This window comes from Prinia subflava, chromosome Z (assembly GCF_021018805.1).
Source record: "Prinia subflava isolate CZ2003 ecotype Zambia chromosome Z, Cam_Psub_1.2, whole genome shotgun sequence".
In the NCBI taxonomy this organism is placed as follows: domain Eukaryota; kingdom Metazoa; phylum Chordata; class Aves; order Passeriformes; family Cisticolidae; genus Prinia; species Prinia subflava.
The window spans coordinates 3,453,382-3,555,311 of NC_086283.1; the positions used below are offsets into that span (position 1 = coordinate 3,453,382).

A 101,930-nucleotide genomic window follows, 5' to 3' on the forward strand; every position below is an offset into this window, starting at 1 on the left:
TCCATCAGAGGAACCTTTAGGCTATTTATGTATTTCAGGTAGCAAGATAAAATCATGAATAATTAGTTCCTGCAACATCTTTGCAGAACCAGGACTGAAGCAAGGCTTACAGAGACACTCCCCTGCAAATGTATGGCCTACAGAAGGGGAACACTGAATCCTCCCCAAATTTATTTTACATTGCTGTCTTTTAACCAGTAGCAAGAAAAGAAGTAACAAGCAGCACAAGCACACCAGCCTCCTTCCAGGTGTTGTTCCCTGTCTGTGGCTATATGATCACGTTTATTAGCCCAGCATCATCTTTATTTTTTTCTTTCTTTTCACCACAAACTGCATTTTATGAACTTCCAAGCTACCTACCTTCCCAAAACACCCTATTTCAAAGCTAAATTTCCCACTCTTTAATCCTGCCCTCCCTCACCATATCCAGCCCATGCTGTTTTCACCGAATCATTGCTGAAACAAGGAAGATACACATCAAAGAGTGGAACAACTAGACCCAGCTTCAACAAAGCTCACTGTCACCTCACCTCAGCTCACCTCAGCCAGTCAACACAGGGGCTGTCCCACCAGTGCCTGTCTGAACAGCTTCTCTGAAGAGGAAAAAGGACTCAGACCCTTCCCCTACAGGCTTTCAAAATTCCAGAATATTGCAGAAACCAGGTTATCCTGGCTGGAACACAAAAGCAGATAATCCACTTGTGCTACACTGTCAGGCAGTGGGAGACTCAGGCCTCCAAGCACCAGAGACAGCTTGGGCACAGAGCAGGAGGTGTTTCTAGATTTACTCTCATTTCTGAGAGCTCCCTTGAGCTCCTTCCATTTTGATGCAAAAATGTATCTCCCAAAAACCTTCAAACATATGTAGCAGCACTGTAGCTGTTCCACTGCCAAACAGACCCAGCCAAGACATTTGATGAAATCAGAGAGGAAACCTGTGGGTCCAGAGCTGGAGACCCTTTTCACCAGGCTGATGCAGGTCTGCCAGCCAAAGCCTTATAGCCATGGTGTGGAGTGCAGGAACAGAAAAAAAGCAGCTCCTGCTCACCCTGCATCTTCCAACTCCTGTGCTGTCTCTCTCCCTGACAGCCCCAGCATCACAGCAAAGTGGTGATAAAATGTTAACTTTTTTAAAAAATTGTTTTAAAAAAGTGATTAAAAAGTTGTTTAGAAAAAGTGTTAACCAACTGAAAAATGAATAGGTGAAAAGCATTATTTCTCAGACAGATAAATCCAGTTCATCCCATAACAGCTCCGGTGAGCAACTTGTCAGGCTCCATTCTTAATTAGCTCCTGAGCAACTGAGTTAGGACTCTTCTACTTGGTGGCAAATACTTGCAAGATATTGCTACCCTTTGGGGTTTTTTTTCTCTTGCTGTGTGTTTTCTCTTGCCCACTTTGTTGGTTGCCATCTCAGTTGTGGTTGCTGTGAATCAAGGAGCTTGGTGGCATTATGGTATGTTAGGCTGGAGAAAGCTCTTCCCAGATAACTCTGCTTCCCCATATAGCCTAACCTCAGGGCACAGAGAGAGAAGCAGGCAGGGCCATGCAACCCAACAGAATCCAGCCACTACAAAGCTGGGGTGGTGAAGGGGCAGACAGGCATTTGCCTTTGCATGGTTGGGGACACACAGGGCTACTGAGAAGCTGCCTCTGCCTTAGCTGCCTGATTAACTCTGAGATAACTGTCAAATTTCTTTTTCCCTTTTTTCTCCACTTGTGCTTCCTTCAGTCAAGGCTGCCAGAGACCAGGTCTCCTGAATCAGATAGGTGGGACCTCCCTGTCCTTGCAGCTATCTTGGCATCTCTCCCCACCATGGTACCACACACCAGTTACACAAGCTGGGATACCCCTCCCTCCCCATTCCTTCCCCTCACCTACAGCAAATATCCCCTTGTTTTCCTTCTGTTTTGACAACTTATGGAACTGCTGTAGCAAAGCAGAGGCAGATCTCCAACACCTCCTCCTCAGGCATGTAGATAACAGAGACAGCAGCAGGGATAAGGCACAGCCTCCTCAGCCCCTGTGAGCAGCTGCTGCTATCTACAGAGGGCATACAGATTACCAGACACAAAGTACTCCACAGTCTATCTCACGGGGAGTTACAAAAGGGTTTTAAGTTACCAAATGTTCTCTTTCCCACTTATTTGGCAGTGTACACTATAAATCCATGGTACACTTTAGACTGCAGCTCTCTGAGGATGGGGTCATCTGTTTGCCCTGCTGGGCACAGAGCCCAGTGCTTTATCCACAGCCATCCCCATTCCTTCCAGGCTCCTCTGCTAATTAAAAAAAGAATTAAAAAGCACCATATAAGTGAGAGGAATCACCAGCCTCTTAAAGGCAAAGTAAACAATCAGAGAGAGAAAAAAGTTTGTAAGTGGCTTGACCAAGGGAAAAAGATGTTTGTTGCACAAATAAAGTGAATGGGAGCAAGACTTTCCAGCCTGACTGGTGAAGAGATCTGTAAATCAAGACTGGAGCTCCTAGCCATGTATATGAATCAATTAAAGCACTCAATGAATCATTTATTTTCAACATAGGCAATCAGAAACAATGGTTTGATGTTCAATTGATTTCTCATTTGTCTTGCTCCCCTGAGTACTGATGAACAACTCATCACTTACATGGTGCATGTCTCAACCTGACTGCTCCTGGAGCAGCTTCTTCTTCAAGGAATCACACCGGGCACCTGCTCCTGCCTGCTGACATTTTGTACCTCTTGGTCACTACCTGCTGATGCCTCTGCTTCTGCTTGTCTCACTCATCTCATCACCTATGATCTTCCCTCCATGTTCCTCATTTCTCTCTTAAAAAAAAAAGCTTTATTTCCAACATGCAGCAGTAGAGACAGATTCTTCACTAGGAAGCATCAGAATTCTACTTCTCAAAAGCTCAGAATACCAAAAACTGTCAGAAAAACAGCACAAAGGTCTGTGATGTAAAACAGTCTAAAGAAAGGAGGGACTCTTAAGTACATTGTCTATTAGATACCATATCGACACACATTTCCTTCATCCAAAGTGCCTTTAGATAAAGTAGTTTGTGTAGACCTCTGCCTCCTATTCTGGACACCTCATGGCACATTTCACTAATTAGACCCAGGTGCATCCCAAAAGGAAGCCCTCTGTTCACACACTGGGCTATGCTGCAGTCACAAGCGATTAAGACATCATCCGGCAGCGAGTTGTCCTGCAGTCACACGGTTAACTTTAGGGTGTGCCGTTCACTCGGCTCCAGCTGGCCATCCTGAAACAAGACAGCTCGGCTGTGGCTGGTGACTATTCCTAGCGGATACAAGGCACCTCTGGGACTGGGCCAAGAGGAACACAAGCATAATCCTATTATGATGAATAAACTGATAAAAGACGGGGAAGAAAACCCACTGAGCTTTCTAATCCATGAAAACAAGGTGCCTTCATCCAGTGTGCAGAGCTGAGCGTGAGCACTGATTTGGGGACACTGGGAGTAAGTTTCCTGGAGGTCCAAGTGCTCTCCCTGTGTGCTCCTCTGTGGAGGGGGTGGAAGGCAGAGGTTGGAGCTACACTGCCTCCTACAACTGGCAGGACTGTAGCTTTGGTTTGGTCACTGCTGAATATCAGGGGTATACAAAGTGTGCTTCACCTCTGTCTGCCTACAGTCACCCTGGAGCATCCTCTCCCCAAAGGATCTGCTCCCTGGCAGGAGGCTCTGGGGCTGCTTTTCCCCTCCAGCAAGCCAGGCAACTGACCAAGAGATCTTGCTCCTTTGTCTTCCCCCAGCCCTGTGTAGCTCTTCAAAAATATTTTTTGGCCATATTTGTGCATAAAGCAGGCCTGAGAGAGCTGCGGGATCATAAACAATTTGTTTCCTCTGTGCTCAGAACATTTCCAAACACTTGGGCTTTTCAGCTACTTCTGCGGAGAGCATCTCAACGCTGCCACACTCCCTTCCATTTATAGCCACAGTTCAAAGATTTTATCTCCTTTGTCCACATTCTCTTCTCTAAAGCTTTCAGAGAGCAGGGACCACCCCGAGGAAGCATCTGCCATAGTTGCCCTTCCAGCCTCCATAGGAGTGAGATGTGGAAAGCAGCAACAACCTCTCATCCCTTCCCATGCACACACACTCTGACATTTTAGAGAAAAATATCAGCATTTTCAGGATTACCCAGCATGCTGCAGGGAAAGCTGCTGAGACACCTCTCCCAAAGTGTGAGTCCTGTGTCATTTGCTGCACTTGGGCAGCACCACGCACACTGTAGCTGTGACTCAAAAGAGTGAGCACAGCAGCTAAGGAAAGCCCTTTCAAAAGGACAGGCACGTCCAGAGTTCACCAAGCCTGAATTTGATGTTAGCTCCCTGATGTCATCACAACTGCAGCTCACTTCCTTAAAACCCTGCAAGCCAGAACAGAGCTGGTATTCACAGAGGCCGTGCAAATCGTGCCCTTGGTGCTCCAGCTCTGGCTTGGGCCGTGCTCAGATGCACCCTTCCCCAGCAAAGTAGCTCTCCTGGGAAAGGTAAAGAGCCTTTTACCTGATAGCTTCCATCTTACCTACAAAATCATTAGAGAGCTTCCCAGGTCATGCAGTGCGTCCCTATACTAGAACAGGCTTCTTTGTTCTAGTATAGCAGCTCATCCCTTTTACCAACTGAGCAATCAGGCTACCATGAGGTCGACAAATGTTGACACCATAAGCTGAACAGAAGATGAAAACATAGGAGGCCAGTTTTCACAAGAATTTCAGCTTGAGCTGAGAACTGCCACATTTATCCTCAGCTGAGATTTTCACAAGGCTTTTCCGTGACACAAGACAACATCAGGCCTGGGGAAGGGAAAATTAATGGATGTGAGCTGGGTGATGCTGTTTGATAGTCAACAGTGAGGGAGTCCCTTCTGGGATCATTTTCTTTAGTCCTATCAATGCTTACCCCAATGATTTCATTATCTAACCCGTGCTGTTACATGTGGTTAGCCACCAACATACACCTAACAGAGTCAAGGAACGGAAAGCAGCTGCCAAAATATTACTTTCGAGATTGTCAGCACTATCCAATTAGCACCAACACGTGGGGATGCCTTGCCCAGGAAGAGGGATGATGGCCAAAACTCACAGTTCAACGAGAGAATATTTGCAGGAGCTGAGCCCTGCTGACTGCTCCTTGCTGCAGCCCACTGGCTTCCCACACATACTTTGGAGCCAGTAGATGTGGCACCTTAAAACCCCAGGAATCTCTGGGAATAAATTTCCTCCACTTTCTCCTGAGATCTGACCTCCAGCTGACAGCAATAGAAGCAAGAAAAGCAGCTTTGAGCTGCCTCATTGTCATAGATGCAAATTCCAACTTCATCAAATCCACCCCCCCCACCTTTCTTAACTAAGAAAAAAATTGATTTAAAATTTTTGTAGAATTATCAGCCTTTTACAATTTCAAGATGATTTTTAAAATTTTACCCATTTTCTGCATTGGTTTTGATTTTAGAAATCCATGCATTTAAAATAGCTACCACTTTTCATAGCATTTAAAGATTTATCTTACAAGAAGGAGCAAAGGGTTATTAATATTTATATCTGAAATCAGAAAAGATCACTTGATGTCTGCTCAGAAATCAGCAAATTCTTGGAAATAACAACAAATCCAATTGAAATGGAAAACTGCCACAAATTAATTTTTAGAAGAGGCAAAAACATTTTATTACAGCTAGAGAAAAACTCAAGTAAATCCTTCAGCTGGGTTTGGCAAGCAAGTTTGAACTGGGATCACAGTAACTCAGCTCCATGGGCTGGACACAGTGTGCAAAGATTACATCATCAGACTTCACGTTGTGCTCACTTGGAATAGGCAATTCCACTTGGAGAATCAAAAAAAGAGACCAAAACCGTCAATGCAAAGAGAACTGCTTAAAGCTAAGTCCTTTGTAGACCCTGTGCTATATCATTCCTTCTTGCCTTACAAGTTTTGTTATGAAAGTCACCTCAAATAAATTCTTTGTATATTGCAGTACCTTCCTTCCTTCCCTGTGAGAAGGATCTTTGCCCTGTTTGTTCCTGTAACTCTGAATCACATGCCCGATTAGGTCACCTGAAAGCTCTTTGCTGGGATGCCATGTTCCTGGCTCTGGGAGCAAAGCTCCACGTGACTTGATCCTTATTCCACTCAGCAGGCAATGAGATCATCCTTCTGGTGGCCCAGGAATTGTTGCAAGTCCTCTCAGGCTGCCGTGATTCATGGGGAGGCTGCTGGAGGTGGCTTTGGTGGAGCATGGCAGCCGTGACTCACGGCGGTGCTGGATAAACACCCGCCCTGGCAGGGTGCCGGCTGCAGCAGGGCTGGTCCCGAACAGAAGTTGCCGAGTCCTTCGTCCTCCGCCCTGCTCCAGCTCCAGAGGGTGCAACTCCTGTGGTTGCCATAGCACGGGACTCTGCAATAACATCAATAAAGGAGAATGACCCGAGATGAGGCCACCTGTTTTATAGTCACCTTGAGGCACTGCAGCAAACGTGCTCAACTGAGAGACGTTTCATTGCCATAGCACAGGGAACAGGAGTGATCAGGGAGCAGCACAGCTCAGGTCTGCTCAAAAAAAAAAAAAAAAAAAAAAAAAAAAAAAAAAAAAAAAAAAAAGTTAAAAGATTGGTGGAAAAAGGAAAGGAAAAAAAAAGAGTCCTCTCTTCTTAAATGCACCCTTAAAATAGAGAAAATCATCAACAGTCAAAAATGGTAAGTTGAGAAGCAAGTGGCATAGCTGCTATTTAATCTGTAGGATAGCTCAAGGTCTCTCATCAGCTTTCGTGGAAAGGAAGGAGGGAAGGAAACCCAGGAGAAGAGGGGACAGAATCAGAGTTCCCTTTTTAAATGATGTCAGTAAGTGAGTCATTAGACATTACCACTGTCTCCTTAATTACAGAATGCTCAACACAGTCCCAAGGGGAAGGGAGAGAAGTTTACTGAAAAATACATATTCCTTGCCTAGGGACAGGAGAATCCGGCCAAAGAGCTGCAGGTTAGCTGCAGAAGACAACAGACGGGAAAGTCATAGGGTTTATCAGCAACCACATTGTCCCCAACAAGGAGAAAGGAACAGTAAGTACAACAGGTCTGGCCAAAGACAGCCCTGGTGATTTCCAGAAGCATGAAGACTCTGACTGGCCAGATAGTGGGTGCCTGGCTAAATAACCTTTTAGACACAATTATTGTGTATTTCTGAAACAAGTCCCTTTTCTTAGGCACATTTCTAATGTAACAGAAGATGAACTTGGGTTACATAGACTGGTTTTGAGAAACTATGGCAGGAAACACAGATCTAACCTCCCAGAGCTTCCACTTAACTTTGCTGTCAAACTTAACTCTGCTGAACAGGTTCCCAAATTGTTCCTGTGGGTCTCCCAGAGGCCAGCAGGCAGGCAGCACCTTGCCAGCCAGAGCCACTAACCCATGGCATCCTCTGACTGCACGGAGCTGAGGGGGGACCAGCCCAAGGCCAAGAGCTAATACCTGTGAGCAGGAAGTGCCCCCAGTGACAAAAGCCACCACAGCCTGCTGAGAACAAGGTTCCCCCATCCCAGCTTGGCAGTGGCAGCATACTGGGAGTCCATCTTCCATGTGTTTCTGCACCTTGCACTGTCCCTGGAGCACGGGCTGGTCCCAGAGTCACTGGACCCTCTGTGGGGAAAATCACAGCTTCTTTCCTGCAAAGGCTTAATCAAGCAGAAATATGATAAGAAGAGTTTGCCAGTTTGGCACACAACATTGTAATAGATCCAGTTACTAGCAATTAGACACTCCACCCCTATTAATTTGTCCTAGAAATCCTATGACAGTTTTAAACAGAGAGTGTGATTATGTGTTCACACTATTTACCAAAGGTTGGGGTGATTTCTCTGTCATTTAAAATGTTGTATATTAAGGCTGGACATTTTATTCAGAGATATTTACTGTACTTTAAATGAGGCTTATTCAGAGAAGTACTTTCATTAAACAAGAGTTTAAACTCAATCATACAATGGACGTCTGTGGTTAGTCATGGACTCCACTGCCAATTCATGCTGAATTTTCAAGCTATGCATTCTTGCAAATCTCTGCTTTATGGTCTTTTTTAATATTGTTGGTTGCTTCTATAATTACAGAATGTCTCCTGCTGTATTTCCATATGCCCTTCTCCCACGCGTTGCTTATGCCACATTTCACATTATTTCAGATACTGTCTTTGTACAGAGCTGGGGACACCACAACCTCTTGGATCCCATGGCCACAGGGCTGTGCCCAGTGGCCTTGCTCCCCTGCTTGTTGCACAGATAAGGAACAAACCAAGATTTCAGCAATATTCCTCACAGTTGTTTAAAGTGCTCCCTTTGCTAACACTCCACTCACAGCCTCTGTGCCATATCTTCAGTTGGCAGCTCCTCTGTAAATTTTCTTGAAGGGTCTGATTTGGTGGTTATATTTTCTAGTAGATCCAAGTGAAATATCCAGTGAAAATTGGTTACATTCCTACTGCAAGGTACACACAGAGAGGGCAGGGGTTAAGATTTGGCTTGGGCAATTCATATTCTCCCTACTTCCATTTCCTTTGCTGCCTTACTCAATATAAGGTCCTTGAGAGCATAAATTCTGACCTGGGACAATCTCTAGTGGGATATGAACCACTCTCGTATTTTGCAGAGGCCATTAAAGCACCATCAGGAGCTGCATGATCCAGCCCATGCTCCATCCAGTTGAGTTTCAAGTCTCTGGCAACAGATTGCATCAAATCTCTCACAGTAACTCAGGCAGTACTTTGCAAATGTAAAAAATATTTCCTAGATTTCTAGGCTTCCTGGTTAGCTGCTGTTTTGCACACTCCGTACGAGTATTTGTACTACTTGGGATGACCATAGCAGCTCTACTATAAGTGTGAGGGTTTCATAAAGCCACACTGCAAGAAAAAACAAGCATCAGAAGTATCACATTTGTCAGAAGACCTGCTGCTTAACAGTGTATGCATGAAGAGGCACCCCATCCTGCAGGACACAAGTTAGTCACTGGGGACACTTACTGTAACTTACTAATCTATTTCATCCTTAATTCCTTCAAGAAGAGGTTAAGCAAACTTCTGCCAGGAAAGGCTGAGCTGTTGAGCTCACAAGGGTTGTTCTTCAGTTTCCCACAGATTGATTTTGGTGCTGCCAGCACCTGTCCACATTCATCTGTGCTCAGGTTAACAGTGCTGGACCAATCCTCAGCCTGGCTAGTGAGTATCTCTCACCTCTCCTCTTCTTTCTTCATCCAAACTGCAAAAGTCTACTGTTCCCACAAGTCTTTGCAATTTTCAGTGATCTTTTTTTACCTCTGGTGTCCCTTAAGCTACAAACGTCTTTCTTTCTTGCATTCAGTAGGTTGCCTGCTGCTTTTTTCTCTCACGTTTCTTGCCAAGCTCCTGTCTTTACTTGCTTTACTGACTTCACATCACCATCAGCCACCTCAGACAGCCTAGCATTAAAAATTGCAATATATTCCCAGCTTTAAAGCCATAGCTTACAAAAGACCAGCATCTTCCTTAGGGTTTTCCCAACTTCAGAACCCTTATTTCAGTGGCAAAATCATACTCCTCCCTCTTATAAGTACTTTGTGCTAAGAACAACACCCTATGGCCCTCATCAAAATGACCTACGTAAAGTTAGCTCTTCTTGGAGCAGGAGGTTGGGCTGGGCTGGGCTGGGAGACCTCTGCAGATGCCTTCTCAGTTTAATTATTCAATTGCTTAGGCTATAACCTCCTGGGAGGAAAGACTGTCTTAAACAGGATTCTGTTCGTTTTAGAAAGACCACATGTGAGCACCAAGTACTTGCAGCAATAAGCAGTGCTTATGTATGAATATACTATGCATGTGTTCTTCCAAGTGCTCTCCCTTTCACGTAGTGATTAGTTACTTTCAGCCGAAGGAAAATTGAGTTTACATTTTTTAAGAGCTTTCATATGCTCTTATAAAAAGGTTGCTGTCCTTACCCTATCAGAGAAACCCAAAATATCCTGGAACCTTAGTCCATGGTAAGCTTTTCCATCCATGAAAAGCTATGTGCAAATTTAAGAAGCAGTAATACAATTATTTTGCTCTGGTGCACAGGGAAGCAGCTCCAAACTGGCAGGACAAATGTATTTGCTTTTGGTACCAAGACTATGGGTGGGGTTAGAAATCACTTCACCAAATGGCTTTTGAAGCTGTCGTTGACAGTCTTTCATTAGGGCTTTTTAGACACCGCAAAGCCAAATTAGTCACACCTTTATTTGAACAGACTTTCCTCACCCACCTCTGCAAAATCACCATATGTGCTCAGATTCTCAGCTCCCTCCTAGGCTGCTCGGCGTAGGGGGTGAGCGACGTTCACATAGAAAAAACGCAAAGATGCATTTGTGAGTAACAGCCTCCCCCAGCAACTTGCTTGCAGTAAAAAGGCAAAGCTGCAAAATAAGCCTGAGTTCATTTTCTTCCTCTATTCCCACACCTTACTGGAAGCTGCCAGCAAAAAGTCTCAGTTTGCAGATTTTGCAGACAGACGTTTGAGAAGGACTCATTGGCAGAAAGAAGAAAGCAATGTAGCAAAACAGCCACTGGAATCAAGAAACAGAGAGAAAGCAGGATGAAGCAAATGGAAGAATACAGAAAGCCTGCCATATGAATATAAGATTAAGAGAGGGATGAGTTATTAACAGATGATGGAAAATTTAAGAGGAAGATGGAAGATTATAATAGAGGAAACAAGTGGGAGGAAGCAGTCATGGGACATAGGGGCAAATACAGCTGTAAAAGGGTGGGGAAAAAATCAAAACCACATTTACACCCATTTTCCTTCCTAACACAGGGATTAAAGATTTGCATAGGGAATACATATGAATCAGTTTAAAATGCTGCGTGAGAAACACCAGAAACCAAAACATGAAGTTAGCAATGTGTCCTATTTTCAACCCCAGAACTCAAGCGGCTCCAGCAGTTCTCAGGCAATTGCTTTCTGCAGTGATTCAGTGGAGTCAGGCACAGAGGGGTCCTGGTTTCTCCTGGAGACTGTGGGTTAAACCTAGAGCTGCCAGAAACAGCAGACAGAAAGGGACCTGTAAGGGTTCTGAACACTTGTGTCCACTTGTGCCTATTTGTTGTTACTTCCTTCCTTTTGCACTTTTCTCTATGAAGCACACTAGTTACTGGGCTTCAGTAATTCCTAACACCAATTGAGCACATATCCACCTTAGATATATATTTAGTTCCTTCCCACAACTTGTGCTAGCCCAGCTGAAAGATGTAAAATCTTACTCTTTTGAAGAAACTACCAAAAGTGTACATACAGAGTCAATTAATCTGTTTCCCAGATCTACAGAAAAGGACCATAAGAAGCAAGCACCAGGGAAGTGAAGGTGATAGTAGATTTGTATCCCTCAGCCTTGCTTTACTGCTCTCTCTTGAAGGTCACCTTTTTACTTCTAATAACAAAGAAATGGAAGAATATAGAGAAATAAAATGAATTGTGAACAATTACTTAGAAGTGGAACAAAATAGTTTCTAGCCAGCTCCTCTTGGGTGCCCAAATGAACATTGTCTGGGTTCAGTTGCTAGGGTTTGTTTTCAGAGAAGAGGAAACAATTACTGGGATGTACTCTGGAGCTAAACAGTTCTTGCTTTTATGCTTATTTTGCTGCTGGATCACTGCAGCCACTGAAAATATCTGCTGCCCCTGTGCACAGAATTATTTGAAGCTAACAGCTCTATTTATGAGTCAAAGTCCTATTAAAAAAGACAAAAATCAAAGTAGGTGTAGTTTATATCTTTGCTCCACTTGACCCACAAGGAACTATCAAAGTTTCTTGCTTTTTTCCTCCTCCTCTTCCCAACAAGTACGGCTAGAATAGGACAAACAAGGAGCTATTGTTCAGACCTGATCAAAAGCAGAAGAGGCACATCTCTGTTCAAAGGGAGTCTGTCTGCTTCAGATGGCATGAACTGTCTCAGAAACTCATGTAACTCTCTCCCCTCCATGCACACAAGGCCACTCTTGCTGAGCATTAGCTCAGCCACTGCCAATCTCACCCTAAACACCACCATTAAAGTCAACCTGCTAATATCTCCAGTGCTTCAGTGCTAGAAGCAGCTCCAGACTGAGGATTTTTGTTTCATTTTTTTTTAATCTGAGCAAGTTGCCAGCTGAAGCAATCAGTGGCTATCCTGCAACCTCAGCCTTCAGGTTGAAAAGGCATGGAAACCAATTACATGGCAAGGAACAACCACTTGTTGGCTAGAAACCTTTTTCTCTGAGTGGAAGTATTTGATGCTGGTGGTGCTGATCACACACCTTACAGCAAGTACCTTCACATCTCCTTCGCCTCGGTATCAGTTTCTTTTAGACTTGCACAGATACTTCCTCAGCTGCCAGTTTTAACAGTACAGAAGATTTCCAGAATGCGTCTGTCAACCAGGAGAACATGACAGAGTTTTTAGTATCAGTTTACAAGTAATAAAAAAGTAACGTATTTTTGGCCATTTAGATAGTGACGTGTCTAAAACAAACTCCTTTGTTTCCAGCAGCTGTTAACAATACCTGTAGGGAGCTGTTCCCAAGGCAGTTATCTCTGGCACTGGCAGCAGGAGGATGTAAACAGCGTGTATCAAGTTAATGGAAAACATTGTGCAGCCAAATCTGAAAGGAGCAGTGTTTAGCTGGGCCTCTCTCACAGGGATTACGTTCTCACAGGCAGCAGCGGGCAGGCCTTGCTGCGGGCGGCCAGCCGGGGCTCTGGGCAGTGCTGGCAGGGCAGCGCAGCCGAGCCGGAGGCACCGAGCCCGGGAGGATGTGCAGTGACAGCCGCGGGGTGGGAGCTCGGGGTCAGTGCCCAGGGAACACCTCCAGCACGGAGCTGGCTCAGGAAGGGTTAGGCAGGAGCCAGCGTGTGGCTGTCTGCATCCGTCCACGCAGACGGACCCTAAGATTAGGAAGATACTGACAGGTTATTTTGAATTACAGAGTCCAGGCTTGTACACTGTGGGAGGTGTGATGGGAACCCTTTCTGTCTTTCTTGATAATTTAATGAGCTGTTGTAATGAGGGATCCACTGAGCCCCTCATTTGTATGCAGTTCCCACATGAGATGTGAATATTAAATTCCTCCAAGTATGAATCAGCACCTCTTACTCCCACAGCTTCCCTCTATCTCTCAATCTTCACCAGCTCCACAGCTCCAAATTCCCCTCATGGTCCCGGGGGCTCCCCCACTTCATTGCCACCTCAGTAGTGACCAGAGGAGATTGATGCACCCTGGTCACAGTCAGAAGCATCAGCCGCTCAGTAGAACAAAGCAGGAGACAAGGTCTCAGTTCTTTCTTGAAAGCCAACTGCAACCAGGCGACTGCCATGCCCTGCTAGCCTTCAGGAAAATTGTATGACATGGGAAATTTAACCTACAGGGCATCGCTGTCTCTGACACCTGGTAGTTTAAATAATGAATTAGTAATTATAAATCCTTTTGACATAAAAATGAAGTTTAAAAAAGCAAACTTTCGAGACACACCTTTTGATGGTGAAGGGCTTTCCCACGTAGATTCCACCAACAGCCGTCACTCAGCACTGGCAGACAGCAGGTGCTTGCCACTCCAAACGGGGAGAGACACTCACCAAACTAGAAATGTCAGGGGCTAAACAAGTTTGCAAAAAGCAGCAGTTCCAGTCCAGAAATCATTTCCATAGCAGAGAGGAGGAAGTGTTCCCTGAGGACAAGGAGACTGGCTGGATTTCGCTTTTTTTCCTACTGAATAGATGTTCTTTTGTATGCAATAAAGGAAAAATAATGGGAGAATGTGACAAAACTGAAAAATTCACAATTGCGGTGCAAAAGTCACCACCTGCTCCTGCAAAACAGACTGTTCTGTATTTCCACAGTCCTGGGAGTTGCAGACCAGAATTTCTCAATAAGGTGTGCTAAGCTCAAAGGCATGAAGATAGCGACAGATCCAGACTTGTTAGTGCCATGAACATTTGTCTTGGCCACAACATACAGTGTGTACACAAGTGCTGTATCTACCATCTAATGTCTTCCATGTTATACCCAAACCTGTGCAGAAAGTCCCGACCCAGAAATGTTTAGAAACTGAAGCTCAACTGCATGTCTCAATATAAAAACAAACCTAGGATTTCAAACCATGATTTCTGCTGTAGAGTCCTTCCCACAGTCACCCACCCGGACTCCATTGCTTGAGATCTCCAGGACCAAAGCCAAGCATGTAACAGGAAGGAGAAAGTACAAACCTCATACCCAGTAAATGGGAACTTTATTAAACTACTGAGTTACTCCGAAATGTATAAATGTTCCATTAAATACAGTCAATTTTCTTTTACGCATATTCATAGAAATTTATTTACATGTTCCAAACACATTTAAATTATTTTCCAAGCTTGCTACCAATAAAATTTGTTGGTTTGTTTAAAAAAAAAAAGGAAAAAAGTCAATCATCTGCTCTTGCAGATGTGCATACATCTACACAGATACAATTAAGAAGGGAGATGCTTTTGTATCTAACCCACAGTGGAGGCAGTATCCAAAAAGCTTATCCAAAAAGCAAAATATTTGCCCTTGCAGAAAAGTGGGCTCTATAAATTCTCCCTGTTGGACAGACTCAAACAAGAGGCCCTGTGCAATACTTTATGGTGTTTGGGTATGATGTCTGCATCATGACTGGCTGGTATGAGGGAGGAGGTAAAGGCCCCTTGCCAGATTCAAACCTCAAAGTTGGCTGTCCCTGATACCAGGCCGTGAGAAGCATGTGAGCTCATTCTCACTGAATTACACTCTCCCAGCACAGAGGGATAGAGCAGACAAACAGATCTAGCACTAGTGTGTCAACGCCACTTGTCCAAAGAGATTTTCCTTTTGTTTTTTATTTTATTCTTAAATGAGGCTTCATTCATAAGTAAATAAAAGGCAATTCTTTAAATAAAATGCTTAGGGCAACAGCACTTCCCCCACCTAAATAGATTATTCTTGGGAAGATGCACACATGCTGAATGAGTTTTCCCTCGTTCTCTGTATCTTAGTCTGATAGAAGTTAAAATTTGTATCTGCAGGAAAAATGGGGTGTTTTCACTTTGCAAAAAGCTTATCAAATGTTAGTTTAATTCCTTTGGAGTCTTTAAACATTAAAAACCACATTTGAAGCAACCAAAGAACTCTACAAAAACATTGTCATGCGTAAGCTTTGTGTTTCATGCTAAATATTCTTGTTGACAAGGAGAAGGAGTGGAGGAGGAGGAAGCAGGGAAACTAATGGCCCAACCAGAGCCATTGCAACATTCAAGTAGTTTGGTAGTGTACAAACCAATGGAAACATGGAATGGTAAGAAAGTGCTCGGCACTACATTGCAGCCTTCAAGAGCTGAACTGCAAACATCCTGATAAGTATCATAAATATATGGCACTTCTGTATGACCAAAAGCTGGCAAGTTTGCTTGTGGTCAAAACAAATCAGGAGTAGTCGTCATGCCAATGGCCCTTCCAACAGGCACAGCCTCCAGCTGTGCTATCCAATGCAGCACCAGCCATATCCATTTGTGCATGCAAGACAATGCTGCCACATTCTTGGAGAACATGCCTCCTGCCCAGCAGAAAGCCTTCCCCAGACACACATACACATTCATAAAACATGCTATAAATTCCCTTGGGAGGTTAAAGACAGCCACAAACAGCAAATGTCTTGTTTTACAATTTTTTGGCCAGCAGTTCCAGTCTGTCCAATTGCCAGCAATGGACTTTGCAACAGGCAAAAAGAGCTCCCTAATCCAAGGAATTGAAAGCAATGGAAAGCATAATCCCCTAAATTCATTTCAGTACTGTTCCGCAGGATTCATTTTGACATCAAATAAGAAACTAACAAGCACAAAGGCTTGAGTCCTAGGAAGAATCTTACGTACACAAAAAAAACTGGCCTTAATCCATGTTTTCTGTCAAAAAGTGTTTCATCTTGTAGGTAAAACTTCTGAAAACTTTTTGGCTTTTGGTAACTTTTTTATCACAAATGCGAAGATTTGCTGTTCTGTTCACATTCTATCACAGTAGCTTTAAATACATTCAAATTCATAAAAAAGGATTTAGACCAGAACACAGCTACTTGCCCTTTCCCAACAGTGTGCTGTACTTCAATAAGCACATGATGGATGCCATGTATTGGCAAGGTTACTGTTTTAAGGAATTTCACTACACAGACATCCAGTGCTTGGACAAGTGTTCACATTCCAAGATTAAAAAACCCCTCTCCCTTATTTCAATAATGGCTTCAGTATTTTACCAATTGTCGTTCGGTTTGCATCCTTCAGTTTAAGAGATGCCTTTTCCACTGTTCCCTGTTCCTTTTGTGCAGGCTCTGCTTTTGTGCTGACAGCTTCTCCCTGCAGGATGCTTCTTCCAACCACTCTGGCACTATTTGCTCTCTTTAAGGTGCTCACGCTGTTGTCCTTTGGATTTGGATCATCAGAGGTCACTGCTGGCTTCACTTTAGGCAGCCTCTGGGACACAGACCTTGTGATGGGCGGAGGTCTGGATGAGCTGGATAGATCCACCTTTGCACGCTTTGAAGAAGAGGCCACTGTATTCCTTGCAAAGTTTGGGACAGCAGGTGGTGGTTTGGGAATACTGACTGTGGCAACCTTGGTGTCATCTGCAGGGGTCTGGGGTTTTGCACTGGAGCGACACATCTTTGTTTCATCTGTCTTTGATTTGACATTACTCCTAATGGGTTTAGAGATTGGCTTCTTGATAGTGACTCTGTCCCTCTCGAAATGAGCACTGCTTGAGGTGACAGTGCCCCTTCGTAACTTTGGCTCTTCTACTGACATGCTGTGCCTGTAGGGACTTCTAGGCAGTGTGTCTGTTGTGCCTCGGACAGAGCTGCGATGAGACAGCCGACTTTCCACTGTGCTGCTTTCACGAGGGGCTGGCTTGGCTTCTGGCTTTTTCATGCTGCTGGGTGCCCTGTTTGACCGAGAAATAGGCACCACTTTCCTCATGCTTTCGTTCTCAGAGGCATTCAAGGTTCTGACAGGTCTGGAAGGAGCTGTGTGGCTAGGGCGAGTGCCACTGGGTTTTGTGGAGCTTGGAGATCGATCTTTTAGAGAGTTTGTCTTTGGTCCTACTAGATCTTTATTTTTTATGGGTTTTTCTTTAGGAAGAGTGTGCTTGCTCTCGGCATCATCCTTATCATTGGCAGATGTGTGAAGAGACAGGTCCTTGTCAGAGGTGGAATTCAGGTTTGAGAAGAAAGATCTAGCCTTGTTCTGAGCATCACTGCCAGAAGAGCATGCTTTGCCAGCCTCACTTCTTATTTCGTTGCCTGCTGATTTAAAATCATTTCCCTCTTCAGAGTCCAATGTCAAAGAACAATCAGTCGTGGTATCTGACATGTAGCACACTGGCCCATCTTCCCTACTTCCTGAAACACTTGTATCCATAGACATAGGGCTGCTACTGTTGGGCTCTAAAGCTTCATTCTTGCAACCCACTGCCTTGGCTTGATGGTCCTGGGCCTCTCTGGAACTTCTGCAAGCTGGAGGCAGCTCATCATCGGCAGTGCTCAGGGAACGAAAGCTTAGATCATCTAGAGTCTCCAGGTCAGTCCCGCCAGCATCCTCTAAATATATTAAAGGTGCATCTTCTGCAGGCTTTGCTCCTTGAATATCAAATTTACGTAACCCCTTAACAAGTTCATGCTCCTCAATTGCAAGGGCCAGAGCATTTATATCTGTGGACTCCTCACAGGACATGTTGGAAGTGTGCAAGCTGTAGTCAGTGCTCCTCTGTGAGTAATGGGCACCAGGACCAGCTGAGCCGCTAAGGTGACTGGGCTGAGCTGGAGACACCTGCATGGGGCCACCACTTTTCACTTCCATTTCAGACTGTTGGTGTGAGTGCAAGGTATTTAAATTGAGATCTCTTGTTTCTTTGGATTCCGTCCAGGCTACGTTTGGTCTTGCTTGTCGGGTGTTTGCACGGGGAAGGCTGTTAAACTTGTTTGGATCCTCATCTTTTGAAATTTCCAGGAAACTCTGCAACTCTCTGTCTGCAGTTATCCCCAAAGAAAGTCGAGAGCGCCTGGAATTTGTGTTTCTGTACAAAGGGCTTTGAGGCCTCTGCTGCAAGAAGGGAAGAAATTCTCCAAGTCCATTTTTAGCCAACATCTCTACATCATTTTCACTGCTGCTCCGCCCAAAGCTCCCAAGCTCTCCAGCTGCCCAGGATCGACGCTTCTCCTCCAGCTCCTTTCGCCTTTGCAGACTATGAAGTTCCTGGATCTCTCGTTCCCTATTCTCCTGAAGGAGGAAAATCACAAATACATGTCTCAGAGGATGGTGTCCTATACCTAAGAACAAGACACACTCCTTCCTCTCTGCCTATTTCTTCCCATCAAAGTTAGCTCCTACTGCTGTCACCCACTCTCAACCTCCAGTACATACACAGGCACAAAATCACTGCAGCAACCACAACCTGCAACCACTAACCCCATGGAGAGCAGCTCCCTGCATAACTAATGGGACAACACATCCATCCGGTCAGTGAATGCAAAAAAAATGCACCAGGCCTTGCAAAATCAACAAATTGACCCGTCAAGCCCAGGCAGATGTCAGATCTTAGAATCACAGAATATCCCAGGTCGGAAGGGACCCACAGGGTCCACTGAATTCAACTCCTTGCCCTGGACTCCAAGAGTCACACCATTTGCCTGGGAGCATTTTCCAAACACTTCTTGAACTCTGTCAGGCTTGGTGCTGTGACCTCTTCCCTGGGGAGCCTGTTCCAGTGCCCAACCACTCTTTGGCTGAGTCAAAGAGTTCCAGATGTAAGATGGAGAGCATGAAGTCTTCACTAAGTTTAAAGGTGGCAAGCTTATCAGGTTAGTAAATCTCTACCTAATCTTTACATTCATATTTTAAGACTAACTTGTCTGACCAGCACCAGCCAACATGGTTTTTCCAACCCACCTTACTACAACTGCAATTGTTTCTCAGCAAGTCCAATTTCTACATGGTGATACTTTTCTCTAACACTACAAACTGAAAATTTTGTGAAAAGGCATTGCTTAATTGCATATGAAAGCAAACAGAAAAGTTAACGCAATGCCTCATGATACTTAGACATCAACTGACACCACTCAGGGACCATCAATGAATGTCTCACTCCAATTTTGGATCTCATAACCACTGTTGGTTTCAAAAACTGCCAACTATAGCACAAAGATTGCCCAGGGTAGGATGGAGATTTTGGCAGCTAAACTGAGGGATTTTGGTTCAGGAAGCCATACAAGAGGTAGTTTGAATTTGAAAGACAGCACAGTAAACACTTTTTTACTAAAATAATTAGTAGTCATTTACTGTGAATGTCAGCATTTTAACTGTTACCTCTAGGCTTCAGATTTAATCTAACTGCACCTTTGTTTGAACTTTCTGGGTTACTTTCTGAAATGAAGAACTTGGCTTGCTGCAGCCATTACAGCTGTAGATAAAAAGAGAAAGAAAAGGCTAGTCTTGACAGAGGAATCAAAAATTACATAATTTTCCAGCATGTTGTTAAATCTGGTCTAATCAATGACACACTGTTTAAAAAAAAAAAAATCACACCTTTATTTATCTAAAGCTCTGTGTAGTTTAATCTTTTCGTTGTTGTGACAACAGAAGAGCTGCACCACTAGAAAAAGTCACCTGAAAGCTTTCAGTAAACAAAAGCCTAATGCTTTGTGATGAATGGATTAATCTACACCTCTTAAAGTGGATTTGAGACTACACTGGGCTCTGAAAGATAGGATGCATTAGAGACCTAAGAAACCTGAACATCTAACAAAGAAAAAAGAAAAAACTTGCATTTCAGGAAAAATGTTTGGCAGGAAGCTTTCTTTCACAGGTATGGAATTACAGAATGAATTCTTGTCAAATGCTAAAGCTCAACTTTAAATATACCATTGTGAAGAGAAATGGTTAAATATAGTTGCAGATATTAATACCATTAGAAAAAGGATATTTTAACCTCACCCAGAAAGAGTTTTAGGAGATTTTACTCAGATGAAAATCTTTTTAAACACATAGTTAGACATGTCAAAAAATCGCAAAAAATGTTTAAGCATTTGAAATATGTGCACATGGCCATTGTGGTACAAGTTATCTTTTTAGACTGTTGGATGTGCTGTCTACACATCACATTCTTTTATCAGAATTGCCATTTTTATTGTTCTGCTGTATTGTTCTGTATTAAATTGTCCTGCTAATTTTGTAGGAACAACGGTCAATCCACAGTTAGCAAGCAAATCTCAAAATTTGCAAGCAAGAGTTTAATTTGTCGTTTTTTTAGAGTGTAGCTGCTTACTGCAGAGAGAGAACCTCAAAAGTCACAGCTATCCAACAACCACTTGTAATATGTGACTATGAATGAAATCCTCAAGCCCCAACATTTGAACATATACGGATGAAGTCACCTCTTGCGAAACTGACTGCAATAGCTATCACCATTTGGTTTTATACATTTGTGCAACATTCACCCTCGTGCAACTGCGTGTTGTCTTGGGTGGTAAAGGTTAGGTAAACTAATGGTACAACAGGCACATTAGAAGAACATCTTGTCGGCTTGCTTGGAATCAAGACTCTTCTCTCTGAACAAAAGCTTTTATCCAGAGTGCTGCCAAATGCAGATTGCAAAAGGGCACTGATCCAACTGATTCATGCTATTTATAAAGATCTAAGAAATATCTGTAACAATAGACAGACCTTGCTGAACTAAAACTGTAATCAATGCCAATACTGCTCCTCCATCTTAGTACATTTCCCGAATTATTTAAGACCAATTAAGGGTTCTCGGCAAATGAACGCTCACACTGGGGATAAGGTATCTTTCTCCCATAGGCCTCTCACTTTTTAAGTTTCCACCACAAAAATCCTTTGGAAGGACAAGTAGAATATGCAGCCCTTACTTTACTTGGTAAAGTGCCTCTAGCCATGTAAAGGAAGGCACTGGAGAGCCCGAGCTAGTGCAGATTCAGGCAGGTGCACCTAAGGAATGGTGTGCCACACCTCAAGGCCTTTCCAACGATCCAACACTACCAGGCCAGGGCCTGAACAGCGAGCCATAGTGGGGAAGTCTGTGCAATCTGTCTCACAGCTCAGCTTGGCAGTCACCAGCCTCCTCACCAAAAAAGAAGGGAGGTGCCCACTTACAAGCAGGCCGATGAACAACCCTGATGTATCATCCCAGTGGTCTCGCCCACCTGAAACAGAGGATGCAGAGCAGCAGGGCTGCCCACAATGGCCATTTCCCACCTCGCTTCTGGCAAGGGAAGCTTACAGGAGTGCAGTTTTCTGCAGCCATTTGAGCAAATAGATAAAATACAAGATACAAAATGTGAGCCAATATCCACTTCAAAAGTGTAAGAACATCATTCAACACTCTTACCTTAACAGCCGTGTTGAATCTTATGCAGAAGTCCCTAAATATCTGGAAACATTCATCTAACTTCATAGTTTCTTTGTCTTCACAGAAAAAGTCGATGAGAGCATTTCCCTCCTTTTGCAATTCTCGTTTCTGGTGTTCAAGCTCTTTCAGATGCCTTACAGCAAACTGTAGCAAAAAACATACACATGTGAACCAGAGAGAAATATTAAAGTCACAATGGGTCATGTATACATTAGGAACTTATGAAATTCATCTTGCAACCTAGAAGTTTTTACAGAGCCCAGGAGACTAACATCTTGGAGGAGAACTTGTACTAACAAAAGGAAACATGCCATTTCAGCAAACTCAGTAAAGAAGGTCAGGAAAATTGGATCAATGAAAATGTACATTCTAGTGACTAGGATGGAAACCAGAAAAAGCTCAAAAGCCCTCAAAAAAACTTTACAGCTTTAATTTTTAGATGAGTAAGATCAAATACTGTACTAGAACACTGACAGACCTCCTAGGAGCTCCTTAAAAGCTCCTCATTCCTTATTTTCCTATTTCCACCTCAGCCAAGCTTAAAGGATTAATTCCTCCTCCCCAGTTTTCCAAAAACACACAGGAACTGATTCATGGATATACATGACAAAATCAACTCCTTCCTAAGGTGACCCCAGACCACAATAAAAAAGGTTTTCATGGTTGAAAGGTAAGGAACCACTGAAAATACACGTATATTAAGACATCCACAAAATGTTGCCATAAAGTAGCACTTTGATAAGTGTAAAGCAATACAGACAGGATGGAAGTGATTTAGTGGAAGAAGATTCAGGAGAAAGAGAATAAGGCTGTGATTAGACTTTGAGCAGCAGAACTGCTTAAAACACTTTGATCAGGTGCCCCTGTCTCCTCTATCTGCATCACCAGCTATCCACTTCTATTCTTGCACAGTCCCACATCTGACACCACCTGTAGCTCAAAGTAACCTGAGAAGAAAAGTTACTTTTTCAGGCAAATCTCTTCTATCATTCATAGTCACCTAAATATTTTTCATAATGTAGCATTGGGGTGGGAAAATGCAGCTGGAGGTCCTGATAACCACTTAATCCAAACCTGCTTTCAGGAATTACTTGGAATATTACACCACTAGGATAGGAACAAATATGCCTTGCTAGTCTTAGCAAAAAAAAAAAAAAAAAAAAAAAAAGTGGGGGGGAAAAAGCCCACAGTAAAACCTGGACTGAAGATAAACCAGACAACTGATAAAAGCATACATCAAAAAATAGTTCCTCCCACATATTTCAGGAATTTATTCACAAGGGTGAAATAATCAAAGCTGACTTTTACATCAGCTTGGTTATCACCTGTAATTTAGAAACAAAATCCGGAAGTGTTTATGTAAGATATGCATTTGTAAATTTTTTTTCCCCAACATTTCTTTTGGAATGTGGCCTAAACAAGGTTGTAGTGTTACATAAAACCACCTATTGGATTTTTAGAAATCCCAAACATGTTAAAACATAACATTAAAGGGTCTGGGTGCAATGGATAAAAGCCAACAATTCAGAGTGAATAAGGACAGGTATTTCAATCTTAACCTGCCCCTTTCTTCATCAGCTTTTTATCTCCTGAAAAACTACAGGGAGTATTAACTACATTTGCAAGTTGAAAATAAGGGCGGGTTAAATTCCAGATTAACACCTGCCTTCTTACTTTTAAAAATTACCTATAGTGTGAAACAGAAAAAGTAATTTAATTGAAGAATAATATGTATTTCTTGAGGCATCACCATATACCCAGAAAATAGTAAGTCTGCTTCCAAGGTAAGAGCTATATACATCAAGGCCTGTAAAGGTACTGCAGTACTTAATAAAATAAAAAGGAGAACCCACACAGGTATAATGGTATAGCTCTGAATAAGAGACTCTATGTTAAGGGTAAATTAGTAGAGAAACAAGTCCCTTGACCTGTCAGCTTCTAACAATATCTCTTCAGTCACCAGAACTCAAGATCCATATGCACAGCACACCCTCAGCTAAAACTGATGTGCTCCAGAAAAACATAACATGCAGGCATTTTATTTTGGGCAGCTGCAAAGCACAAAACCAGAGACCACTCCAAATTGTCTTGTATTTTAACTACTGATCTCCATCAGTAATTTCGCACGCACTAAACACGCTTGCCTAACAAGCCTTGGGCAATGTACACTCAATATCCCTCCCTGTAAAAACACAGCCCTCCCAACACGCTTACATGACAAACAGCATGAGGCTGGAACACCTTTGTACAACTGACAGGCTAGGCATATTAAAACAGGGCTTCTGTTTATTAACAGGTCCACACAAATGACATTCAGCTGAAGAATGCTGCTGTATTCAGGCGACAGTAACACATTACCACAGATATCCTACAAACCTGGAGAAAGTTTTCCATCTGGTGAAAGAGTTTGGGGTCTCGTCGGATGCTGTCTTTAACAGATCTTGTCTTGACAGATAGCGAGTGGAGCTCTGCTTCTACACTGTCAATGGATAACCTAAAAATAGCATATACAGAGAATGTTTATCAAAGGAGAAGGAGTGGCCCACAGGTTAGCCACAACATGCTGCAGAAGTGGATACTTTACATGAGGTGCAAACGGGCAATCAAACAAGACCTGCCTGTTCAGGAAATCTTTCCAGAGTAGACACTGAAAATTAGGAGAGAGATAAGCACATTTCTTCTTATTTGCAACCTGAAAAGATTCCCATGGGGTGTGGTTTCATGATTAACTCCAGCCAGTCCTATCCACCCGACCCACCTAACCTTAGAAAGGTTAATGCTGCCCTGCCCCTGTCCAGGTGTTCCTTTTCTGTCCTGGTGACTGTCCTAGCAATCATTTTTGAGATGGCCAGCCATATCTGTGAACTGAAAATTAACCTACGAAAAGGAAAAAGCCCGTTTGTTCCAGATTCATCTTTTGCTTGGTCCAACTGGCAACATGACTGTTTGAATGCAGGAGCTACCACAAAAATGGGCCACAACAGACCGTCAGCCAAGACCACAGATTTGGTAGCAGCATCTGGCATCATTCAATTGCATGTTACACTCTTCTAAGCAGTCACAGCACTGCAACCCGCATGGTCTCAACCCCACAGTTACAATATTTCATCCTGCTATTAAATACCAGCAGTGAAGCTTCTGCTGTGAAAAGAGAACTCAGAAACTGAAGATCGCAGGTAAGACCTCTGATCTGGTGTAATCTAAGAATTCTCCTGGGAGACCCACATTCCGTACAATGGTTCCCACCTAAATTTCCCAGTCACTTCGAGGGTAAAAGCTTCTAAACCTTTGGCATTTCTGTCACAAGAGAAGTAAGCTTTGCCTAGGAATTGAAGCACTATAGTTTGCCAAATGATAAGAACTAACAACTCTACACATGCTCCTCCTAAGGTTGTTTCACCAGCACCATGACTTTCAAACACTAAAGCTGCCTTGTGGCAGCCTGATTGAAATGCACATGGCAGCAGACAGTGACACATGCATAAGTTTGTCAGTACATACACAAATAAATATAATGTGTGCTGTTTTTTCCCTGCGTACTTGGGAAAACATGGTGTTTTTGTAGCTAAGAAAAGCAGTAGAAAATACAGGCTACATTTTTCTGCCTTTGAAGGAGGAAGAGGATGGCCTACAAGTAAAGAAGGCAAGACAACAAAAAATAAAGAACATAATGGTAGTTGTTTTAACATGCTATAACTGGGTGGATTTATGAGCAACTTGTACACGACAGTTCTCTCTAAGGACCTTCCTCAGGCCCACTGGTGAGGTACATATTTAATTTTGTTTCATTTTCATGTACAGAGTGCACTCCCTAAATAGACTTCAGCATGAGTTACAACAGAAGATTTTCAGCATTAACAAATGTGATCAAAGAACAGAGTGGTTAGAAAATAAATATAATCAAATTTGGAATTCTGCCTGTTCCTCTCCTGTTTGCCAGGGGGCTTGGATGCTGAGGAAAGCTATAGCAGGCCACATGGCAAACTGCCAAAAAGGTGTGTGGGTTGGATGGCAGAGCGCCACACAGGTGGTCCCTCAAAAATTTTCTGATTAACTCCATGGCCACTCCTTTCCTCAGAACATTTTAGTCTTTTGCAGACATTACTTAACCCTCCATCAGATCTAAGAAACTGGATCCATTTTGCAGGTGGGAAAAGAATGTAAATAGATTGCCCAAAGCTCAAGAGTAAGGAAGTAGCAAAACTGGGAAGAGAATTTCAGCACTGAAATTCTTCCAGGTTTCAGATTTAGACCATGCTGTCTCACAAAAGTGAGTACAGTTATTGAGGTACAAATCAGGTTCAGTTTAAAATGATGAAGTTTAACACTTTAAGTTGAAAGAACACAGAGCCACAAACCCTTTAGATTTTCCAACCAAGACAGCAAATGAAACCTCAAAAAGCATCTATGTGAAGCCAGCACCTGTCCCTGGTACCAGATTTGGAAAAGTACTGTAGCCTGCTCAGAAACAAATGAAAACTGGTATAAGGAAAAACAGTAACTTTCTTTTAGTTCAATCCCTTAAGAGTAATGAACAGGCACATGCATTTGACAGAGACAGAATTAGTAAAAATCTACGGAGATATGTAATAAGAAGACCTCATACCTGAAGGCACATTGCAGGCATACTTCTGCTAGTAAATGGAAATTAAGACCTCAAAGCCACAGTAAATATTTGTAAAGATCTGGTTTTGTGCCAAGACTTTCCTGAATAAATCTCATTGCTTCACAAATGAAAAAATTCCAATTCCAGTCTAACCATAAGTCTTCAATTTTCTTTTAACTCACCTGGAGGCATCATGAACACTCCTAATTTTTTCTGAAAAGTTGAGAAGAGCAGCATCTTTCTTTTGGGCTTCCTGAAACAAACATAACAAAATGAAAACACACAATCCATTAACATTCCACCACCATGCAAAATCCCTAAGTCTGGCAGTTCTAAAGCTTCTGGGAGGGCACTTAAAGGTTGCTTTTGTGCACTGTTTTTCTTCCCATTGAATCCTGACACAACGGAGTGGAGGACACCCCTTAAAGAAAGGCAGGGATCAGAACTGGAGATTTTAAACAACAGCTTCCATTTTGCAGTGTAAAATAATACTGCTTCTGCCAGTGAACACAAGCCAGATGTATTAATAAGGAATGTCAGGGAAAGAACAATTTACTGATGCCATTGTTTGAGCAGATTCGATGCTTCCTGCACAAACATCAACTTATACCCTATTGTTTGCTGGCTGGGAATCTGTTAAGCCAGTTTGTACACAGATAACCAAAGTCATAAAGATGCATTTAAATTCTCTCCCTTCTAAAATCAAGAAGTTTGAAAGGAAGGAAAGACAGCTTGAAAATGTCTGCAACAGCTTTAAAAAACACACATCAGTCATCAAGGGAGAAAGAAAAGCTATCAAGAAGGTCACACAAAAGATTCAGTGGGAAGATTGAGAGAATTTTTATTAAAATAAGCCACTTCCACAGTGTAAGAATTTCAGACAAGAAGAGAAAATCTACAATGAAGAAATTTGATGAAGGCAAGTTTCTACATGATATAAAAACTTAAGCTTTCCATGGGGTTCTGGATAGGGTGACCAGGTAGAGGTAATTTTTGGTGAATTTTGTGGCAGAAGAAGAAAGGTGAAGATTAGATCAAAGCTGTGAGAAAGTTGCTTTTTTGGAGGCACATGGCCCCTTTTATTGTCTACTAATTAATGGACCTATATTTGTAGAAGCTGCTTATATCAGCAAAACAGACTTTCTATACCAGAGCAACGAAATGCAGCAGACTCATCCCCGGTTTATTTGCTTTCGTATCTGCCAGCTTGAGCAGTGACGACAGTTTAAACCCAACAGCATTGCCAGCATAACCTCCCTAAAAAGAAACAATTTGAAAAAGAGCAAATGAGAAGCTGAGGCACGACATCAGAGCACTGCAATACTAACAAGGAAGTATGGCCCATCAGCCATCTCCCTTTGGGATGTCACTTACCGCATTCATAATATTCCCAGCCTGAAGGACCAAGTGCAATATGGAATGAAGTTCCTCACAAGTCATTAACTCTGTAAGAAACAAGAAAATTGCTGTATAACAATTGTTTTTTTAGAAATATAGTCAGTTACCAAGCTCCTCTTCACCTCTAGGTTTTGGGTTTTTTTTTTTAATTTGACAAGCAACTACAATAAACTGAAGAGGTCATGGGAAAGATAATGGCACTATATAATTCCAATTCACAAGCACAACTGACAAACCTCAAGTCTATGTTCAGACTTTAACTTAGCAAGTGTAGTATTTCCAAGGTAACCTCCAGCAGCTAAGGAAACATTTGGGGCCTAGTCCTACAATGAAGTGCTGTGTCTCATGCAAGTGGTTAAGTATCCTCACCACCTACTAATTATTCCACTGTGAGGCAAGTGCTCTGCACCCTGCAGGATCCATTTGCCATCTGCCAAGATTGGGCTTTTGAACAATTATTCTTTTTTTAGGAGACTCGGCCACAAGGCCTGAAAAGGTAACAGGCAATGTTTAATTTTTCCTTGTTTATCCCACTCCCACAATGAATCATCATTTTATTTCTGTATGATCACCAACTCAGAGCAGCATTTATTTTACTTGTCATATCAAAGAGGATTTAGCACAAAGTTATATTCAGTGTGACAGTGAGTCAAAATGGAATAAAACTGCCTTCTGAAGTTCTCCAATCGCACAAGCCTGGTTTGTACATGTGTTCATTTCTTTGCAAAATGCACAGTAGAATTCTATCTGAATTCATACACCTTTTCACTCAGCCACATATGAGCAAAAAACAACATATGTGCAAAAAACAATATATGTGCACCAGAGGGATTTTCTTAGAAATAAGATGTGGAAATTCAAAACTGTAGAGTTAATAAATGCGTCACTACAAACCAAGTGGCTCCAAATTTGCACACACAGGAAGAAAATCACCATGAACAGGTTTTAATGTGAGGTACTGTATGTTACACTAATGAACAAAATAAAAAGTGGAATCCTTTTGATAGCAGTGTAAATACTTCAAAAACCTGTTTTGGTTCCAACTCCATATTCTGTAATTTACTCTGCACTGGGCTGCTCAACACAACACAGTAGCATATTTTGGAAGCATATAGCTCTTGTACATTTGTATTTCAATAGTGGCAGCCTAAAAACGCAATTAAATAATTAAATAACCTTTGATCTGTTAAGCGATAGATGAGGAAGCAAGGAGGAAGAAAAAGGAGAGAATAAATAAGAGAACAGCAAATTTCACAAGGCCAAGAATTCTCCAAGAGGAGAAGGCAAATTCTAAATACTTCACACAGGAAGAGCCTGCTCTGCGTCACTGTGACATACATCCATCTGCAGGTAGATGAGATGTTTAGACCATCCTAACCCTCAGTGATTATCAGCATTAGAACTGAAGTAAATATTCTCTCAGTTTAATTACAGGAAAGAAACCTGGGAGACAGCAATAGAAAAGGAGACATAATTCCTAAACAACTTCAGGCTATCAACACACCTTGAAGTGAAAAGACCAAATGGAGAAGAGCACATGACAAAGTGGACTGAACACAGGGAAAGCCCAGTCAGTGATTTGCATGGCTGGCCTGATGCAGGAGTTGCAGACCAAAGTGTCTCCTCTCTGGAGCAAATTAATTCACTCATTTTTACATATGTCTTGGGTGAAGGACACGAAGGACATTAAGGCGTGGCTGCTTTTATACATAATATTCCCTCACAGGTCTGTTGCTCAAAACACAAAGAACAATTATTTGAAAGAGATCCTAATAAAAGGCCAAACTCAGACCTACATCCTATGGTGCTGCACACTTTCCTAAGTCAAGGACAAGTTTAATCCTCACTGGTGGGAAAAGGCATTTTTTCCCTTTGCTTTTACTTGAAAGGACTGTTCGAATCACCAGCGCTCATAGTTGAATATTCTACTTACTGCACCTTTTTATACCACTAGAAGCAGTCTAAGCAGTGACCCAGTAGCCTGTCAAAAATTTCCAGCATGAAATAGGCATTTCTTATTTGGGAACAGGACCAATAGCCACTCAAGGTACTGTAAAGGGTCAGCACTGATGTTTAACTGAAACCAGGAATCAACTATTTTCCTGCAGAGCAGAAGACACTACATTACCTTAACAAATAACAAGCTGCAGCAGTTCAAAATTTGTGAAATGTAAAGAACAAAACAGGTATGTAAAGCAAAAGAGAAGAAAAACAGAAAACAAAGGAATACCAACAGTATTCTCTACAATAAAAATTTTAACCTATCAATACTGCTACCTCAAAAGGAAATGGCCTATAGAGAAATTTAGAAAATACAGTCATTTTTCTATAGATCTCTGAAAGAATGAGCAGAGAGGTGTAACAACCATATTCCATCAGAGGGAGAGCAGTGCAGGAATGAGCAAACTGAACTCAAAAGATGACATCCTAATTTGGTCATGGACACATTTGCTTCTGTCAGTTTAGGATACATTACTTACAGGCTTTGAACATGAATTTGTTGCTAGCATATCCAAAGTTTCCAAATTTTTGATTTTGGAAGGAAAGATCCACCAGGCACACCCTGATGACATTTGTCAGAGGGGAGTTAGCTTCCTTTTAATAGCTAAGGTACCTGAAATTCAAGCTCTGGTCTTTGTAATGCAGACTAATTAACATGCTAACAAAAACAAGAGTATTAGGCATGTCCCAACATATTTAATTACCTTTTGTTGCCTGTCTTATAATTTTCATGTCATCTTGTAGAGAAGCACAGGAGGGTGAGAACTGCCTCTCCAACACCATGGCTTCAATCCTAAGAGCATAGCTGGAGTACACAAACAGATTTAGAACTGACAGCCAAAAAAGAACACTTATCATAAACAGAACAAACCATCTCCTTACTTTGGCACCTGGATTAGTAAATACATGAAGGAATCAGCTTGAGACAGTTTTGATACATCTCCATCAAAGGCTTTTAATTTCTTTACCTAGAAAAGAGAAAAAAAACACTAGCAAAGAATTTTATCAAAGATCAAGATTAACTTGACTTGGGAAGGTACCACTCTAAAAAGCAGTAAATTTAAATGAAGGCATTGGAAAGTCCACCCAGTGATTGAATGGCTTCACTGTCCCAAGATCCTGTAACTGGCACATACCCCAGCCACAAAAAAAAAAAAAAAAAAAAAAAAAAAAAAAAAAAAAAAAAAAAAAAAAAAAAAAAAAAAAAAAAAAAAAAAAAAAGTCACTCTTCTCCCAAAAAACTAGCTACACAGTCCAGCAGCAGAAACAATGATGCCATCATTCTGGTTGGTGATTTTGATTTCTGATCAATGATTGCTTTCATCACTATGTTTAGGATACTGATGATGATCTGAAAAGTGATCCTCAGCTCTTCAACAACTGAGATGTACATTCAGGCATAGTTCAACTGTTCAGAATATCCGCACTGGACTGCCTAGATCTTATTGGCACAGTGCAACTAAACTTTAAGTTACGGGATTTTTTTTCAAGATACTTGCTTCAACCAGTTCCCCTAAAATTCTCTTAAGGGGTAAACTTCATGATCCTGAGTTAATTTTTTTTTCATTCATGTGAAATATTTTAAAAGTAAATGCAATCTTGCATTTTAAGTCACTTGTTGTCAGTACTCTCAGTACTCTGAAGACACCATTTACATGCAGAGGAAATACCACTGCATTAATTTTGTCAATCTTCCTTCCCAGCTCCACCAAAATCCATATATTTGCATGATCTGGAAGCCGCTGATCCACCCACATATTTACTATTTGTTTATACAGAAGAACTGAAGAATACATGCACATATGTTTATGTTATTCTAACTGGAATTTCTTCCACATCTTCCAACACAGCAACTGTGTCCAAAAGCAGAGCTCACTCTCAGTTACACTGTTTCTTCATTTGACCAACAAGTTCACAATCAGCAGCAGTTGTATCTTTCCATTGATTTACACACCAGCACATCATCCTTCCTTTCTGTAACATCACACTTAAAGACCATTCACAACCACATTTACACAGATGGTCTTCAGTTTTAGAAAGCATATTAAGCTATTGGATAGAGGGACACTACACCAGGGCATTAACAGTTACCTCACTGCCATGATTTAGCAAAATATCCAGAGGTTTTTTTAAAAGAATCAGTCTACAAATTAATCACTTCAGTTACTTTTCTGCTTTGACAGTAAAAAAGCGACTGATCTGTAGCAGAAGACAAATAATATGCTATGCCAAATCAGGATCCTTTTAACAGCTTTTTTTCTGTTTTATTCCCATTTTTTTCCACATCATAAAAATCAGAAATGTTGAGAACACATGAAGAAAGAGAAAAATATAAGTTAAGCAGAGAATGGAAAATAATTCCTTTTCAAATTAAAAAACACATCAATAAACACATGAACAGGAAAAAAACTCAACAAAAACTTATGACCAAGAAGGAGACCTCTAATCAGGCAGCAATTTTTATTCAGGCTACCTAGCTTCATCTCCTAACACCACCATCCCCCCCCTATTTAACTCAAGACACTTAGACAAAAGCTCCCTCTAAAGATAAACAGTATACCCATTTTTTTAGGCCTGAGAAAACTTCTAATTTACTGAGTAATTCAAGAAGTCTGCCAACAAAAAAACAGGAAAGACCAGACTTGACATTCCTGATAATTCTAAGGTGTTAAATGAGCAAGAAACAAACCCAAAATAAACACTTTTTCTACATCATTAAGTGGGGAGTGAGAGATAGTATACTATCTCAGTCATTAAAGGTGTTCATTAACCTAGCTTCCCAAAAATAGTGGCCTGCAACCTAAAAAACAAAAGCCTGCGAATTCTCCAACCTCATTTTAGTATCTAGCAAATATCAGAGTTTGACTGAAAAGGACACAGGCATTCAGATATGGGAGAGAGGGAGGAAAGAAACAAAAGCAGCCCATCAATAGAACACAGGCCACCTCACCAAAATCAGATCATACATGCCACAGGTTAATTAAGGAAGATACAATTCAAAGACTTAAATGCACAAAAAGTGAACAGCAAGAGATCCTGAGACACTCACAGGAATATTAACTTATTCATGCTACCAGTACTATATTTAAATATACTTTCAACAGTAAGCAGCAATCAATGTTTTCCATGTGGAATTCTAGTTTTACATGCACTGGATGAAATCCTCTTTCTTCTATCCTACTAGGAAAAACACCTGGAGTCATATGGGTGAGTACTAAATCCCAGAATTAATTCAGAGGAGGAACATTCCTAAGCATGCACAACAGAAGACATTGACAAGGCTGCCTTCTGATGGGTAGGATGCAGTATGAATGTCACTATGCAAAAGGCTTTGGGCAATAGTCAACCCAGAATAAAGTCTGGGTATTCAGACTTGAAACAAATACGTGCTCACCACCCGGTTCCAAGCCTACATCAACCACCTTAATCCCCACTGCCTTCTCCTTAGATATTCCAAACTACCTTTGTAAGAAGCATCAAGGCAGCTCACCCAAGAAGCCCAAAGCCCAAGGATGGTAGGGAACCCATTCCACAAACACACAAAACAGGAACATGGCAGTATTGTAAGGTCTTTTTCATCCCAGAATTCAGCAAACACAGCCTGGCTCTCCATACATGTCTTAAGTTTTTCACATAAAAGATTAAATTGTCAGTTAACTTGGCCTTAGAACAGTAAATAGTCTGGGAAATAGTTAAGGTAAAGATAGGACAGCAATTATTCTGTGTTTCTTTTTTATTAAAAAATTCACTATTTAAAAATAATTCTCACCATGAAGGGGAAAAAAAGTTATTTGACTTTATCAACACTACCAATGAATCAAAAATACCAACTTCTGAACCCCAAATCTAAAAAATTGCTGGAAATGCACTTTAAATGTCTGTCATTACACATTCCAAGGGAGACTATTCAAATCCCATGCCTCTACTCTCTGCTGTCATGTTGCCCAAGTATTCCGGAAGAACACTGAGATTCTCTGATGGCTCCCAGAATTGGTAGTCAAATTCAAATACCAATTGCACCCATGAGCTGCAAAAAAACCATGGCGATTGACAACAGTGGTCACTATTAATCATGTTAACAGATACAGCAGATAGGCTGAGAACACAAGAGAGTTAAAAATGTGTCTTATTATAAAATCATAATGAATAACCCTATCAGTTCTGGCCTTGGCCTCCTCTCTTGAAGCACAACAGAACTCTTCCACAAGAGTAGGCAGCCACATACCGAGATATGGCAGTGAAATGTGTATATTCAAGAGACCATAATTACATTGTATGCTCAGTTCTGTATTACTCAAATTGGGTGCAGAGCTACTAATTTAATTTTTCATTATATTTGTATATGGAATGCATTTGCACTGTCCATGCATGCCCATGCACACTAAATCTGATTTTAGATACACAAGGTTCTCACATATGTAATTTGCTTAATTTTACGAACAGTTATGAAACATAGAAAGCCTGATCTTTGAATTCATTTGTGAACAACTGCAGTACAGATGCCCATTGCAAGTATGACATTTACCTGGCAGACACGCAAGCTACTGTATTCAAGTTCCTGGTAATTTTTAGGCTAGCAGTAGCACCTCTATTGGGATTTTATTTTATAGCATAAAACAGGTACCTTGCAGGATCTTGCAGCTTTGCAGGATCCTTGAAGAAGAGGAATAAACATTTTCTCTGTGGGTTTGTGGTTTTTAATTAGTATTATTTAATATCTCCATACCACTGCAAATATTCAGGGTACTAATAAAAAAGAGAGTTAAAAAATACCCATGCCCCAAAAAGCATCACAGTGAATCCAGCTACAAGGGCATGTGGGAAAGCAGCAGACGTACGAGGCAGTCAGGCATGATGGGGCACAAGCCAGGGCAGTAGCAAATCACCACCAGCAAATGATAAAAAGAAAGGGAGAAAAACCTGCACGTAATCATAAAGGGCAAAAGAAGAAAAAGAGATGAAAGCTCTGAAGGATGGTCAACCCTATAAAACACTGGCTGAGGAAAGGAAAGGGCATTTAACTGTAGACATGGTTTGAAAAGGCTAGAACTGACAGAAACAGTTCCAATAAAGCAGGTGACAGACGACCAGGGTTTGAAATAGAGAACAAGAGCAAAGGACAGGCCTGAGACATTATAAAGGAAGTTAAGACATTGTGTTGATAACCTGGGCGTGCATGTGTGTAGGTGAGCTGATTACCAGTATGATATGCTCCCTTCTGTATGTATTTAAAGTACAAATTCTGGCTATTCTAGCTCGTTAAACACTGGACTCTCTCAACTTTTACCAGTCTGGGCCTGTTGAAGAGTGCAATAATATGCACATAAAAGCAGCTAAAAGCTTCTTCTCTGCTCCAGTTAGGATGCCAGTAAATAAAAGCTGTCAGCCATTTCAACAGGGTATCATTCATAAACAACTAGGAATCTTTTCAGAAGTGATATAACAGAGAGGACCACTGCTTCACTCAAGGTTCCCTGGAAAAAAAAACAAACTGAAAAAAGAGATGAAGCAGAGCAGATTCCAAAGAAATGTTTCTTTCTCCTTACAAAACTCCTGAGCACAATATGGTACAAACAGCAGGAATTCTGAGAAGGCTTAAACAAAATCAGTGATCTTATCCTACTTGTTGATGTGTTGAGAATTTTTGTAAATTTGCTTAGCCTTTTTTATAACCACTGTGTCATGGCCAGGCCACACACCCACAGACAACCCTGAACAAAATGTTGAGTAGAGCCTTGCAGCAAGCACCATCCTGGCCAGCTTCAAGTATTTGTCAAGTTTTTCAAATTAAACACTGGAAAAAACCCAAACGTTTTAAGTTGTAGGAAATACTTCACAGCAGTGCCAATATTTCAATAATTCAGTCTTATTCAGTTTGAGAAAAAACATTCAGTAAGGAGCCAGTATTGGACATTTACATGCAAAAATCTCCACAGCTTTGATACATTACAATACTGCAAATTGAATAATTTTAAAGACAACAGAGGTTAAACATATTAGTTAGCCCAAGCACCTAGCCTCCATTGTCAAAAAGCTCGAATACCACCAGGTACCTGAGATACTATGAACTGAAATGATCTAAAATATGTCACAAACATCAAACAAGAGACATGGGGCACATTCAGGTAATGTGGCTGGATATCACAACACTTCTAGATAAGATACAACTGGAGTACAAAGCTTGTGCTTATTCACACTAGGTAAACTGTAAACTTAAGCTTCTTGGTAAAAATAGATGAAACAATAGTTCAGAGTTGCCCTTTCCACAGCTATGACCAGGAATGGCACTCCCCTCCTTCCTTTTCACTTTTACAGACTAACAAGTTATGGTAAAATGGGAAAGAAAGAGCAGAAGATATCTCAAAGCACAGTTACTGGTGCAGTGCACAGGCACACAGAGGCACTTGGCCCTCATTCCAACTTGCAAGAAACCTGTGCATACAGGCAAAGGTGTCTGGAAATACCTGAGCTGCTGCAAAGAGCAGACTAAGAGGAACTGCAGAAGCCTGCCCATGGTTACACCAAGACAATCTGTCCTGGTAACTGAATAGCTACTGACATTTGAGGATCTGAGTCCTTAAGTCTCTTCTCAGAGTAATTCTCAGCTCTTACAACAACAAAGCAGGTCTTTAGGAGAACAGGAAGTATCTAAAGGGCAATCCCAGGGAATCCCTGCTGATGATAGGTGAAATATTGTGCAAGGACAGGCCAATGTGATGACAGCTTGCCAAAGCTAGCTCATGTGATATGACAAAAAGAAATTAGGGAGTGTTAGAAGAGGGAACAGCAGAACAAATAAAATTGCTACACCTGGTGTCTCTAGTGGTTCTGGATTATTTGTATGTAGGGCTATAAGCTTCTGATGCCTTTCCCTCAGTAAATGGTGAATCACTATTCTAGGAGACAGGTATTCAGACTAGGAGGCAGACAATAAACTAAGAAAAAGTAATCAGCATAGCAGGAGAACAATGAACATAGGGCAACATTTAGGACAAAAATGGTGAAAAAGAAAAAAAAAAAAATCTCTGAGGGTCCTAAAAAGAATGAAGTTTTTAACTGCCTACACTAAAACTTTAGGAGACACTGTAGTAAATGAGTTACTGGACCCACGTATTCTTTGACTACACCAATCATGATGACATGAAAGCATGGAAACATTTTTCAATACCAGCAGAAGCATTACTTCCTTACATTCAGGATTTTCTCCCTGTCTTGCCTGCTACCACCACTCAGCTCTCAAGGGGAAAAAATCAAAAAATGTTAAACAATTACAAGAAGAATGACAAAGAGAGAAGGAGTGCTTTCCCTTTCCTGATGCATGAAATTAATTAAATACATAGTAACACCCACACACTGGAAAGTAGCCTCTTTCCAGTCTTCTCTTGGGAACAGCAACAAATCTCACCTCCAATACCCCTTATTTTCTAATTCTCTCCTGTATCATAGAAGATCTATTAATTTCTCAAGTGACTCCTTAAAAGCACTTCTTAAGTTCTCTGGCCCCACAGTCTTGAGGGAGGGGCTATTGTCAATCTGTTGTCAAATAAATAAACACTTTTTCACTCTTAGCTCTACCTGTTGGATAGATAATGCATCTAGTTGAGCATTGCAGACAAATTTGATAAAATTTAACAACTTACATTACAACTCCAGCTGAATGACAACAGTTACATAGACTACACTAGCTGAAAATGTTCTACTTGTCACAAAAAACAATCAAGATCTAAGTCAGAAAAAGAATAAAAAGCACTTTTCTTTCAGTTTAATTTTCTGACTACATACAAAGTTAACTAGGACTCACTCTCTTTCAAGTTACTACTCCACTGTTCTCCTCTGTCTGACTTTCAGAGGAACGAGATAAATTCTGTTTATATAATGGAATATGTACTAAAATGCAAACAAAGAGGGAAGAAGGAATGGTTTTCAGGTCCTAGAACTACTGTCACTTAGTTTTTTGGATTAATTACATTTCAGCTTGTTGATATCCTCCAACTCTAAGAGATATATTAATCAAGTATACTAATGTAACACAATTTTTACAAGATTCTCTGCAAAGGTAGCCCAATTTAGGGCCATAAATTTGACAGCAAAAGACTATAACATGTTCTGCTGATGACTAGATCTGAGATTGGCTGCTGCACGGAGGAAACAAAGTCCTCTGACAGTATGACCTTGAAGTGGTAAAGCATGTGAGTTGATCTGTATGTGGACCTTAACTTAGCAATTTCCCAAGTTTCAGCCACTCACTTTGATGTGAAGCACTCAAGCAATTCTAATGCTAATTTTGTCAGGTTTGTGGTTTACGTTTCTCTCAAGTACATATAAATGGGTCAGTGCAAATAGTGAGCAGGCAAGGAACTGCACATCATTAAGCAGGGCTCCCAGGTCAGTCGATGAAGCTTCACCTCTTTAATCATGTGAATAGACTTGAAGTTTGGGGCTAGGAAGGGACAAAGCTGCGCTTGGGTGTTGGGTCCTATGGCGATCACAGGAACACTGAGAAGGTACTGCTGGGAATTCTGTGCCTTCTAACATGTCTCCTTTGAGCACTAAGCCACCTTAGCAAATCCCACAGGTGCTGCCCATTGAAGCTGGCTTTCTGCCCTATGGAAACCCAGTGACCAGGTCCAGGAACAGACCCAGATGAACTAAGCAGGCAGTGAACCAGAAGGCAAAAAGGCAGTAGCATAGGGCTACCAATATTCAAATCACAGGCACAGCAATGGGAAAGCATGAGGCAGGTGCCAAAAAAGTGAAATTTGTTTGCTTAGAATATACTTTGATTCTGAATTTTCAAACATCCCTAGAGCAGTTATCTGCACAAAGGAAGGTTCCAGGTCTTGCTGCTTATGTGACAAACAGGACATCGTAAAAACAAAAGAGGTCTTATCAACTTCATAAAAGCAGATGAAATAACTTGATGTGAAGGGAATAACTACACTGCAAGACCTCAATACCACAAGTCATATGAAGACCGAACATTTGCACTCAGTGGTTCCCAGTTCCCTAGCCTCAGGAAGGCGTTGAGATTCCTCTTTTACAGAGCTTCATGCTGGAATCCCAGTCAGCAGAACTCTACAAAAAATAAGTTCCACGTAAAACCATTATTTACCTCCTCTGCTTCTGGTAATAATTTAAGAAATTCATGTAGCAGTTCAGAACCATAGGGCTGACTTCTTCCATGATAAATATCTTCAATGATGGATTCGGCAGACCTTGAAAAAACAATTGAGCACACATATTTCTAACACTTGCAGGGCGAACAGTTGGACAGACTGAAAAAACCATAACTGAGTAGCCTGGGCTACTCAGCAGAGTTATAAAGAGGTTGTGGATGCATCAGTGTCCACAGCAGCACTGCTCTGACACGATTTTCAGTGATGCCTTTACCGAAGGGCAACATTTTCAGTGAACACAGACAGCCATGAAACAGCTTGCTCTTGAAAAATTTGCTCACATTACCTCTTTCTAATTGCTTATAAAGGGAAGAAGCTAGTGAAAGGCAGCTCACAGGCTGCCTTATATAAGGTAAAAGGGCTTCCCTTAACCATACCTGAAAACTCACTTCAACATCAGCAAACTCTAAATGTTTGATGCTAAGTCATAAACACACTCAAAACTAAACATATTAGAAAACAATTTATGTCAAATTACTTTTGAGAAAACTGCTTAAAACTGCAAACTCCACGAGGAACAGAGTACAATATATATCTTTCATGAGAACTACAAAGAATTCTTACTTTTTAAATTGTTTGAGAAATATCCCAATGTTCATACTTCGTTTTGCATCCAAAATGGAAACCTGAGAGAGAAAGCAAGAGAGATTACTCTAACAATACCTAAGAAAATAGTATATAATGCAGGTATCATTTCTTAAATTGCTACAGATAACAGTCTGCACCAAATCCCAGGCCAAATAAATACAGAGTCAATTCTTATCAACAAACTCATATACTACAAAACTAGTTTTTACCAGCGAAATACATAGCACACTTCTATCACCTTTCTCCAAGTGAAGCAAAAATTCCATAGCAACATGTAACGAAGGAAGGAATCAATATTTCTATTCCATTACAAAGTAAAAACATTCTTCTTGCTTATTTCAAAACCCTGCATCTGCAAAATGTTGCTTATCAAGTAATACACTATATTGCATTTGAAGGCTCCAAGGTTAGTGAACACCACACTTCAAAACCCATGTAAATTCAAAGGTTTTGTGACAAATGTGAGGATGGGGTTTCTAAGCAGAGGTCAGGTGCATCACTGATTTAATTCATACCAACTAACAGCCACACTGTTTCAGAGGAAGATAAGTTGATCTCTAATCAAACCCTGAAACATGTAATGCTCAAATCTTTGCTTACCTAGAAGCAAACAGAAATCCATAATAAAATAACAGTCTCTCTCAGCTTTGTATTTTAAAGCTGGTTTGCTGTATCTTCTTACACGTACAATTCTGAAGATCAGGCAGAGGGGAAAAAAAAATTCCCCAAATTATTTACCCCTAATTTTGTAAAAAATTTAAACTCAAAGTCCCTCTTTTATACTAGTTTTTGTTCCTGAAACAGCATACAAGTTTAAACCTGAGAGGTTTGGCCCATTTTAGCAAATTGTCCTTAAGGTTAAAATTTTACCACAGCTATTTTGGTGATAACAGCTACAAAAGTCATGAGATTTACAAGGACAAGAGAAGTGTTTCAACTTAACAGTTCCACCTGACTGCTATAATAAAAGAGCTCAGTACATATAGATGTTCAAAACTACTGTTGGACTTGCATGCTGTTTGTGGTTTTGACAACTGGAAAGGCGTTTTGACCTTTGTGACAGTGCTCAGATTAGAAACAGATATATAAATGCAACATCGGCATTGTCACGAAATTGAATTAGCCTGCAGTCAGCTGGTGACAGTGAAAATATAGGGATGATTAATGAGCTATCCTCAACATACACCCAGGAGACAGCCTCTTCGTCTGCTGAAAATAGTGAGTCATATTGAAAAGTTTTCTGAAATTCTGGAATTTCCTCTCTTCTGAAAACAGCAAAGACTAGAAAACACAGGAAATATCAGCACATTAGTTTTAATTAGATGATTGGTAGCCCAAAGCCCTTCAGTTTTAGCATACGCAGAGATAAGGCGACAGATTGTGGTTTATTCTCCTGTTATCTTAAGAGTTGAGAGGCCCCCAACAGATCATTAAGGAAAAGCCCCTTAACTCGGGACAGGTTCAACTATCTCTCCCCCTGCCGTATCTAATCTTTTTCAAATGTTTTACTGCAGAGACCTCTCACTGACCTCTCTAACTGTAGCTCCAGTCTCCAATTGCTCCGGTCACCCCTAATTCTCTGATTTCTCTGTACTAGTTTAAGCCTGTAAGCTTTACCATCATTTGGCTCTTGAGTTTGTTTGGGTTTTTAAGCATATTCAGAGTTAATCTTGTGTACATTTTTTAAACCACAGTCAGTAACTGTTACAAGGAGACTGATCATCAACTGAGTAAACCTTTGTTTTCCATGGCACAACTCAGATTTACAGTACAACCTCAAACAAATTACATTTTTTTTTTAATATCTTCCCTTGAAGAAAAAACAACAAATGGGAAAAAGTCACACAGCACATCAACAAAAAAATCACAGCTGTTCTTAGGCACCACAATTTTATATACACTTCTTGCTCTGTGTATGACTGTACTCTTATTTTTTCTCTGATTTCTTGTTTAACCACCCAATCAGAACAATCTCACTTTTTGGTCACTCTTTGTTTGGTATCTACTTCAAGCTTATCAAAAGTGTTTGAAACTACTGTCATTACATAACTACCTTCAAGGAGTTTCCAGATGGGAGCACAAGGAGGAGAAAAGGAGAACTCGGCAGATACTCCATAAATATAAGTTCCTACTCCTTGCACACAAATACACTATCTTCCATCTCACATTCAGTTGCATATTAGATTCATAAGCTCAGCCTGAACATCTGTTCATAATGTCTACTCTCCTCCACTGAGATTTCATTTGATTTTGTTCATGCAGGACACTGTCTGCTGTTGCTTTTTTGCTTTGAACATTACCACAGTTTTTCTAAATTCCACTCAGTCTGCTCCTGTCTTCTGTTCATACACGTTGTCAACACTGCTGCTGGCTGTGCACATTTCAGGTCTCTGTTCGCCACACAAAGAGGTTCTGAAGTGCTGTCCATCGCAATACCCCTGGACTTCTTGACTCAAAAAGTTACACTGGACTGTAATTGAGAATTGGGAACAGGCATTTCTAGTCCCACTGGGATTCTCTACAGCAAAAAACTGTCTCATATGGTTTCTTATGATTTACTTTAGATAAATTCGGGAGAGCTTTCTCTATTTTCATCCTCTACTTTCTGAAACTGGAAATATTACAATTTTCTCAGATATATTCCACCATCTCCACACCTGCACTTTGCAAGGCCATGCAAAAGATCACAGGTCACATTTGTCACCTCTGCTTTATAAACAGTGCAATTTCTAAACCAAGGACAACAATTCTTTCATGAATCCACTTTTCATCACCAGAGTATTCAACCCAGTATATTTCCAAAATCTGCAGCAAGCACAGATCACCCAGTAACAGGCCTCGGTTTGACAAATGTTAATCTTCCACAGCAATATTCAGTTTTTGATGTACTGTGAGAAGGGGAAAATTAGCCTGAGTACCATGGTGAAGTTGTGTTAATGGTAAGAGGATATCTACTCCTGAACCCAAACAAATTTGCAATCAATACGAAAGATACAGAGGAGTGTTCTGGGAGACACATCAAAACTGACTTTGTTGTGACTGGAGAAATGCAACAGGAGTTTCTTGCCATGAAATCATCAATAAGGAAGAGAAACACAACAAAGTAGATTTATAACAGATCAATAAAACACAACATTGTAGGTTTTCTTTGCCTAAGAACAAGGGGGTTTCACATGGTGAGGTACAGTTTACAAACTACAGCAAGCATGGAAGAGCCTGGTGGCTCAGGCTCGGTGCTGAAGGTTAGGAAGGATATGAATGACTTCCTGTTTCAACTTCTACCTCACATTTATAACACACTAACCATCACTCCATGCCTAGAGTTACAGTGCAGCAAAGCAAACCTAGCAGCTTACTAAAGCGCTGTCCCCACTGCCTGTCATCTTCCCATGTCATGTTCCTAGCCTGCTCTTTCCCTTAGGCAGGCACTGGTACTCATCTCATTTGGTTCTTACTATTAGTTCTTCTCTGGATTAACAGGTTGAATCAGATCTCAAGAAGGTGGAATGAGCATCAGTCAGCACAGGAAAAACAGAGAGGGCACGTCTAGGAGAGAGGGTAAGAGACATCCTGTTTATTCCTTCCATCTTCCTTCTCTCTCCTTCTCGCACTGCCCCCTTGCACAGGTTCTGGAATTCACTGCATCTCTCCACAAAGTCATCAAAACTCACTCGAAGATCAGAAACTACTCCAGCAGAAGACAAACTAAGAACCCCACAGCACTCTGCTGAGCTGCTTACTTAAACATGTTTACAGAGGGTGCAATACGTGTATTACATTATCCAGTATCTGTCCAGAGCCAGCAGAGAGGTGGGGTGAGGTGAGACAGGAGCAGAGGCACAGTTTGAAGGAGAAAGCAAGAGCAGTTCCTCTGGCTGACAAGAAGGTGTTCTGCCCACTCTGCTGTCAGGCTAACAATAGCCTGGGTGAGTGCCTGTTGTGCCACACTGGGACACCACTGAAGGATGGGGAAAGTAAATTGGTGTGTAAACTTAACCTCGCACCCCCTATTTTTCAGAGCCTCAAATTATATAGAACCATAGGGCAAATTAAGCCCTTAGTCAAGGAAACATGTTAATTAATCTCCTAAGGGTTTGGTGAGGGATTGTTTACAAAAAGGAAAGCATTTGCTGTAGGAGTTTGACTCAAGCCTCAAAAGGGACTTCTGTTATAATGATGTTACATCTAAATTCCCTGTATAAATCACTGTCAAGTGAGGAATTAAAAGGACATGTAGTGTTGCAAGCTCCTACATGTGTAGAACTTTTACCAAAACTGCTCATGATTTCATAACTAACAGTGATCTCTGGCAAAGGTATGAAACCCCAGATCTCCTCCACAATCTATAGGGCAGTGCCCTCAACACTGGCTGAAGAGTAATTCTTCACCACTTTCACTGAAGCTACGTCACTGCACCAAGGGGGACCCCATAGGGACAACAGAGCACTCTGGCCATGCACTTCTGAACAGCACTTCAAACACATGCTACTTTTTTCAGATTTGGATCTAAGAAAAGTTGAGTTTATGCACTCGAAGTTATTTTGAAAATTCATTGCTGATATATTATGACAACTAAGCTAATTCCACTATGTAAACTTCAAAGAACATTTTTCATTGCTAGACCATAAAGCACCGTCTAAAATCAACTCTATTTTACACAAAAGGAACAGAGGTAGTGAAACACAAAATGTTTCAGTCACCGGCCCCTGGCTGGCCAGCAACACGGCCACACACAGAACTAGAGCTGAGGGCATCACCCTCAGCCCCACACTAACACGCTCTCCACAAGGTCACACTGATTCTGCACACCTCAGCCTGCCCCTCAGCCTCTGTAGGTTTTACCAGAGTGAGCTGAGGATAACCATCCCACCATCCCACACGGAAACAATGGCTGGCAGCTGACAGCACCAGCAGTGGGAGTCACAAACCAGGCCTGTGCTCCCATCTCCAGCCCCCTGCTGAACCGTGCCTGCAGTAGGGTGAAGCACGTGAGCTGCTGCGCATCTGTGCTTCCGCACCTCCAACAACACACAGCTCCTCGGGATTAGCTCCTTCGCTCCTTGCTAAGCAGATAGGACTGCAAAGTCCATTAACACATAAGAAATCGTTGACCACTGACACACTGCTGCAGCATGCTTGACAAATCTTAGCAAGTGAGTGGAACATTTTGTCACTTAAGTGGCATCACTCAGAGGCAAGTCCTGTTGCCTCACCACCTGCCACGTGCAAAGTCGTCATGGGGAGCCCTGAAGCAGGGTGCACAGGCACCCATATCAGCTCCAGACAGAGGCACAAAACCTGTAACTTTTAGCAAAGTAGGGTTTTCTTTCAAAGGCACTGAGTCTTGAAGAATTCCTGGTTTTGCAGGCCTCTCATTTTAATCTCACTGTGTGAGTTCTGGAGCACTCTGGGGTTTTCTCTGACCTACCTATTGCACATTATGGGCCACATCCAGCTTATGAAACTTATTGTAATATTTACTAGAACTAGATCTTTATCCCACAGCAGTCTGAAAGGGGGAGCTTCTGAGGAAATGCAGGCCGGGTCTCTTTACATCTGTACTTGGCACAGGAAGTCCACTCACTACACTCCTCATTCAAAGATGAACATAGCCTGAAAACAGCACAGAGTTTAATGACTACCTCTGATGATGGCCCCAATTACTACTTCCCTACTCAGGGTTTCAGAGCCTACAATACACATGCCTTTTTAAACCTTGAATTTCAATATGTACAACATACATGCTATCGGTGCATGGTGGTTTCTCATCTTGTCCCTTCTGATCTTATTTTGACACCTCCTGAATCCTGCAAGATATCAGCAAGATATCAGCAATTTCATGTCCCTATTTTCTCACTAAAAATTGATGCATTGTTACATCTCTTAACCCCATGCCCTCTGTATTTTGTTTACAAGCTAACCTGTATGTAGACACACTAGTGATTAAATCTGCATTTCAGCCCTCCAATTACTTCAGAGAAAGATCACTTGAGACAATTCAATTCAGGCTTCACAGAGAGGCTGTCTATAAAAGAGGATTTAAGAACTAGAAAAGCTACTTATCAGTTCCCTGGAGAGTGTCTGAACCTGAGAATACTCGGTACAGAGTACTCCTCATCATCAGAACAGAAATCAGTGGCAATCCTGGGACTTTATTGGAAGGTTATTTTCATGTCCAGAAAAAGCAGGGAAGATGAAGTAAAGCTTTTCTTAGCAGGAAAGTCATGTTTATGAAAGTGGAAACTTTAAAATCATCAAATAACAAATTCCTTTAATCACTATATTATATTCTATATCGTTGCTGCTCTACTGGCACTTCCCTTCCTGATGTCTCTAGGAGACTGTGGTCATATATAGCATTATCCCTTGCAAATAGGACTCTCTTCTCTCCTGCTTAGTACATTTTTGCATGTAGAACATCTTGTTTGCATCACAGACATAGAGGAAGAGTTGAAGAGACAATACAATCGTGTATTACAATTGTATTGTCAATACACTGGAACTCATGGGCTAACCAACATGAGTAAATACAGATGCTTTCAGCTCCCTCCACTTATTCACATTTATTTTAACAGGTGATCAAATCACAGCACTTAGCAAGTTAAAATAATAAAACACAGTTAGCTCTTTGAAAAACAAATATGTGCCACCAAGAACAAAGAGTTTACGCTTCCCATCATTCCCCTCTCCTTTGAATCAAGACAAATTTGCCGTAAGGATGAAACATGACAGAGAAAGAGAAAAAGGTGAGGCAGAACTCACATCAACTCCTACAGCATTATGTAAAAAAAGAGGTTTTACTTTAATTCTTACCTCCTCTTTAGTCTCTTTAAATGAAGACTTTAAAGATCGGTTTCGAGTGTCCTGGGGTTTGGCTTCTTCCTGCTGCCCAAAAAGTTCCTCAATTGTCTTCGTATCAATTTGATACTGTGGTCTTGCAGCAATTGTCCAGATATTGTTTTTACCACGGACTTGTTCTTCAGGGATAGTTTTCCAGAAAAAGCTCCGCATCCGTTTTTTTTTGCCGTGGCCGTCGTGCCCGTTCACCATCTGCGGAGGCAGAGGAGCGCTGGGGCCAGGCAGCGGCGGAGGGGGCGGCGGAGGGGGCGGCATTCCCGGCGGGAGCGGAGGGGCCGCGGGAGCCCCTGTGAGGGGACATGGCGCAGGGGGCGGTGATGCCGCAGGCTGAGAAAGTTGAGGCGCTGTCGTCGTATCCTCGCTCATTAATCCCGTTGCAACTGGAATAGCCCCATTCTCTTTATCGTTGACCAAGGAGAGACAATTCATAACATGCATTTTACAGCCTCCCCGAAGGGGAGAGTGTTACTTCCTTGGATGGGTCTGAAACATTGAACAGTCAGCGCGGCGGGCGCTGGGATCACGCCCTCTCACACCCTATCTGCCAGCAGCGGCAGCACGAGTGGGGCCTGTACCATCTCCACAACCTGTGACAAAGGACAATAGCGACACTCAGATCACAGACACTGGACACTGTCCCTCGCACTAGAAAGGCACTGAGGTAAAACAGCTATCAAGTTTTCCATCCAGAAGGGAAATTTAGTGAATCAGAAGTCTTTCACAGGGCAATTGTTTAACATTTATCCACACCAAGATCTCAAACAGCTTTAGGTGCCTAGATTTCAAGAACATATATAAAAACAAGGATACCTCTAAATCACCCACAGTAGGTATCAAAACTATCTATGAATCTCCATTCAGTGCAATTTGGTAAGAGAATATATTTATCTCAAATTATTAAAACAAATACTATTCCACTGTTAATTTCAGATATGCTTTTAAAGCTGACTGCCCACAGTACTAACTATGGTACTGGATTAACTGCACCAAACAGACCCTGTTTGAATCCTCTGAACTCAAACTTCAAATCCACACTGCATCAAAATAGCTAAAAATTTGCTGATGATTTGACAGTCTAGCCTAGTGTACTACTTTTTTCACACAATTGTCAATAAGGGCAAAAATAGTGTGCAGTCCCTAAAGTCTCTGTGTTCACTGAGCATGAACTTAAAAGTATTACTGGTCTGGCTGCACTACCTCCCAAAATACACTCAGAGAAAAAAGACCACAGTTCGATTAAGCTGTCTCTTATAATTTACTTCAGCATCTAGGTTTACAGTGCCAGTTCAATAACACAGAGAGAGAAAGGAGAAGAAGCTGGTAGGAACAGGACCCTACACATCCTAAGCACTGCACATAGGCTAAGCTTTAAATACTTTGAGAAGTTTTTATCTCTAGATCATCTCATAAAACAACAGGAATCACAGTAGATTTTAACACTTTTCTTATACTGTCATCTGCTAAATAAAAATACTGTTATTAGCAACAAATCTCCAGGTAAGAGCATGACTTCCACAAACCCCACACTTCTGATAAGCCAAATCTATTGAAACAGATTTAATTCATAAGTCTCAGAGAAAACGAAGTGTTTCAAACACATTCCACTGAGGAACCTCATGATTTTATGGAAATTTGGAAGCTATCTCAAAAAAAAAAGATTTGGGAATTTACAAAAAAAAAAAAGTGAAAGTTCAAAGATGGCACACAGCACAAACTTAGGAGACAGCCCCTGAGCAAAACTCAGTCTCAGGAAAACTCAACAGAGAAAGCTCAAGTAATGCACTGGCACAAAATCAACATCAAATTAGAAATCTGGCACTAACTTAGTGGTATGCCTCCTCAGCAGGGTTCACATGGAGCTAATAGCAACTCAGATCAATCTGACATTGTATAACAGTGATGAAAAAACTTCACTATTTTTGCCAGAGATCCATCACTAGACTGTACATGAACAAACAGACCCAAGTCACAGAAACCAGCACTTAGGCAAATTCCCTCTTGGTCTGCAAGGACTCAGCCACTCACAGCTTCATTGAAATCAATGGAAAACAACATAAAATCATCCACTGTACCTTTTCTTCCCAAAACCTTGCTCAGGTAGCAAGGAGCTCCTCTCTCCTGCTTCAGATTTTCTAATCTCATACCTTACATTATCCGGGCGTTTACAATAATAGAAAACATATATAAAAACCTGTATGAGGCTTACATCACAGGCATGATGGAAAATACTTTAATGGCATGGTAAAAAAGAGAGAAGCTACAAAGAAAGTAGATCAGGATAGAGTGTTTCAAATTTAAGTCAGCATTAATACCCAGCTGCTATTACAGGGCTCTGTATGTTCATGCCTCTCCTCCCAAATTCATGATCATAGAAGCAGAGAGGCATAAAAAAGCAGGTGCAAGGTGGTGGAAAGAGATTAACCACTCAAAGCAATTAAGTGTTGCATTAATTTAAAGAAATACTCAACTAGGAAAAACACTTTTCCTCCCTACTACTTATTTAAAAATGAAAAATGTATTAGCTAGATTTCCACCACCACAAAGCAGCATTCAACATTATTATTTTCTAACCTGGGTTCCCACACATTCACAAAAAAGAAAAAAAGAGAGAGACACAGACAGACTGATCGACCATGCCCCAGGTAACATCCAAGAACCTAATTTTGGGACTTCCAATAAATCCACATGCTTTAGGAAAAATAGGATCAAATCCTAATGGAACAGAGTTGTAGGAGATGAATCATCACAGTCCCAACACTAACACACAGGAGTGGAAAACGACTGATCTCAGACCTGAGCACTTCTGAGCTAGACAAGGGACACTCCTAGTGAAAGGAGTGGAGAAGGCACGGGGAAGAAAACATCCCAGCCTAGATGTAAAGATAGATAGAACAGGAAAAACTGTTTTCAATCCAACGAGCCCTGTACTGCTTTAGATGAGGTAACAGCCAGAACCAGGAAAGGGGAGGATTCAGCATTTGGAAGGTAGGCATGAAAGGCACAGCATAAAGGCTGGCATTCAGCTTTGTTTTCTGACAGATAAGCACGATCCAGGTGACAGAGGTCACCTGCTTGTAAGAGGACGGCGGTCTCGAGTTACCAGATACCAGGAGACTGGTCAAAATTCCCTTCTCATGCTGCCTGTCTGGAGGAGCGACTCAAAGCTGTTCCCAGCGGAGGCTCCCACCACTGCCGTGGGTGGGAGAGGAGAGAAGCTGGCAGCCGGGACAGGTTCTGGGCTGCTTGCTGGTATCAGCAGGTGCCTCTGAGCAGGAAGTACAGCAAGAGGAGGTGGGGAACAACGCAGCCGTTCCAACTGTGAACTACAGACTACCGCGACATGCTGGGACTGGGATGCGTAATAGAAGCCAAGCAAAATTTTAACTCCTAAGGAGCCTCTCCACACTCTTCAAAGGATTAAAGGGGGAAAAAAATGGACCAAAAGAACAAATGATGTTTAAGATGTTGCAATTATACCTCACTGTTGCATGTTTGCTATCCAAAACAGCCGGAGAAGCACCAAAGCTCTAAAGTAACATCTTTACTGCACGTTTTAATTGTGTCCATATTTGACATGAAAGAAATATTTTATTTCTTTGTCTCAGTCATTGTTTTAGCCAAGCTAATCTAACTTGGAAATGTAATTTAAAAGTTAGAGGGTGGGGACAACTTTCTCCCCAGGTAAGAGAAACACTCTAAAGTAATTTGTTTCTTGCAAAAAAGGCATTTGCCACTGAGATGGACACGGATTGTGTTTGCATACACAAATTAACAGGTGAAGTGCATGACACACTGAAGGGCATTTCATAATTCATACTGCAAGACATGACTCCCTTTAACTCGCACCTTATGTTCTCCCCTGCCCACGTTCCTGTATCAGGCGCCCTCCAAGTTCTCATGAGAACAACGCCGAGCCCAACCACAGCATTTGGGTATCTGTGTCTCAACAACAACCCTACAAAGAGGCAAAGGGAGCAACTAGTTGCTGACTGCACACAGAGAAGCTGCAAACGCCGATAACCAACCCCAGATCCTGCCAAAACCTGCGGGTTACAAAGAACACGCAGCCGACGCTAGCCTGCGACTTCGCACTTCCCCACTCAATGCATCCCACCACAAAATGCCTGCACGGCACCGCGCCCCTCCAGCCGGGCCGGGCCGGGCCCTGCCGGGGGGCCCGACTCCGGCTATTTCTGTTCGTGTTCCCAGGTGCGCGCCGGCCCCGCCGCAGGGACAGCGCTCCCGTGGGGGCAGTCCCCAGCCCTCAGCGCCGCGTTCTCCGCCACGAGCAGGTGCCTGGCTGAGGCGCCCCTGGGGGCCCTGCCGCCGGGACCAACCGAGGGGCCGCGACAGACCCTTACTCCGTAATTCCCTTCCACCGACGCCACAGGGCACCGCGGAGGGCGCTGGCGGCTCGGCTGCACCCGGGGTAACACCGCGCCCGCTGCCCTCCGGCTCTCGCCGGACCCCGACGGGGGGAGATTCCTGCCCACCCCCCCGAGAGTGGGAGCGGCCAGATCCCGCTGTCCCCCGCAGGACGTGGCGGGGGCAGCGCTCGTCCCGCCGGAGAAAGCCCGGGCGCCCGGGACAGCGCCCGCCCCGCGAGAGCAGCGGCGGCAGCGGCTCTCCCTCCGTGGCAGGGGCCGGCCGGGCGCGGGATACCGCGGGGAGGGGACCCCGTCTCGCCGGGAGCGCTCCCTCCTCCTACGCCCCAGGAAGGCGGCGAAGGACCCACGCAGGCGAGGGCGACCCCCCTGCAGCGCCCGGCCGCGCCCCCCGGCAGCGCGGAGACCCGGCCCGGCCCGGGGTCCCCGCGCCCCCCGCTCACCTGGGCGCCCGCGGGAGCTCGGCACGCAGCCCGCTCCGCTGCCGCCGCCGCCGCTTCCTCCCATCGCGCCCGGCCCGGCCGCGCCGCCGGAGCGCGGGGCGGGGCAGCGCAGGCGCGGCCGGGCGGGGCCGCGGCAGGTGACGGCGGCGGCACCGGGAGCGGCCCGGGCGCGGGGCAGCGGGGCCTCGATCGCCCCTGCTCGGCCCGTGCACCGTGCCCGTGCACGGCAGAGCGACCCGCGACCCAGCGCCGGTGCCGCCGCCGCGGCGAACCGAGATGCGCAGTGGCTCCTCCGGGGGCACTGGGTCTAAGCCAGCTCCGGCTGAGCTGATCCATCCATCCATCCATCCATCCATCCATCCATCCATCCATCCATCCATCCATCCATCCATCCATCCATCCATCCATCCATCCATCCATCCATCCATCCATCCATCCATCCATCCATCCATCCATCCATCATTGCCCGCACGATGTCACCGCACTCACAGCGATTTCTGTGAAACGGGACAGCGGCGCTCGGCTGGAAGGAACGGGCTCCTCTCCACGGCTGAAGCCTTTCGCCCTTCTGCCCACGCTCCCGAGCAAGCGCATCCCTCCGTCCATCCCGCATCCCTCACCCGGGCGCTCCCCGCCGGCTCAGCCCTGCAAGGTCGGGGGAAGCAGGCAAGACGGGCCTCTTGAGACTCCCAAGCGGACGGTGTGAGAGAGTGCAGACGAATTTACGATGTGATCACAGCCCTGGGTTACAGCGCTCCAGGCAGCCGCACATGTGAGTTGTGGATACCCGGAAGGAAAGTACCATCCACCGATAAGCCAGCAAACAAATACAAATGGTTCTGAAATATTTCATCAGGAGATTGAATCCTATTTCTAAACTAAAACCATTTTCTCAGGAAGAGTAAAGGTAAACAAGAACTTCACTCAGGTCAATTATTAGTCAGTCCACACACCCCAACACTACTTTTTACAGAAGGCAAATTCCAAAGGCTGAAACAGAAACACTTCCTTTCCTGGGAAAGGAGGGACAGAGTAGAAACCTCACTTCCAGTCTTGCTTCATAAGCCACCAGAGCTCCTGAGTTGAGCACAGGAGAGAGAAAATAACATCTTGGCACAACCAGGGGTGGGATAGCAGGAGCAGCGGGAAAAACATTATGTCTTACCTGAGTATGTAGTGCAGCACCTGTGCTATTTACTCTGCTCAGGTGTTGGGATGCAGGAACCCGAGGAAGAGTGGGAGACCAGGTGGCCTCCTCTGGCCCCAGACCTGGAGCCCAGGCCCACGGTCGCTGAGGTTACACCATTCCTGCTCACAGTTCTGCAGCCGGAGATCTGACCTACTGGTCTGGCAAGACAGCCTGCTTGAGTCACCTCAACTTAAAAAAGTAGTATTAGAACGAAAGGAAAATTTAAAGAATGCAATGCCAGAACCCAGTCATTTAAGCTGCAAATTCACTGAGTGAAAAGCGTTCAAGTGCAGTAAAAGGCAATTCCCATCACAGTACACATCTCTGCTTGGCAGGGTTAGCAGCAGCTGGAGAGGACACGCTCAGCTTTGAGCCAGCGTGGACATTCCTCGAGAGTGTCAGCTCAGCCCTGAGGTCATCGGCGAGGAAACGCTTTGCCGCTTGGACTGTAACTGCTTGTGCTGGAGCCAGAGGGACTTGTTTTCATTGCTGCCAGTCATGAGCACAAATGTTCTCTCGAAAAGACGGAAAGAGCAAGCCAAACAAGAGACTTGCATAATGGCATTGTATGAAAAAGTCAGAACCCAAACAGGACAGCAGAGGACCTGGGAGCCAGTCCGGATGTGAAGTTAAACTCTTCACTTTTCCTCACCCTGTGGGTTTGTTCTCCCTGAACTTTTCCAAAACATGTTAGCAAATAGATATCAAGGTTTTAGCTGATTTTTTTCACCTAAACATGTAACACTCAACAGGCAAATATTTTGCCCACATGGCTAAAATTAATGTGAGTTATAAACAACTGAAAACAGGTCTTTACAGTAGGAAGTATTAGGCAACTTTAATAATAGGTAGATCAAGCAGCCCCACCTATAATAAACAACAAATGCACCTCCCTAGAACAGATAGCATTTAGATGAGTTGGTATACCACAAAACCAAATCATACTGTTAATTTTTTAAAGATTTCTGGTTAATGAAATGCTCAAGACAGTTTTCAGAATGACTACTTTTTTAAAGGATTTTTTTCGTACAAGTAGTAAAAAATCTCCTTGTCTTCTGTAAACTCTGCTTTTCTTCAGAGCATACAGCTTCTAATACTTTGAATTAGGCTGAACATAAATCCAATAACTGAACAGATCTAATGGAAATAAAGCAATTTATACCACCAGAAAAAAGGTGTCATCTTCATTACAAGCCCTCAGTTCTACAGGGTTTGGACCAAGGTAGGAGAAAAAGTTAATAGTGACACTCCTCTGACATTAAAACCAAGTCATATTTGAGTTCAAAATTAAGCACTCTGTTAGTTAAGCTCTCAAAACAAAACTGTGCAATTAATTACCACTATCACATAAAACTACCATGATGCATATGCATATGTAAGAAAGGCAAATTAAAACTCAATAGGCAACACAAGTTTTTAGCATTATTTATCTCTTAAGTGCTTGAATTTACAGCCCTTAATATTCTTTAAAGGCAGCAAGATGTATAATTACTTTATTAGTAAGACACACCATTCCTTTAGTATTAGGAACACACTGCTGATGGCTGAACTGCTCCTGACTGAACCAATGGATTTATGCTGCCATAAACAGCAAGAACAGGGAAAACCTGAACTAAAAAGTCGTTTCGGATTTACTCTGTTCTATATCTGATCTCTTCACTTAATTAAGAAATGTTATCAGACAGTCACACTGGGACCTATCTCAGTCCTACCAACCAATGTTACACGGAAACTCCACACAGATTCTCCTGATGGCTCTTTCTGCTCCTCCCAGAATATCAAATGCTCCCTTTTCTTCCAGTAGCTATTCTCTTCAAAACAGATTCTCATCAAGAGATGAGACTGAGTGTTATTTGCTCAGAAAACAAAGTTTTGTTCACCTACAGCCATTATAAAAAGTTGAATGCTCACTTTATGCTGAGAACAAGTACTTCACATAGATACACCACCAAGAGCAGACAGCACAGAATTGTTGCTGCTCCTGCTCCCTGCTTACACTTTTTTTTTAGAAAGGCAGCTGAAGTGCAAAAGGCAGGGCTTCTGTGCCAGCACTCTCAGCTGCAGGAAACAAAAGATTTGCAAACCACAGACTGAGTTTTTCTGTCCAAGGCCACTGCAGTGCAAGGTTCATACACTGCTGCTCTGTGCCTCAGTGCAGGGACCCTGATGAGAACAGCAACAAATCACTTGGTCTTTCCCACTGCTTCTCCATCAGTTTATGCCCTTCTTCTTCAAGGCAGGCACAAGCCATCCTACCTGCTACTCCTACACTACAGGGTAAACTACTTCCTTCACTCGCTTCCAAGTACTGCTATGATGACAAAACCATGTAAACTTCCCCCATCTCCCTGGCCATTTGGTTTCCACTCAAAAATCACGGAAATGCAGAGGAAGGACATTGGTGAAAACAGGTGTAGAGAGGTGACGAAGAGCGCTGTCACAGACAGAGGACTCTGTTTTCTATGTATCCCTGGCTTTAACAACAGAGCAACCGGAAAGAACACCAAGATGTCAAAGCGCGACTAACAAGGCCAAAGAGGAAGAAATTTGAGAAATAGAAACCACGCAGCAGTCAAATCCTCAATCTAATAAAGATCTTCTGATTAAAAAAATCCCTTTCAATTCGACACAACTTAGCAATGAGTAGTTTGGTAATTTTAGGGTGGGAGCTACCACAAAATATAAGATTCACGACTAATATAAAAATTTCTGTGACTAGTACAACCCTTATATCAAGCATGTAACATGGAAAATGTAACCAGACTAAAAAAATACCCCAAACCTAAAGATAATTGCAGATGAGGAATGCTAAATAATTACAATACCTTACACTTCTTGTAACACCACCACAAGGAACAAGAGCAGATAAGCAAAGCATAAAAAGTGAATATGCTCCCCATTCAGTTCCTCAGAGTTGAGGCCAACATTTAGCTTTCATTTTACATTACTTTGATCATTTTTGAAAGTACAGACAGACTAGAGATAAGGTTTCTGCGAAAACCAGTTGACTGAAGATTGAAATAAAGGCTGTTACTTTAATGATGTTGGTGTGTTACTACACTGCTTCTGTAGATCTCTTTCCAAATAAAAATAGATACATTTTGTAACCAGAAAGGTTCTTTGTAAGGGGCTTGTCAAAGCATGAAGTAGGCCAAAGAGCATTTTTAGAGCAAAAAACCTGTTTGTAGAATTCAGATGAACAAAATAAAGGAGCAACAAGTTTCAAACAAGCCATGAGTATAGATAACTTATAGTATAGTTACTGAGAATCAAAACGGCTCCCCAAGTCTCTGGAACAGCAGCTACAACAGCATATCTGAAAATGTTACTAATTGCTTTGAGGTCCTTATCCTAAGAGACCTCACACAACACTGTAAGCATTATTGTAACAATTTGCTAATAGACATGAAATCTTTCACGGACAAGTCTCTACTAGGTGGGTATGGCCTCCTCTAGAAACAACAAACACACCCCATCCTGACAACTGTCCACCTAGATAAAGGCCACATTACAACCTTAAGGTATTTATAATACTTTTTCACAAGAATCAGAAAACGTGACAACCATAATTACTTCCCATTGGAAATGCTGAAGTGTCTTTTCTCTTACAATCTCTTGATACAAGTTTCTAAGTTTGGTTAATCTAAAAATGTAACTTTAAATATAGGATATGAACTTGAATTATTTCATAAGCACGTGTATTTGAGCAGTGACAAATAAAGTTACAGCACTACAGCAGGCTACTATCAGTTTAATAACCTATTGATCAGCTGAACAGAGAATCCTCCTCACTGAGGCTAGCCATTTATTTTTTTGCTGAACAAAATGAAAGTAATTCTTCCTTCCACCTGGTATAAACAATACCCAGACAGGTTTTAGCAAGTAATCTCTTTGGTCCCAGCTTTTCTTCCAGATGAAAAGACTCCAGCAGTTTTAAGCCACTGCAAATGTTTAAGGGTTACACAATGCCACGCCAGTCAGTCTTCCTTAAAGCAACTGCAGATTCAAAGTTCACTCTTACCATTTCTGACAGATGAGCTCCTTCTGAGCAGCAGCAGTCCTAGGCAGGAGACACGGGAATCTGAGGAAGAAACCAAGAGCCCTTGTTGCATATGTACCCTCTTCCTACAGTGTTCTGAAAGCCGATGCTTCAGTTGTGATCGGTGGGTTTGTATTCTTCACCCCGCAATAATGCCTTTCCTGGCTCAACCCCACCATCACTCAGCTCGCTTGCCTTGCACCATCACACCACACGTGTGCCAGGACTCAGTGGAAGTCAGTGGCTTCATAAGAATTGTAAATGAAATTTAATTTCCTTCAAAAGATCAAGTCAAAACCCACATGTATTGAAAGTTTTGTTTCACTATGGATTTACTTTCCAGCTGAACTTGCCCACTGTTAAAAGAACATCACTACCTAGCAGTGCCTTATGAGATATTCTTGGGCAGGGGTGACAACTCACAAAAACAAGACTAAGCGTTCACTGCAGAAGTTCCCTTCTACTTTTAACCATCACAAGTCAAGGAAGTTTGACTGCAAACACATTTAATATGAATACAAAATTCAAATAGGATATACATTTTTGGGAACGAAACTGAACTATTACAAGAGATTCTGACAGAAGAAAAAACATAAAGAAGGCTCTATCAGGCCAAGAATTTAATGAGGAATGATTAAAAAGTTTGATTTACAGTTACATTACAATTGTGTTAAGCACTGAAAACTTTAAGAATGTCAGCTGAAAGGCATTTGAACATACAGTACATAAATCATACAATCCACACCATTGTAAATAACATACTTGAAGTATTTCATTTTACTTGACATAACATAAGCAACATAACATGTGCAAATGAGGACTCCAATACATTGAATTTATAATGTCTATGATAAAATTGACATATAATTTTACATTTAAGGACTACAGAAATGATGAAGAAATTAAAAATGTGTCCTCCATTTTACTCCCATTACTGAAGTATGCTTTTCAATTAAACAGAAAAAACATACTGGCCTGATTGCCTCTCAAAATCATATCTGTTAAACGTGAAGTTTAACTAAAGCTGTAATTTGCCCTAAGTGTACAATGACACAACATTTGTCTTCCCCTTGTTGGGAACTGACAAACTGTTACATGAAAGGGTTCTTAGATTATGTACACAGGTGGAAAATATTATCTTATAAAAAGGCACATACCTGTGATTTAAGGCTAGTACGGTATTTGTTTTATAGAGAAAGAAACATTTTAAATGAAATTAGTACATTTAATGGTTGGTCTCACTCAGCAAACCACTTGGTGCAAAGCAAAAATGTGTGCTCAGAAGACTCCGACTGACAGTGATTCTTGCTTTAGTGTTTTATAACCCTTTGATAGAAAGGTAAATTTTTAAAAAAGACATTTGCTGCAATTCCACTTGTCAATGAGCCATCTGCTACTGTTGCCTTAAATGCAGATATCACATATAGGTCTTATATTATTAATCTACAAAATATTCTTTTATCTTTCTCCTTTTTTTAAAAGTCATATGAAAATTATTAAAGACATTTTTTATATTCATCTATAAAATATCAGATGTTGGTAGAAATCATATAAATCTCCATTTGGAAATATTTTGACTAGCCACCAAAATACCAGAAATCACAAGCATCATTTGTCAGTGCAAATCTATCATAGTTTTGTTTCCCCTCCCTCTTTCCTTCCCCTATCCCAGTTACAGAAATAACTGCCAACCTTTATATACAAAAGGAGTGCTCTATATTTGAAATCACAGAAATTACTTTTGGTTACCTTAAAGTCACCCACTTTCCTATCAAATTCAGTTTTACAGTATTATAAAAGGGGAAAAAATTTAAAGCTGTCCATTCGAGAATCATTACAACAGTCCTTCAACCCCAACCCTTAATTATTCTCAGATTTAAAAAATTTTAGGTTAACATTGGGTCCTCTTCTATGATCTGATTACTGTTCTTCAAGCCAGGATGGGGCATCTGCTCCAGAAGTTTTCAATTTGATGTGGAACTGTTTAAGTGTCTGTTCAAGCTGCTTTTGATTGCCAGAAAAGTACGCCGCAATGGCATTGTGGAACAGAACAAGCTGATTGTGCAATACCTTCACCTGCAGGCAAGGAGAGAGACATAAGAGGAGGAAGCTGATGTTAACATCATCACAGGTCAGTTATAAAGAAATAGGTGTATTTGAAATACTCAGACTTCCTACAGATTTATTTAACAAAACTTAAAAATACGGATACCAAATGCAAATATGAATTTCTTTAACATTAAAGATTCAGAGTTTTCATAAAGTGTGTTTATATCAGTCAATACCAACTCAGCATGCACAGAGCAAACACAATTCACTAAACAGCATAATGTTATCAAATATTAAACACTTGATTACAAGTACTTAATGCCTTGAAATTAGATGCCAAACCTCTAAGATACGTGCCTGCAGGCCAAAAGGACCTCCCTGAAACAGTACGTGGCAATGGCATTATCTGAGTATACAGTTTATGTGTTTGCCCCCCTTGCAGAGAGTTGCTGCTTTCCAGCTCATGGACACCTAAATCAAACTAAACTGATGTCCTTTTCCCAGCAATATTTCATCCCCTTCTCCTGTAACACAGGATTATTGTCAATATCTTGACTTTAATATTTGTGCAAAGTCAAAATAGCTGCTGCTGTCACAGCAGCAACCAAAACCTGGGGAGAAGAGCACAAGGGCACCACTTGGTGGAGGGCACCACTGTTTCTCTCTTCCAGCCTGGTCTATGATAACAAGCTACAGCCTCACTGATGAAGTCAAAGTTTAGCAAATTATAAATTTCCATCCTAGCACACCAGGAAACCTGAAGCTGCGAATGGACAGCAGTATGCTGAAAGGCATCTGTCCGGTTTCTCCTGCAGCCAAACCCTGTCCTTTTTATTCCTGAGCGTACTCTCAGCCCAGCACCACCTTACTCTTGTGTCAGACCCCAGATCCCTGTGGTGGTGGCCCTGTACCTGTTTCCAGCCTACAAGGCTGAGCCCAGCAGCAGGCAGCCAACGTAAAAGGGAACAGAGGAACATGGTGGCTGAGAGAGCTGCAAGGGAAGATGTGGGAGGTAACAGATCGAGCTTTCTCTACTCTACTAGATCACTGTCTCATCTCTCGGAACAATCCACAAGGGACAGTCTATTTTTGTCATGCTGGGAATCAAAACTGTCCTTGGGTCAGTTTTGGCCTATGCCTACCAGTGGGCCATGCCTGTTTTAACAGGTTGTTATTGGCTTCTCTGTGCTTCTCTGAAATGCATGTAACTCAATACAGAAACACCTTATCATCTTCATTTAATAAAGATCTCTGATTAAACCCCTCATCGTTATATTTGGCATCCTATGACACCTGAAGAGTGCAATACTTACTCAGAAATGAAATAAATATATTTTAAAACCTCCTTAAGAAAAAAGGGCTAAGCATGTGTGTGTGTATCCCTGCAGGAATATATAAAAATTCTACACAAAGTTAAAGTTTCTAATTATATAACTTTTTTTTAACTAAATAGCAGACTCAATTCAAAAATTAAGTGATAAGCTGTTCTCTGCTGGCCCAAATTTTCATCTAAGTTGCTCTGACATCTGAAAATTGGAATTCCTATGTTTTCTCCCTATGTTTCCCCTAATAAATCAGGTTAATTTATGCAAATACATGCCAGAGAAACGGCTTTTTGTCTCATTAACAGTTTAAAATGATACTTTATTCCACCAAAATGTTCTCCAAGAAAATACATGAGAGGTGTGAATGATTAGAAAGGAATTCTCCATCATACCTTTAGACAACTTTTTATTTACACAAGAATTTACAGAATTTATCACATACAGACATTTTAACATCTAGGAGATACAGGTTTTAGCAAACTATACTTGTTCAAACAGAGTTCAAACTCTTTTTTGAGTCATAAAATATGGATTCTTCTTCAGTTTGTGTGGGCATACAAGTATATAAACATACGTATTTTTCATCTATAAAAATGTTAATTACCAAAATATTACACTTTACAAGTGGAAAATGTCACAACAACATGAAGGGTTTGCTTTTAAAAAGTTTAGATAGAAAGCACAGTGCTTTTGTCGAGCAGATTCTTTCATCACTGACATGCAAGACTTCATGCACTCCAAGCCAGAAATTCTACAGACAAGTACACTCACTGTTATAGTATATTATTAAAATGCTACAAGAGTTTTAGGAACTCAAATAAAACAGGTAATGAACCTCCCCTCCCAGCCCAAGTCCATCAGTCTGAGACTATATTTGGTACTTTGTTAGGGTAGTTTTTAACATAAACCTTCTGTGAACTGCCCCAAAATCTTCTGGCGATTTAACAAATTCAGTCAGGCCTAGGCTCAAGGATGTGTGCATGCACACACAGACACAGAGGCAGGAATTGACAGTGTAGAGGCAGATAATTTGGACTGAAAAAACATGGTTTGTTTTGGAGGGATTTTTTGAGCTACTAAAGCTACCTCATTATATGACGTTCTATCCCCTAGATCATTATAAATTTGGTATAAATTTTGTGATTGTTATCAAACTAGTTGCAGAGGTTCAGTGTGTTACAACTTCAACTCTCCTCCTTTGGAAGCTGATTGCTAAGGGAAACCCAAAAGCGATGGTGGGATCTTCTTTTCCAAAGCTTCATTCAAGCAACTTCAAGACACAGTTTTTCCAGAAAAAGACCACTTAAACTGTCTAACACCATACAAAGAAACTCTACTATGAAGCAGCAGCCAGCAAAGAGAAAAAGCTGTAGTACCTCAAAACACCCAATGTCTACAGCAAAACCACAGCTAAGGACTGAACACCAACTATTCATTTAAAACCAAGTTCAAATTTACCCACTTTTCCCATGAAAGAATCTCACTCCAGCCTGGGGAATGGGAAAGTATCTTACCCACTCCCATATCCAGTCACTGATTCCAACTTCCACACTGTATTTCACCTTAGCCCTCTGTTGGCAAAACATTCATGCAGATATGCAGTGAGTTGGATCAGAGAACAGATCTAGATTAAAACTAAGCAGATGACAACGTATCTGCTTTAACCTGGATCAGTTTCCCAGTCTGATTCTGTACACAGCTGCAAAAACATTTTTACAAACACTAGAGAGAAGGCAATGGGGGGAAAGGGAGAGATGAAGGGATCACACTGTTTTGCAGCAAAGCCTTTAAACAATTGTCAGATTACAGCAGTAAAGGCCAATTCTTGATCAGCAAGCTGTAGCACCAATTCCAGGGAAGAAGTGTTTGAAGATTTGCCTCCATCTAAGGATGCTAATGGTATGCTGCTAAAATACAGGTTCCAATGTATGACTAACATAGCTGTCAAAAAGCCATTGTGCTTTACAGTTGAACAACAGTTAAAATCTTTGTTCCTTGTTAATTAACTACATATACATAGCTGTTCCTAATTACAAGCAGAGTAAACACTCCATAATACAACTGACAAACATATCTCAAAACAAAACTGAACTTTGTGGATAAGCATAAAAACCAAGACATGACCTACACAGGAGACCTAAGTGTCATATACTTAAGTTGGATTTGACTTTTCATATGGATGCTCTTAATATTTCAGTTCTTTCTAAACACTGTCCTCTTTCCCCACCTCCCTCTGAACACTGTATTTTCTGTGGCACAGAATGTGTGTATTTCTTTACAGAAGAAAAGCTATCTTAATTTGAAGGTACTTAGTCTGAACAGTTTCATCATCTGGGTCTCCCCTGGACTGCAGACTGCTTTCATTTGTAGAAGCAAGCATTAAAGAATCAAACCCCTGAAGTACAACTCACACAAGTGCAGTCAATTTTCTTCTCTATATAGAATGGTATTTGGCATTTCTCAAGTGCATCCAAGAGTAACAGGGTTTTTTTCCTCAAAAGGAAAAAAATCTTCTAGAACTGTTTTCAGAAATGACAGAAATCTTTGAGCTAAGAACAGGACATCATCTTTATTCTAAAAAAATTATCTATTTGTAAGATGCAGATTTTGACTACAACTATTCTTACAGTCACTAGCAAATGCTACAAACTTCTACAGAACTCTGCCAGTTGGGGATACAACAATAAAACTTTGAACCAGCCACTAAGAAAAATGAGTTTTAACTTTAAGACCAAATGCGGTAATAAAAGTCAATAGCAGTCTTGCGTATCTTGGTTTTACAGACAGAAACTTGCAATTCCAGCTTTACTGTAAATGCAACTCTCTGAGCCTTTGAGAGCTTTTAATTGAAATATTAGCATATGAACTGAGGAGAACAGACACAAAGAGCCTGCAACCATGTGATACCTTTTCCCCATATAGGGAAAACCTAGATAGGGCTATCTAGATTATGAATTCTTTGGTGACATTTGCAGCAACACAGACCAACTGGTGCCCACCAGCCAGTTAAACTGGCTTCAGAGGCTCTTTGCAGCACCATTTATTAGGAACACACTGCTGATAACTGAACTACTCCTGACTGAACCAATGGATTCATGTTGCCATAAACAGCAAGAACAGGGAAAACCAAACAGCAAGAACAGGGAAAACCTGAACTAAAAAGTCGTTTCGGGTTTATTCTGTTCTATATCTGATCTCTGCACTTAATTAAGAAATGTTATCAGACAGTCACACTGGGACCTATCTCAGTCCTACCAACCAATGTTACACGGAAACTCCACACAGATTCTCCTGATGGCTCTTTCTGCTCCTCCCAGAATATCAAATGCTCCCTTTTCTTCCAGTAGCTATTCTCTTCAAAACAGATTCTCATCAAGAGATGAGACTGATTGTTATTTGCTCAGAAAACAAAGTTTTGTTCACCTACAGCCATTATAAAAAGTTGAATGCTCACTTTATGCTGAGAACAAGTACTTCACACAGATACACCACCAAGAGCAGACAGCACAGAATTGTTGCTGCTCCTGCTCCCTGCTTACACTTTTTTTTTAGAAAGGCAGCTGAAGTGCAAAAGGCAGGACTTCTGTGCCAGCACTCTCAGCTGCAGGAAACAAAAGATTTGCAAACCACAGACTGAGCTTTTCTGTCCAAGGCCACTGCAGTGCAAGGTTCATACACTGCTGCTCTGTGCCTCAGTGCAGGGACCCTGATGAGAACAGCAACACATCACTTGGTCTTTCCCACTGTTTCTCCATCAGTTTATGCCCTTCTTCTCCAAGGCAGGCACAAGCCATCCTACCTGCTACTCCTACACTACAGGGTAAGCTACTTCCTTCCTTCACTTCCAAGTACTGCCATGATGACAAAATGTCATCTTACACAATAAACAGAAAAAAAAAAAAAAGCTTATCTCAGAAAAGCTCTCAGCAGATAATTATATTTAAGCCAATATTTAAGTGTAAAGGAAGTCCTTTCCATAGCTCATTTGGGAACAAAATACACACACCCTTTAGTAAATATTCTTACATCTCTAGTGTCACAACTGAGAAATGTCAACCACTGATAAAAAGGTTGAAGCATGTGAGATTCCCTACTGTATTAATCTAAAAGGCAGGAAGGAAAAAACAATCTCTTTCAGATACAATTTGTACGCTGTGACTGCTAACAGGATGCTTGGTCTAATTCAAGACTGTCACTGGGAAGACAACCTCTTCAGTGTTTCCTAAACTATCTAATTTAGTTTTTAAAAAATATGGTAATGTGTTTTCTGCAAGATGGAAATAAAATGTTTTTGCTCTGAAGCCTTCCTATACATATAAACATAAATTCTTAAGCGTTTTATATAGATAATGGAAACCATGAGAAAGCAGGGTAAGTCCAATTTTAAACTAATTTGCACTTAAGCATCAGCATTCATGTACAGATATGAGCTCAAAGGATTAAACCATTTTAACAGAAGTACATTGTTGTGATAGCAAACAACTTATTAAAAGAATAAAACAAAGGTGGAGAGAGTAGGAAGAGACTTTCACCATAGCTGTTTTCAACCTAGCACAGTTTTAAAACCCAGTTCTCAGGAGCATTTTCTAATTTAAGAATCAGTGTCAGCATTTAGATAAAACTTCAGCTTCTTCAAGAAAATTAATTTCAATATGAATTTTTTCAATCCTCTTATTTTCTATTGTTTTCAGCAAGAATCAGAAATAAAGTCAGGCCAGTGCCAGTTTTTTGGTCACCTGATGATCTGGTCCATCACAAAGCCAACTTTTGATGGTTATGTGATTCCAGACCATGTTAGAACTCCAGACCAGGGAGTCCTAATGCAGATGTATGGAGGAACAGTGTTCAGGAGCTATGTTTTAAGCATATTTTGTTTTGGAAACCAAAAAGTTTGCTGGTTTTCTTGACTTTATCATCTTGATGGTTCATGTTTCTTCCCTGACCTCCATCTTTATTCTCATAAGCTGATGCAATTAAATATGTGATATTATATTTAAGAATACAAAATAATAATCCATTTTAATTGGTTTAGTTTGTCCTCATGATTTTTCCTTTAAAGTTTCCTCCTTCCATGTAAGGAGCACGGCTTGCTATTTTCATCTTAGGCCAGTCATATATTCTTTGACAGGCTGTTGTTACCTGTGTTTAAATTTTTAAAACATATTAATCAACCTATACTGAAAATGTTAACCCACTGATAATGTTAACCCTGGATAAACTGATGACTATCTCTTAATGTAAGTTTTAATCACATTTTATTTCCTCCGAAGACATGGGAAATATACAACACATGATTATAACCATCTCATTTACCATGAGCATGAACATAAATCATATCTTGAGAGACCATAATTTTCACATCTAATTAGAGACAATTTGAAAGGACTTATTTATCAAAGAAAAGACAGTTCAGAAGTTTTGTACGGCAGTTTTATTTTCTCCTGGTAGAATAAGAAGGGTAAGAATCCCATCATTAAAAGGGTATGGATGAAATGGTACAGTTGAAATAAACATGGAACCCACCCCCCGCCCCTTCAAACCAACAGTTCAGGAGTCTTATTTTAAATTAAGAAACTAAAAGGGCATTAATTACAGAAAATAGTACTTCTCAGTTCAAATTCTTACAGCTTAATTTTGAAGAAGCCTTTTCATAGTTCTATTGCTTTCTTTGCACATAACCTCCACGACAATGTTGCCAAACATATGTATTACTTTAAATATTAAATCAGTAATTGTGTGACTCATTTAACCATTAAATGTAAACTGGAAAAGTAATGCTTTTGCAAACTTGAAACCTCCTGTAACAACAAGAAACTTACTGCCACAATGTTTGTCATTTGTAGCTGGAGCAGCTTGGTTAGCGACTTCTAAACCTGCTTGCTCTAAGAACTCAGAAAATTCAGCTTCTTTTCCTTGCTCGCTCTACTTTCAAATGAATACATATTTCAAAATATGTCTAGAAAGCAGTAACTTCTAGAACAAAACTCCTAAACATAACAAAAAAATTAGTTGCTTACCTTATTTTCTTCCAAAAATTTCAATTTGATAGAGACATCATTACGCATTTTGTCGTATTTCTCTTTATGGACTTGAAACAGTTGCTGTGATTGTTCAATCTTTGGCAGAGTGTTTGCATCACGAGGACCAAGATTCAGCTCCTCTAGGTCTGTTCGATAAGCATCGTATTCAATCCTACGAAAGAGGAGAAGGTAAAAAAGAATCATCTAAGGGCAGTGCCTCAAAACTGACCTTGCATAAAAGGCCAAGTACAACAGAAGATGAACAAAACAGTTAAGTACAAAAAAAACCCCCAAAAACTGGGCAAGTTTTTTCTCCCTCTTATTTATCAAGCAAACCCACCCTGAAGCACATTGTATATAGCTGGCTCAACAAGTACCTTCCCTTTTCTGTTCCTGTCTTGGCTAACATGCTCTCAGCCTTCTGTTTTGCACAGGTTTCAGTAGACAGAGCTTTTCCCAGGACATCTCAACCTACTAACCCAGAAAAAGCTAGCAAATACTCTTCAGGTCATTCATCTGTTGTTGAATCAGTTCACTGGAGAGTTTGTGTTGAGAGTAAGAGGCACACCAAGAACATGACACCCCCTTTAAGCAGATGTTTGAGGAACAGGTCACTTACTCCAAACTCTGACCTACAGCATTTTCAGCATGCTTCAGGCTTTTCCATATGCAGTAATTGGACAATTTCATAGCTCTTCCACAAGTATTTTTCTGAGAACTTGTCTGTTGTATGGAAAAACAGACTGCAAAAAGATGGTGCAGCCCTGCCCAAAGCATCACTCTTCCTTCCATACTTTTTTGTAGCTGTCAAATAATGGAAACTAGCATATCCACCAATTTTAATGGGACACAACACATTACTTCTGGCCTTTTAAATATGTTTTCTTACAGACATTTCTTAAACTGGAAAGAAATCAGGATTAAACACTGGTTTTTATAAAACACGGTTTTCAGCAGATGTAACTGCTCAAAAGAAAAATGCAATGTTTTCAGAGGTAAAAGGAGTAATACTAACAGGGCTCTTCTTGATTCTCACTGCCACTATCATTGAGGATTTATATGTAATTTATGGCTTAATTCCAAAAAGGAAACTATTAAACTAGCAGAGAGCTGATAGAAGATAGGAACAGATGAATGCTAAAGGGGACAGGAAAGAAGAGGCACAGAAATAAATGCAACCTATTTTCACAGAGCAAAATTATGAACTAGCCGTGTCAGTGAAGAACCATTACAATTTATTTGCCTTATTAAAATGGCAAAATATTTGATTTCTTTAGTGAACAGAAAGGGAAAGCAATGAAGGTATTTCAGGAGGGAAGAACCATATATTGAAAATGACTGACAAGAACAACCTCAACTGGTACATTTTGCATAAATTTTCAAGGGGATACCTGGAAAATGTATGAACCTTTTTTTTTCATGTGTCAAAAATAAAGCAATACCTTATCTACAGATTAATTCTGCCTTTCATGCCTCTGAAAGTGTATCTAAATATCAAAACAATAACTTACTATTTTGTTTAAAAATAAGCATTAGTACAGAACAATTTAAAAAGAGGCAGAAAGAAATTAATAACTCAAGCAGTTTGCAATTTCTGACCTAAAATCCTCAAATATCACAAAAAAATATACATAAACTATGTTCTTTGTCAAAATAAAGGAAATGCACTTTTTTTTCTGGTAAGTGAAAGGAAGTCAGAATCAGCTACGAGTCCCTGGCAGGAAAAAGGAACCCATGTTTAGCATACTATGGCATATGTAAAAGTAACCTTGTCCAGGGTAGGAAAGCCATTATTCACTTGCTAAGAAATTTGTTTTATTCTCCCCTTTCTGACCAAGCCTGCAACTTCTGCATAAAGTGTGAATTGCAGGCATTGTTCATCAACAGAGGCACAAAACTAAATGTCTTTCAGTCAGAGATTATTTTACCTATTGCAATGCAGCTGGATAAAAGTGTTAATCTTCCTCTGTCACGCTACTTAGAAAGCCACCTTAATCTAGCACGTGGGAAAAAACAGCTATAATTACTCCTACAGCTAACAAGTAAAATTCACAGTCTACAAGAGAACATGTACAAAACATTTGAAGATCCGTGCAATCATTTACAGTTAAACAGAAACCCTCATTAGATGAGAGCTGTGTTACAAGGTTTTTATCTGACAGGTTAGTCACTCAAACACAAGGCCTAAGCTGATACCGAGTCTGCTTCACAAGGATAAATTCATAAGGAAAAGAGCTAGACACAGGATAGCTACCTGGCACTTTCGTACTGTTTCACAGTCAACAACGTATCCTCAATTGTTTTATTCACCAATGTATTCACACTGGCAATAAAAAAGTTAATAGCTCCAAGAAGTGTTTCTCCATTTTTAGCTAGAAGTTTCTGCGTATCTGCATTGTAGCCAAATTCCTCCTATAAACAAAGAACAGAGAAAACAAAGCTGTAGATCAATTGTAATCATAGCATTCATTAGCAACTATATTAAAAATGCAAAAAATGCAAAAAAAAAAAAAAAAAAAGCACGGATGTGGCAGGTCTTTCGCTTCTGTCTGGGTATGATTATGATTAAACCATTATGACTTCAATACAATATTTAGTTCACAGTTCTTATGAAATCTATCCAACATCAGTAAAATAGTTGACAATTTTGTTACCACACGCGATGTTAAATCCTACTTTATAATGTGATTTTTCTGCACTCTGATATCTTGAATGTTACTTAAAAGTAAGTGGTAATGCAAACTTCACATTGTCATTCAGCAGGGTTTTAATCCAGCATCTCTTGTGGTTGTCTAGGTAATGTTTTAATACCAACAGAGACACTGCTACACTAAATACAGGAATGTAACTAAATTCACAAAGGCACACAGCTATTAAGTTTTATTCTTATATTCTGGAAAGCAGCTGTAAGAAACCCCAACATCTATCATGGTTTAATAGGCTGTAAATAATTGAAGAGCAGAGCATTATAACGAATAGCAAATAAATTTTTTAATGTAGCTCATACATAAATTTCAAAGGGACAAGGGCAGAATTATTTCCAAGGGATTTTTTAGTCAAATTTAGACATATGTTTGTCCACGTCTCTTTGTTAACAGCAGTGTAAGCTGACCAAGACTGCAAAGATTTTCCTAATGCTAAATGGATGCTAAATGAATCCAATTGTTCTATCTATGTCATCCATATGGCATCTCCGTATTCTACAGATGGGAGTTCTCACAGAAGAGTACAATCCCTGGTTGTAATGACTGTAAAACGCACTAGGTTAATATTTGGAACTTTGGTCTTTTTAGGCTTGCACACTGCCAACAACTGACTCAGAAGTGCTGAATTCTCCCACTTTCCTTTCATCTGTCTAGAATGTGAACACCAGAGCCAAATGATACTTCATGTTAACAAGTTCATGACAGTAAAGGTAAGGCGCAATGGTAAGGGAAGAATCCTCTAGAAAAGAAGGGGCAGTGGAAGTATGCAATTGAAGGAGAAGAAAAAAAGAAGAGAACTTACGGCAAGTTTTCATGAGCTAAGTCCTGTAAACACTGCTAAAGATCTGTCATCTTGGCTTTGTACAGCTGCTTAGGCAGCAAAAGCAGCTGGCTAAATTGCTACAGATTTTGCTGGGAAAAAAAACCCCAAAACAAGTATTTTCCAGCTGGCTTTGCTCTAACACTGCCAGCTACACAGCTAACACAAGTGGTAGCACAGAGAAGAAATAGCAGCATGCTGGCAGAGACAACAGCAGTAGGACTGCCCCTTGCAGCAGCTTAGTCCCGTCTATTTTCCCTCCTGCAGGCAAGATTGCAATTAGTTTCCCAGTTGGTCCTCTAACTCAGATCATCCCAGACTCAAATGAACTACTAGTTCAAAGGGGGAGGTAAGGAGGATGGGATTGCAGTGGCCTGCAGTACTAAGGAATATGCTAACCAACAATCACATCCTTCCAATGGCTCATAGTTTCAATACAAACTTTTCAGTTTTGTCCATGACCTCTACAGATACCTCTTACGAAACACGCAGGAAATCCTTTCTTCACCAGGAGTTTACACTCTGTTCATACTCTATGCTTAGGTCAGTTAAAATTGGGATTCATCTGCCTATATAATTAGAGGCACATGAGCCTAGAACCAGCAGTTATCTTTCAGATATAAAGAGAAACAGAAACCCATTCACGTGGAGTAATATCACACCAGATACCACATCAAAATTTTGTTTTGTTATCACGTATAAAAGAAGAAGTATTACCTTGAGACTTGGGCGGCTTTTTCATTTTATTTAAGCTTATATACTGTTATCACATTAAACATTAAATGCTAACTGTTCAGAAATTTTACTTTTAGTCCTGCACACATTTTAGAGTCAAAAATCCAAATATCCAAAAGTAGGCCAGGCTACAGATGATAATATATTACAGATTAAACAGAGGGAAAACACAAGGAGGAAAGAGACAAACACCAGGCAAGTCTCCAAGAAGCAAAGGTTAGATAACTTTTGTTATAGCAGCAGAATCCTTTATTTGATTTTCATCAAAAACCCCATTCAAAAGTATATACAAGAGATGAATGATGGAAACAAATCCCAAGACCAATACACTGAAAGAACGTGGAAGATCAGTATTCCCATTAGAAGTTACAAGCTAATCATGGGAAAAACCCCAAGACTCATTAAAGGAGCATGATGCCAGATTCCATCAGCATTTTGGAAGAAACATCCAGCTTCAGCACATACTTCATAACAATCACTAAATTCTGCCACAAACCACATGCCCATATTTGTGTCAAGAATAAACTGATTATTAAAAGCTTCTTTTAGCAGATCATTTAATTTCTTAGCTGCTAGAAGTGCTCTACATTCACAGATTTTCATCTGTCAGGTTAATATTAAAAATTCCTCCACATTAGTGTAGGAGTTTCACATTTTTTCAGCTAGCTATCACTTAAGGTTTCTTTGTGCAAGCATGAACTCCACCTACTCGCTTAAAACTCAATGGGAAAAGACAATTATGACAAGACAGATGTTTTTAAAATCACAAAGATAATTTGAGCTGTTTCAGCAGCTACGTTTTAGGGAATTATTAAACCATTTAATATTGGTTTTCCAAAGGATCAAATTTTTTAACTTTGCAAATGCAGAATAAGCAATGTAGAAACAAGCCAGCTACTATATTCTGTAAGCAACATCCATCTTGTCTCTCTTTACAGCAAACAGCTTTACTAGTGGCAACAGAAAGTGCCCGTGTTACATAAACTTCTAAACCATGGAATCATAACAACCCAGATATCTCAAGATTGCCTCTCTTGTTCATCAACTCCAGACAATGTAAGAATACAGATCAGTCTTATTAGTAGGAAAATTCTGATTAAAAAAGGACTTTGAGATCAAATCTCAATGCTTAAATATGCTACAGAAAAAGAATTTGCTCACATTCAATGTGCGCAAGTGAAGTAATGTGCCCTAATCTACTTATTCCGAGCCACATTCCCCAAAGACATCTTGTAATTGAAATGATGTAACACTCTGGAACACTTTGATGACATTTCATTACATGCAAAATTAATACTAAAATGCATCTTCTCTACAAAGCAAAATTGTCAGTTCTTGAGGTCAACCATCAACTAGAGGCTAACATTTAACAAACAATAAAGAATTACAGTAATTTCAATAATTTCCTATAGTTTTAAGTGAATGACATAAGCTTGCAACACAAAGAGCGTGTAATATACTGTTAACTACAATGTTTATAAAAGTAGCTGCTAACTAGCAGATACACTGCACCAGTCAATTGGGCTTATCTTTATCTCTGCCACTGTATTTTTTTAATACTATAAAAGTCTTACATGAAGTTCCAATGATTTCAAACTCAGGTCAGCAAATGCATCTCCAAGTTGCCTTTGGGTATTCACCATCTGGAAGAGCTGTGTGGACAGTGTCTGTGCCAGTCTCAAGATATTTTCGTATTTTTTTTTGTTATCTCTCAATATATCTATCTGAGCCTCTAGTTCCAGGTCTACTGTTCTTGAGCCACGACCCAGTTTTTCGGAGATGATCTGACGTGTACACTGCAGAAAAAAAATTAAATTATAAAGATTCAAGTATATTCAAGACAACACAGCATACACCCATTTTCAGCTTCAAGGGACATATAATTACACACAATTCTTTCACAACCACCCCTCCCAACATAAGTTTGCACAACAAACTGAAAAAACAACACAGTCTTCAGAAGTTTATCAGGACTCAGCAAGAACAGTTGGACAAGTCTCAACTCCTACTAAGATGAATACTCAAGTTAGCAAATCAAGAGCATAACTAATTGTTTCTCAAGTAAAAGAACACTTATCTCTTTATAGGTTTGGTGAATCTCATTAAGTTAAAAGAAGCATTTTAGCGCACTGCATTTAAGTCCGTTCAAAGGAGCATTACTATTCTGCATAAAAATGTCTAGTTAGTAATCTTTTGGGCTTTGTTTACCAATCATCCAATTCCAGAACATCCATCTTTTATTTTCCAAAAATGTTGTTTTTAAGGATTTTTAGGGGGCAAGTAAGAAGGTGGTGGTTTTCAGCATGTTTTTTAAAGCTAACTAGGAAACTGGGAACTCCTACTGAGAAATACGCAGAAGTATTAAAATGCACTTCATTATTTACACATCTTTAAAATAGAGATGATCGACTCAGAAGGACTATTTCTTTTCTGTCTTAAGTCAAATTCTTAGTAGGTTTGCAGTTCATTAACACACTGAGCAGGAAATGTGCTCTTCCTTGGCTACAGACACTCTCACCCAGCCTATGGCTGTGGCAGAGCAGGCTGCTACCACATTCCACTGATCTGTGACACCTTCTCTGCCAGAGACTGGAGCCCAGCTTGGCGTTGCGCCTCCCAAGATGTGCAGTGGGGTTTCCCTTGACTGAGACATAGGAGCAGCCATTTGCAAAGCAGGTGTGTGGCAAAGCTATACAGTTTCTCTATGGAAAGCAGACTTATTCACTGCTATAGTAAGTTACTTGAAGTTAATCTGTGGTCCCAAGGCACGAACAGATAACCAACTTCAACACACAAAAAATTACTGCTAGAAGCAAAAGTTACAAGGAAATTAAATTAGTCAAGGCCACAACTACTCTGAAAGAACCTAACACAAAGCTGCTATTTTCAATTTTTTTTTGTGAAGTAATGCCCAAGCTTATATTATAACATGCTCCCCAAACACACTACAGCACTGGATTTCCCAGGTTTCCCAATTCAAGGACTTCAGTTTTAATACCATCTTGTGTCAGAAGCAGATGCACATTCGACATGCTAGAACTTCCATGTACTTTCTTAATGTAACAGATGAACACAGGAGAGACTCAAGAATGATCAAGGAGATCAAGTTGATCATGACCCCTAAGGTCTAGGTCAGAAAATACAGACTATTTGGGCTACTTTGTTAGATTCAAGTAAGTCACAAGAAAAAGCACAGCTAATCTAGGTGATGTCTGTCTGTCAAGCATCAGAAATTTGGGCAGCATAATAAATCATAACATAGAATACAACTTTACTACCACAGACTCCAAAAGAAATTGCAAAATACAGCTTTGCTCTGAGTGTGTTCAGAGCATAAATAAGCCTTTCATTAGGAACTATGAAAGTGAGGGTCAAATTTTGGCTATTTTCCCAAAGAGCTGACGCACACACACACAAACCCCCATGGAAATGTGAGAGAAAAATCTGGATCATGGAAAGCAAAATTTTTGAAAGCAAGGATAAATTGCAAATGAAGGAATTATTTTCAGCCGAGGGGTATTTGCTTCATAAATCACAGCAAAACACCTAAAAAAGCCCAGCAGTGACAAGTGAGGACAAACCAGTAATTGGAAAGACTTATATTGCCTACTTTGTTAACTCAGATGCAGCAAAAGATAAAGAAAATGCCCCAATCTATTTTCATTTACTCCAGTTCTAAGTGGACTAGTACACACTACAAGAACACTAATTGCTCTATATTCTCACTAGTAAATAAAATTCCCTGCATTAATTCCATCGTGCTTTGTTCTTAAGAGTATCTACAAAGGAAACTGTAATGAAAAAGACCATGTGACTCAAAAAGAAGTCATCCAACGCAAAGCTTAAGAAAAACAACTTAGAGGAAAAAAAAGGTTACTGAAATACATTTAAGAGAAATATATTTTAAACCGTATATGCCAAAGATGAACAGAGGCATTACTAGACATGTCACAGAAATATATGTTTTACTAGCAGCCAAGTGTTAGAGAGGTTTTTAAAACAGGTTTGCCTTTTTTTTCCCCCTCAAAGTTTAAGAAGTTGTATGAAAAACAAAAAGATAAGCTTGTTAGAATTGCTGAAAGTCAAGAAGAATCTTGACTTTCTTGGGGCATAATATTTTTTGCTAGATTGAAAACCTCTTTCTCACCCAAAGGGGAAGGCGTGGGCAGAAGAAAGAACAGCAAAAGATCTTGTCACTAGACTATGGAAAAAAAGGACGATTTCTCTTCACACTAACTCATGATTACTAGGGAGCATTCAACTGGAAAATGTGAAGGGCAATGGTAGTTGCAAAGGCATTTACAGTTGGGAATGACTTCTGAATGTACCAAATAATTTAGATTTCTCCCAATACAGACATCATGGTATAGGAACTATTTATACCAGATTCCTAAAGAACTTCCTAACAGCAAATTTCACCACAAACTCCCCTTGTGTATCAATGTCTGGTACATCAATACCAGGGATTTTAAATTCAGAGGGATTCAAGTGCTGACATTTACTCCTGTCCTTTATTTCTGCATCTTCAAACCTATGAGCAGCTAGCTGCTATGGGATAAGGAGGACAATTCTTCCCATGATCTTCCTGACAGGAACCAATATGTCCACAAATTTAAATACTGTCCTTCACCATATTAAATATGCTTTTTGAATGAAGCCTACAACACAAATGTATGGCATCTCCAAGTACACTTGCACAGCACTCCACGAACTCAAAATGAATTTGTAAGTTCTCTGAATGATGTTACACCTCAAAAAAAGAGTGGACAGCAAGTCAATATGGAACCCTAGAAAGACCATAACTGACACATCTCCTTAGGCATGTTTGGGAATAGATAAAAGTAAACAAGTTGTTTTCTGAAAATGCTAGTATTTGTTTGTTATGTCATTACTAGTGTGATTCTAGATTTCAGCAAGGCAGAGGCTTAGAAGAAATAAAAGCCATAAAAGAAATCTAAAAATCTGGACTTTGCAGACACTACAAGCAAAGAAAGAATGTTATAAACATAGACCCAAGACCCCTTATCCCAACATTTTTCACTAGTCCTCTGTTGTTTCATGTCAGTAAGTTTGAGACATCGTGAGTTTTTGTGGGTTTGTTTTCTAAATCAAGGTACCAAAAGTAACAGAAAAAGGCCACGTTCTTGTCCTACTGAGTTGCAGCATAGGAGATTTGATCCTAAGAATCAATGTTTTAAAGAAACAGGAGAATTTTGAAGAACAGCTTCAGCTGAATAGCATGTATTCTGACTGGACCACAGCACACTCCAGAGTAGCTGACAGACAGAATCACAGAATGGGTCAAGCTCGAAAGGACCACAGTGGCTCAACATCTGGTTCAACATCTCTGTTCAAGCAGGTCCATCCTAGAGCACATTGCACAGGATTGTGACCAGAGGGTTCTTGAGTGTCTCCAGTGAGGGAGGCTCCACAACCTTTCTGGGCAACCTGTTACAGTGCACAGTCACCTGCACAGTAAAGCAGTTCTTCCTGATGTTCATATGGAACTTTAGGTTCTGCTTTAGGTTCTGCCCACTGCCTCTTGTCCTATTCCTTGGCACCACTGGCAAGAAACTGGATCCATCCTCTTGACACCCTCCCCTCAGATACTTCATAGGCATTCATGAGGTCCCCTCTCTGTCGTCTCTTCTCAAGGCTGAAAAGGCTCCCTCAACCCTTCCTCATACAAAAGCTGCTCCAGCCCCTTCACCATCTTTGTTGCCCTCCACTGGACCTACTCCAGGAGCTCCATGTCTCTCTTGTCCTGAGGAGCCCAGGACTGGACACAGCACTCCAGATGTGCCTCACCACGGCTGAGTAGAGGAGCAGGATCATCTCCTCAACCTGCTGGCAATGTTCTTCCTAAGGCACCCCAGGATAGCACTGGACTGCAACTTTTGCAGTCACTACAATATTTAGATGACAAGAAAAGTAGGAAATCTAAAAGCAATTTAATTAGACATAAAAAAGAAACTTTTGATTCTAACAGAAAGATAGCATATACATCTACTAGGGGTAGAGTGTCTCTATCCCTGCTTCTCATCCTCACTCAGGAAGACATTCTTATCTGGACTTAAGGAACAATGGTGGGATTCAGACTTTCCTTTCCACAAATTGTAATTTCTTCATGGTTTGATGTGGACTTCACTGATGCACCTGTCCACAACCCTATCATTTAAACTGTAGGCAAAACAAGAAGCAATTTTTCAACATTGGTCTTTGTTTAAAACTTTTAACAAAAATGCATTTCCTAACAATTGTTCCTTACCTTGTAGTTTTTTAAAGAGAGTCACTTCTAGCAAACTGCTGTGTTTTAAGCACCTTTTCATTATTTTTATGTTATTATTTTAATTTCATCAAATCTCAACTGATCATGACATAAAAGCATATAAAACACACACCAATTGAAGCAACTATTACAATACTAAGAAAAAATAAGCAGCCAAGATGAAACAAAATCATCAGAATAGCAATTAACAAGTTTAGAACTTAAAGATGCCCCTAGCAATTAACAAGTTTAGAACTTAAAGATGCCCCTGATTTTTTCACATCAACTAAAATCTTATTGTATCGGCAGTCAACTCAGAAAGATCAAAAAGATTTAATTCCAAGCTTTAGTACTGAAATCTCTACATTTGGAAAGATGAAGGGAACATTAGAAACGCAACACTCTTTACCTTGCTAAATCACTAATACCTATTAAAGATTTTCCACGTTACACCAGGGATTTAACAAAGGATGTTACACTTGGAAGAAAACTGAGCCTTTCCTATACATTCTTGCTTATGCTCACTGCAACAACGGCTTACTTTCATACAAAGTAGCAAACTCACTTAAAGAATACATACATACACACACGTATGGCTGCATACCTTGTAAGTGTTTAGGCTCCACTTTCTCACCAATTCCAGTTTCTCCATTGCTGGATTCTTTACTTCATCTGCTAACACAACAGATCCACTCTTCTGCTGAGCTCTGCCCCCTGTGTCAGATACAAAGCAAATCTTCAAGGCCTTAGGTCTGGGCTTTCTGTTTGTTAGTTTGTTTTAAAGCATTAGTAGCAGGTATAGAAGACTTGTGCAATTGCACATCCAAAAGCAGAGCAAGGTGACAGTAAGAACTTCATATGAATAAGCAGATTTTTAAAATCAGTTCCAGAAAGAAAGACCTACTTTAAAACTGATATAATATATATGTATCTCACTATTTCATGAAGTAATAGGCTGAATTAAGCATACTGAAAGGTTAAAACAGCTTCTGAGACATGTTTATTACTTAATCTATGTTTAAAAACTCCAACAGTTGCACTCTTCTGCATTTAGTCAATCTAAAAGACTGTTCACAGCCTGAAGACCATTAAACAACAATTACTGGCATACTGTCGTCATGAAGTACAGAGGCTTTTTTAATCTTTTCCAATGAAAGTCATTCTTTCCAGAAGATGTGTTCAGCCAATATTTAATTTATTTATTTCAGTTTTATTAGCTCATTGTATTAGGAACAAATAATTCTACAAACCATGAGTATAAATCCAGCAAAGAAGAGATTTAAAGCAACAAATTCATAGGGCCAGTCACGACACTCAAAATGCCATTACTCAGCATTTTCAAGCTAGTATGGGATATCACGTGGATTCCATGTTTCCATTTTGCAAAATTCCTAGTGTCCTAAATACTAAAAACTGCTAAGTATCATCACTTTTTAAGCAACATTTTTATTTATTCATGTCCATATTCATTTTAACTACTCCTGACTGATCCCTACTGCTACTTACAGTCACCTTACTCTCACCAAGTTATTTATTCCAAAGCAAGAGTTTGGAAAATAGTCTATACAGATGCCTCAAGATACTCCTTTGGCATCAAGTTCTACTGTGTTCTTCAACATGCTGTGCATACATTAAGTAATTAACCCTCTCAACCTCCTTATGAGGTAACTGAGTTAAGTTTTCTCCTTTTATGCAGGAAGAAGCAGACTAAGATGTTAAGTAATTTGCCCATAGGCACAAAATGAGTCAAGTGGCAGAGCTGAGTTTGGGTGTTATGAATTCCTAATGGCTGCTCCCATACTACTGGAATATGTGACCATTTGGGCAAAAAATGCTTAAAGTTTCAGCGTTAACCTAAACAAAAGATTTTGGTCATTCTTATTTTATCTAATGTTTGTTATTATTAATACTAGTTATAATTTTAATTTTAAAGTAAAAGCAGCCTAGAGAGAGGAAAGCAGAGATTAATTTGTAAACTGTTGAAGTCAGAAGTGAGAGGCACCAAAATCCCACAGAGATTTTATTTCCAGCTAATAGGAAATCAAATAATTAGAAACATGGAAGGGTTAGTAGAGTGTCAGCAGAGACAAGGGCATTATCCATTCAGTGCTTTGGTACCTGTGGGAATAATTAAATCACAACCTTGTCCAGCCAGTCTGCTAGCTGCTGCACTGCTAGGAGATATAACAGATGATTTGGGTGATGCTGAGGAACCTGAAAAGGGGACATTTAACCATGAAAATCCATCATTTTCCCTTAGAACTGAATGTGCACTCATGTTTTCAACACAAAGAAATGTTTGCTTCAGCAACTATAAAAGTATTCACAGAAAAGTTGTTGAAATTTCTGGTGGAAATGCTTTCCAAGAGGTGCATGTCTCCACATGAACAACTCCAAGTTTTCTTGATTTAATCTTTTTCTCTAGGTCATGATGACAATTTTTTTTTCTGTAACAATAATCAATATACCACTGAAAGATTCATCAGTGAAATCCAGACCATAAAGACAAAACTCCATGGAAGACTGTTATATAACAATACACAGCTGAAATGCTCTTTTTCAGGTCTAGGTAGAATTCACTCTTCACTGTCACTGAATGGTACTTAAAGCATTAAGGAGTGAAGTAAGCCCTGAAATCCCTGCCTGTTTCAGATACACTTTATATTCTCTTAAATCTGTGTAAACATGCAGCAATAAGTTATCCTGAAGATCATACAAGTCACTAGCTGTGAAAGTGTGTAAACTCATTCCCAAAAGAAAGATTTTACAGCTTTGCTTTTCCTCTTAAAAAAACAAGCAAAAAAACCCCCAAACAAAACCCAAACTAAAACAAAAAGCAACCAACTTTAAATGACCCGCACTGTGTGTGTTCTCTAAGCTGTTTTAGGATTATGCTCATTATGCTTTCCAGAGCTTCGCCACTCTTTCATAACAGACAGATCTGAAGTGGTGTCCTTACGGAATTTTCAGGATTTAAAAAAAGTAGGTTAGCTTTTTGTCTGTAATGATGAATGACCACCATACTGGGGGGGAGCTTTAAGTGCTTTTGCTGAGAAATTCCAATATACTTCAGGGCTGTATATATATAACAGTGTGCTGAGGGGAAAGAAAATCAAACCTAAACTTCACAGTTTCAACAAAATTTAGTTACCAGTAACACCAAAAACATCACTCAAAGTAATTGGATCAACAACCAGCTTTAAAACATTCCACAGAACACTACTGACATGGGGTAAATAAATCCAAAGCTTTGGATCCAGCAGCACAGAAAAGATGAGACAAAGACAGCTCACTTGCTGTGCTCCTCTGTAGATATACATTGCATAAGAGCTGCAACTGAATTCATCCAGGCATAGACGTTTGACTGCAAGATCCTGCCTGAATCATTTCAGCAAGCGAGCCAAGACAAGCAGTTAAAAAAATCCTTATCATTTGACAGGGTATTAACACAGCCTTATGCATGCTTCATCATTCAACATCCCCCAAATCTTAAAAGCCCTTCCCCTCCAGTACTGTCTACTTTGCATTCAAAAATGAAGCCTTAATAAGGACACTCAATCAGAGGACATAATTTCTAGAAACAGGGCAATCATTCAACTTTTGTCCATGATTTCATAGGAAGCTCTAGCTTTTACCACTTCCCTCTCTCTGATTTTGTTAGAGCATCAGAAAAAATCAAAAGAGAATATCCTTAAAGAAAATCTGTGATACCCAAATTGTCCAAAGCTCATAATTTGTGTACAGAAATTTCCACAGAACATTTGCATTTCAAACACACTAGTGTAGCTTGAAACATCTTCAGACACTTTTCCCTTACAGGCTAATACACTTAACAGCTGCAACAGTTATCCTGGTAAGGGGATACAAAAAGGCAGGAATGGTGAGCAGTTTGCCATCTGCCCTAGTTTTTAGCTGTGTATTAGATATCAGTTAAATATGTTGCTATTTTCAAAGGTATAAAGAAACACAGCATTCACTTTGTAATATATGTAAAGTACAATATGTAAATCAACTGTTTTCATAAGCAAAGAATTTTACCAAACAGGAAATGAAGCAAAATGTAAATTAAATTTATGACTACAAAGAGATTAATTTTCACAGCTGCACATCTGAGATAATTTCAAATCCTTCAAATACAGAAACAGTCAAAGGTGTATAATTCATTAAATATCATTTGCCCATACAAGATCACGATATTCTATTACTTTTAGAAAGGAAATAGTGACCTTACTGGCTTGTCTATCACTTTGCATTTCTCATTGTTTAATACCACTTAAATTCCCTAAGGCATTAGCATGAGAAGAAGAATCCCACTTTTTAATCTATTCTCAGTAAGTGAAGTGTGTGTAACAAATAAATAACTGGCCAGTTATGTTTCAAATCAGAACAATAACTTGCAAAATCTGAAGAAAACTTCAACAGAATGTAATAGGAAAATTCTTCAGCCTGACACCAGTTCAAGGTGCCCAAGACCTTCCCTTCCTGTACGTGCAGAACAACTTAACACTAAGTAGTTCTCTCCAGTATCTTGACAGATATTACAAGTGTAGCATATATTCTTTATTTTAACTACTTAGCTACAAGAGAACATAAACAGGTTGTCATTAATGCAAATCTCAAATGTGTACACTCATACAAACTGCTCAAAGTAGCTACAGAACACTGTATTTCTGACCATGTAAGAATATGCCTGAAGATTATAAACTGAGAAATACAAAAAACCCTCTTACCTTTACTTGGAAATTGTCCTGCCTCAACAACTCCCTCTTTGGCACCATCAAAGCCATGAGATGTTATTTTGGTTTCAGAAAGACCAAGTCCAACTGGTAATGAACACTTCAAGTCCTGGAAAATATATGAATAAAAATGGAAAGTTAAAGGAAAAAAAAGCAATTTCAGTGATTCTAAAGTATTATAATGTAGTTTCAGCAGCTTTCAGACAAGCAATTCTGCCTTTACCCTGCAGAGTCCTTGCTGGTGTCACAATTTTCTATTGGTATGCACAATTGAAACATAAATAAATGAGAAACACTGTATGTATAGCCTGACTATTTATTCGAGATTTTTTTGTTATATTGATGACCAAGTAGAATGCCATGTCTTAGAGAAGCAGTCACCAAAATTGTGGCCAGAAGCCTTATACTATGTGATCTGAAGCTGGTCCAAGCAACCAAGTCAGTTTAATAAAGCTTCCGGTTAAAAACTGACAGGGGTGCAGAATGATATAAGGCTATCAAGCAGAGAACACTTTACAAACCAAAAATATGGAAGCAACTATCATAATGCTAAGATTTTAAAAAAATCACTAAGCAAGGAATAGCATTAAAATTCATAGCATTCTTGTTTCTTACAAATAGCACATGAACTGTTTTTAATATTAGACATGGGAGAGACATCCAGAAAGGCATCACTTAAACAGCTTTCTTCTGAGCACTTGTTGTGCATCATAAGTGCTCAGAGCACAAAGTTGCCACTTACTTTTGTTTGCTTTTGAAACTCCTCCATTGAAAATTGCCTGAGATCACCTTGTTTAACTTTTGAGGGCTAGATCAACTATTTCAACCAGCTCTCAAGTAACCAAAGTCTTCACTGAAACCTTGCACAGGCCTCAGAAAGCCTCCGCACACCACAGTGCACCTACCATCCTACTGCCCATTTTTGCTGTCTTACCTACCTCTACACAAAGCTCCCCACAGATTTCCTGGACTATATTGCCAGCTATCTAATTGAAGTTTAAACCTCTGGTATTATGGAATTAGCCATAGCACTTTTAAAAAGTTCAAGTTTTAAAGCAATTTTAAACCACTAATTCGTAGAAGTAAAAAGTGGGTGAAAAAGCACTATGAAAGTGAAAACAAAAAGGTAAAATACAGTTACAAAAATAAAAGCATCAAGAAATCAGAAAACTGTCAGTGTCTGGTGTCAGGTATTTTGCACCCCCTCTGCTTCCATACGGAGGTTAAAAAGAGGAAAAAGTATAGAGGACCACTAGAGAAAAGCTATACATAGCTTTAAGAAGTCAATGTCCAGACACATGTAGACACTGTTTATAATCCATGCAATGCTTCTAATTACAAAGAAAACACAGTCTTTAAAATCTAATCCATGTTTGACCTATAACTGTTGTTGCTCATTCCACAAATCAGAAGCAAGGCAGAGCATAAGAATGATACTAATACTACCTAGAGGCTCAGACTGTCAAGAAGTAGTTTTGCATCACATCCCCCCAGATTTAGTTAGATGTTTTCAGTTTACGACAAACCCCCAGGAAGAAGAAAAAAGGAAGAACTACAAACATGAATTGCAGCAAATTAATTTTTCCATGTGAATTCCAGAAATCTCACCAACAACAAAAACTCAGCATGTTACTGCAAAGAGTAACCAATTCCTACATGAACAAACTATATAATAGATAATGCCATATTTGTGGACCTGAAGCATTATAAAAAAAAAAAAAAAGAAAAAGAAACAGCATGAAAAACAAATAATAGTCACATGCAGAACCTGATCTCCCAAATTAAGCATATCAGAACTTTGGTTACATACTGTTTTCAGTCTTCACAACTGACTTAAAATTGGTCCCTCCATTTAAGTATTTGCAGTTGCTGGAATTCAAAGGCTGGAAAGCCTTTGCTTCAATTTAGTTTAGCTAATAGGGTCCTTTTAACTTAAAATGTAGCAAGTCACTAGAAGCTGAAAAAGCAGAGAGACCTGAAAAAGGATAACCAGACTACAGAGAAGACGCAGATTTCACAAAAAGGACATGGCATGAACTATTTTTTTCCTCAAGGCACTCTGGCGTGTTGTGTAGTTTTCAGAAATATCTAAATATGTAGCCAAACAAATGTAGACAGCTAACCTGCTTCAGCACGTTAGCAATAGGAATCTAAGCAATCATCTGTATTTAAGGTTAAAATGCAGAACATCTCCCTTGTAAAGACAAAAGTTTGTATCCAAGCCTAAGCAACAGCACCACTTCCATACGCTCAATGTAATTCTAAGTTAAATACAACCTGAACAAACTACAGAATTAAATAACTCAAAATACTACAATGTATCCATCTCTTAAACAAAAACTTGATATTTGGAATACGAAAATTTTAAAGATCTGCAATTGTGCATATATATACACCAGAGTATTTTACATGAATATATATACATAGGTATATGTATACACATATTTGTTCAAAGGGATCTACTTCTCACTGTCAAAAAAGGCAAAGTTCAATTCAAACCCCTTTTTTAAACACCTATAAACCAGTTCAAATAACCTTTATGAAGAATGATATTCCTGCACATGAACAAAAACATTACCATTTGCTGAGTTATACATGACCAAAACTGACAAAAGGTCAGTGATTATCAAAATAATACTTTTTTTTTGTTTACAAACATGTAAGTTACTGTTCAGGGGAGACACATTGCTGCATGTAAACTATAAGTTTTAATGTCATTCTTGCAACTGATTGTGCTTGCTTTTTTTTCTTTACACAAGTGTAGACAAACGAAAACCTAGCAAAAAATCTGTAATCATACTGACAAAACAGTTTATCCCTTCAATAACTTACAAAGAGGGATAATTTAGAAATGCTACACAAAATGTCACATTCAAGGGGAAGTACTTAATGTTTGAGTGGTAAGGCAACATAAATAGCTTCTATTTTTGTTCCCACTAAATGTAAGTTTGCCTCTTACAACAGGAAGTGAGGACAGATTCTCCTACTACAATATGATGATTATATTTTGATACTGTATTGCTCTTCTAGCTAAGTTTAAGACATCCCCCCTTCTTTGTAAAAGGTAAACTCAAGTCTTTGGAATGGATCAAAATTTATTGATATATGGCAAGCCCACAAATCTATTAAGGGATCACCATCATCAAAAAACAAATAGAAAAATGCTTCATTAATAATTTTCACTTGCATGAGACTGAAACCATGTTTATGCAATTATCACCTAGCAAAAGTATTTTAATTTTGTAAGATCACTGACCCCAAGAACTAGAGGCATAAGAAAAACACAGTTCAGAAAATTGCCTAGTTAAAAGGTTGCATTACCTATGCCATTCTCAGACATTTAGCAAGAAGCAAAAGCATGAAATACAGCTGAACAGAGTAGTGCACTAGCTTAATTAGGTCTAGTCAAGACAGTTCAAACCTATATGTCATAGAATATTTAAGCCACTTTAACCATTTGTTAAAATCCCATTTTAATAACTTCAAAGCACTATATTAAACGAAACATATTTTAGTCAGGTTAGCCTTATTTACACAACTCTATTATACAGATCATCTGATGAACCAGTACAGATTTTTGACATAGCAATCCTGTTGAGGCAGTAGACACAGCAAAGCAGTCGTTCAGAATGCATGTTCATGAAGGAATGTTGGCTGAATTGCAAGACTATTTCCAAAATGGTACTTCCCAATCACGCTATCCATAATAATCTAAAATGAAGAAGGGGAAGACCAGAACTGTATTGTTTCCCCAACAGCAGATAAGACTTAATTTATAGACACTTCCTTAACTAAGGAGCAACTAAGGAAACAACACTCTATTAATTTCTCAATTATACTACTTCATTAGTAATGCATCACTAAGCATTAACTTCTGCTTAGTACCAATAAGAGGTTTGACAAATAGGGTTTTACTTGCCTTTAATACCTTGAATTAAGGTATTCCTAAAACCTCACATCAATGGCTAGTTCAACAATGCAGCAACTAATATCAGACCAATCATACGCTTGTTTGTTTTTAATGGTGGATGACATTTTAAATAATACTACTCAAGTTGACTTCAGGAGAAAATTTACAACATATCTGATTGTAAAGTTCACAGTTTAAAATGTGATTACAAGTCCTATGGAATACAAGGTTATATAGATAGACAGACATAACATCTATCCAGTAAGATACATGGGCTCTGAACTTTAGCTTCTTAGCAAAATCATGTGCAAGTACAGCTCCTTGTACATATTCAGCATTTTTGTCTTCTCTTTGCCCCATTACATCACTCAGTTCCTATTCTCCATGAATTAAGCCACTAGATCCTCACATCAGAATAATTCAACAAATAAATGGGAGAAGACCTGAAGGCTTTAAACTTGAAGGGGCAAATACCTGAAGGGGCAAATAACAGACTAACATATTTCTTCTATTCTCCAATACACTGTTCTTCAATCAGAAGACCCCTTCTATTACATCCCTTTTGATTTACTAATGTCATACTAAAATCCAGTTTTAGTTTCCCTCCCACTCCCATAATTAACATGCATATTTTTGGTTTTTCAGACTGTTTTTCAATGTATGAAGAACATATGACTTTTTTATCTCCTCAAACCAGTTTTGCAGAACTGACAGAGTTCTAGAAATATATTTCAAATCAGTTCTACATTAATTAAACTATAATTACTCAAAGTAAAAATCTATGTCAGTCAACATAGCAAAACCTAAGACATGAACTCAGTCCTTGCAGGTAGAATGTGAGAGTCAAGGCTGGCACTTTTTTCAGAAGGCAAGAAACAAAAAAGAATTTACCTTATCTGTTTGTGCAGTCTAGCAATAAAATTACAGAACAAGACAGTGAACACATGCACTCAGATTCATCAGATCCCAGAACTTATTTTGTAATTCTAGTAAGACAAATTGAAGACTCACAAAAAAGTTCATTATCTTTTCTCATCCTGAAGTTTATTACTGGTTTTATATGCATGCTTAACTATGGTTTTGTTCTCATAAAAGTACAGTAAGAACCATGAGAAGAGGTAGTATCAAAAATGAAATAAATTCAAGCACAAACTGGTACTAATACCATATAGATTTTGTGCAATACTTTCAACATAACAAATCACTTACAGCTGCGTGAATATCTTTACTGGCAGATCAAACTCTTTTTTGAAAAAAATCATTTATCCATATGCAGCTCACACTATAAGTCATGTTCTTGCATATAGGAATAACAGCAATAATATACTTCCTTCACTCCTTCCTACCATCCTCAGCTCCCACTACCCACAGTCACATTAAAACACCATTATGTTAATCACATAATTACAACTGCATGGGAAGAAAACTGGACTCTGGAAGTCAGGGATAAGTGAATAATATAAACCAGTTAGACCTTCTTGTACATTGGGCTTTCCTATACAAAGTAGTAAGAAAAACTTTTGATTAGGAAATGCTGAAGTCTTCTGTCTAACAAATACCCAAACATTAGTGCATAGTTCCACACAAGAAGTTCTTAAAGCTCAAGTGAGATCCAACAGAGCTTGGGGAATTAAAAAGCACCACGTCAAGCTTTTTTGTACTGAAAGGACGCTGGATATTTTATCCAATGATGACTGAAGCTACAGCTTTTTTTAGTAAAAGAGTTTCCATCCATCACATGGGCAGGACAAAACTTGTCTGAATTCCACGGGTATGTCTTATTAGAGAATTAGAATGTAGCAGCATATTTCTGACTGAGATTTTACAGTTAGATTTTAAATATGCATTATACCAAGAAGATGCATCAATTAGTGCTATGTCACATTCCCACAAAAATTGAACTAACATGCTTCCTTCTGAAATGACATAAGGACAATCTATGCTGTCTGATGTTCTGCAAAACCACTGGCATCTTTCTTTAAAGAAGGAGCAATCCTACTTGTCATTACCAGGTAAACACATTTGCTCTGCACTGCCTCGCAAAATGAAATACTTCTCATGCTTGAATGCATACTAATACTGCATTTGGTGAAACACAGATGTGCATTTTCATGCCTGAGCAGCTTACAGATGAGGTCTGATGGAAGTGCTGAACAGAACACAACTCTAGATGAAAGTGCAGTTTTGTAATTAAAGAATTATAAAGTAAAGGTTGTACAAATACCTCTTTACTTAAAAACATACAATCAAAGCTGCTCAAGTCTTGGTGCAAAATAACTGCAGAAAACCAAAAAATACAGACAAGTAATATTTTATTCTTTACATCTGAATTGTACAGTATCTAGATGAATATTTCCTTGATCATAAAAATAAGGAAGAAGAAAATTAAAATAACCTTGTTCCTCAGCTTCTCAAGAAGGTGCAATCAAAATCAGCATATTGGAGTGCTGTAAACTCTACTATGGTCAGAAACTCTTATTGAGCACTGTGGTAACAGTACAAATTAGAGTGGTCATGGTTTCTTGCCCCTTTCTTAAGTGACTTCATAAAAACCAGTACATGGCTTGTCATTTCCGTAAGTGGTAGGAAGAAAGACCCCAAAAATTTTGCGGTGCAATGCATATTGCTCTAGGTTAAAGCAAAAAATTACCTGGCAAGCAAAAAAAGAGAAAGCATGGCATCAAACATGAAGCAAGATGAATAGAAGCTAAATATTAGAATTTGAGACTAACAGATTAGTAAACAGACCTAGATGTTAATTCCAAGAAGTTTATTTTCTTTGTTTTGTTTATAAGAAGCTTTGATTATCACATATTTTGACTTCAGGTCACACATGCAGGTGTGAACTTGTACAAGACAGTTCAAAAAAATAATTGAAGCGCACTTCATTGATCTCAGAATAAGCACTGCGAAAATAATTACAGCAAGTTCAAATATGCTTGTAGAGTATGGGTTTTTCTGCAGTGTGGCCAAAGATTTGACCCATTTTTGTCAAAGTAGAAGTTTCAAAATACAGTTGACTCCAAGCCAACAAAATGATTAGCATGCAGGAAAAAATATATTCCAACTTTCAAACATGGCCATAGCCAAAAACCACCTCAAAATTCCAGCTTTACATTTTGCCTGAGCAAGGGCCCTACTGCAGTCACAAAGAGTGAAGTTCCATTTACTGCACCTAAGTGCTGCATGCACTGCACTGCAGAAGCAATCAGCATGTAAGGAAAAGGTAACTTAGCAGTCAAGTCACAGCAGCAGCAGCAAGATCATCAAGCTTCAAATTACTAAGTCTGTTTCCCTACTTTGAGGTGAACCCAAATTTCTTACCACTTCAAGATGTATGTCCCAAGCTTGTCTCCCTAAACATACATCTTTACAGAAATTTAATTTTAAATCTATTTCATTAAACACTCTCCTAATTTTTACATTATGTCACCGATAGATCTTAGTTCAACAACAAATCTTATGAAGGTTCCCCTCTCTAATCAGTATTTTAGTAAAACAGAATAAAATGTTGAAGTTCTGCTGAGTATTTCTTTTAAGAATGATTCTGCACTGCAAGCCAGTTTTGAACTGTTAAAAATTAAGAGCTTTCCTTAAAACCTAGGCTTCAGCAGATATCAAATAAACGTGGACAATTAACTGCCCTCCATATTTCCAAACGAAAATCCAGATGAAAGGAGCCCGCCCCCCAACGCCACGCGCTGTGCGCCAGCGGCCCCTGCCGGACACGGGCCCGCGCAAACGTGCGTATCGCCAACTCCGACAATCATCTACAAGCTTCCGAGAAGCTTTCTCAGTAAACCTCCAGAAAACCACGTCAAGTGAAGTCTGTACGCATCAAATTGTAACTTCAGCATTTCTGACAACAGTACCATGGCAGACAGCAAAGAAAATTCTGACCCTGTTAAAGCTGTGTTCATGAGAATCTTCCAGCTGTCCATTGCTAGTCACAGGAATTTCTGCCGCTGAATTTTTTGGAGATTCTTGAGCCATTGCACTTTCCTGTAAAAAGAAACAGGTTAGTGTTTGTCTTACATATCCAATGAGTAATCCATATGAAAATATTTGATGTATGAGTTTCGTAACAGTCAATTTTATTTCAAACTCCAACTGGAAATAATTCTGATCTACTCAGTCTGTATATGTTCATTTAATCACATCATTGAATCACAATAATACTCTAGCACAGCTCAGTCAGTAATAATTTAAAGTTTCCAGATCTAAGAGACAGGAAAAACTAAAATTTAACCCACTGGCATTGGGGGAGTAAGACACAAGTGAGGTGTGGGCTCAGACGAATGTTTTACATGCACACTTGAGCCTTAGAGTAGTTTCTGAATCTCAAATTATAAGCTTGGCTAAAAAAATTGTATTATTTATTCAGAAACAATAAATACTAGAGAAGAGCCGTATGTTTAGTCATGTGCTAGAAGAAAAGCAATGATTCCAAACTTTACAATAGTTTCAGTTGCTTCTTATTTTACCATAACATAGTGCCACCTTGTGACTAAACTGCTGGTATACAACTCTCATGAAGTCAACAGAAGCAAACCCGACGTGAAATGCAGAAGCGCCAAAAGAACTCAAAAGTACCAACAGAATTCAGGATTCAAAGTTAGTTTCAAATGCAGCTGCATCATGAACAGCAGCAGCTGTGAAACCACTGCTTTCAAGTATGACCTAAGGTATAGCCTAGAAGACACATTCCCAGAACTGCACATCATTTACAAGCCCCTGAAGACAATGGTAGCTTAACACTCCAAAATTAGGGGGAAGTGAAAATTTCATCCCTTTCAAAAAGCTACTCCTAAGTCTGCAAAGAACCTTCATCAGTCATCTAAAGTATAAACAGTAGAAAAATTACACACAAATGAGACAATGTTTGTTCACTTACATAAAAGTTGTCTGAAGTCCTCAAAACAGCCCATACACTTGTGCTAGACTGGCAAGACAAGGTGCACCATCAACAGGTACTTGAGAACAGGTACCCTCCTACCCTTAAAGCTCTTCAATCATCAAACTGAACCAGCCCTTTTCGGTCAAAGGGTCAGGAAGAGGCCCAGTCTGAGATCAGGATCTGAAGTACCATCAACTTCTCCAACTACACATGAAGCTTTACAAAGTACGAATATAACACAAAGATTTTACTGGTACTTACTGAGCATCACTTGCATAATTCTTAACTGGAACATCTTCTGATGTACCCCATTGCTAATATTTCTTCCACTTTCACATACCACCGCTTCACTGACATTCATAAGCGTAATTTCCTTTACTAGTTTTGAGGCCTCTCAAGACTTTTCTAACTAGTCACTGTGGGCTCCAATAAATGTGCTTCTGCTGAAGAACACCAAAAGGTCCACGCTTATGAGTACTTTTAAAACAGTAATTTGTTTAATTTCATAGAATACACAATTTCTCAAGTTCTAAGGGATCCATAAGGATCATCAAAAGTCCAACTCCCTGCTCCTGACAGAGAGTTGCTATATAACATCATTATACTAAATGTCCTAGTTACCTGCCACATTACATTTTGATTTGGGAAATCTGTCTCATAGCTCAAGTTTCTTAAGCTTGCTCTAAATCTCATATGTGCTTAAGCTCTAAGACACCTGTACTTGATATGGTCAAGTGAGGTATTTTGCAAACTGCTTGGCCTGTCACACCTACCTGCCCTGTACAGAAGCATTAGCATAGGCCATGTTCTGTTCACACCTATTTTTGTTCTTCTTTCTGCAGATTATCAGAGAACACAGTGCAAAGGGGCGCTTTGCTAGGGATCACAAACAAAGCTGCATCTCTAATTAAAAGAAGAACAAATACTTGACTTAGGTGCTTTTCAACAAGAATCTCAAGTAATTTTGCAAATACTGACACTGATATATTTCTATGCTTTTATTCAGAGATATACATGCTTAATTCATATGCACACATCTCTATTAAATATATATATTAGAAAATGAAAACTCACCAGCTACTCTGGAGAACTAGAAGCAATTCATCTATTTTTTTCTGGCATTTCTACTTGAGTCAAATGAAAAGGGAAGTGGGATAAACTGCTAATTTAACTCAGACACAACACGAAACCACCACCTCCATTTTTCTCAATAGTTTAAGCTTGCACTGCTGTCAAGAACCCGTCCTTGTCCTTCTCCCCCAACTCTTCCCCCTAGCAGCTTTCATCACCCCTTCACCTCCTTCCTGAGCCAGAACAAGGTATTTGTACAGCCAACAAGATTCCGGAAACACTGAAGATCCAAAGAAAGTGACATGTGCTCAAAAAGAGGATGGGTAACTTTTCCACTCCCATCAATTCTCCAAAGCAGGCACACCTCCAACACTTGTCCCTATGAAACAGAGCAGGTAGCAATGCAATAAAGAAACTACTGAGAATGAAAGACTGTCCACAGCATCAGCTCACTTCAGCAGTGCAGTAGCTCAAAATACTCTGACTGCCAAATCCAGCAGCCATGTCTCTTTACCTCTGGATGTGTGTTCCTGTAACTTCACATAATCATGGTCAGGTAACTGACCTAAGTGAAAACTAAACCACCAAACCACTGCAGCATTTCTCTTGAAATAGGGAGTAGGATTGCTGAATCAAGGGTCTCTTTAGCAAGTGCAGCCCACAGCTGACTTAAACTAAACATACAAAGAAATTGATTTCTCAGAAGAAAATTTATCGTATGTATAAAGAACCTAAAGTTAATCTAAGCAAGTTCCTAAATTTGTATTGGTGAATGACATAACCAGTAGAGGAAAATACTGCATTTAAGATACATGTTTTATTCTGTAAAAACAAAATCATCCTTCAGTAACAATCAGTATTTTTTTTTGTATATCTGTGTTTACAAATATTAGATTTGGAAATATGCTAAATAGAATCATTATTCTGTTTTTACAGAAAGTTTAAAAACAATTCACTCACTATCACTGAAAATCCAATAGTGTAATGCCAGCGCTATGTTTTTTCACTTTTACTCTAGAACAGTCAGGAAATGTTGACTATCTTTCTGAAAGATCATCCCAAACACACCTGATTAGCTAAATAATACTGGGAACCTTAGGAATTTGTTCATAATTCAAATATGTCACAGACTTCTCCACAGAGAAGGTGCAACCTGTATCTGCTCTCAGGGAAAAAAAGATTCACTCTTTCAGCAGCAGAGAGAATACCTTGTTCAGTTGTGAAGTTACATAAAGATTGATGCCTTTTAAATACCAACGCTTTCTTCCTGCAATACTCACACAGATTCTACCATGCCTAAATCTATTCAATTTACAAAACAAATACTGCAGCACAGCAACAGGCTACTGGCTGAAGTAATCCTTTGCTATGAATTAATTGGACAGCTCTTAATTATGTCTCAAAACCAACCCCACCCACTTAAGATGCTGCGTATGAACTCGTATCCGCATACTAATGGCACTGTGCTATGTATGGCAGAATTTTGGGAATCTGAAACTTGTTAGGATTGGTTGATTTTACACTAATATAACTATCACCCAATCACCTCAGAGCCAGACTGGACCTCTTCTGCAGACGGATGAGGCTCATCAAGTGTTGTGGATTCAGTGCTGTGTTCTGACATACCTGAAAACCAAATAGGTTTGGCATGCATTAATTGAAGTGAAAGGAGCTGGATGTTGCACCTCACAGAAATCAAAGCAGGCTTTCAGAAAACGTTTCTTTTACAAGTTCTGCTAAAGCTAAGTGAAACCTTCCTGTTTTGATGGTGACCAGGTCCTTAGCTCTCCAAAAATCTAAGAGCGATTAGGAATACAGTCTAGTGTAAGCTTCCACTGCCAAAGCAACCTTTCCCCACAGACAACTAAGGTTGCAACATAAAACCCTGAAGTCAAACAAGGTTCCTCAGCTGGTATATATATATATACTGCCACCTGCAACAATACACTAACTGTATGGTACCATTGCACAGATCACCATTTTGTTAAGACACAGGATTTCCCAGCAAGATTACATTGATGCTAAGCCACTGAAACCTACTAAGCTGTTAAGTCTGTTGCAGTTACTAGAAACAGAATACCTTTCATTTTAGCCTCTAAAAGATCTCGCCTACAGAGGCAAAGAAAGTTGTTAACACTGAGCAGATGCATAAGAAATTAACTCTGTGAATAAAGTCATCATGAAAGATTAATTACATAGACAATTTTAGCTTAAGTAAGAAAAGTATCTAAATTTGATCTCAATTTGATTCCAAATAGCTGGTACCTACAAGTGACACCACAATTCACTCAGCTGTTTGAGAGAAGGAGACAACCAATCATTAAAAATTAATCAATCTGCCAGTATTGCATATAATCACACATGACTTCAGTTCATAACTCTTCCACCATTTCATACATGTTCAGACACATACCAGATTAAGAAAAATTATAGAGATTACTATTTGTGTTTATACTGTATTTCAAATTCCTGAGCTATAAAACATTCTAATTAAAGCAAATAATGAATAAGTTAAGCAGCTCACATAGCAAGGGAAATAAAGTAAGGACACAAAGGCTGAGAAACTGAATCACCTAGATCACCTAGATAAGATTTCACTGGATAACCTATTACTTTATTTTAGAAAACCAAATACATAAAATAAGAGATTTTCTCCAGAAAAACCGTTCACTCGGGGCTATCACTGATTGAAGGTGGATTTTCTAGGATCAATATAAAAGTCCCTTTGAAATAATTAAGAAATAAGTTTAACATGCTTATATAGCTTTCTTATTTTTTCAAGTTTCTTTTGAACATGGAAGACTGTCTCTCAACAGAGACACTGTTTGCCCACATGGTCCTGTCCAAACTCTGCTTGTGGCTGAAAACAACCTTTGTGCTTAACAGCTTATTTCTGAGTAGCTAAAACAAATACATTATAGAGTAGGAGAATAAGTGTTATTTTCTTGCTCTACTTGTTAAACAAAAAGCTAAATTCATCTTCTAGTAGAGCCTTCATTAAGACAATCTGTTCTTCAGTTCTACCACATCAGTGTTGCCAGAGTTATTTGTACATCACATACAAGCCTATGTACCATGGGTAACACTGTTCTAAACTATTAAATGCTACAGGCAAAAACATTTCTGATAGGTTTAAAAACTTTTGATTGATTTAAGAACCTAGGGGCAAGAACCATCTCACAAATTCATGGAGAAGACACTGCATAAAAGCAAATAATTAATTTTTTAAAATCCAAATAAATCCACCATTTGTGTTACAAAATCCCTCCACGATCAATTTTTTGTAGCGTTCTTTTCCTATAAATAGTGCTAACAGTGTCAACAAAGCTCTGCAGGATCACAGTGATCAACTTTAAAGCATGAGAAGGCAAAAAAAGTAGATTAAAGGTGGCTTTCATAGAAAGTTCAACTGCACATTCAAATTTAACTACAGAATTTCCTGATTACTGCTTCTACAGGAAAAAAATGGGGATGTAAGCATCAAACATTGGATGCAAGGATGAAAACTTTCTACACCTTCACCAAGATTCAGAAGTGAAGACACTCATGTGAAACTGTCGTAATCACGACATCTCTCTTTATATATATAATTTAAGGTTCCACTACAGAAATGCACACAGACTTTTGCATCTCTGTAGTTCCTGCAGGTGCCAGACGAAGAGCTGTTCTTTATAAGAGGCCGCTAATCCCCAGTACAATCACCCACCAGCATGCCACCATTGTGTCATCCCGGGCTTGGTTTGTTTCTTCACTAAAGCAGCCACAACTTTTGAACACATTGGGTGACTGGTGTACCAGGACATTTGCTACCATCTGCTGCAATAGAACAACTCAAAGAGATTCTACTTGGAAAAAACACGCTTGATCCATACTCTCACAAGAAATGAAACACTGTCCACATAACTCCTGCCCTTTTGGGTTCTCTTTTACCCCACTGTATCAATCCTGCAAATCCAAACAAATACTGCACCACAGAAGAATAGAAGACACAGACTAGACTAAGAATTATTCTCCCCCATGGTGAAGCTACCTTAAATGCATATTGGATTACAGCCTCAGTAATTTTAAGTTTTGCTCACCAAAAATAAAACCACATGATTTTTGAGTCCTGGGGATTTATATATCACTTCTTCAACTGGCAAAGTAAAATGGAAAACAAAGCAAGAACTTATGAACAACATAGTAAGCCTCCTCTAGAATGAAGACATAAAGAGACATTTTATAATTAATAGTCATAAAAGCATGCTTATGTGCTTTTCATATTTCATAGGCAAATTCATATATGTTTATTCATTAAAATATGAAGTAAATGTCATCAACAATAAATTAATTTTGAATAAGAAGTACATTGTTCACATACTTACATCACTTAGGTAAATAATTGATGATCTCAGAAATAAAAACCATGGGATTCTCAACAATCAACTCTGCTTTTTGCAGCAAGATGCACTGGTTCCTTCACTGACTTTTCTCCTAAATTAATTGCCAATAAGGCAACAGCAAGACATCATCTGTCTAAAATGAAGTTTATTACACACTTTTATTGTTGTCTTACTACTCAACTGCATAAAGAATGTAAATTTTTGTCACACTGCAGAAAATCCCAGTGCAGATGGAAAAATAACCATTTTATGTTTTCCTAATTTCAATTTCTAATTAAGAGCATTTTCACCAATTCTTGGCAAGATGGGGGTGAATCACTTTTTTTAAAAGCTTGTAAAGAACTATATTAAACACTTCCTGCTGCAATCACACCATAGATTCCTCTTAATGCTCTTGAATTCCCTGGCTGCTCCACTTGCAAGATCTAATTATGCTTGGAAGTTAGAAGACACCATGGAGAGAAAGACTGGAGAACAGGGCTGCTGCTGACTTTTGCACTCCATGCCACGACAACCCGGCCCTAAACACTTTAATACTCTGCTTGTCTCCAGATTAGCTAAACCATGGGCTCCCATTATGAAAAAAGCAGCTTCACATCAGAAAAAAGCAGCTGATCGAGCTACTGCCTCAGCTACCAGTTTTTCCGATCTAACACTCTTCTGTGTTTCTTATTCCTGACATTTTAAACGTGTGTGTACACACACACACACACACACAGGATTCAAAAGTTTTGGAGTTGCATTGATCTAATAAGGTCCTTCTCCAGCCCTGCAAAAAGAACCCTGCTGCTATCTTCTCTAGATAATCAATTCTTAGGTAGCAGAGCCACCGACTGCAAAGTGATAACTCTGTGCTACCTTTTCCACCGAGCATAAAAAACACGTGAGAAACTGAAACTACACTCTGGGCTGAAAGTTCAGAATGATCCCCTCCAAAGACTTTCATACAAGATGAAAGGCTATTAGGGGGTTTCGGTTAAAAACAACCTATTAGAGAGGTACTGTAAGAAATACTGGAATAACTGCTTCTAGTTTGGAGACAATACCACATGCAACACCTGCTTGTCACACAACACCACGGAGTTTCCATGCTTTAAGAACAGTACGCAAAACACAAATTGGCACACTTAAAACAGTAATTGCCAGGGTGTGGAATAACTCCCAGGGGCACAAAATTTACACAGCATCTACCGCTTTCTTCCTCCGCCAACACAGAGCTTCCTTTTCTCTCTCGTGGAACCCGCCTGCTCCCGAGCTGGGGCGCTGCCCTCCCTGCCCGGCCGCCCGGAGCGGGGCGTACGAGCCGGGCCGACCCCGACCCCGGCGCGCTGGGCACTGCCGGTGCCGCCGGGGGAAGGGCGGCCGCTCCCGCGGGGTGACACGTCGGACGGGACGGAGCGGGAGGCGCGGCCCGGCCCTTCCCGAACCCGGGCCCAGAGGCTGCCCCGGCCCGGCCCGGCCCGGCCCTCACCTGCCGGCGACGCCGCTGCGGCCCCAGGGGCGTCGTGCTGCGGGGGACGGGAGGGCAGGACGAAAGGAGGGAAGGGGGGACGGAGGAGACCGGGCGGGGCGGCGCCGGCGGCCCCTCTCAAGCTTTATTTTCTTCCTTCCCCGGTGGCAGCAGGAGCCGGAAGCGCCGGGCCGGAAAGGGGATGACGGCGGCGGCCTCTCTAGGCCGTCATGTCTATGGTCGCAGCCATGGCAACCACCGCCAGCACCGCCCGGGAGGCTGCTCCAGCCCCGCCGAGTGCCGTGCCCGGGAGAGAGATCCCGCCGGCCGGGAAAGCAGCCGGAGCCGCACAGACGGAGCCTGCCCGGCTGCGGGCGAGCGCGCCTGGGAGGCGCTGCTCGGTGCCATGGCAGAGGCTCTGCCCGAACACACAGTGAGGAGGAAAAAAAGCGTATCTATCGAGGAGAAAATTGACATCATAAGCGCTGTGGAGAGCGGCAAGAAAAAGGCGGACATTGCAGCCAAGTATGGCATCAAGAGGAACTCCCTGTCTTCGATTATGAAGAATAAGGAAAAAGTTTTGGAAGCCTTTGAAACTTTGCGGTTTGATCCCAAAAGGAAAAGACTGAGGACTGCTTTTTATGCCGACCTGGAGGAGGCGTTGATGAAGTGGTACAGAGTTGCACAGTGCTTGAATGTGCCGGTCAATGGCCCTATGTTGCGCCTTAAGGCGAATGATTTTGCCCAGAAGCTTGGACACAGTGATTTTAAATGCAGCAATGGCTGGCTCGATCGTTTCAAGTCGAGGTATGGTTTAGTTTTCAGAGCTCAGCCTGTAGAAACAGCTGCTACTCCTACAGTGGATGCTCCAACTCCTTGGTACCAAAATGTGCTTCTTTATTTTTTAAATGATTATCAGCCAAAAAATGTGTTTTACATACAGGAGACTGGGTTGTTCTATCAGATGCTACCACATAACACGTTTGCATTTAAAGGAGAAACTTGTTCTGTAGGTGAGCAAAGCAAAGAGAGTGTCACTGTAGTGGTGGGTACAAATACGGATGGCTCTGAGAAACTCCCACTGCTCATTATAGGAAAAAGCAAAAGTCCACGCTTTTTCAAAGATGTGAAATCGCTGCCAGTGGATTATGAAGCAAATGACAGGGCGTGCATGACTTCAGGACTCTTTGAGCAGTGGATACATAAACTCGACAACAGATTTCAAGGACAGCAGCGCCAAGTGGTTATTCTTGTTGATTCTCTCCCAGCTCACACAGAAGTCAAGAACCTGAAGTCTGTCAAATTAGTGTTCTTTCCTCCAGACTCTTCTTCATATATAGCTATGAAAGAAAGGATTATCAGAAGTCTGAAGGTTAAATACAGGCACTGTCTTATCAAGAGATTTGTTGACTGTGTAGAAAGTAATAAAGAGTTTATGCTGACTCTTCTTGATGCAATTGAGATGCTGTACCTGTGCTGGAGGGAAGTAACACCAGAGACTATTGTAAAAAGTCTCAATGGAGCAACTTTCAAATTAGAAACTGAGACAAATGATAATCACAATGAGGTTGAAAGTGATTTTGATTTGATTGCACATGCACGGGCTGCTGGAGTAGAGTTTCCAGGAGGTTTGTCTTTGGAAGAATATGCAGCTCTAGATGATGGCTTGGTAACTTATGAAGTGCCCACAAAGAATGAAAGGATGTGTGCCAAAGAAAGTACATCAGATAAAACTGAGACATTTATTGGTGATGAAGATAAGGATGAAGGTCATCGACTTCAGGGAGCTGAACAGCTTTTGCCATCCAAAAATGAGGCTTTGAGTGCTTTAGATACCCTTCGAAAATTTCTCAGGAGTCAAGACACAGATGATTCTCTTTATGATTCCCTAGCTGACTTGGAGAATTTTATTCAACATGTAACATGTGAATAAATATTTTAGCAAAGTGGGAAAGTATGTAATTGGAAAAAAAGAAATTATATAATCAAAGGTAGGCAGTTTAATAACAAGCATTGCTGAAATGTTCTCTGGTGTGTTTTGCTCAGGTGCCTAGATGAACATAACAAAACTATGAAAAAAGGGCTATGAACTGAAGTTTTTCACAAAATAAGGAGCAAATAACACACACTTGACGTGGCGAGAGGGAGTAAGCTGAACCCTTAAAATGCTAACTGTAGTAAGTACAGTGGAAGCAAGAGAAACTCTTTGACCAGTTTGGTGCACTCAGGATAAACCGTTGACCACTTGAAATTCTTTCTTCAAGAAGAGACTAGCACTTTTACACATTAATAATTTTACCGGTGTTGTTGGTGTTTTGACAGTGGAGTAGTAAATATTTATGACCTCGGTGCTTTTGATACATAAACACAAAATTGACTAACACAGAAAATACATGCTTAAATTCTGAGAAGTAAGGCATTTAAAAAAGAAATATTTTTTGCCCTTCATAAAGAATTCTGGCCATCATTTACTCTTGCATCAGATGCTGAACAGCAGAAAGTTACCACAGTTTTGAATGTGTTGTTTTGTTTTCTTAAAACTGCTCATGTGTGGATACACTCGAAAGGCATACTTATTTATCCAAGAGTCAAAAGACAGACCTTTACTTGGTCTTTGAAGAGGTCAAAAAGGAAGGTCATTCTCTCCTTTACAGCCTTTTTGGTGCACAGATTTTATGTAGGTCTTTCTGTGCAGCTCCATGTATTTCTACAGTAAATTCAGAAAGAAAAGCCAGTATCTGCAGTAAAAACCTCACTGAGGTTTTATTGTTTTATTTTCAGTACCTGGAGGCTTTGCTGTAGACTCAATGCACTAATGTGGTTTATCACTACAAGTCCCATTAACTAGGGTGCTGTTTGCATGATTGCAGTGTGAAGTTGTGTAAATCACAGTACATTTACATGTCTTTGAGTATGCATTTCAAACAATGTAATCCTATCAGAGCCAAAATCCACAGTGTATATGGCCTTCTGGCTTTTTTCAAAACTTATTTTAAATCTTTTACATAGCAATCAATGTAATTTTTTTTTCAAAAGTTGGAGATAATTTCTCTAATTTAGAGGAAAAAGATAATATTTTATGGATGCTCTTTAGGAAGCCTGCATAATACAAAACCTTATAATTATGCTGCTTATAATTAAACCATGAGAAAAAAAATCTCATGCATATGTGAATTTTCAGTTTTAAATAAATAGTTTGACTATGGCTTTGTTTACTTTTTTTTTCTGGTGTAGGACACTTTATCCATTTGTGAAATCATTTCAGAAAACATATCAGATTGGTGGGAGACAGTGAAAATATTAGGGCTGGTAAGAAAAAGCTTTCGGCTGTATGAACATTTTACTGGAACCCCTTCCAAAAAAACCCCCACAAACTTCTGGTTTCTCGTTGTGAAATATATTATGTGAATTCCATCCAAAGGATATTCTGATTAAATAAAAAATTTCTGTTGAAATCCCAATAAATAAAGTCCTACATGGAGATTAATAGATTCTGTAAAAAATGTACTCTTCTGAATTATCTCTTCTAGGTATTTATTATTTTCAAATAGAGATGCAAAATCTTTTAAATTAAACAATTTAAATCTGTGCCAATCTGTGACATCCTGCTTTGTTTAAATTGTTTAAATACTTTAGAACAAGCTTATGCAAAATACTTTCTATTCTGACTAAGCTTATTTGAAGTTCATCTAAATCCCACAGACATCTGTAGATGATTTTCCTATAGTAATCTTTCAATCTAAAATCTATTTCTTTGCAACAGCTTGTCCTGCTAAAGGCAACTTTAGGGAAAAGTTTTCTTATCCATATAGTAAATGTGTAAGATGTTATGATTTGACTCCATGTGGCCCTCACTGGTCTGGTTCCTGATAAAGAAACTGTTTCCTTCTGAGACAATTCAGAGTGTGAAAGTGTTGGAACTGAATGAGAAAGGCTCACATATGTAAGCAGCAAATCTCGGTTAAACAAAGGTTCATTCTACAAGAAGTGTAACTTTTGCAAGAAGAGGCTTAAAAAATCAGGAGATGGGAAATAACATCCTTAGCTTGAAAGGAAGGAAGTGAATTACTGAGTGTTGTCATACTCCCTCATGAAAACAACAGGAAGGATTTACTAATTTGGCCTGTACTTTGAAGGTGAGTTGCGGAACTTGCTTTAAAAAACTTACAGCCTGTCAAAATACTGTATCTTTAGAGATTATATGAACTAGGACTAGCCTCCTAGTTCATTCTGAGAAACCAAGATAAAATGCACTCACTGAAACTGGTCTTGTAACTCAGATACTTTATATTCCAACACTATAGCTTTTAAAGTTATTTAGGAGCCCAAATATTTCTCCTTGCTTAGATTTTGGTGACATTTATATGTAGTGAAAATGAAATCCATTCTGAAGTTGTTGCTGTTTCAGGTGTTTGTCACAGGGAGATGCAGACTCCCAGATCTGAAATGCTAACAGTGGAAAAGGAAGCAGTGCACTGTGTAAATGTTTGTCAGTTTAGCCTGGGCACACAGTTTGAGCTGAAGATTTCTTCACATTGTCTGGGTAAACCACCAGGACACTGGCTTTTTACATCTTTGGTTGGTATCCTTTGGAGGGAGAGGAAGAATATAGCTTTATATTGCATCATATTTAAAATGAAGAACCTTTTCTACAAAAGGCAGGTAACTAAGGCTGTCGTTTTCTTTAATACTTTAGTATTAGTATGGACAACAATGTGCTTTTTCCCTGTAGCTTTTCACCTTCATGCTATGGTTAGGTAGTGATTATGTTCTTCAGCATCAAGTGAGTGAGGTTGCTTTTGGTAACCCAAAAGTGACTTCTAAAAGTGGGAACTGAAAATATGAAGTTTTAAAAATATAACTGGTGTCTAGACAAGGCCAAAATAGAAAAAAAAATTTGGAAACTATGTTTGATATAATAAAAAACATCCTCAGATTGATTCTTCAGATAAGTTGTATGTAAAATAAGTATGCTCTTCAAAAATGCATATTCTTACAATTTTTGAAAACTGTAAGAAATACTACATTATGATTTTTTTCTGTGTGTTACTGTGTGTGCAGTTCTGGATACCTTTCAGATCTATAAAACTACATCTTCTTCTAAAACTATCCATGTGTGCCTGTATATCCAAGATTTGTGACGTTTTGATAGCGAGGCAATCAAGGGAGTAAATGAGTCAATGGTTTCACATTATTATAAAAATCTTGAGAATAATAGCCTCAAACACACAGAGTCTTTAGACTTTACATTTAGATTTTAAATTTTATGTGCAATATTTTTGTAAACTGAAAGTAAATTATTACATTAGAATATTAGTAAAATACTTTCAAGTTTTTTTGGTGACTGTGTTTATTGAAATGGTAATATTGTCCTAAGCAAGACTTAACTGAAATTTATGGTGACTGGACAACCATGGAATGTAATGACAGCATTTC

The 101,930-nt window shown here is 40.1% G+C and overlaps 3 protein-coding genes across 9 annotated transcripts; 1 reads left to right on the forward strand and 2 right to left on the reverse strand.

The window, feature by feature from the left end:
- Positions 1–14,427: 14,427 nt before the first annotated feature.
- On the reverse strand, positions 14,428–51,002 carry LOC134564250 (FH2 domain-containing protein 1-like). Its single transcript, XM_063422997.1, has 12 exons — positions 50,899–51,002; positions 46,026–46,657; positions 39,189–39,250; positions 38,561–38,663; positions 30,331–30,416; positions 30,153–30,253; positions 27,424–27,494; positions 27,199–27,306; positions 26,232–26,302; positions 23,820–23,937; positions 21,423–21,587; positions 14,428–18,298 (listed from the first exon to the last, which is right to left on the reverse strand). The coding sequence occupies exons 2-12, from the start codon at positions 46,506–46,508 to the stop codon at positions 16,253–16,255; spliced, it is 3,414 nt and encodes a 1,137-aa protein (XP_063279067.1). The 5' UTR covers positions 46,509–46,657; positions 50,899–51,002; the 3' UTR covers positions 14,428–16,252.
- A 5,613-nt stretch (positions 51,003–56,615) lies between these two features.
- On the reverse strand, positions 56,616–96,670 carry LOC134564039 (arfaptin-1-like). 7 transcript variants are annotated; one of them, XM_063422625.1, is made up of 10 exons: positions 96,516–96,669; positions 92,209–92,288; positions 88,595–88,696; positions 80,779–80,893; positions 78,191–78,262; positions 76,653–76,762; positions 71,355–71,576; positions 67,775–67,932; positions 65,518–65,692; positions 56,616–58,202 (listed from the first exon to the last, which is right to left on the reverse strand). In XM_063422625.1, the coding sequence occupies exons 2-10, from the start codon at positions 92,284–92,286 to the stop codon at positions 58,047–58,049; spliced, it is 1,188 nt and encodes a 395-aa protein (XP_063278695.1). In that variant the 5' UTR covers positions 92,287–92,288; positions 96,516–96,669; the 3' UTR covers positions 56,616–58,046. The 7 variants fall into 7 exon arrangements, with proteins under 7 accessions (XP_063278695.1, XP_063278693.1, XP_063278694.1 ...); XM_063422623.1 differs by having other exon boundaries at positions 78,167–78,262; positions 96,516–96,668; XM_063422624.1 differs by lacking the exon at positions 96,516–96,669 and adding an exon at positions 96,236–96,283 and having other exon boundaries at positions 78,167–78,262.
- Positions 96,671–96,696: 26 nt separating this feature from the next.
- On the forward strand, positions 96,697–100,078 carry LOC134564038 (tigger transposable element-derived protein 4-like). Its single transcript, XM_063422621.1, has one exon. The coding sequence runs from the start codon at positions 96,697–96,699 to the stop codon at positions 98,425–98,427; it is 1,731 nt and encodes a 576-aa protein (XP_063278691.1). The 3' UTR covers positions 98,428–100,078.
- Positions 100,079–101,930: the final 1,852 nt, after the last annotated feature.

Excerpts from the sequence above, each read along its gene's own strand:
- LOC134564250 (XM_063422997.1), bottom strand. The coding sequence starts at position 46,508 with ATGCATGTTATGAATTGTCTCTCCTTGGTCAACGATAAAGAGAATGGG. Across the intron at positions 30,417-38,560 it reads TATTACCAGAAGCAGAGGAG|GTAAAGAAATTAAAAGCCTT; the intron begins GTAAATAATGGT and ends TCTCTTTTCTAG. Across the intron at positions 30,254-30,330 it reads TTACTAATCCAGGTGCCAAA|CTATGCTCTTAGGATTGAAG; the intron begins GTAAGGAGATGG and ends TGTGTACTCCAG.
- LOC134564039 (XM_063422622.1), bottom strand. The coding sequence starts at position 92,316 with ATGCATGCCAAACCTATTTGGTTTTCAGGTATGTCAGAACACAGCACT. Across the intron at positions 80,894-88,594 it reads ATGAACACAGCTTTAACAGG|GACTTGAAGTGTTCATTACC; the intron begins GTCAGAATTTTC and ends TATATTTTCCAG. Across the intron at positions 78,263-80,778 it reads AGGACAATTTCCAAGTAAAG|GTTCCTCAGCATCACCCAAA; the intron begins GTAAGAGGGTTT and ends TCCCCTTTTCAG.
- LOC134564038 (XM_063422621.1), top strand. The coding sequence starts at position 96,697 with ATGACGGCGGCGGCCTCTCTAGGCCGTCATGTCTATGGTCGCAGCCAT.